This window comes from Gymnogyps californianus, chromosome 6 (assembly GCF_018139145.2).
Source record: "Gymnogyps californianus isolate 813 chromosome 6, ASM1813914v2, whole genome shotgun sequence".
Taxonomy (NCBI): Eukaryota; Metazoa; Chordata; class Aves; order Accipitriformes; family Cathartidae; genus Gymnogyps; species Gymnogyps californianus.
In genome coordinates this window covers 34,816,189-34,959,897 of record NC_059476.1, presented here as the reverse complement: position 1 = coordinate 34,959,897, position 143,709 = coordinate 34,816,189, and the positions used below count along the sequence as shown (strand labels likewise).

Genomic DNA, 143,709 nt, shown 5'->3' with positions numbered 1-143,709 from the left:
CCCTTAGCTGATAAAATGTTTTATAGCAATGATCATAAAACCACATGTCATTTCCTTTGTTTATATTCTTTTTGAGCTTTGAGAATACGCTCAAGAGATCTTGAATTGTGTCTCCTGAAATGACAAACCTACACAATTCAAGTGTTGTCATACGATAGGTGTATGAAAGAGCGGAAATCTTGCAGATCCCGCTGGCAACATTGATGCCAATAGCGTTGGCTGGAGGTGCAAATGTTCCTGCCGGAGCCGTTGCGGTGGAAATGTGCACCAGATGAACAGCTGCCCTCCTTGCTCAGCAGGCAGATTCAGCGTGCTGAAATAGCTGCTACATAAAGCACGGAGAGAAAAGAGCAGATAAGCACTATTTCAGCTGTAAAGCACAGGAAGATGTGTTTCCCATTGTAACTATAAAAAGTATTTTAATATTTATGTAGCATTTATTCTCATCTCTATGAGTGAGGGATTTATATAGATTACTTGCTGTACATAAAGATAGGAAAATACCCAAATATTCCATTATGTTATTTATTCCTCCACAAGCATCCATTACGTAGTTTATTTTCCAATTAATCCTTACTATCGAACAAATGTTATTTTCCTTCTCCATCCCCAATGGTAACTTCCTTCTTGTGAAACAGTTTTTCAGTGGGTGAATTAATGAAATGATGCTTGGTGATTTTGTTGCTGTTATAAGAATAATCATATAACAGCAACTGGGAACCATGCTATTTAAGAAAGACCATTTACAAAAAGAGAAAATGCAGTAGTCTTCAGAAAGATTATTTTCATGGCAGATTGTAACCAAGATGTGTGTGTCTGAATGAGGGAAAATAGGAGATAAAGAAATGAAAGTGATTTGTTATTTCTCCTTTCTCCTCTTCCCCAGTTTTAGACTTCTTTTACTGTGGCCCCTCCCCAAAGCTTCCTAAAGAAACTGAACTGTGAAAGATGGAAGTTCTACCTGTAAATAACTCATTTATCCATGTGAAGGAAACAAGGAGTAAGAATAAATGATTGGGTTGCTCAATGAAGAGACGTCACAGGAGAGTCTTTTGGGAACTAGTGCTGGTCCTGGGCTGTTCACTGATGTGACATTATTCAGGACAGTTAAAGAAAAATATTGAAAAAATAAAGGCTTTAAAAGATGTACAGAACAGTTTCATGCTATAGAGTGTCTAGGAAATAAAAAAGGCAGATGAAATTCAGCACAGATTGAAGTAAATTAATGTACATGAGGAAAACACAGCTGATACTGCATGCACTGTAATGGACTCTGAACTGATTACTGTCACGATGGCGTTATCACAGGTCTTGAAAACATTTAGTCAGTGCTCAGTAGTGGGCAAAAACCAAACAAAATCAGAAAAAGAGAAGGAAAGAGAAGATAGAAGAAACAGTTTGGTCATTGCAGTAAACCATGAGTGCTGTTGAAAGGCTACCACTTCTCTGCATGGAAGAGAGATAATGGAGGAAGAGATTATAGAAAGCTGTAAAATCCTGACAGTCATGAAAAAAATGCATAGGGAATTACTATTCCTTGTCTCCTTCTATATGACTACCAGGAACCATCAAAAAAAATTATCAGATTGCAGACTGAAAACAAGCAAAAGAAGTAACTTCTCCACACGGTGTGCAGTTAAACTCTGGAAGTCACCACCATAAGATGCTGTGGATTGTGACAGACTGACATGGTTCAAAAAGCAATTAGAAAAATCAATGGAAGAAAATCCATCTGCTAAACGCAAAGATGCCCTGCCTGGCTTAGGAAGCTCCTAAGCTGCAAATTGCTGCAGAGTGAGAAAGTGTGCCATAGACGTAGCACTATACATCTACCCTGTTTTATCTTCTTTCTGACAATCTGCCACTGGCTGCAGTTGGGACACGGGATGTTTAACCACCGACTCGTGGTGGTTGTTACTGTCAGGTGATGGGTACAGTCAAGAAGGTGGAAGAAATAGCTTGTCTTTCCTCAGAGCAGTGGAGGTCTAATTGCAATGGGTAGTAAAGGGCTAAATGGTAAGGCAGCTGCTTGATGCATTTTCAGAAAGTAAGTAAGTAGTGATTTTGGGAGAAAAGATGGAGTGAAATACACTGAGATGGGAAAAGCCAAGCCTCTTGAGGATCTTGAGAATTGTCTTGGCTATTAGCGTTGGCTTTTGCAAGGAGGAGGTGGATGTCACTGCGTTTTCACAAAGAGTTAGCTGTTTGAGGCATGTGAAAACTGCTGCTGTGAAGAGCTGAGGTAGGTCATTACCTGCCATGGTGATCATGGCATGGCTTAGAGTCAGGAGAGGCTCACCTTCTCCTGTCCTGCACAGACAAACCTCAGCAAGAAGCTGACTTGTTAGGGATTTTTGCATGGAGATAGGGCTGAGCTCTCAGGACGTACTTGCACGTGTACAGTTGGAGTGTGCAGTCACTCTGGTTGTGAAACCTCGTGCAAGTGGAGGTTTGCAAGGTCGGATCCACAAACAGCCTGGTGGGCTTTGGTTATATTCTTATCTGTTTAGGTAAAGGTGACTTCATTTTATTCAGTTTATTATTCAAGTTTATATTTGCCTTAGGAGGAATGAGAGTTTTGCTTACTCTCCAGAGAAGAATGCAAATAGATGGGGAGTATGTTTTTTACATATTGGGTATCTGGTGACTTAAAGGTTGAGCTCAGTTGCATAACCCGAGGGCTACATGTCTTGGTGTACTGAACAATTACAAAGAAGTCATTGTTTTCAGATATTCCTTTTTTTTTTTTAAAGTAAAATTCACATTTGAAATCTCTTTTGAGCAACGCTTTGAAGTAGAGTGTAGCTCCCAGAGGTGGGTAATCTTAATGCTAATTTACTATACAACAATGTGCATTATTAAAGGACATGTGAATGATTCATCCAGTGAATGAAGAAAAATTATTCCAAATGATTATTGATGAGTTAATCAAGATAGCCATGTCAACTTTCTTTTGTCCATTAGTGTGAACAGTATTTCACAATCATGATAATAAGAGCCAAATGTTAATGGCTGAGGTAATCAGACCCTAATGAAGAGCAGTGAAAAGTGCTGTCTTTAAATAGTTTACAGTTTTCGTAATCACTGGAGTGGTCAGTTGGTCCCATGATTCTTCATATTTCATAATGTATGTTTACTATCAGCTTTTGTTTTTAATTTCCTTTTTCTTTCTCCAGAAGGTGAGTGAACAGAGAAATTAAGAAGCATAAAGCTGTGTAATAGTATACCAAATAAAACTCATTTTGTAACATGAATTCTTTTTAAAAGAAAAGGATCTTACACCTGGAATTATAGGTATCTAGGAGACTGCTTCTGCCTTTAGTTTCTGTTCTTCATATAATTCTTTTGTTGAAAATAATCACTATCATTTTTAAGAGCTCAGCACAGGCTTAAGCCTTATCCAGCAGATGAAAACCCTTGACTGCTTTGCTGTAGGAGCCTTTTGGGGAAGAGTATTTTAACTGCTCTCTATTTTTCCCAAGTAGTATGCTTGTGATCCACAAATATGCAGTTCAGGAACTAGTTTGTGTGACTGATCCTGTGAGTAAGTTTACTCAAATGGCTTTTCAGGATCAGTGCCTTTCTCTTTGCTCGTATACTTGACTTGCCTTTCTCTCCCTATAGTATCTGAGACCGTTCTTGACAGTGTGTTTTCTCCTTCAATGTAACATTTGAGAAAACAATGAAAATGATATAATTTTGTGTCATATTAGGCCAACAGACTCACCAAGTACTTGTAGTTCTGACTGGTCCACAAAACATCCATCCAGCTTCCTCCCTCTTTTCCCAAGTGAGGAAACTTTCTAGCAGCGTCTAATAAAATTGAGACCATTAGTGTAAAAGATCAAAAGCCACAAAATTAGAAAGTGCCACAGGAATGTCCTAGGTCACTGCAGTGGCAGCAGATAGCAATAAAAAGGGAAAAAAGCAGTTTTGGCCTGGGGGGAAATGCCTTTCTGACTCCAGTGGTCCTTTCCACTTCTCTTTCCTGGACAAAAAACTTTCCGTCTACGAGTCCCGGATTTGATGAATTGCTCTGAAGGCTGGAAGGGGTAACGACTAGTTCAGCTACTCACAGTTTGTAAGGTGGGAAGAACACAATGTTATTTTGTTGCACCACATATCTGCACCAACTCTGATGTCACTTTAGACAGGGACACGACATCGTCAACTTGTCCCTCAGGCTGCTAGGGGCCATGCACCAGACTGGGAAAGACCTTTCATCAGCAGGCCGAAGCCTAACTAGTCTACATCCTACAGACTACTCAAGCCTCATCCACACAGCACAGATTGCCTGTCTTGCACCACTGTTGTCTGGATGCTCATTGCAAGGGGAGAGGGACTATGATAAGCCTGCCTGCTAAGATGCTGCCTTGCATGCGGCTCCCCAGAAAAATCTGTTCTGCTTCTTTATGTGGCAGGCCATGTTAGTGGGAACTTAGGAACCTTGTGGGCTTGGCCCGCTTGGCAAACTCTCAAAACATTGCAGCATGTGCTCCAGGGGAATGGCAACTGTGGACCATGATGCATCTTTAAAACCCCCCAAACAGCATAATAGATGCAGACAGGTATTTCAGAAGCTGCTGAATTTGTAATGATGCCCACTGGAGAAGGATTCAGCAATGATGTCCCACTGAAGGTTGTGAAAACATTTAAAATTTGACTGATCTCTAGGTGTGCAAGTCTACAATAGGGAACAACCCTGATATGGCAAGGAGTTGAGCTGGCTACGAGAGACCTTGATCAACATCCCCAGTAGATCCAGCACAGGCAGCAGCACATGGCCCTGGCTGCTCAGGCAGCGTGGTGCAGTAAAGATGCATCAGTGTCCTCCCCTAAAGGTCTCCAAGAAGGTGTTTGCCACGTAACTGCTGGATGACTCAGCCAGTGTCTGCACAATGTCAAGTAAAGTGCATGGCACCAGGGGAAGGAAGCTACCAGGTGAGATTGACCCTATTCTTGCAGGAGGCTGAGGTCTCTTCAGAGCTGGGGAGATAGAAACCTTCTGCTCCTACTGTCAGATGCATGTCCAAGCCCTTTGCCCTTAAGGGGAACTATTGGACAGGAATACAAAATCTCCTACCGTTTAGAGCCTGCCCAGGCTGCAAGGAGGCAACTGGCATTCTTCTTTGTGCTTTAAAATGTTTTATTTGTTTTTCAGACTCAACTCTTTGGGAACATTCTTGGAAATCCGGGGGATAGCTGTATCTGGGGATGCATAAACATGCTGATAATTACAGCAGCAATTTGCTGTGACTCTTACCCACTACAATAACTTGAGATGGTAGAAACAGTTATAGTGTCAAATGAGAAGTGAGAAGGAAGATCTGACAACTTTATTATGGTTATTGCTGTTTGAGAAGCCACTACGCAGCTAGTAAGTGTACACTGTATTTAGCACGTCTTGCTGTTTCCTCCTGAAAGAGAGAACATCTTGGACTCTTAGAATTAATGGTGCTGTAGTATAGGTCAGAAACACACTAACAAATAGAAAGTAGAGGCAAAATTTGCCTTAAAGTTATTCTAAACTCTCCGGGATGTATGTGTGTGTGCATACACCAGCATGGCATTAGGAAGGGCAGGGGGGTGATATTTTTCCTGTTAGAGGCTTGCAAATAATAACTTTACTTTTCATGTTCTGTTAGCTTCTGTTGCTAAGCTGAATTTGCCTTGGGGTGTGTGCGTGCATTTGCTCGTGCTGTCTAGGGATGGAGGGAAAATGCAAGCACATTTTTTTGAAAGTGTGGCCCATCTAAGGCATAAGTGTACATGTGACACCAGGCACTGTCACACATACATTAGAAGGACCAACTTGTTCTGGCCTGATAGCAACTTTTGAAATCAAGCTTGTCTGGCAAGCTATAGAATAGAGGTAGTCCTGTAAGTTCAGAGTTCCTCTGACTTCTGGGTACTGAGGGTTTTGGAAAGTGAATTTCATAACTAGTTCTCATTTTATGTCCTGAAATGACCTGGTCAAAACATAGGATGTGGCCTTTCCCAGAGTCTGGTGGGAATGAAAATCAGATCTGGAGCCAAATCCTATGGTTTAGCACATCTGTACTGGAAAGAGAATATTCTAATTTTATGTTATAATTGTTTGATATATTTGTATACTGTATACCCTACCCAAGAGTAAGCTCTCTTATGCTGTTTTATGCAAGAGTAAACTTGGGATGAACTGCCTTAATGGGAATTTCCTAAGTCTTGGTCTTGACCTTGCCATGCTACTTATTCCTTCTCACTTATGTAATGCTTATTTTTTTTAAACACCATTATGTTATATAAGCCATTAGTAGGAGACTCAAATTATCACTTGGGTAAGCTTTTGTCTCCTTTTTATCTGTTTTTCTTTGCATTATCTGACCTTTAGAAAAATACTATTAAAATACATTTTCTGCTGTACATAAATGATTTTAAATGAATTGTTTACTAGAGATATGACATTTACATGCAGTGTGAGTTACTTATGCATGTGAAAGAAGCGATTAAGAGAGCTTTTTTATATCAGGTGTACAGTATCACATTTCTGTTAAGTGTCCACCTGCGATCAGTCGCCTTGTAAGACCTTTGACGTTCAATTTACAGGTTACAATCAAATTTCTTGCCCATTGCTGTGCTGATGATGATTTTACCTTTAAACGCTTGTTATCTTCTCGAGACACTTGTTTGTGAACTTAGCCAGAGACACAACATGATGCTGAATTCTACTGTATCTCTGCGAGTCATTAATTTCAACCTATTCATGTCCCCATCTGGTTCCCTCTGAGGCTGCTGCCTTTGAATGAACCAAAGCTTTGCATTCACACAATATGTAATTTGTGTAAATGTATATATTGTTTAGCTCTCATGCTCTTAGTAATCAATCTGTCTGTAGCAAAGTCGTATCTTCCCCCAGGAAGGGAGGTGGGGCAGCAATGGTGTTCTTGAAAACAGCAGTCTGGGATTGCTGATGGCTTAGAGCAGCAGCCTGATGCCGTACTCCAGCTGGAAGATCAGCACCCTGAGCTGTAGGAATAAAAAGCAGGACTCCAGCCTCTGAGAGAAGGTGCGGCCCATGAGATGAGGCAAGCCAGCACAGAGTATTTCATGCTCATTCCCTGCAACCTCCTCTTGCAGCTTCATGCCTGACTCCTCCTGTGTTTGGAACGAAGTCCTCTTCTCTTACATATCTAATCAAGCATGACACATAAGCAGCTGGCTGTAACCCAGCATGAGACTGAGGGTGTATGTGGGAAAGACGGAGGTAAAACAAGGTAGGTGAAAGCCCTCCCCAAGGTTTTTGGACCACTCCAGTGTCTTCCAAAGATACCAGAGTTCCTGCTTACAAAGTGAGACATCAGTCAGCCTTTTCCCATCTTTGGGGCCTGCATCAGCAAGGTGTTTGTAAAAAACATACAAAATACAATATTGGATTTTTACATTTTTCTGTTTCTTCTATGCTTGGCTTGGCTTGGCAGATGTGTCTGTGTACCCATTCAGTCTGCTTCCATGCATCTTCTGCAGATACCAATATGCAGCATGTAGTCCTTGCATTCATGTTGGCTTCCATTTACAGGCTGCTCTCAATTCTTCTGCTCCCCTGCCTCAAAGCCCTTCCCAAATGGGGGTACAGCAATGGCAGGTATATCTCTGAACTCACAAAATGGGAAACTTCATGCTTAGAGGGGTGTCTTTGTTACAGCCAAATCCTCTGCCAATTTACTTCAGCTGTGATAAAATTTTAGCTTGCTTTCTTTGAGAAACATGATCTGTCAAATGATTCAGTGTGGGGTTTTTTTTCCCAAAGGTTTCTCTTTTTTTTTCTGAAACAAGAAGATTACTTACAATTTAGCCAGTCTGCATTTTTCCTGGATCTGACCATTAATTTTGCTAAAAGGAAGAAAAGTACAGGGAGTACCACTGACCATAAAAGGGCAGCTTTTGTGTTTCATGGACTTAGCTGGTGGTTGATGTTCGTATCTCTTTGCCGCTTCAATTCAAGCAAATACTGGGATTGAATTTGGCAAATTAACATGACGAAGTCAACGTCAAGACCCATTACAACAGAGAGAGAGAAAGTTCTTATTTGCAAGGTAGTGTCTTAACAGCCTGGTTGCAGAGGAACACTTTCCCTTCTTGCATTGTGTGGGTCATGTAATCATGAGGAAAATAAGTCAATGGTGATTAATTTGTTGATTTATTTTACCACTGTTTTTTTCAAAAGAATTCCTAAGAAGGCAAAAGAAATGTCATTTATCCTGCTCCCATCACAATCTTTAGTTTAATTTTGCAGAAGCACCTAGGTAAGCTCTTTTTCATCCCTGCAGTTTTGTTCAATGACTTCAGCTGAGGAAGACTGGCACCTGCTTGAAGTTGCACCTGGCAACTTCAAAATTTTCTTTTTCTTTTCTTGAGAGGAGAGTGTGAGAGTCTGGAGGATCTCCCATCTGGCTTTCTGCAGCTTTCAGCTGGCTCTGAGGGCTATATCCTGCTCCAGTTGTATCTGCATAAGGTTTGTTACTGTAATTTCATTGTGCTCACCTGCATGTCAGAGAGTTGGGTCTTAAAGGCCTCATTTAACCATGACAGTTAAAAGGGTTCTTTCTTCTGATTGTGAGGACTGGCATGTCTGTTGACTCCTGCAGTCCTTAATCTGGCAAATACCCTTGTAAAATCAAAGGAGTAGCCCCCGTGTCTAAACTAAGTGACCAAAACAGGGCCCTTAGCACCAATACAGGTGACTTAGCAGGACTGCTAACTGATGTTAGTCTTCTTCAGACTGTTACTGGAAATACCACATTTTGTACTGATTGTGCTCAGCTAAAGAAGTTTCTGGGTATAGCTGTTGTTGAAGTAACATCCAGAAGAAGTGTATTCAGGCAAAAGTCCCTAATTTGTGCCCTTGGATCCACCCTGTCAGCACCTTGAGTTTGTGGAAGGTGAAAATATTCAGCATGTTGCAGGATCTGATTAGTTGTGTGCAGTGCCCCTTTAAGATAAAGGTATCGGCCTCCCTTTGCTTTGCAGAAGGATATTTTCCATTTTTTCGTGACTGTTAAAACCAAATGTAAATGCTGGTGGTTTACAGCGCTGAGACTCTGCTGCGTGGGGCTGTCAATGGGGAAGTTTGTCAATGAATTCTCAGAAAGGCTAAGGGTGAACAGTGTTGGGAAACCTGAGCTATCAGCTGGCTCCTCATTTAAGAAAATTATTCCTAGTTTGTTGTAGTTCCCAGTGCAGAGAATTAATTAATTATAAAATTAAATGCTTAAAAGGGTTATTTTGGGGCTTATAAAATCTGAATAAAACCAAATAGGAATGATTCAATTGTTTATATAAAGGACTTCTTCCAGGAACATTTGATTGCTTGACCAGTCCTCACTAATTCCTACCACTCTGCTTGGGGAAAACAGACTCCTAAAACAGTAGTTTTAAATCCTCTTCACTACTCCTTCCTTTTAATTTCTTTTTGCTGTGACACTACGTTTGTTGTGTAGTCCCATCAACACACCACGGTAACAACATGACACTGTCTTCCAAATATAGCTTTGCTGAGGAATGTCTTTTTTTCTGACAGTTAATATTTGGTTTTGTTGCTCTTTTAGCCCCTCCTTTTGGAGCTGCGTGGCTGTTCTGCCAGCTTTGGGTAAGACGAGCATGCGTTTGTATGTGTGCATGTGTGTGTGTGCAGGGAGGGGGGTTGTCCTTTTTGGTACCACTGTGTCAGTATAATGATGTTTTGTTGTGGGTTAAATTGATAAAATAAATATCTCCTGTTTGATAATAAATACTGCAGTGTTTTTTAAACTTTATCTTGCAATTTAAGGCAGTATGCTTCAGTAATGAAAAAAATTATATTTCTAGTAATAGCATTTTACATTCACTTCGAAATGCTGTGAATTCAAATTCTGTAGTGTTACGTTTTAATAAGATGACATGGCTTTTCTCTTCAATGGCAACTGCTCTGTTTTATTGTTCAGTACTGATTTACATTTTAAACTGAACTGAACACAACAGTTTTGAACAAGAAAGAAATAGCAAGGTAGACTGAAATATTTTTAATTATTTTTTTTTTTAAGCAGGCGACTTTTTGGAAAGCTATATTCTGCAGTCTCCAAAATGTTTAAGTTGCTGTCGTGTGAACTCATGTGAGAGGAGGAAGACAGAGAACTGAAGTGCCTCATTCTATAGTGTGAAATGAGGTTTGTGGGTGGACTTTTCACAGGGCTGCATTATGCTTTGTCTCCATGTGACACGCTGGTTAAATGGACAGGACGAGCCTTTGTAGTTTTGCAATGTCCCATTGTTATTTAGCACATAAGAACAGCGCAGTATTGGTGCAGCTGTTCATAAACTGGTGATTGGAAAACCTTGTTCAGGGCAAGATAGAAAATGCTATATCGTAAGTCTGAGTCTGAGTCTTGAAGATGCTTCTGGCAATGTGAAACACTCCCTTTCCTTAAAAACACAATTACCTCTAATTCTCGTTGTGTGATGCTGCAGATGGAGACAGTACTGAGCATCTATTAGCAATTCAGATACACAGGGCTGAGGTCGAAGTTTTGATCTTTTATGCTCTCCGAGGATCTCTGAAGAGTATTTTTGGCCTGGGGGTTTTACACAGCCCTATTTTGTGGGAAATGCTAAGCTCCTGTTTCTTTTCTTTCTGCTTTGCTGAGGGTGGGGTTCTGAAAGCCACTGCTCAAAACTTCAGTTGTAGCCTGTCTTTTTGAAGTAGTTGCATTTTAAATACTTTGTGAGCTGAAAGTATTCTAATTTCCCCTGGAATAACAAACACCTTCCTCTAACGGTAGCCGAGAGGAGACTAGCTAACAACACTTTTCAAACACACAATCCCCAACTCGAAATCTCATACCCCAGGGTACCAGACCGGTTCTGCACTGCTGACCTGGACATTAACCTTCTACTTTAGCGAGGAAGGAAGGGTTTGGCCTGAATGGCAGATTTGGGGTGTTTGCTAGAAAGCTGGGGTGTATAAACCAATAACTAGATGTCTTCAACTGTTGCAGCTGCCACCTTGCATCAGGGGCTCCTGGGAGCTTTTGCTGTTTGTAGAGTCCCAGAGAGCTGGTGCCATGCAGGGAGAGCAAACTGAAGGGTCAAGAGGATGTCAGGTATGTGCTCACCTAAGGTGTTTCAGATGTCCTGGAAAAGCCATACAAAAATGCTAGGATGTATCTGACACCTTCCCACATTCCTTGCCCAGGCTATGGAGTTGGGGAGCACCACTTTGTGGCATTTTAACACTGATCCTGAGAAGTCTAGATGTTTGTCTGGCAGGTCTGTGTTGGTGGTTTGGAAATTTAGGTTTCCTCTGTACTGGGAGGCTTATTTTCTGGATACTCCCAGGTTTTATCATGATCGTTGAAATTCAATATAAGAGGACGGATCTGTCCTTGCTATTATTTACTCATAGGTGCTTGGTTTAGGAAGCAGCTATCACGGAACAAGGTGAAAATATCAATTGGCATGTTGATCACAGTGAAGGCAATATGCCACATGTATATTTCTTCCACTGAATGCATACAAACATGGGACTCATGAGATGACACTCTCTGTTGCACTGGCTGCTATATAACAGATTAAAGCTTGGAGCAGTTTGTTTGATTAATTCCGGTGTAGCAGAGTCCATTGCTAGTATGTGACCAGAGCCAGTGAGACAAAGGATGATCTTCAGAACGTGTTAACTGTGGGGGAGCAGGGGTGACTTTCACAAAGGTCACAGAAAAGGTCGGTCCCAGCTTGGTGGGTAAGTGATATCCCTGCAGGAGAGAGCAAATGCTGCTTTTACATACGTGAGGCTCTTATTTGCTCACGATGTGACAGTACAAAAGACAATCAAAATGAGTTAATATATTCATTCTTTTCTTTTTTTCTCTTTCTTGATGAGTCATTGTAATTACTGAAAACTAATATATTTTCCAACATTAAAATATTGCATTGGGCTATCAATATTCTAGTGTACTCTTTCATATTCAGAATGTGGAAGGGGGTTGCTAGAAGATAACTTCCTGTATTTAATTAAGTAGCTTATATGTACATGGTACTTTTCAGAAAAATGAAATGAATAATCTCAGAAAGGATATTGTCAGGGTGCAGAGTATGAAATGATATATTGCACTGTCTTACCTTATCATTATTTTCCATTAATGAAAATCTTAAAAAACAAAAAAACAAAATCACAAAATGATTATTCAATAATTTTACCAGCAAATGTTCTCACATCTGTGTATTTTGTGTTTTTCTTACAATCAGAAAACACTGCCTACAAAAACTCTGTTGGTCCTTTTATCTCTGCACAGGGTCACCTGGAATGATCTCAGCATTTCCATACAAGCAGTAAAGAGCTGCTTTTTCCAGTGTCAGACTTGCTTTCTGGTCCAACAGGTATGGGACTATGTGTTGAGGTTCTATTACTGTGAATTACATATTTATAATTTTTAAAGCACCTCTTTTCAGAAGCAAATTAAACTCTTTGGACAGGATTTGTAAAGTTATTGAGGTTCCTAAAATGCAGATAAACCCTAGCTGGGACTTTTAAAGTATGAATTAGGACTCCAAGATACTTCTGAGAATCCAGGTTAGTACATATTTGTATTTTTGGGCCAAATGTGGCCCTGAGTCACTTCTTGAGGACAGGATTTAGGAACCACTATCACTCGGAGATGTGTCCGAAAGCATGCAAATATTTTGCTGAATAAGACCAGATTTTAAAAAGTGTGTGTTTCAATGTTTTGTTTCATTTGACTGACAGACTTACACCATGCTTTGAATTCTGCAGTATGTGTATGGCTGGCTGAATTTCAGTACCGCATTTCCTGAATATGCAGGCTTTGTGCAGAAAATGATGGACTTTAATGCTGGCACCAACGTATGAAAGGAAAGTTTTCTTAGAAGCTGCCTGACATGTCACCCAAAGTCCCTTAAGGTAACTACTCTGCTGGTGAGCCTGGGCTTGCCTGGACTCTCATAAGCAAGCAGCTTTGGACTCTCGGTTGCTATGATGTCCTAAACTGTCTGAGATGCTGTCTCAGGCTAGCATGTAAAGCCCTATATAAATGTGAAATATTCCCAAAAGTCTATTTATCTTTGTGGGTGTCCTTGTTCCTTGCTGAAAAATAAAAGAATCCCATTAACGTATTTTGTAGAAAAATTAGCCCGTCTTTGCTTTTTTTTTTCACCTATTTCCTTCTCAGGAAAAAAAAATCAACCTTTTGATGACAAAGGTACTGGGTATATTCACAGGTTGTACATGTGTTTTTGGAGTTCTTGGCATTGCCAGGACGAGGTTCAGGATTACGAACAGCTTTAAGGTTCAGCTCTTTAGCAACAAGGCTGTCTGCAAAGCTGCTGTTGCAGTATCTTTAAGCAAACTGAACTCCTCTAACCTGATGGCTGGATTAGGAATAAGGACTAAATTTCTCTAAGTTTCTCCCATTTTGATATAATTTGGGAATATTTAGGGCTGAATATATTGTAGTCAGAGCTTTGCAGCCACTCTGTTTCATTGCAAGTGTACTCATTCTTAAAAGACAACTAGATCTGGTTCAGAAGCATGTTACGTCCACTGAAGTAACAATGTATTTGTTAGAATTAATTTTAATGGTAAATCCTCAACACAGGCAGATGTGCAACTTGGTGGCTGAGACTTGTTCAGTGCCGCAAAGCACACGTGGGCAGCACCCACTGTTCAGTAAGTGCCACATACAGGTGATCAGCCTGCAGCTGCTCTGACTCACAGGTGAGGATGTAGCGTCACCTGTGTAGCTACAGGTGAGGATGTAGCTCACAGGAGAGCATCCTCGCTGCCATGCAGCAGCCAGGAGCATCTACCATCTGGCAGGTCCACCCTCTCCCTTGATCGAAGGAGTCTTGCCTGAGAGTACACGCTTTGGTAATACAAAGTTCATATAATACACAAACAGAGATCACATATTCTATTACGAAGAGTGTTTGGATGAAGATATAACTATTGAAACGCTGAACTGGGAGTTCCGATTTACTTGCATGAAGATAATTTGTACTCCAATCCAGTGCAACACTTGTAGGTATGTTTAACTGTAAGTCTGTGAGCCTCATTGAAGAAGTATCAAATGGAGCACTTGCAGAACCGTTTATAAGATCATGATCGTACTGGTGAGAGATGAGGAAGCATCCTTGCGGATGGATAAACTGGAATGGTGCCTTCTTTTTGTGTTTTTACAAAACAAACAGACAAACAAAAATTGCCTAGAGTAGAATAAAAATCATAATGGCAGAAAGATGCAACGAAAAGCCTGACATTCTTCTAGTGTTCAACAGCCTTCATAACAATGCATGTTGTTCTACGGCAGTGTGTCAGCCACCCAGAGTATTTAGATCAGCAGTGGGGAGATTCATGATCCTGCAAGAAAATTTATAATCGTGACAAAAATGGAATGAAATCCAATTTCCCTCCTTTTTACGTATTTTATCTTGAATTGTACCTTATGTGACAGGACTGCAATTAATATCTCTTGTAAAACAGAAGGCTCGTTAAATTGGTCTCATTATGGTTGCTGAGGTTGTGTGCTGTTGCTGAAAGGGATTCCCCCATTATCTGTGTTTGACACGTACTCCTAATCAACCAGGCCAATTCTGCTTTATCAAAGGTCTGTCACATGAGTGGAGATAATATTTATTCTGACTTGTACTATTAGCTTAAAAAATGTAGGTTGCGTTGGCAGACACATAACCCTCTGTCACAAATGGCCATGCAGATCATTTATTGAGGTGTTCCCTTTCTGCAAAGGTGATTCTAAATATAGCCCACTTCACCTTTCAGTACAGGGGACCCAGGTCATTTTGTTTTCTTAAAACCTCTACTTTCAAGGGATATTTGTGAAATTAAGTTTAAATAGACTGTGAGGAAATCTCACAGCAAGACGTGTTAAGGGGCAAGATTAATATCAATTCTGCAATTTCCTCCACAATTCATTGATGGAAAAAAAAAATCCAGCAGCCCTACATATCCAGCTTGTTTTGGAAGCTTGTTAGCAATAAATGTTCTCCTTTCTGAGAGGTCTTAATATGTATCACAATATTACCTTATTTGTTGAAAACTTTCTGAACACTTGGTTTTGTTTCATACCGATACTCAGTTTATGAGGGATACAGACATTTTCTCTGTGTATAGAACTGTTCATAGAAAACTGATGAGTTTTAACAGATGTGATAACTACTTTAGTCTGTTGGGTTTAGCAACACTAATACACTAACGCAAGGCTTAAGAACATCACTGGTAAAACGTTTGCACAGATATTTTCATACTGTTAGTGTTATGTGTTCAAAAGAAACATTTGTAGCTGTAATGCAGCCTCATATGTTTGTATGAGAAACCACCTACCCCAAACCGCAAACCAAATGCTCTCTTAGTTACATGTAGAGAAATTTTGGATAACAGGTAGATCCATACAAATGCTATATATACATATAACCTATACAAATGCTGCAGACTTATTTTTTATTTTTCATCCTTTTCCTTCCATATACAGCATCTCTTACCAGGGGAGGATGCTTCCTTGTCTCCAGTAATACAAAGCAGTTTCCGATTTGAGGGAGAAGATGGGGACTGGGAGGAAGGGGAATTGACGGTGCCCATGCCAACTGTTTGAATGATGCTGCAACACCCTGACCAGGACTGATTGCTGGGAGAATGACAGAGAAATGAGATGCAAGGGTGTTATTGGCTATGGGAGTCCTTATTTGGTTGTTTAAACTCTTTTTTTTTACATCAGCATAATTTCTTTCTTAGATTACCATGAAACTGAGAGAACACTGACCTGCATTTTGCAACAGACCCCTTGGTACAGCAGTGCTGAATATTGGCTGATACTTCAGACAAGGTAAATGAAGCCAGGAGAAAACAAGCATCCTTCCTCCCCAGAAGGAGGTGTGGGAACGTGATTGCTGCACAAGTCACTGTCACATCAAGGAGGAAGGTGAGGAGTTGTAAGCGTGCTGAGCCTGAATGAAAACAGATACTGTCCTGCAAGTGCCTGGAAGAGGTTTTGCAGGAGGGCCCTTACAAGCTTAGTGCCAGATCTCTTGGCCTCTCCCTTCCTTTTGTCTTGGGGCTGATGGCTGAAATGCTGGGTGTTCAGGAATCGAATTATTTCCCAGTCACTATTCTGTCCCTGGGAAAGCTTTATCTGCTAATGAGGGCCTTATGTTTATGATTTGCTCCACTATGCAGAAAAGCTTCAACTGGGACTGTAATTCTGAAGACAACATTTGTCTCCTCCTACAAGAGATGATCTGAGTCAGTGTGTTGATGCCAAGTGATTGGGCCCTTTATTCCCTGTTGAGAAGGGAACTTTCCTGTTTTCTTTCTCTCTTTCTTCCCCTTCCAAGGTGAAAAGCTCTGTATTGTTTCTCTGGTCCCACACAGAATGATGGCGGAATAGCTGTATTTTACAAATGAACAGAGACAGAACACCGCACTAGAAAGACTTTAGTCTGATTGTTCTTAGGTACAGCATGTAGAAGGTTGAAATATCATATAGAGATATCATATGCTAAATCAGTCAATAACAACTTGGAAATTATTAATACGTTTTTAGCCAAAACATCTAAAACAGGTGAAGCTAAAAGTGAAATGAAGTTTCTGAATCTTTCCCTTTTGCAGACTCATCTTCCATGAGCTCCCAGTGTTGTGTGTACCTCTAACACTGTGTAGCTTGGTGCATAATTAACAACCTTAGTATAATGCCATGTTTGTTTATTCATACCTACTTCAGATTTATTAGATGAAATATCCTGAAAGTCAGTGTTGGAAATCAGAAAGCATGGAGCTAGTCTTTTGATGAATAATTTGTTGAGAAGTTGATGCTTTTGCAGACGTAAATCATCAGTTAAATAAACATGACTATAGACAACAGAATGGTCCTGGTGGGGTAGTCTCTGCCCCCTGAAGCTTAACCAGTCCCATTCACACAAAGTTCCTGCAGGCCTTGTAGAGCTGCTGCCTTGTACATGCAATGATCCGCTTGTCAGCTGCACGGTGGCAGTCTGAGTTAGCAGGAACTCCCCAGGCATTGCTGCGCTGGGAACAGTCAACAGCTGCATCTTACTTTGTGAGGAGCAATTGCTCCTCGCTTCAGTAGGGTTTGGAGCCAGACCTCTTTTTAGTTATTTACAGTACTCTGAGAAGAGGACACCTACCTGAACTGCAGTTTGCGTGGATTATCAGAGCACAACTCTGCTTGTGCTTTCAAATTTTCATTCATTTTTATTGCATAATGTATTGTCTTAAACACTTTGCAAGATGTGGCAGGAAGGATGCAGAAACACGGGGCCGCGTTTCCTGCAGTAAGTCCGTCTTTCCCTCTTTAGTGGACTGAGGTCTCAAAGGGAAAGTCCAAGAGTTGATAAGGGCAGGGAATAACTCAGTTAACAGAGCTGAGTGGCCAAATGCTGGGCAGGTTGTAAGTCCAGGCATGGTCTGATGCAAGAGGTTGATGTTCTGTAGGAACTTCTGAGCATAATTAGCAAACAACAGAGGCCAAATTCTTTCCTCTGAGTCTTCCTAATCTGGAGGAAAGAATGGAAAGAAAAATCTTGCATATGCAGAGCTCAGAGATGTGCATTATCCCAAAACAGTGGGGCTGAAAATGTAACTTGAAGTGTTTAGGGCAAAGATGAGCCTTTAAAAGGTCTTTCATTTAGAGATCTGGAAAACTGGAGAAACAGAGGTGAAGATGTCCGCTTGCACTGAGAGCTGATTTCTCGAGGTCAGTGATACTGGGGTCAGTTTTCGCTGGTTGTGGCGGACTTCTGGTTTTTTAATAATTGCACAGAGACATCTCAATATTTTGTCAAGAGAATGTAATGAAATGAAAGGGCAGTGGTTTATCTGAAAATACTGAGGGGAAATATTTGTGTTGTGAATGTTCGACTGTAGGAGTCAGGCTGGTATTTTGCCAGAAAATGTGATTTGGGGGAATTCTGTGGAAATTTCAAGAGATTATAAACAAAAGCTGTCTGGCAAAAGGTATGAAATCCAATGTTTTTGTCTTCTGAAACAGACTTATTTAAGAAATACTACAGATATGTGAACAATTGAACAGTGCAGGGGGTGGGGGAGGAACTCTTGTTCGTCCTTTAATCCTCCTTTAATTTCCTTCTGACCAACCTCATTTAAGTATCAAGATGACTGATTTCTAACTGCACCCAGCAAAAAAGAGAATTGTTTCTTTTTACTCTGTTTAAATTTTAAGCTTGGTGTGGATTTTTAGAAAGGAATGTCTTCATGGAAATTGGCAATGCCAATGGACTTAGAGTTTTCAAAGGAAACTCAATCCAGGCTTCATCAGTTCAGTTACTCATATGTGTGTGTGTGTGTGTGTGTGTGTGTGTATACACCCCCCCCCCGCTGCACTTTTATTTCAGAAAGAACTCGAACAAGTTGGACTTCAGTTCAGCACCTTATCTAAATATTCCCCATAGGTAGATATGTACTCAGCTGACTAGCTGCTAAATTGATAGCTGCCCTAGAAACATTGTCCTTGCACTTTAATATCACAAAGGCCTTCTGTTTTAATTCCTTATACATAAGGAAAAATAGAATGGGTTCCAGTGTGAATAGGACAAGAAAATGGCATGCACATGTGTGTGAAGTTAAACATATGTGTAAGTGGTCTACGTACTGCAGCCTATACTAATAAAAATTACAGATTTGGTAATTTTCAATTACTTTTTCACTCAAAATGGTTGATGAATGGCTTTTTATTCTTGTTTGGAAAAATATTTTATTTTAGAGTTTATACAGCATTTCAGACTGCACAAAACATAAAGTTCTGACTTGTAGAGCAAATAGAACAAGCCATTATGCTGGAAAACTGCTCTGTGTCTGCCTGAGTCTTCTCCCAGTTTCTCTTAGCTATTACAGACAGCTTGAAATGCCTTCCTTTTTTGTGCTTATATACAATGCCTATCTTGCATCCATATTTTCTATCCTCTAGATCATACTATATTAAAACAGTGTGAAAGTTAAAAGTGATTTTGGCAATGTATCAAAATTATTTCAGGAGTAACCTTGTTCTTAATTTTCTATTAATAGGTAGTATTTTTATAATAAATTCATTTTATTCATCAAAAAAGGATTTTGTGTTTCTCCAAATGGGTAGCTCAGTGCCTTTTTATTGGCTCTAAGCCTAAACTTCAGCAAGTGTGTGATCAAGTATACCAGAAAAATCCTTTGTCCATTGCTAAACCTTATGAAATTGTAGATCAAAAGAATTTTCCTATCTTACAAGGACTGTGGTACTATTCATGGGCTAAAAATGACTGTCAAAGTAATAAAACAACTACTGTTGTCAGGGAAAGATTAAAAGCAGCAGCTGGATTGTACACAGTCAACTTTAAAATCTTTCTCTAGGAAGGTAGATGCTTTAGAAAATGATCTGGCTTTTCAGTTGATTTGCCATGATTGGCAGCCCCACAAAATGGCTACTGACACAGGAACTTGCAAAAGAAAGAAGCCTTTTTTTCCCTTTAAAGAGAATATTCTGCTTCTTGCCTTCTTCCAAATTGGGCTCTGCACTTGGAAGTGAGATGTAATGCAATGTCATGGCAATGATGGGTGCCAGCCTTTTCCTCTGTTTTATCCAATTTACCTATCCTCTTTTTTTCTGAAATCATTCCTGCTGTCAGTTTTCTGCAGCTTGTATTTTAACCTACGTTCTTTTTACTATTTTAGTTTTGTTCCTCGAGTTCATCTGTACATTTTGCAATTCTCCTTAAATTCAGTATATTGCAATATTAGTTTCCATGTAATTTTTCCAAGATCATAATCAGCTGGAACAGTACCAAATACATCTAATCTCCATTCAGATTCTACCTTTATCCCTGGTATCAAGGAGTGAAATTTTTTAATTGTCTTCAAACTTCTAGCTATCCTGCCCCTTGGATTAGCATGTGTGCAATCTTTGAAACTTTATTTACACAAGATCAGTGTAATGGTTTCTTTAATTACTTCCTTTCTTTCCATTTTCATTATCTTTCTTATTTCTAGTCATCCAGACTTTCTTGTTCTACTGAATGAAGTAGACTATCTTTCTATCTGTATCACAAGATTTGGCCATCTGCCTTGCACTTGTTGGTGATTTTTCCCAGATTGTTGCTGTCTTTAGGGTTTTCTTTCCCTACACCTTTTTGATTAATATTTATTTCTTAACCTCTTCCCTCAAATATTTCTGACTGCATAACTTGTTAACTTGGAGGGTAGTTTATCTTCTTTCATCCTGACAGCACCATTGGAAATCAGCTAAATGGTTTGCCAACTCTTTTCCTCTCCCTGCCTTCTGATTCCAGCCCTCCTAGTATATCAGATTGTAATTCTGGGCTCCACATTCCCCTGTGAACATCACTGTACCTCTCCTCACCTCTGCTTGGCTAGGTTAACAAATATAAGACCTGTTTGTCTGTGCCGTTTTCCCTTAGGGTTATGTGCAATGGAGTTATGAAACGGACAGCTTTGTTCCACTACACCCTTTTTTCAATGCATTGGTCTTAAAACCATGTATGTGTTTGGCTTTTGTGGGTCTAAGAATGCATGTGTGTTGCATAATTTCTCACAACTCAAATTCATTAGTGGTGGCCGTGCCAGGCCTGTAACGTGCCCAGTTTGTAAGCATGTACGTTTTCTTCTTGCCCATTCAGATGCTGGACTTGGAACTTACTGCCCCGCAGTTATCAGGTAACATCAGCGGTGTTCTTCATATCTGCGCTGAAGGTGGAAAACTTCAGCTGGGAGCCAAAAGTTACTGTCCTTTCTGATCTTTTTTCAGTGCCCTGCCTCAAAAACACAAGATCCTACAGTAGGTGACAGTTGAACTGATCCAGAAGGAATGGTGTGCAGAAGAGCTGCCGAGTAGGAGAGGCGCTGGATGCGGCCGCTGGCACAATGGCAGGCAATGTGGTCCACCCCCTCGGCAGTTACCCTGCTTACAAGCTCCCTTTACCCAAATCTGTAAGCACCACCATCTGAATGCTTTCAGCTTCTTTTTGGGCTCAAGCTCTAACAGCGGCACCAAACCTCACCCTTGCTGACCGTGGACCTTGAAAAAGAAAAGAAAAGGACAATGTCTGATGGTTTTTTCAGATCTTTCTGAAGGAGAAATACAGATAAAAGCAAAGCTCTTTGTGACTGATTTTTTTCACTATCTACTTGAAAGGCAGTGGGTCAGAATTAAGGCATTTTTGCTGCGGAGGAAATGTGTGGGATGTTGGCTGCAAGCCAGTAGCCACTAACATCCCTGCTGCACTAGGAATACTTGAATGAAGTGGGCGTCAACCTCGGGAGAGCGGGCAGCACTACCTACATCAGAGGAAAACCTCTTCATTGAGATTCAAGGAGTAAAAATACTGAATGGAGATAAACTGGTCTGGTAGATTTTTCTGTGAGGGATAGTGAAAATGCAAGATTCGTCATCCAGTCTGGAAGAACGTCCTCTAAGGTCCTGTGCCTGTCAGGTCCCATTCATTCTGTGGGAGAAGAGATCCATACAGTCCCTGACTTCTCTGGCAATTTTAAAGTTTCATCTTCTAGTTCTGTTTTCTCAACACAAAGAATGATGAAATAACATCCGGAAACTTTCAGCCAGTAGTCCTTGCTACAGCCAGTCTTTTAGTATTTTTTTCCAAAACAAGAATAAAGATCTGAAGTGTGTCAAATGCTTTTATAGAATATAATTTATACAGACAATCATCCTGCTTGTGTCCAGCTGAATATCCACTGGGGAAAAAAAGTGATTTCTAGAGTTCCTTTGTACCACTAAATTATGAATCTGAAGGATCAAACAGAATACTCCCAGTGTTGTCTTTCTCATTGTTATCTGCCCTAGTTACAGAACTAAGCCATCTCGCTGAGTCAGTCACCAGTTCTATCCAGTCTAAATATGACCACATTTTTCTTGAATCAAGTCCATCATCAAAATATCATGCCTATGAAATAGTTTTTCTTTCCAGCTCCAGTAATGTGATATGTAAGCAACAGATTTTTTTGTCCGAAACTGCAGATCTGTTCTCAGTATTCATAAGGGAAAGGAGATTCCCATCTTATTTGTGACATCATTAAATTATTAGAAAGTAATACATTCATTTTTTCAAACAAGGAAAATGGCAATGATGGAAAAAAGGAAGGAAGTGTTTTGGCTAAGTGTTGGCACTGGACAAAAGTGGCCATATAAAGACAGAATGGCTAGAATAGAGCATCACATATACTTTAAAAAGCTCTTCTCACATGGAAAATAAAGAGATCCTGGACAAGTGGCAAAACTACTTCTGTGTAAATCTAGATGTTTACATGGTAGTGATGATTTAGATGTTGGATACAGTTGTGCGTGTTGGCTCAAACATGTCTGGTCTAATAACACTGAGTTTACGGAAAGCTAGGGGCTAGAGGATCCAAAATGACAGCTAACTGACATGGATGAAAAAAGTGAATCTGAGCGGGATTTGGGAAAGCTAGACCCATGAACTGGAGCAGGTCTACCAAAGCAGACAAGGTAATTATTGGCTTTGCTTTTATTATGGATAATAGCTTTGTGTTGACAATTTGCCTTTCAAATTCTGGTTTTGGAAATGACCTGTAACAATGTGTTTGTGGACAATTGGTTTGCAGTGTCCTACCTCTTGGGCAGAAAACCTGGGGCAGGGGGAAACAGCTTTAGCGCCTCAGGGCTGTATAGTTCCTGTGGCTGGTAAACTGAAAATCACCAAACCAACAGAGCGGGTCTAGGTGGGTTGGTGGGTAACGTCTGGTATGAATCAAGCCTGTAAGATCAGGGAAAGAAATGTACTTGCTAGAGCAAAACTAATTTTTGGACTTCTAATGAGTTGGAAAAGTGAATTAGGGCTGCAGCTTGAAAAAAGGGGTGAGGCTGAGGAAATGTGCAGCCAGGAGAGCCCACTAACCGATGGATGTGGTGGAAGTTGCAATTGCCAAGGTAAGTGTGGACATCTGTGAGAAGACACAGAACAGAGCCAGGAGTCAAAGTCTGAGATGAGGAGAAGGGCCTGGAAGAAAGCTTAATGGCAGCAACATAGGAAGGAGAGAAGGAATGATGCAGAGAAGGTTTGGATGCAATATTGGAAGATGCTTAGACACTTCAGCAAGAAAAATGGTCCGAGGGGTAAAATACTCAGGAAGGTGGAAGAAAAGAATGTAATTAATGTCTTCTGCTGTGAAGAACCTTTCTTTTTCTGAGATCCTTGGGTAGCAAGCAGCAAATTAGCAAATCCTCAAAATGAATTTTGAAAGTAACCACACTTTCTACTCTGAGCGAAAAGTTTAAAATGTCTAACGTAGTTTTTGTAAGGAAAAGGAAAATGTGCCGGAGGGCTGAGAGTTCTTAAGACCAAGTTATAAACCTTTGAAAATAGGATTTTATAATGGAAATGCAGAGATCATTAACTATTGTAAGCACCTCTAAGAATGACACCTCTATAGTAAATTACATTCAAATTAATATAAAACTGTAAAGATTCCCTGACAGCTTTGATTATGTAAGTTGATTTTAGTAGTTAAATGTTGACTTTCTATAATGCATTCTCCAAATATTATACTGAATGCTGCATCATATATAACAATTACCATGTCACAGTGCTATTTTGTGTAAATTAAATTATTGACAGCAATATAATTTTGTATTCACTTTATTATTTTGATTCATTTTTCTGTCAAAATATACAATGACTCTTCACTAGATTTAGAAACCAGAAAAACTCTTTAGATGGTGAAGTATTATTCTCCATACATTATTTTTCCTTAGCCTGTAATGAGGTTGGGAGAGAGAGAGGGAAGCAACATTTCATTCCTTCTCTGACATTATGTGTGTTTTTAGACACATTGTCAACTTCAAATCATGTTACAATAAGTGTGCTTATCAGAAAGCCTGCAAAGTCCATGGCAGTCCTGGTCAGCCTCTCCGGGCGTGCTGCAGACCTGGTGTTTTTAGTGTGCTCCAGCACAAGCGCTGTCCTGAATCACAGGACGGGGTTTATGATACGTTGATTATTCAGCCTGGCTTTAAGGAAGGTCCGTTGTACATCACAGGGTGAATACTTCCTGTTCTTTGATATTTCTTATGGATAAAAGTGAAAAACATCATCTGTTTGGTGCTGCTTTTTCTTCCCACCTTTTCTTCCCATGTACTTTGTGGGTTATGGCAACAGTGATTGTCCCTCCTTGGATGCCTGGAAAGTACTTGCAGGTTGTGGTTGTAACTGCAAATTGATACTTGTAATGCAGCACTTAAAGTTTTCTCATTAACCCTCCTCCAGATGCACAGCCTGTCAGCTCCTCGCGACCTGCTGAAAGCTGGAGTGCGGAAATTGGGACACCAGCTGCGTCTTCTTAGTGGATCTCGGCTCTTCTCTAGGCAGGTACCCTGACCTCCGCTGCAGAGCCAGTCCAGCTGGGTCGCTTCATGTAAAGCTCAAAGTCTGTGTCAGAAAGACACAGGCAGGCCCCAGAGTGACTCTGAAACATGGTTTTGGGCGCCATCCTACAAGGTGGAAGAAATGGGCTCAGCTGCGTTTAGGCAGAAAAGAGGGCTGCACATCACACACCGTGGGCAAGGACTCTAACTCTGGGCATAAAAATTCCTTCCATTCTGAGTGGTGGTAGAAAGGCTCAGAAAACGCTCATCTTCTCAGCTGGTCCAGACCAAGGAGGTTGGGGAAAGCCTACTTTGGAAATCTCAGCGGGGTTTAGTTATGGATTAGATGCAGCCAAGCCTTAGTCACGTCTGCATTTGTTCAATAATAAAAAGCAAAGGCACATCGGCACTCCTGAGAGCTCAGGAAGCAGCTTCTGGTCCCTGTGGCCGTACAGCTGTGGGCTAGGTCCTTCTTCAGCAAACTGGCCCAGGTCTGTGCCCCATGTAGTGCCCTGGGAGCCTTAAACCTAAAGATTATTTTTCAGATGCTCTTTGCAGTTGTGTTATTCAGCTGTACTGAGCATGTGAAGTTGAGGAGGCTGAGAGGAAAGCTGCAAGTTGCCAGCATGGTGAGGATGGGACAGGGGATGAGAGGTAACGAGGGAGGGCTAAATCCTCTCTGAGTTCTCCATGGATTTAGCAGTGTTCTCCAAATACGTCGAAGTTCATTTGTCTGTTGACCTGAGGTTGGGAACACATCAGTAAAATATATTCGCTTTCTATGGCAGCACAAAATTGAAAAAACTCGTCTGATACTGATGAAATACGCTGAGCCATTGCACTTGCGTTTAATTCAGTATGAAATGTTATTATATTGTTAGGTCTGCACCATACACCAAATTCCCTTGTGCTCAGTTTTAAGGGGCAGAAGCCCGAAGAGACGCTTGGCAGTCTCTGTTGGGGATTAATGGTAGTGCTGAAAGTAGATGTCACTTCTTAGCCTGGATCACTCCTTTTTCCCTTTGCTTAGCCTCTGTTTGATATGGCACATGCAAGATCTGCAGCATGGTGGCAGTAGTAGTAGCATGGACATGGAAAAGAATCTGTTTGCTTGAAGACTGATCTGTTTTTCTATTAAATGGTCTGATAGAAAAATATTAGAGCTCTGTCAGCCTTGCCCTCCTAAGATAGAGCTATTGACATGTATTCTGTTGGCAAACTGAACGTATTAACAATTATTGCAGAGGCAACTGTGGAAGCCCCATGTCAGCATGACCATTTGTGTTAGCTGGTTTATAAAATCCCTGGAAGCCATCGATGGATAGAAGAATCATTTCCTTCTAGCTTCTTGTCTAACATGTAGCAGGCATCCCTCCTTTGAATGTTTAACTTGTAAGGAAAGATCCTGTCCCTGCATCTTTCTGCATGTAATTTCATCTATCTTTCCCTGTATGAAGCAGTTTCACACACAAACACATGTACAGCAGTACGGTTTTAATAGAATCGGCTTCTCTTGGGAGCAGACAAATAGACTTGGGTCTTCTTCTGGCACAGGCACAAAATGCTAAGCCGTGATGCTGAATTTCTCATTTGGCCTCATTTCTTGTTTGGTTTGCCAATGTGGGAGTTAATCGTATAAACACAGAAATATGGAGGATAGGGAGAAATACGTTCTGTGCTGTCCTGTTTGTGTAGCTCTGTTTCTCGCTGGCTTTGTTAATATATTGCTTACAGCAGTTTAAATGGCAGGGGTGATGAGGAACAGGTGGTGATGAGGAGTTAATGTGAGAGGACATGGAGAAATCACGTTGCTCGATAGGAAATTGTTCCTCCCAGCATATTTCTGTGCTAGCCCATACAAGTGGGACTCTATAACAGTATCCTGTGACTACACCAGAAGATACAACAGCATTGAGTTCAAGTGTTAAACAGGTATATATCCTGTTTCAGCTAATTCTGGCATCTGAGATTTTAGGTGGCAGTCATTCCCCTTGATGTGTGAGTGCCCAGACATTGTGGTGATGAGCTAGGCCTTGTTAGGACCTCGGGTTACTAACCTGGAGAGAGGAATTTTGCACAAAAGGAAGATTTAAAGCTAAACCAGAGCAAACAAGTACTAATAGCTGGTTAAGTTATCCTGAGAGTTGGGAAAGACAAACCTGCTGGGCAGGTATTCCCTAACAATGTCTTTTTGACTTTACTAGCGTGCCTTCTCCTCGATGTATCCTCTGTTTGTTCAAAGAAAATCATCTGCTCCTCTCAGTTATTTCAAAGTAAAGTCACAAGAATAGCTTGTTCCCACTCTATTCCAAATATAGCTGTTGGCAGCAATTGCTGAGATAAGGGGGAAGGAAAAGGAACTACCAAGGAAGAGGAAAGGCAGGAGGGGGAAGAGAGAGAAGAGAGCTGAAAAGGTTGGACAATAGAGAGGAGAGAGAGAGATATGAATGAGAGGGGAGGTGAAAGAAGAAGGACAATACATCGCAGCAGAGAAAACAAATCAAAGACAGAAAGAAACTCCTGCAAAACAGGTGGAAGCAGCCCAAATACAGAACGAAAAGGACCATGCCCACCCTCAGGAGAAGTCTGAGTTTTAGCCTTGAAAAGTAACCAAACCTTAAATAAAATCATGTCCAATTTTGACTTTCACTCAGATTGTAGGGGTTATAGCATCAGAAAACTTATGCTAATTTATACCGCTTGAAGATCTGGCCCTAGAAATGTAAAAGCAAAACATGTTGCTTATTTTAATCTCTTGTGGGATTTTTAAAAAAATTCTCTGCTCCAATAAACTTTGCTGGCAGTTCCTGACAGAAAGCCATCCGTTGGGTAAATTCGCTGAAAGTGAACCTGAACACCCTTCTCCTCAGGAGTTCACAGTCAGGATGGTCTTCTGGTGAAACTGGAGCAGGTAGGCATACCCTTGGGAGCAGAAAATAAATGATGATAAAAACTAAGGAAAAGCCGGAACCACACTCAGACTGACTTACCCAGAGCAAAGAGCTGAGGGTTTTCAAGGCTCAAGGCAGACTGGTTTAAGACCAAAGCACAGAGAAGTGAGACATAAATGGCAACAGGTTCTGAGAAGTGGCACATAGACAGGGCAAACGCAAAAGCCATACCCAGTTCTGAAGGTGCTGTTTCCTATAAAGTGCGTATGTCCGGAAAGCCTTCTGACAAGCTTTCTAAGTACTCAAACACTAGGTAATGGGACCAACAGGAGAACTGAAAATGTGACACTTGCTATACTTCTTTTATTTCAGTCCTTCAAGGAAGAAGGTCACTTGCATCATTAAGGGATGTGCTCGATTAGTCTCTCTCTGGATTAAAGGCCCACTGCAGCCATGGGACAAGGTGGTATTTACCCAAAGCACAGGAGACGCGTTAGAGCAGGAAATACAAGGGTAAGTGAAACTAGTTTCAGAAGAAAGGACTGGGAAGTAGAGCTTAGCAGTCAGACTATCACTATTCAGAAACAGTGTCATCATTATTTTGAGAGTCTTGTCTCATGAATGATATGTATTCCAGTTATTTTCCCTGTTATGAGAAGCAACTTTTTTTTTTTTTTTTTTTTTTGGTTCCCCCAGCAAGCATCATGCAGAACTGATATTTTAGCCTTTCAGCAGGGATGCTCCCTCTGTGGCTCACTCCCAGCACCTCTCTGGGGTACGTGGTCTCCATCCTGACACCTTTGGGGCTACGGGGGTCACAGCCTGTGGGACAGCCATCAGGCAGCCCTGCTGCCCTCGCCGAGATCTCTGACTCAACAGGGCTATACTTTGGTCTTTCTCTAGGTAGCACGCCTGTGATGTAAAGCTTTATGGGTGCTGTTATATGGTCAAACACCAGCAGCACTCAGCCCAGCGCACTGCTTTTTGCTCAGCTGCCGTGTCCTCGCCGGCTCCCGGGAGCGTCTTCCCCCAGGAGAGGGCAGTGGAGCCCGCACACGCTCCCCGCTCCCCTCCCGCCGGCTGCGGGGAACATCCATTCCCACGGGTGTTACGAGAGGAACAAAAGGGGTGAGCAGAGGTAGGACCACGGATTTAATACATATGCTAGAAACCAGGTACGGGAATATCCAGGAAATGTTCTGTCCGTTTAATAACGAGAATAGGTTTTGGGCAAACAAGTTTGTTGTTGCTTTTATTTGACTGGAAGTCTTCTCTGCACGCATACTTGTTGACAGCCGCACAAACTTAAACTAGTAACTTGGTGATTCCACATGGGTTTGTTTAATTCCTATAGCCCAAATTAGAAAATGTTATTGACATTTAAATAACCCTTCAGGATGCTGCTAAGGCTCTCCCGAGCCAAATCTTCACAATAAAGTCATTTACTTATTTCAAATTTACAGGCATTCATCCTAAGACAACAAGCAGCCTTGGCTGAAAACCGCAGAGTGTGGTTTCGAGGTACTGTAATTAAGGGCAGGCTGGGATGCCTTCTCCTCTGCTCTTTAACCATCCCCTTCCCCTAGCATGCCAGCAGTCAGGCAGCTGTTTTCTGTAGGTTCACGTTTACAGCAGGTTTCCCTGGCTGGGTACCAGGTTTCAGTGACTGGCCAGTACAGGCTGAGAGCCTGTATCAGGCCTGTGAGGGGCAGGCAGGGTAGATTTAAGGGAAATGGCTTTCGTCTGCAGCCTGGGAATCCAGCAGACACCCCTGGGAAAAGAAAAGGTATTAGTAAACGGGCATTTCTTCCTGTGAGGACATGACAAATCTCTCTACCCCCAGTGAAAAGGGGCAAATTTAGGAAACTCTGAAATCCGGCTTTGGAGAGAACTACTCTTTTATGTGAAACGTTAAAAAACCCCACCAACCCCAATCTGAATCTAGCCCAGACTTAGGACAGATGTCCCTTGCTGTTGTCAGAGGACAGGGTCACTCACCTCCTATCCAGGAACAAGTCCCTGCTCCCAGCTGAGTCCCTACTCCCGAGGGCACCGGCTGAGCTGGGGCCACCTTAACATTCCCAAAAGCAGCGGGGTGCACAGTGGAAGTGGCAGGGTGCGTTTCCCAAGCAGGCCTACTAGCATCGCTGCTGTTAGCACGTGAGGTTGGTCGAGTTTTGGTACAAAAGCATAGTAACCCCCTGGGGAGATGACTCGAATGTGTGATGTTAAGCTGGTTAAATGGTGCTGCCAGCTCCGCAGATGATGAGCTGCCTTTTCTTCCTCAGCCACTCTCAAGCTCAGGTATGGAGGCACTGACAATTTTGTGGAGGCACAGACCTCCTGTCTCAGGTACTTGTGGTAAAGAATGACTGCAGGAAAGTATACCCAGTGCGATGTCAGCTAGCACCTTGTTAAAAGAGCAAATACAATAAAACCAAAGGGGACTGGTTTCAAAGAAATTCGGAATAAAAGAGAAGTTCTGCCCTTCAGCTCTGAACGCTCCTCACTCAGTGCTATATCCAGTCAGACATGTCATGCGCGTACGAGGCGCAGCTCCTCTCTTGGTGCGAGTAGGGCTTTGGCAATTTACACCAACAATCTGTCCGTCATATGAAACCACGTGGTTTATAGGAACCACAGGAATCAGTAGTATTTTTTGCGTGTAAGGCTTATTGACGTCAGTGCGAGTTGGATGGTCTAACCCTCGGAGTCTGGTATAATCAGCCAAACGGGGATCAAAGGCACAAAGCACATGCAAAGCACTACAGCAAGAATATCTGAAACGGGACCAGAAACATTTGAGTTTCATCTGTCAACATCTTCCTGAAGACCAAGCATTAACTACGTTTCCATCTTGCCCTGCACCAGATCCTGCTGCCATTCAGACAAAGCTCCCATTGAGAGAAGTCGAGTGACTTGATTGTCCCTGTAAAGGCTGGAAAGCAGACACAATTTACCCCATTCTTGAGAAGGCTTTTAAAATTGACCAACAAAGTCAACTAATAGTAGTATTCCTTAGGTGCAGTTAGCCAGGAGGTACGTTAAATTTTATTTGTGTCAGTCTTTCATTGAATCCTTCTCCATAGTGGAAGAACATTAAATTCGCCAAGTTAGTTCAAAGGTGGAATTGAGACGTGGGGAGGTTAAGGTGGGATGTGAAACCTTGGTTCTTTTTTCTCCTGTGTGCATTATGATTTAGTGTCATCAGTGGGCACGTGGTATTTTCAAATAATACAGGAAGACATTGTAGAGTATCCCTAAAACCTGTACCTGATACATCTGCAACATTTTGCAGTGAGGAGGATACTGTACTTAGAGTTACCTGTTTCTCAAATTCATGTAAAGTAACTTGCCCCACCGCACAACAGATTCCAATATTTTGTTCTTTCATAGTAGCGATTAGACCAATTATAGCTCGGCTGTAATGGGAAGGTACAATACAATTGCTCCTACTTCTCAGTCAAATTTCCCAGAACCTGTCTCTCTCTCTCTGTCTCTCTGTCACAATTTAACTTTTAAATTGAGATGGTTTTTTTAAACGAAAATGTCTAGAATCCTACTGAAACTGAACACGAGCTTTCTTTCAACTAAATCTCATACGCTAAAGTGTATTGGCCATACATTAAGTGCTAGAAAGGACTGGTAACAAAATCTATGTTAAAAACCACAAAGTATTATGTATTTACTAATTACTGTGCACACTTCCCTGATCACCCATAAAGGAAAATATCTAGGTTTATGCCTACTATTCCTTAGCAAGTATGACAAATGCCCCTAAAACTTTTACTTTTTCAGGCACACTCCTGTCTAGCCTGGGCTCTGCGGTGACCAGACAAGTAGTGAACCCGGAGCATCACCAAAGGCAGTGAAACAAAACCAGAGGAACTGAGAGAGCCTCTCTCAGCTGGGGTGTGAGGTGTTGCGTGGATAAAGAGGGGCCTGGGAGACAGACGCCCTGTGACAGCGTTTGGGACCCAAGGCAGAGGTAAGTGCACGCGCCATAGGGGACACCCGAGCGTGCCACGCTTCTGTGGCACATGCTGTGATGTACTAAAAGCTGTAAATATTGGTATCTGCAGTTAAAAATGAAAGTGAAGAGTTTTTAGCTTTCCTATGTATTCTCTGGCTTGTTGCTTTGGAACAGGAGTGCGCTTTTGTAGCATCTCTCGTATGTTGCCGTGTCTTGCTGCTGCTTGGGTTGTCAATGGGTTTTTTTTCCGCAGACCACTGAAAAGGGGCCTTGCACGCTACAGACCATATGTGAGAGCTGCTTTCCTAAATGCAGGCATAAACAGCCATAAGATGAAATATTCCTAAGTAATGAGATTAGTGACATGAACATAGCATGGGATACAGCTTTCAAAAATAATTACATCTGACACCCTCATCAGCAAGGAGATGTAGGGGCTGCAAGCTCTGAGCTTGGGAACGGCATATGAAAGATTGGCTTCTCCTGGGAAGGGAGGCACAAGGGAGGTTATTTTTAGTACTTTGGGGGGAAAAAAAAAAGCTAGAATTTAAGCACTCTTTGGTTTGATACCCTCATTATGGAGGAGATCATAAGGAAAGAAAAGCAAAAATGGGAGTGGAAATGGTACTGAGGATGGGGCCTCGGGAAGCCGTGGAAGTGGGACACGGCAGTGGAAGCAAGAGACTGGTCTGAGCAGGGGTGGAGCGGCGGGGATGGGATGGGGGGGGGGAGGGTCGGCGGGGGGGCACTCCGTGCCCCCCGCCGACCCTCCCCCCCCCCCATCCCATCCGCGGTTGTGCCCGTCGGTACAATAACAACCCACCGACGGCGGAGCAGGGGGTTCCGTTTTCGCGACGGTATATATAGATCAGACACTTTCCAAAAAAAGCAGCGACGCGCTCGCTCTCTGCTCGGCGCCTCTTTCCACCCGTAATTCAGAAAAAAAAAAAAAAGCTTTTTTTTTTTTTTTTTTTTTTTTTTTTAAAGAAAGGAGAAGCCTGATTCCGTGAATGCGGCTGTTTTCTGACCCGCCGCCGCTTTGCGGTTACCGGCTGCTGAGAAAGTGAGCGGGGTCCGGCGGGGCGGCCCCGGGACCTCCTCTGCTTTTCCGATCTTTTTTAAAATTTTCCGGAACGAGCCCTAAAAAGGGCAGGCGGGGCGGGGCCGGATCCTCGCCTTTTTAGGACAAGGGCCCCGCCACCGGAATACCCCCCTGGGCGGCGCGGCGGGCGGCGGCGGGGCGCTGCCCGGCGCGGCGGGGGCTGAGCGGGGCCGGGGCGGGTCGGGGCCGCCCCCGCGGGGCGCGAAGAGGGGGGGGGTGGGGGGTGGGATCGGGGGGGGGGGGGTGGTGTCGGGGCGGGCGCGGGGCGGCGGGTCCCGCACGCGGGCGCCCACGTGACCGCCGGGCCCCGTTCCTCAGTCCTTATATGGGCAGTGACGTCCCGGGCATTCAGGGGGCCCCCATAAATACTTACCGCCAGACTTGTCCTCCAGCGCGAGCTGCGGCGGGAGCGCGGCTCTCCCGGGGCACCGCGGGCACCGCACCGCCGCGACGGGGCGGCCGCCCGCCCGCCCGCACATGCCTCCCCGCGCACCGCGCCGGATCCCCGCGGTCCCCCCGCGCCGGTAGTGGGAGGCAGGGGGAAGCGCCCCCTCCTCTCTCTCCCCTCCCCGCCCCGAGCGCGCACCGCCGGCCGGGAGCGCCGCTCCCCCGGCCGCCCCGCCGCCCCCATGATGACCGCCAAGGCGGTGGACAAGATCCCGGTGACCCTCGGCGGGTTTGTGCACCAGCTCCCCGAGGGCATTTACCCCGCGGATGACATCTCCGCCGCGCTGCCAACTTCGGTCGCGATCTTCCCCAATGCCGACCTGGCGGGGCCGTTTGACCAGATGAGCGGTGTGGCAGGAGGTAAGCGGAGCCCGCGCGGCCGCGCAGGTGCGGGCCGGGCCGCCCGCGGAGGGCGGCGGGGCGGCGGAGCCCCGGGGCGGCGGGCGGGCGGGGGGCGGACTGGGACGGGGGCCGCGGCCCCCCGGGGCTCGCCCGCCGCCTGGCCGGGGTCCCCGGCGCCCCTCGCGGCAGCCCTGCCTCCGCGCCGGGCTCGGGGGAAAAGTTGCGGCCGGCGCGGAGCCCCCGCAGCCGGAGCGCAACATGTGCGCGCCGCAGCCCCGCGCCGGGCCGGGGCGGGCGGCGGCCGTGACCGGTGCCGGGCCGCCCGGCGGGTGGCGGCGCGGAGGGCTGACCGGCTCCTTGCCCCCCCAGACGGCATGATCAACGTGGACATGGGCGACAAGCGGGCCCTGGACCTGCCCTACGGCGGCGGCTTCGCGCCCAACGCCCCGGCCTCCCGCAACCAGACCTTCACCTACATGGGCAAATTCTCCATCGACCCGCAGTACCCCGGCGCCGGCTGCTACCCCGAGGGCATCATCAACATCGTGAGCGCGGGGATCCTGCAGGGGGTCAGCACGCCCTCCTCCGCCGCCGCCGCCTCCTCCGCCGCCTCCTCCGCCTCCTCCGCCTCCTCCTCGGCCACCGCCGCCTCCGCCGCCTCCCCCAACCCGCTGGCCGGGGCCCTCGGCTGCACCATGGCGCAGGGCCAGCCGGCCGACCTGGAGCACCTCTACTCTCCGCCGCCGCCGCCCTACTCGGGCTGCGGCGACCTGTACCCGCAGGACCCCTCCTCGGCCTTCCTGCCCGCCGCCGGCGGCGGGGCGCTGCCGTTCCCCCCGCCGCCCTCCTACCCCTCCCCGAAGGCGGCGGCGGCCGACGGCGGGCTCTTCACCATGATCCCCGAGTACGGCGGCTTCTTCCCGCCGCCCCAGTGCCAGCGGGAGCTGCACGCCGTCCCCGACCGCAAGCCCTTCCCCTGCCCCCTCGACTCGCTCCGCGTCCCGCCGCCCCTCACGCCGCTCTCCACCATCCGCAACTTCACCATGGGGGCGCCCCCGGCGGGCGCCGCCCCCGGCAGCGCTCCCGGCGGCGGCGGCGGCGGCGGGGGCGAGGGCGCGGGCGCCCGGCTGCCCGCCGGCGCCTACAGCCCGCACCACCTGCCGCTGCGGCCCATCCTGCGGCCCCGCAAGTACCCCAACCGGCCCAGCAAGACGCCGGTCCACGAGCGGCCCTACCCCTGCCCCGCCGAGGGCTGCGACCGCCGCTTCTCCCGCTCCGACGAGCTCACCCGCCACATCCGCATCCACACGGGCCACAAGCCCTTCCAGTGCCGCATCTGCATGCGGAACTTCAGCCGCAGCGACCACCTCACCACCCACATCCGCACGCACACCGGCGAGAAGCCCTTCGCCTGCGACTTCTGCGGCAGGAAGTTCGCCCGCTCCGACGAGAGGAAGCGGCACACCAAGATCCACCTGCGCCAGAAGGAGCGGAAAGGAGCCGCCGCCGCCGCCGGCGGGTGCCCGCAGCCCGGCGGCGGGAGCGGCGCCGCCGCCCTGGCCCCCTGCGCGGCGCGGACGCGGACGCCCTGACGGCGCGGGGCGCGCAGGACCCAGCGCTGAGCCGCTGAGCCGCCGCCGAGCGCGGCGGGGCGCGATGAGCACCTGGCGGCGCCGCGGGGCTCCCCCGGGCCGGAGCGGGCCGGGCCGGGCCGGGCCGGCGGGTGTACATAGGGGCTGCGGCGGGAGGATGGATGCATGCAGTGCCGTCGTGGTGAGGTGTCCTTGGTGCCTTGTGTGGTGTAGAGCCCGGTCCCCTGTCTGCATGTGGGGGGTGCCTTACCGATCCGCTCCGACGACAGCGGCGACACCGAGACCGGAAAGTTTTCCCTCCCTGGTTTTAGTATGGCTGTACATTTCTGCCTATTAATATTGGGATTTTTTTTTTTTTTTAGAGACTATATTTTTGTACGCACTGGTTTGGGGTTTCGGTTTTGTTTTTCTTTTTGGTGACTTAAAAGTGTTACGTTTGTAGTAGGACTTGGGACGGGATGTAAATACTCTGGCTGGAACCGACGCCCGTTGTCCGCCGGGACCCGGCGCGCAGCAGATAACACGAATAATGCACAACCACTAACGGGAGCTGGAAGGAGAGAGGGTTTCTTTCTGGCCACTCTGTAAATAAACTTTTCGACAATAGGGTAGGTGCTTACAACGTTTATAAAAGACGACAAATAAATCTCTTAATTATGCTAAATTGACACCTTTATTTCCGTAGGTTCCCTGGCCCGGCCCGGGGGAGGGGGTGCCTCCCGCCCGTCCCCGGGCCGCGCCGAACCCCGGCGGCGGGGGGGCAGCGGGGCAGCCCGGCCCGGGCGCCGCTGGGCGCACCGCACCGCCTCGGCGCGGAAAACCAGCGTCTCCGGCCCCGGTGTACAAACACTCGCTCTCGGGCGCGGGGATTTCCCTCGGAGACGACAGACGGGATAATGCTAAGCGGGGAGCGCGGTGGGTTTTTTTGACTCACTTTCTGTTTTGTTCCGCGGTTACGATCCGCCCCAGGCAACCTCCCCGAGTGGGCTCCGGAAAAGCGAGTACCGCCGCCCCGACGGCCGCCGCTCGGGGAAAGCGGCTCCCGGCGGCGCGGGGCTGCGCGGGCGGCGCCGCGCCCGCTCTCGGGGGGCTCCGCGGGGGCCCGGGGGCGGCGGCGGCGCTCACCCCCGCGGCACAGCCGGGCTTTTTCTGCTGAACCCATCTGGCCGCGACATCGCACTTTTTTTTTTTTTTTTTTAGACCTATTTTGATTCTTGTTTTTTAAGATGTTATCCCGGCCTAGCCCCGCCAGGGCCCACCCTCGGGTCCTGCCGTTGGTGCAGGGCCGTACCGGCCCCGCGGGCTCGCCCCACTGCCGCGGAGATCCCCGGTACGGCCCGCACCGCGCAGGTGAGCTGCACAGGATGGGCCTCACCGCTAACGCCACAGCCCGGCACCGCAGGGAGCGGAGGGCAAAGCCCTTGCCCAGCCGCTCCCAGCCTCTGCTTGCCCGGTGCGGAGTCTCACTGCGGAAAGCCCCAGTGGCACCTGCCTTTTCTGCGTGAAATGCCCTGCTCCCTGTCTCCTGGAACTGGCGCTGGGTTTTGGGGCAGCTGGTCTTCGCTTGGGAAAGGCGGTCAGTGGTAGCTGAAGCGACGTGCCTGGTTTTGAATCGGACGTGAAGCAGGCTTCCAAAGCCGGGCACGGAGCAGCCTGTGCAAGACGGAGAAGCCACAGAACGATGCCGGCTCCAGAGCCGCCACGCTCACCACCCCGCCGTCCACCTTAGCAGCACAAGTAAGCCTTCGACTCCCCTGCTGCATCTCTTGGCGGGTTGCAGCTTCGCCACCTGATCCCGTGTGCTCCTGGCACCCCGAAAGAGACCGTGGCCTGCTGCCGGAGGGATGTCACACGGGAGCGCAACCCCACGGGAGCCACGGCCTCCTCGGTCGGCATCGGTGGGCTGCGGTACAGGGAGGTGCTCTCAGCCTGTTGGGCTCCCGAAGGTACTGCCACGGCCTCGGATAACCACAGCTCGGTCACAGCCAGAGCGTTGTGAGCAAAATTGGGATCTCAGCTACCCAGGTGCACAATCCGAGGCTCCACTCGCACTCTCCAAACTACCGTCTGCAGCCACGCTACAAGATAAAAAACCCCAGTCAAAAGTAAAACGAGATAAACAACATGGAAATTGTAAGTGAGCTGAATTAAGGAAACTGCCGATGAGTAGCATACAGCTACAAGAGAACCTTACATTGTGTAATGGTATCAGTGATCTTAAACCCGTGCCTTTGCCGTACAGTAACAGCCAGCTTCGAAAGTGGTAGTACTGCATGTGCCTGGATTTGTCTGCAGGGCGCCGGTGGAAGATTTGGGCCGAGAACCCAGTGTTAAGCATTGCCTTTCAAAGAAAGGCCAGTCGCACCATTCGGACTGTTAGGCAGAAGAAACTTGCGCTCTGTACCGTACTCGGTTCAAGACTGTCGTACTTGTGAAGGAAAGTAATGACTGGTCAGTGGTGAGATATCCTGTATTTATTCTATAATTCAGCAATAGCAGTAATTTTGCTGTTGTGAAAACACAATAACCAGGCTGCAGAGAGAAGGAACGGCATTACAGACTTAAACCTTCTGCTTACAGATATCCAGAACATACGAAGTAAGTTTCAATTACTGAGTAAGCAAGAAGTTACACAAAGAGGCTTTTCTTTAATGCATCTCAGGTTTTCTTTGCTATTTTTCCCGGCTTAATACTTCGATGCTAACAATTTTATTAAAAAAAAAAAAAAAAAAAAGGAAAAGGTTTTGCCACGATTGTTAACAGCGCTCCGCAGTGTAAGGGACCGTGCTGTCCTCTACGGAAAGATGCATTAAAGTCCTATCCCATTAAACATCTCAACTAGGTTTTACACACGGAGAAAAAAATTAAAAACCAAGCAGAAAGACCTAAGGGGAGGCTAGAACAGATGAGATAAAAACTGCTCTCTGTCGCAGTTTGTTTTTCCAGTACAGCTGTTTGCATGCACCACGCTATCTTCTTTGTGGACTTCTGAAAAAGGATGATGGTCTTCATTAGCATCGGACAGAGTTAGAAACAGGCTGTAACACAGGGTGGCATTGCGTTATAGTTAATGACTACATTCGATAGAGAATTGTTGCACATTAACTAACGCTCAGCTGCAGGGGAATTCCAGGAAAAACAGGTAAGCCCGCTGCAGAAATACCAGACACTTTAAAGTGCTGTACGAATAAATGGAAATCGCCTGAAATAATTTCCACCAATTTTTCCTTGCAAAAGAATTAATCTGTGCATGCATAATGCTGACTGTATTTTACATTCATTCTTTTGCAGCCCCCCCCAAAAAAAAAGCAATGCCATATCAGAATCATTTAAAAATTCACACATACAAGCCACTGTACAGGAAAAACAAGCCTGCTTTTATAAATACACAAAGAAAAATTAAAAGCCAGTTGTGGAACGATTTCTGGAGCGGGCTGGTACATCACTTAGGAGGTCGGTAAGTCGTGTTTTCTTATTCAAATTCCCACACGGTGACCAAGAGGGCCAAGGCTGCCCCGGCCTGGGTCTGTGGTACGAAGTGTGCGTTAGGACGAACAGGCACGAGACCAGTCCCTGCCGTACAGACCGGGTATTTCACCTATAGAAAAAGTTTCTCCCTTGTTAGAAAGATTGCATCCCCTGCCGTGGACAAACTGCATCTCCAGACTGCTTCCATCATAGCAAGGCAAAATTCACGGTGTCTCTTCTACGCTACGTTTATTTAAAAGCCTTATGAAAAAGTAGTCTTTATAAATAGTATAAAGAGGGAAACCGCAAGGCTTCAAAAGCCCAAAGCGTTCACTTGTCCATATAAAAACACTGACCACACTTTAAAGAGAAGACATCGGGTCAAATCTTATCTGTACCTGTACCTAGGGTATGCGTGCCACTGTATATATAGGGTTTGCAAATACGTCATGTTTCTAGAATAGCTTCCACGACACAACAGTGGATAGTTGTTTTTTCTCTTAAGATGCCCACAGTTTCCGCTACCCTCCGCCACTGCTGCATGAGAGGTTCCAAGCGAGGTTAATTAGCAGCTGACTAGTCTCCTCCTTCTAGCTGAAGGAAACGTGCATAGACATACTCTGTAATTCTCAGTTGCAATAGCGAGATCTTACACCCAACGCTTTCAAGAACTGTTAAAAAGTAATTCTGAACCTGACGGTGTCCCTTCGGAGCGGGAATTCCCTTAACTCCAGCCCTGGGGATCACCGGCGTTTACTGGAGGAGCACGTCCTGGCTCAGGAGTTGTTCTGGGTTTGGTTTTTGCTAGCAGGGTACAGCTCTTGAGACTCGCTCTAGAGACGGAGTCCCCAAAGGCTGCAGCCAGACCAGCCCCCTGCCCAGGCTGGGTGGGCACGCTCCGCCGGCCCACCGGCGCCAGCCCCTCCGGGGGAAGTCGGGGCGCCCCGCGACAATTCTTATTGCGTTTACTCTCTCTGCCGGAGCCCGATCCCCGCTCACTGACGTGTGGCCCTAACTATTTACACAGGACGCTGGATTGTTTTCCCCCAACCATTCAGTTGAGCAGAAGTTTAATCGTGCTACTCCTCCACATCAGCCCCAAGGAAACAAACACGCTCTGGCGCTTTATTTCCCCCAACTCACAACGCCAGGCAGGCCTGTGGAAAGACGAAGTCTTTGACTCGTAGTGCTCCCGTAGAGCCCCGGCCAGCACCTGCAGTCCCGCCGGCCGGGCACGGGACAACCAGGCAAAGCGCAGCCGTGGTTCCGGCGGTGCTGCCCGCCGGGGCCGGGGCCGGGGCCGGGGCCGGCAGGCCGGTCCGTGAGGCGGGCCCGGGGGCGCGGGGCCGGGGAGAAGGCCGGCCAGGCGGGGGGCGGCGAGCGGCGGGCTCCCCTCACGCCGGCGCGCGGGGCGAGCGCCAACCGTCCCAACGGCCGCCGCCGGGCCCGGGCCACCGCCGCCTCAGAGGCAGACGCGGGGTCCAGGGTAGGGCTCGCCCCCGCACCAGAAGTCGGCGGCCTGCGGGGTCTCCATCAGCCACACCTCCCGCGGCAGGCCGGGCGGCTCGGCGCCCGCCGGCGGCGGCGGCCCCTCCAGCAGGCGGTAGTAGTGGCAGTCCCGGCCGTGCTGGGGGTCGTAGGGCGGCGCCAGGATGTCGAGGAAGGCGGCGGGCCCGTCCACGGCGTCGATCTGGTGGAGGTTGTCGGTGTGCGGCGAGAGCAGGCAGGGCGGGGAGGCCGGCGTGTAGTGCTGGCGGGAGCGGAACAGGGCGCGGTGGCAGGGCCCGGCGGCGGCGGCGGGCGGCGGGGCGGCGGCGGCGGCGGGGGGCAGCGTGTCCATGCAGGCGATGCGCAGCGTGCCGTAGAGCACCTTCAGCATGCCGTTCATGCCCGGGTGGTCGTGCAGCGGGATGCAGGCGCCGCTCCGCAGCAGGAACACGCCCATGCTGAAGCTCTCCGTCTCGCAGATGTGCATGTAGCTGACGGGCGGCACCACGCCGGCCCACGGGAACCCCCCGCCCGCCGCCGCCGCCGCTGCCGCCGACGGCCCCCGCGGCGCCAAGTGCAAGTCCTCGGCGCGCACCTCGTCCAGCAGCTGCTGCAGCCGGTGTAAGTTCTCCCCGAAGGCCGGCCCCGCCGGGCTGCGGAAAGTGATGCGCGCCTGCCGCGCCACCCGCTGGATCAGGGAGGCCATGTTGTCCCGGGGCATGGCGGCGCCCGACCCGGCCCCGCCGCGCCCGGCCGCGGCAGGCGGTCCCGTCGCCGCTTCCGCCTCCTCCCCCTGCCCCCGCCGCGCAGGCGCGCCCGCGCCGCCGGGCACCACGGGGCTCGTAGTCCTGCCCGCCGCCGGCGCCGCCGCCCCGCGCCCCGCCGCGGCCCCGCGCCGCCCCGCCACCCCCGCCGCTCCCCAGGGTCCCGCGGGGGCGCGGAGCCGGGGGCGGCGGGGCGGCCCCGCGGCGCGGAGCCGGGGGTGGTGGGGGGCGGCGGCGGGGGGAGGAGGACTACGGCTCCCAGCAGGGCGGGCGGAGGTGAGTGGCCGGCGGGGGCTGCGCCCCGCGGGGCGGCGTGCGAGGGGCGGCGGGGCCGGCCGGCTCCCGGGGGTGTGCGGCGGCAGCGCCTGCGGCCGCCATCTTAGCGCGGCGGGGGGCGAAGCGAGGCGTGCGGGAGAGGGCCGCTGTCCCGGGAAGCGCCCTCCGCAGCCCCGGCCCCCCCCCGTGGCGGGGCGCTGAGGGACGGCGGCGGGGGGGGCGTCGCCCGCCGGTTAGCGGGGGCCCGGGCCCAGCGGGGCACGGTCTCGCCCGCCCGGGGGTCTGCGCAGTGCGCTGGCTGCTGGGGACGGGGAAGCCACGGTAATAAACACAGCTGCCGTGCGGCGTGTTTTCTCCCGTGTAGCTGTGGGAGGGTGAGGAGAAAGTGCAGGAGGAACTTTTTACTTGGCTTGTAGTTTAGCCATGTAAAACTGAGCACGGTAGCGCAATTACAGTGTCATGGGCATATAACAGACTACGTAAACAGTTGGGTTTTGGTCACTAATTGCTAGTTACAGCTAAGCCATTTTGGCAAATTTATCAGATTTCAACTTACTTTCTGACACTGCTTGTCCCATTGGCATATTGGATCGAGGTCTTGCTGTACGGCATGCGCTGTCCTTGATGTGTCTCGTTATTGTCACTTTTTAATGTGATTGTATCTGAATTCATTATCTTTAACCACAGATGAACATCGAAGGAGCACATGGAGTTCCAGACGCTGATCCTCCAAGAATCCACGTGTGACAGAAAGGATGGATAATGTTTTGGCTCAGTTCCAGCCTGGCAGAGCCTGCGTGTGGTTGTTTCAGGCTGATGTACAAAAAGGGTACAGCATTTATTCTGCCAGGGCATTACATGCCACATTTTATTTCAGTTATATATCTGTGGCAGTGATCCTATTACCTTCTTTCTAATACGCGTGACTGCGCATAGCAGACCATGCCTAGAAAATATTGTGGTTTTGAAGTCAGAAATTAACCTGTTAGCGCTGGGATTTGTTAAACAAAGTTAGGCTCTGATCACAAAAATGTACAAGCTCATACCACCTTGAGTTCAATTATTTGAGCGGGTGTTCAGCTTCTAAGTACGATGGTAGGTCTAGGCCCAGCTGGTTAGGATTCTGAAAAGCAGCTGAATGACAATACTCGATCAAATAGGACTCCAGTGGCTGCAGCCCACTAAGTTAAAAAATTTCATTTAAAAATAAGGTAAACCAATGTGTTTTCTTGATCAAAGGCAAACTCAAGTGTTAAGATATGCATTAAACTTAAGTAAGATATATGTGGCCTTATAGTATTCTCACATATTATGCATGAATCAGAAATATTGTACATGAATCAGAAATACAGATGTTGCGGGCATGTGATGGCTCAATAGAGGATGAAATAGTGATACTGTAAACAGAGACTGGTGACTTGAATCTCTCTTCCCAAACCTATTTCCCTCCGTCTATAAATAAGTTTTGTGCACAGAGTGCAAATTTAGATCATGGCATTATTTCTTCCTCTTCATAGAGGAGGATGTTCATTCGAGTTGCTACTTTCAAGTTCCACCTGAAGCTACAAAGCATTGCAATCTTCAGCTGTTTCATGTTAACACAGCGATGTTTTAAGTCTCTTCTCTCTCCAGTGCCAGTGTTGGGAGCACGGGGTGAAGATCAGGTGAGCGTTTCTATACCTGGCAGGAACAGGTCTGCCTGGCAGGATGCTTAGGATGATGGGGCAGATGTCTTGAGTTGAGAGGTAGAGTCTTTAGTGGCCTGTGAGCCTTTCTGTATTGGAGTGAACTGCTGTGACACCGACAGTGTCACCGCTGCTGCATTGATAGGCAAGTGGCATTTTGTCAGAAGCCAAGGGATTTGGAAGGCTCCATGTTCAGTCTGCTCTTCTATTCAGTCCCCTTCTGCAGGGACAGTCAATTTAATTATGGAGGTATGGACTGGAATTTTTGGCAGTTATCGTTATCGGTGATAATGATAAATTATCCCTCTATTGGCTTAAGCTATCCATTTGTGTCCTGCCTCAGCAATTACATTTTATGCTTGCAGGTGGTGGCTAGAATGCTCACATTTGAACACACTGGTTCTTTTTCTATGCAGCACAAAAATAAGCTGTTTTGTGGAAACAGAAATGTTTGGTATTGGTAGGACATTGTGCGCTTGGAGTAACATGCAGTTGTAAGAAAGATCAGCATGGAAAACCAGGATCCTGAGTTCTGATGTCAACCTGATCTTGACTCGCTGGGTGATATTAAGTGAGTTACTTGACCCTTTTAGTGCTTATCACTCTGTAAACCATGAATCACACGTCCTGTGTACAAAGATCTTTATTAAGATTTTAAGAACATCTTTATGTGAATATTCCCGGTGCCATGTTACGTCGGTGATAAGGTTTATACTTTGCATAATTGATCACCTTATGATCCTCAGTGTTTTTAACTACTGTATTGATTTCCATTTCTAACAGATACAGACAAAAATATGTTGTTGGCACTTAACGTTCCAGTTAAATGCTATATCACACCCACATTTTTCAGTGCAGTAATATTAAAAAAAAAACCCAAAAACAACCTCAAAAGAAAAGCAAGCTGTCCAGCCAACTGACAATTAAATTGACATGCTTTTTCTTCTGAAAGGCCGTATTCTTAGCTGGCCTCTACCATCTTGAGTGCACGTGAAGAAAAAAAATCATGGTGTAGTTGCTTGGCTGGGCTTTGAGACTGCGTTGTGTCGGTGATGCAATGACCAAAGTTCAACCCAGTGGTTTTATGATACAGCCAGGGTGAGGGAGGTCAGGTTCAGGTTATGGTTTTGGTCTCCTGCTGCGTTTGTTTTTTTCCCACACACAGAAAGAGAATGTGTTGAGAAGTGTTACAGCTATTTTCTCCTGCCCAACTTCCCCTACTGCTAGGCTCCTCTCCTTTCTACCTGAACTCTCCCGTGGGGTCGACAGTTTTTCAGCTTCTCGCTTCTTTGTTGCTGTTATGTATTATAATTCCCCCCAAGTCTGTGAAATATCCCTTGCTCATTTTCACTTTCTTCTAGGGGTTGCTTCCTAGATCCTCTTAATTTGGTTTGAGAAGTTAGAATTACCTGTAACCATCAGGTAAAACAACAGTCTTGAATGGACGAAAATGTCAGCCGCCTGCTTAGAAGGTCAGTTGTTAGCTGTAATTAAATGGTGTGTCATGATGCTAGAACATTTTACAAAGTGTAGAACTTGGACAGGCAGTGCAGAAACCATCCTCTGTTATAGTGTTGCCAGCAACTGCAGATGTATGTTTACATAGGACAAAAAATAAGAATCTGTGTCAAAGAATGTCTTTTTTGCACTATTCCTGCCACTGGTTCTGCAAGGGTATATATATATATATTTTTTATAGCTACCACCAATCAAGGAGATAGATATGAATGCTAGCCAAACATGATTCAGATGAGAACAAGACTAAAAAGAGAGAAGACAAACAACATGTCTGTAATATTTGCTGGCTCTCCAGTAATGGCTTACGTAAAAGAAAGTTGGTTATCAATTATTCATCAGAGAATTTATATATCAGTAGAAAAACAGAGGAGTGCTAGATAGAAGTGTACTGAAATCAAAAGGGGAATTAGGTTCATATATATACCAAACTTCAAGCAGATCTATGTAACATTAAGACTCCCACCCACCTTTACCACCCTTCTTTACTGACACACATCCTGTATTCCATTAACCACGTAATTCACCCCTTGCTGCACTCTTCATTTGTTGTAGCCTCTCAGTTAAATGCACTATTTCTATATAAAGCACATCATTAATGAGTTTTATTGACAGTTTGCTACTGAACAGCCTAGAGCAGGAGTTGGAGTGACTCAGAGTAGGAAAGGCTGTGCAGCATGCAACTCCCTGTGCATGAATTTGCAGAGATAATGAGCCTCATTCTGATCTTCTGAGTTTAGCTCCACTGATTTCATGCTTTCCACTGGTACAAATCAGGTCTGTGCTGATGTCTCTGACGCCACCCAGGTTAGACTGTGGTGATGGGTGCTGTGAGTTAGTCATGGCCTTGTTCCTTCTGAACTCTTTGACTGTCTAGGACCGATCCTGGATGTGAGGGAGAAGACGTTTACCAGCGTGGTTAGAAACTGCCCTCCCTCCGTGCACTCCCTTCTCCGCATGCGGTTTGCAGGAAGGCACCTCTGGCCAGAGCCGCTTGTGTGGGGTCACTCTTAGCCACTGCAGCTGTGGAGCTGCACAAGACTTTTGCCAGTTGTATGCAGCGGTGACGAAACAGAGAGAGGGAGAAATCCCCTAACGGTTGTGGAAAGAGTTATTACTTGACTTTTCTAAGTTTTTCATGTATCTTTAATGTTTTCTAAGGATAATCTGATTATATAATCTGGGAAAAATACCACCTTTATGTCAAAACTTAAAAATATATTCAAGAATATTGTTGAAGTGTCCACAATCCTGAGCGCTCAGATACAGGCAGGAAGGTAAAAAAAGATTTTTTTGATAATTACTGAGATGAAAGAAACCCACAGCTCAATTTGCAAGTGTAATTCTGAGTCCACAAAAAGCTGTATTATCACTCTTATTACTGGCATAACGTTCAAAATAAAATATCAACAGGAATGCGTATGGATACTATGTTATGAAGAATGTAATTAGAAATAAATGGGAATCATTGATTAAACTGATTAATCTTATAATGTACAGAACACTGTAATTTGGACCATCACTTTCGGTCTTTTAACTGACAGCAGAAAAGACACAGTTAAAGATGTGGTATGTTTACTTGTGATTTCTTCCCTGCATATCTTTATCTCTGGTTGTGTTAAAATCATTTGATATTTGATATTTTACATAAGTGCATTCAAAAGCAGCAAAATGCATAGAAGTCATTTATCATTTTATTGATATAAATTACTGTTAATTTAAATGCTGGCACTTCCTGTTGGGAAGGTTGAAATCTGTTTCCTGGGGTAGTTGGTACAGAATGAAAGTCATACTTGGCTGTAGTCCTGATGCTTTATTAGCACGAGGGGTTTGTCTCCTCCCTGGCAGGTCCTGGCTAGTGGTGAAGTGGAGCACCGGGCGTCCGTCCTGCTGTCCTGCTGTGGTGGGCAGTGAGTGTGGGGCACTGTGTCACACCCCCGTGCCGCTCCAGGCATGCCGGGGAGGAGCCACCCGGTGCTCACTGGCACTGGGCGGTTTCTTGGGCTCGGAGCGTGGTGCCCTCCACCATTTTTGAAACCACTTCCCTGGAGGTCCTTTGAATTCTGTCACTGGCTGCCAGACCCATAAGGCCCCTCCGGCCTCTATTACATCAGTGCCAAACTCCACTTGTTTTTTTTTTTCTCTCTCTGTTACTTTTTCAGAGAATCCCGAGGGTCCCGTTTGGTCGCTCAGTGGGAGAGCGGAGGGTGGGAGAAAGCTTGCAAGGTCACCTCTGTTTGGAAGCAGCTCCCTTGGCCTTCAGCCCTCCCCTCAGCAGCTGGCTTTCAAATGGCAAGGGAAGGTTTTGTTGATGCGACCCAGGGGAAAGGCCCGCTTAGCGTACGAAGGCTCTACAGAGTCCTCATCCTCGGGCAGTGATGAGGAAAGCTGCTCCCTTGCAGGGAAAGCCTTATGTTCCTCTCCCTGTGCATGTCTGTTCTCCCATTATCACTGACTTCAATGCCGTATTTACTTTCGCCTGCTTTGAGATAGGTGCGGTTTATAAGCGCTTTTGTACTAGGGTAGGGTGTGATTCTGCTCTGTTGGAGTCTGAGGGTTGGAAGTAGATAGTTTACTAACTCTGGGGTCCCAGAGGGTGTGAGGTGTGGGTCTGCCACTGCTTGTGCCACACTAAGTAGTGATCACACCCCAAGTTTAGGCAACCTTACTAGGAAGGTCTAAAGTAATCCTATTTCTGTGGCTTGAAGAGTTACTGCTGTGCAGCTGAGTCACTGTATGCTGTTTGGTGCTCACTCATAGCCTTCCCTCACTGCCAAAAATGCTTTAGCACAGCCTATCTTTAAGCTAAGCCTTTCTTTTTCACAATCACGAGTGAGGACTGGGTATGGTCGTCACACAGGTGATAAGCAGTAACGCATGAAGCCATAGTAACTTGATTGCCTGTGGTTACACATGTAACACATTATTTTAAGACTCTCTTTTCAGCAAGAGGGAGAACTATTTCATTTCTTAACGATTTGGGATGCAATTTATCACAGTGAAGATCTATACAGGGTTAATCCGTGGTGCTAAATTTAAGAAGGAAAGAATAAGTAATTTTTAAGGAATAACCAAGGAACATTTTTCTATTTTAAATAAATAATAGATACATTTTTTCGTGGAAAGACTTAGTGTTCAGTGGAAAAAGAGGTGAACGGTAAAATTTTAGTGGGTAAGGTATTTAGTGGGACAGGGAAATTTCTTTCAATGTTTTCACGTGTTTGTAGTGTTTAGGTTAATCGGTAAATCCAGTAAAATCCTTTTTTGTCCCATAGGTAAAGGGTCCATATTAAACTCGAGGCCTCCAGGAGGAGGAATGAAATTTTATGCAAGTGTTTGAACAAGGGAGGTGGACTGAGGGAAGCAGAAGAAAAAGGCCAGGACCCACAGGACTGTTACAGCTGCCCACGCAGCAGTATTGATCTTTGAGTTGTGGTTATCAACCAGGATTTGACGACTTCCAAGACAGAAGTATTAAAATACAAGAACATTAATTAGAAAATGTTGGCAATTAGTAGAGGAAAATGGCGAGGAAAAAGAGAGGGAAGGAAGAGATCCCAGAGTGGATGAAATGTCAGTGAATGAGGTCAGGGGGGTGTTCCAGAGAAGCAGCACGCAGCAGTGAGTTGGTATTTGAAAGTGCAGGGAACGAGGCAAGGAGGGAACAGGGCAGTTTGGTTCCATGACATACAGTTGTGGGATGAACAACTGTTAGAGGGAACATACAAAGGCATTTGGAAAATCAGTGTTCTGTGTAGGCTAGGTTTTGAAGTGTGGATTGAAATGATGATATAAAAATCTTAGTTTCTTTAAAAATGAAGAAAGTAATTTCAATGGTGTGTTTGAGGACAAAGTGAAAAGTCACAAGTTTGGAAATGACAAATGCTTGCCCGGGCTATAAACATGACCTTTGCTGGTTGTGCTCTAGTACTCAGAGTGGTTACAGGATGACATGCTCTTTTTCGGTTAGAATAATATACTTGTCAGTAACATACCACTTCTGTGCTGTGCTACAGTGTGCATAGGTATATCTTCAGGTGATTGAGGAAAAAACCCAAATGTTACCAAGGTATAAAGGGAAATTAGTTCAGATATTTAGTATCTGGATTTTACTTTTGCATTTCACAGCATGGTAGCAAAATGTGGCAGATTTTTCTTGGAAAATTAGGATGCATTCCAGCAGAAACTGATGCAGAGACTCAGCTTTTTCCTGAAAAATAGCTTCCACTATTCTCCATAGCTAAGTATTTAGAGCTTCCAGGATCAGGGCCTAACAAGCCACACATCCTTCTTACTGTTCGGGTTTTTTTTTTCCCTCCAGGAAAACAAAACTCTCCATGTCTCCATGTTAAAATGACTGGAAATTGAACTTAGGGGGATCTAGCATGTGATTACTTTTTTTAGACAGGATTTTCTTCGTAGCTGAATTGGACTGAGTCTTTTTTTTCTCCCAAACCAGATGGTAAGTGATTCAGTACTTTTAGCAGTAGAAAAATGATTTGTTTTCTTTCCTTAGTAGTTGGTGTGAATGTACTTTTCTTTATCTATTTACATATTATGTAAACATACTTCACCAGCATTTATGTACATAGTTTACAGTCCTAATCCTGCAGAGAGCCCTGTATAGGCAAGGCCTTACACATAGAAGGAGCTGACATTGCTTACAGAGAGCTGTTCGCATGGAACTCATGGCAGGGTTGTAACTGTATTTGTATTTTTATGTATACACTCAAATTTGTGACACTGGACGAGGGTGCCAACAGAACTATAAGTCCAGAAAACAGTTGAGTAACTTTGCACACTTTACTTTTTTTTCACCTAAGAAAGTCTCTGGGGATGCCCTTGATCTCTTCTGCTCTCTTCCTGTGGTAGGCTGTAGTCCTTGTGACTTATGAGTTAAAGCTAAAAGCTTTATCCTTATTGTAGAGTGCTGGGGTGAGTTCTTCCTGGTGTGCAGGGGGAGTGAGGGCCTCATTCGTGTGACCGTTTGGACTTGTACAGAGGCTACTAGGGGGACTTCGGAAGGGGTTCCAGTAATGGTGAGAAATATTTGGGAGAGTATTAAAAAAAACCTTCTTTTACATGTATACCTGATTTCTCAAGGTTATCTGCGTCTATGTTTGTTTGTGTATATACATTGTTTAAACTGAATGCTAAATGCAGCACTGTTCCTTGTTTCGTGCTAAATAAAACATACATGTAAACCATATATATGCCGTGTCAGCACATGGGTATTTGAGGCAGAATGGAATGATCTCAAGCTGATGATAGACTACATTATAGGGAAATAGTATGTTGTAGGGTCCAGCCACTGATTCCTTATACAAGAAGGTACAACCAAGGTTGCCCAAGCAGCCTTGCAGTTGTCCTTTCCAAGCAGTTAAGAGCTGTTTTGTAAATTTGATGTGCTTTTACCCTAGCTTTGTCTGAGAAGTAAAACGTTGAATGCATAGAGTCATACTGCTGCTTTACTGAGATGATAATACTCTACTTCACAAACAGTGACCAGTTTCTCTGTTTACAAATCTGGCTATACACAGTTGGAATGGGATTATCCGATTCTCCTCTTGGTTCTCTCCTCATCTGCGCATGCTTCAGCTGAGTCACTGGGGGTTTGCGCACAGAGGAGCTGGCCCCTTGCCTTGTTTTCCAGGTTTACCAGAGAGTTGAAACCCAGTGCTTAGCATCTCCCACTTGAAAAATGTGACAATCTTCTGCTTCTGTGAATTCTAGTAGGGAAAAAAAGACACATGAATTAGCATCAGAAGTACTGTGCTGTGACATGTCAAGTTTTTCCCCTCAATTAAATTGTTCAGTGGAAGGGTGGCAGAAGAGGGCCCTTGAAACTAGCACTTTTGACATGGATCAGTAGTCAAGCTGGGGTGATTCACTGTGCCTTGTATTTGTGTAATAAATTACTTTTCCCTTTATGCAAGGGGAATTGTTTGGGGGAGTTTGCCTCTCGGGCTGCGTGGCTGTTGATGTGGTCACGCAAGGTGGCAGAAAACTGCGTCTGCAGAAGGACACACAATCCTGCGGGATGCTGCTGCATGGGGTGGCGTGTGAATCCGTCAGGTCAGACTGCCTGCTGGGAGGAACGAGAGCTTGTTTGGCCAGCACTCTCTGTGTGTTACGTACCAAGGGCCGTACCTCTGGACATACCTCATCATGGTTGCAGTCAGTCACATTTTTTATAACTGGGAATTGCTTTATTACATTACCAGAAAGAAATAAAAGCACAAAGCAATTGTTACGGACTTCTAAACACTATCTGTAGGAGAGCAGAACAATAACTCCTAACCCAGCTGTTGTGGGCAGGCAGGGACAGTGGGATTAAGATTTCTGTTCTCTCAGGCTGTTGCTGTGCATGCTCTTGCGCTCGTTGTAAGTGCTTCCTGACTGGCAGCAGGGTGCTTGCTTCCCAGTGCCGCAGTTCTTGATGTCCCCTGGCACCTCGCCGCCTGTTCCGCACTGGCCGGGTGTTGCACAGGGAATGGTACCATGCCTGGGAGTGTGACAGCGGCTGTGACATATATAGCAAATAAAGGGAGTCCAGAAGTTAAACCAGGTGATCTGTCAGTCAGGGAGAACGAGCAAAATCTGCCCTCAGTGCGGAGGGCTCTGAAGAAACAGGGTTGGAGACCAGTTGTCTGTTATCTCCTGAGAGGCCCAGGGGCAAATACTGCAGAGAAAACTTGGCTCAACGCTTTGAGGACTAAGTAATTGCTGGAAGCTCTAGGTTACTAAGGACATAAGCATGCGTTTATAAGCACTGGAAGTACTGAAGAGAGTTTCTTCTGGTTTCAGTTAATAATAGGGCACGTTGTGTACAGTTTGTTTGCTTGATTGGTTCATTTTATTGTGTGTAAATACACTGTAGAAACAATTTTGTCTTTTGTTCAGTGTTACTCAGCTGGCGTGCTTCTTGTAAATCTAGTGAATTAAGGGGAATAAGTAACCTGCTCTGGTCTGTCTGTGAAGCAAGGTCCATTTAAAATAAAGGCCCGCGAGGGATACGGTGGGACTGCAGCAGAGTTAGAAGGCTGGTGAGCAGAGGAGGCAGCGTGTGCAGCAGAATGGAAACCTCCAGGCCACATGTGCCGCAGGCACAGCAACTCACTGGTGATGCGAGTTGCCTCAGTGAAGAAGGAGTTCTGCTCTCCCATGTGTGGTACGAAACTCAAGCTCCACTGATCTTAGTGGAAATGACGTGGTTTCGCGCTAGGGCAAATGAGAGCAGAATCTGGCCAACTGTTAATAGCTTTTTGTGTTTGGGGCTGAAATAAAGTGGCTGTGTATGCAAATAATTGTGCAAGCGTGAATCCTAACTGACTTATAAAAGGAGAATTCAATATTTAATTGTTGGAAATACAAACTGTTTGGCACAAATCTCCTGGTTTGGCTGAGCTGTACTTGACCTGTGACAGAGAGAGCAAAGGTGATTTTAAGTCCTGGGATCCAAGGGGCCAGTGTGTAATGTAACTCAAGGCGGAGTCAGCGCATTGGCTGCTTTCTAATGACAGATGCTTATTTTGTGTACAAAATCAGTTGATTCATTATCTTTTATTTGCATTATCTCATCTCAATCTTTATGTGTGAATCTGAGCTATTTTAGTTCAAGGGGGTGGCATATAACTAGAATTAAAAAAAAAGGGGTTGATAACAAGAAGTTGGTTGTTTTGGTATAAAGATGGTCTGATGTAACCAGAATGATAAAATTGGTTAAATCTATGTGCAGAATCTGAAAACTTTGTGGGAAGCTTAACAAGTTGAAAATAACCTTTCTTCTGCTCTGTGTCCTGCATTTCTTGCAATATTTTGACCCGTGCCTCGGAACAACGATAGTTTATCTCTTAGAATATAAAAGAGATAATTAGAAGCCATCATGTTGCTGTAGCTTAACACGCTATCACTCCTCAGCTGCGTTTCAGGAACCAGCTGAACTTCAGGAACTCTGCTCTCACGCCCTGTGGTGAAATGATACCTGTTGGCTTAAGCCATCTTCATGTTGTTAAATTCTTAAACTGTTGTAATCTCACCACAAGTTATCAGCTGTCCTTATGCCTAGAAATGTGGTCATCCCATTCAAACTCCTGAGAGCAGAGAATGTTTTTCCTGAGGCCAAGAGTTAAAAATGCTTTTACCTTTCAAAGATCCTCCAGAATTCGACAAAGTAAATTGTACTTATGCAAGCTCTTTTTTTTTTTTTCCCCTCCCCCTTTTATCATGTCAAAGTGACAGTGCAAGTGTGGATGGTGTGGAGAGACATCAAATTTTGTTGGGACATAAGTGTGAGCCCAGAGCTGATGGGGTATGTTTGAAAATACTTCCTGGCAAAAGTTGTACTGGCTGAGAATCAGAAGCTCGCATCCAGTTGACATCACTGGAAGGTGCACACACAAAGTGAAAGTACGATGTGGCCTTTAAGCTTCTGTTCCTGTGGTACATGAGGTTTTATACTACACAGAAGAATTGAACCATTCACTTTTCTGAGTAATTGATATAAAATGGGTATCTGTGATCTGTTCCCGTCTGCTCTGTCTGGGGTATGCCTCCGTGACTTTAACAGAGTGCCGCGTATGCACAACAAGGAGGCTCTTTGGATGGAAACACTCTAATGCAGGACTCGTTAACTGATGATACTTGATAATTTTGAAAGAGATGAGTACAACAGTTGCTGCTCATCTAGATCATAGAAATAACTTGAGGGAGTATGTTTACCAAAGTGAAATGTTCTGTAAAATGCTTACTAACAGGTTACTTATGCTTGTTTACTCCAAAAGCAGTATCTTTTTCCCTAAGCCAAACGGAAAATTAGATTTTCTTCTTATTTAAGTATATGAGGAGTAACTGTGAAAATTGTTTGGGTTACATGGACGCTAAGTAAGTGTCATCAGTGGAAAATCAGGCCCAGTGCTTTTTTTGTGTGTTTGGCCAAAAGAAGGGGCATTTCCGTTTTCTGTTGCTGATTGAGTTCCCCTATGATCTTGTCTAATATACGAAAACACTGAAACGGTATCAAGAATATGGTCTCTCTTGTGCCCTACCACACAGAAAAATCACGCAGTCAAGTTCCTTGTTTGTGTGTGTCTCCTCCCTTTGACTGTTTGTCCTTTTAGATGCAGGCTCTCTTGGACAGGAGCTGCCGGTCAGTGTGCCAGAGCCTGCGGGCACTGCTGGAATAGAGAGAGCAGCTTTCCTTCCACTTTGCTGTTTGGGTGTGACTGAGGGCTGAGCTGGAAGCCTGGTGGGTGGCTGGCTTGCTTTTCTAGGTGAACCCAGTGAAGCAGATGGATTGCATGAGTCCTGCGTCGCTCTGGCTGGCACCAAATGTGGCTGGGTACATCAGAAATCCCAGAGCTGCTCAGCTCTAAGCCCTGTCTACGTGTCTACAGCACCAGCCTCCAGGGAACTGAGGTTACGAGATTGGAGGATGTGAGTTGCATTAAAAGGCCAGTCCCTGGGAGTTTCGGAGTGATAGCAGAATAAATACTTACAACTTGCTTTCATGTTACATGGCATGGGACTTGTTCTTCCTTGCAGATGACTTCTCCAGTGCTGCTTGGACGTGCCTGCGGCTCTGATTGCTCCTAAAGCCTTGATTTGACAGTAGCCTCTGGTGTGCTGTGGGCCAGCAGATCTGCATAGCAGCAGGCCCACAGTCTTCCTGCAGAGAGTTAAAGGAGTTTTGGAGAAATGGAGTGATTCAAAAATTCTCCGCTCTCTTCTCTGGCAGTTCCCTGGATTCGAAGTGCCCCTCATCTCTGGCACAGCTGGGCCTCAGGCTGGGGAGGGAAGCAGCACTGGTTTTATTGTCAACTTCAAATGCTTGGGGCTGCTGATGTTAGGTGCTATAAGTGTAGGTTTTTTGAGAGGAGAGTTGTAGGTGAGGAAGAAGCATCGCTATCAGGTGAACTGGAGGGGTAGTACTTTGCCCTCTTGGCACACAGGGCAGGCTGAGGAGAAGGAATAGGATTAACAGAAAGAAAATCCTCTTAATATGGGCGATGTCAGCTTGTCATCGCCAGTTTGGTAGTTATGTAGCTGGCAAGCCTACTGCTGCCTGCTTTGCAAGGGGCAGATCATTAATTACAAGGCATGGCAGAGCGCAGCATGCTTAGGGCTCTGAGGTGCCGACAAGCTGATACCGCCCAGGATAACTGTAGAGAGCATGGTCACGTCCAACATGAAGTACAGTTTTAAGAACTGAAAAAACATGTTATCCAGTGTGTCACCCTTGAAGACAACATGTGGCATACATGCTGAAACCTAAAACTCCCTCGCTTTCTGCCTCCCCAGCAACTTCATACGTGCATTCAGCTTCTCCTTAGTGTGAGCCACAAGGTGAGAATCAGTGTAGCACAGGGATCGGAAGAGCTTTGGCGTTCCCTAGGCCAGCTGGATGTGCAGCAGTCCTGTGCCTTTTGACCTGGGAAGCACTGGAGCACCTGGGTAACGGTGCTGGGCAGGGCAAAGGGGCAGAGCAGGCATACTGCTAAGGTGCATAGATCCCTGGCAAGACCGAGAGCCCATTTTGGGATGCGGAGGCAATATTGTGGGCCAGAGAGTGTGGGACTGAGTTAGACAAGAGAATGCGAGAGCACACTCACTATATAGCTGCTAAGCAGGGAGCAAGAAAGGATTTTACTGTTTGTGGCTTGAGGGATGGAGCAAGGAGTGATGGATCAGGTAAAGAAGAATCTGGTTGGGCTGTGGGGTGATTGTACAATATACCCAGAGCTTGCAATTTATCTCAGACCAGATTGGAAATGTTCTAGTATTCTTCAGTAGTGCTTACGAGCATCTGATAGTCACCGTGCTGGGCACCTGACTCACTGCCCAGAGCACTGACAATTTGCCCCCTCTTGTTTGTCGTACACACCTGCAGATTTAATACTTTTCTTTTGGAGAATACAGCACTTTCCTGTCCTGTGAAACAATGCTTCTCTTCTGCCATTCTCATGGAGATGTGCGATGATATCACTTCCTAGCGAGGGGCTGGTGAATCACTTTGGTGGTGTTCATGAATCACTTCTTTGCTACCAGTTTCTGCACTGGTCTTAATATAATTTCCAAAAGCAAAAATCATCATTTCAGAGACCTTTTACTTTTTGTTACAGAGACAATACTGGAATTATCTCACTGCATACCGAACTGAACCCAAGCTCCCAGAGTGCTGCAGAAGAGCTCTCCCAAATCTATTTGTGCAGCTGAAGGTATTGCCACCTATCCAATCGATCCCTCCCCAGCAGTGGAGAGCTTGCTCGCAGCAGGGCGGGGAGAGGGAGCGGACGTGTTTGTCTCGCAGGCTCTGGTGGGTAGTCCGATAACTTAGCTTAAAGTTTAAAGCTCTGCTGTGGGTCTGATAACCTCTTGCATGGGAGCAGAAGCGCTCTGAGCTGTCATGGCTAGGTCTGCAAAGGCTCTTCTGCTAGTTGAGAGCCTCCGATATTTTATTGCCTGCCTAGGAAGCGTAACTGGCTGTTCCATCAGCTTTGCACCTCAAGTGGTGTAAAGAAGGCAGGAAGCAGGAATAAAGAGGTCCCTCAATTTCCTTGTCCAAGGGGAGAACAGACGGCAGGCTGCGTGGTTGTATCGAGGCAATGTCAAAGGTCTTTGACATGCATCTCCTTATGCATTGGCACAGCGCTTTTTCCTGGGGAAAAAGGAGTTGCACGTGGTGTGAATATGATCTTGTGAGGGTAAAGGCACTTGCGGTTTATTCTTGGCAAAGCTTGAGGCTGTTTTAAAGTCGTCTTTATGACAGCACTAATCTTCTGGCAACCGGAGGGTCAGGGAATTGCACGAGAAGCGCAGAGGTGCCTTTGCACATTACCTTGTTTGATGGGCCATGCGTCCCTCCGTCACAAAGATCCAACCCGTTTCTCCGACCAAGCACAACACATGCTCAGGCAAGCCCACTGCTGCCCTCTGAGGGTATTTCCCTATTGTTTTGTCTTGACCGTTACGCCTTTCCCTTTCTCTGTGATACTTTGCACGTTGCCAGCTGGTATTTGTAACATGTTCAGTAGAATTTTAAAATGAAACTTCTTTGGAGGAGGTCAGCGTGCCGTGCGGGACACGGCCCGCGTGTGGGCAGCATCTGACAGATTCCTGTCACTGTTACCCAACAGGCTTGTCAGAAATGACAGCACCTGCCTGTGGACTGCACTAACATAGCGATACCAGCCAAAATGGGAAGCGTTAACGGTATTGTTTGCCCCGTGTGTTCATATTCATAGTCCCTCCTCACTATGAGAGGCGCAGTGTAAATGTCTGGATGGGTAGTTACATGTGGTTAGGATAATGAGACCAGATACCATTCAGTTCTGAGCAGCCGATGTGTAATTATTGTAATAGAAAAGCAGCACAGAAGATTGCTTAGGAGTTTTTCAGTTATCAGTGACTTTTCTACACATAGGCAGGTAAGGAGGTAACCTGTCTAAAAGATTTCTCATTCCAGAATTAGTGCCAAGGATCAGATCTTCCTGATCCATTGCTGGGAAGCTCTGTTCTCACATTTACGGTGTGCCTACGTGCTGGAGATTTTTCTGTTTAATTTCTCTTTTGTGATGGATGAAGTCACTTGAAATCTGTTTTTTATATTGAAAGGTTATTTGACATTTTCTGCCTATGTTGGAGCCGTTAGTGCATTTCATGTATGTTATTAGCACTCCGTAGCAGAATGCTGGTTTGTGCCCAATAGGGATTCTCAAAATAGCCATTGCTTCACCCTCTCTCTAAGCTTGACTGCAGTCCAAGCCGCTTAATTTTCCATGTGGTCCACTGTCAGCCTCCCATTGTAAATTATCTGCCCTTGTAACTCACAGCCTAATTTTTCTTACTCTGTTCAATGGAACTACTGACCATTGAGTTTAGCAAATCAGGTTGGTGTTAAGAGAATACCTGTGAGATTTTCTAGTTGCATGATTTGTACTTATTTTGTAAGTTTTATAAGGCTGTTTGGTTCCCTGCTGCCCTGATCTCAAATGCATGACCTTGGAAATCGGTTGATTTGAGCATAACTTTTTTTTCATTTGCAGTCCCTGGAGGATTGTAATTGCAGCGTTGCCTTGTGACTGTGCTGAATTAAGAATCAGAGCCCAGCTGAAATTCCCAGACCAAAGGATACGATGGCTACTAGTAACCTTGGTGCCTTTTTTATGCTTTTTTTTCCTAAGTAATATCTTTTTGCATTGTATATGGTCAGAGGTTTTTTTGGGGAAAAAAAAAAGTTATTTCTTAGGTACCTATTAAAATTTAAGAAAATAGTGGGTCCTCTTCCCCCTTATGTGCACACCTTCTCCTTCCATATGCTTTGGTGTTGTAAACTGATCATCTGTTTCCATTGTTGTGGGAAAACATTTAAATAGCCCACCATTTTATAGACAAAGGAAGGAAAAATGCAACAGCTTTGTACTCTGCCTGTAGGAGCTCTCAGTCTAAGTATGGCAAAATTAGCAAATATGAAATGTAGGCCAACAGCTAAGGAGAAGAAGGGAGCGAAGTTACAGATGCTAAATAAAGACAAGATGAGATTGTTCAAAGAGGCGGGAGGAAGGACAGAGGATAGTTGGCAAGGGAGACCCAATGATATGGGTCAGCTTCACTCCCATTGAATCTGAGTGTTATCCCAGATTTATGGAGATACGACATCCAAAGCCCTCCCCGGGAGAGAGATCTTAGCCTAGAGGGCAGCATGGGGTAAGGCTCAAAGCACGGAGAAGAAAAGGAGACACGCAAGAACAAAAGGAATAAGAAAAGTAGAGGGAGTGGGAGAGTGACTAGGGAGGAAGAAAAGCAGAGCTGGGAGCAGCCTGGGATAGGACTGTATAAATGTGAACTGGGGTCTTCAGCAAAGTCAAAGGGAGTTTTCCCAAAAATAACGGTGGTCTCGAGCCCAACACAACAACTTGAATTTGACCCAAAAGTAGAGAGAATTACAGCAAGTCTGCTGTGTGTTAGGTCTGCATTTGGAATTTCAAGCTTTGTTTTGCCTCTGGAGTCCTCAGTCTTGCACAGTCCCATTACAGCAGTGGTGGGCAATGCAGGTTTTAGTGAGAGTGAGTTCCTATCCTTGGGCGGCTGCACGGTCATGTGCATTTTTAGTAAAGGCTGTCCCCAGAGTGAAGGTTAGCTGGTGGAACTAACAACAGCGGCTTTTCGGAAAGCAACACTGAATTTGCTATAGGCACGACCCGGTAGCATTTTCCCCAGCCAAGCACAGAGACTGTGTGTGGAGAGCTGTGTTTGATGAAATCTGGGGCAGCTGAAGGGCAGACAGGCTATTCTGGTGCTTGCATGTCTGCTGGAGAAGGTGGAGGCATACCTGTGCAACATGGGAAATACTGGTGCACGCCGAAGCTTCCCTAAGAGCTCTGATTAGAAGATGCAAATGTGATGCTTTAAAAATGGCGATTTACTGACAGAAGAAAAATTAGTCATGAGCTGAACAATTAGCTTATCTTTCACCTTTCTAGATACTTTAACAGCTAAAGATTTAAAATGAATCTAGAAGAAGCTGGAGCATTAATTTGAGGCTGTTAAAGTCTTTGATCAATTTATTACTCTTTGAGAGAGTGTCTACTTCAAGTTAGCTTAACCCTCGCTTTTTTGTTTGTCAATTTTGCTTTTGTCAGAGATCAAATAAATCTGATTGTATTATTATGTTTCATTCTGAAAGTGAAGATGTATGAAAAAAAAAATTGTGCAGTTTGTTGCAGTGAGGACTCAAAACTGTATTTTCAGCACATCTTAGTAATGTACATGAATCTGTAGAACATATCTGAAGTTTTATATGTATTTTAAGGTTTGCTGTTGTTCCACTTGTGTCTTTTCCTGCCTCTTCCCAATCATTGTTTCAAAAATGTCAGAGGAACCACAACTGAGCATTTCTCCTGTTCCCACCTGTGCTTTGGGATGCGAAAGAATAACATTAGCACGCAGAGACCTTGACTTCCTCCTGGATGCATCTGGATGATCTTATTAGGCAGTCCGCTGTGCCTGTGACTGGTCTGAGAGCAGCTGATGATGGGCGTCGCCAAGATATGGCACTGGGCTGCTGATCAATTTTGTGTCTTTCAGAAGGCTTGAAAAATTAGATTCATGAAACATCACTCTCATAAACCACAGCCTCACCATGAGGACATTAGGGCAGCCACGACTGTACAAAGTATCTTCACCAGCAATCTTTCACCCTCTGACAAATCTCTTCTTGAAGGTGACTGTGGGTGGTCTTCCTTTGTCTAATTTCTGTAAATTTGGTACATCACTTTCTAGTTATGCAGCTGATACTCGTGTTTATATGAATGGCTATTTAAAAAAGGAAAGATCAGATGTTTGTTGTTTCATTTCAACATAAATCAAACTTTGTACTCACATAGCAATTCTAGTTTAGCCCCAGGAATAGCTTTAGTATTGCTAAGTGTCTGGAGAGTATTGACTACAGAGACATGATTTTAAGCAGGCTATAATAGTTTCTACAGCTGTTAACAGTTCGCAGAAGAAAGGCAGTATTATTCATCGGTGTTTAAAATGTGCATGACTTGCATTGCACAGAAGTCAGATTGGGAGAATGTCAGAATTTTTTTTCTGAAATTCTGCCAGGAAAGTCTTCAATAACTGGAGAAATTCTTTTCACTGGTGAAATCAACATGCAGCACATTGTGTTATTATAATTGCTTATAGCTCACCATGAAAGTTGTCTTTGTATGCGTGGATGTACGGCTTGTACTGTTTTGTTTTTATTTATTCTGCATTCTTTATTATAATGTTCTTTCCTTTTTTCCAGACCAGAAAGATTGTTATTGAGCCTTCCACAAAGCTGAAATAATGCTGTGTGTTAAAAAAATGTTAACAATTTGAAGAAGTTATAAAAATTTATAAGTTGACTGAATACTTTGGAAATTTCTGCATATTTTAATATAAATAGGTAATGCAAATGTTTGTTCTTTGCATTTAGAGGTGGGTCTCTGTTTTCTAAAGGTCTTGTATATAAATTTGATTCTTACAATTACATTAGAACAAAACCAGTATTTTTTCAGATTGTGTAATAGGAAAAATGTATTCGCAAAAGACACACAATGTACATGGTTATCTCCGAATGTCATGTAGTCATGAAATTTAACATAAATAGTATCAGTTGTTTGAATGACTTCATTAAGTGCATTTAGGGGACTGCCTGTTGCAGTCAGCTGAGGTACTTCCATTCAGTTCTGCGGGTCCTGGGTTGGCCCACAGAGAAAAAGACCATGCTGCAGCTAACTGAGAAGTAAGAGGAGATGATTTCTCTATAGATAGCGTGAAGTTCCAGATTGCACTGGTAGAACTTGCATAGAAATTCAGTCACATAAAGAAATCACAGAAGATGAAGGAGTTATTTCAGATGAATTTGGTGTTAGCGATGAGTTCGAGCTTTATTTGTAACTAAAATCATAAAGCAGAAAAAGAGAGTGCAAAAGAAAGGAAGAGTAGAAATAGGTGAAAGGGAAGACGTGAGTGACAGAATACTGGCAGGTGAGCAAGGACCTGAATGATGACAGTTAGTTTTAACAAAGACTAGTCCAAAATGGTAACAGTTCAAATGTTATGATCCACTGGAGGTGCTGGTTGGGTAAATATCTGAAAAGCCAGGTGTTAAGCTGCTTTTTTGGGAGGGTGGAGGGGAGCAATGTGAGCTTTGGGTGGTTGTACAGAGTAGAAAGGGTTTGTTAAGTTTCCCTGAAGGAGATTGAATGTCTGATACTCCAAGGCAATTTCTCCACAAGCATGTATAGTAGCAACTAGGAGCGGACCTGGAGAGCTGCAGCTCTAGTGGGGTCCCCTGGACTGCGTTCTGTGTGCAGCTGTGTGCTTTGCCTGTGCTGCCGGGGTACCTTTTCCAGCTTAGGTCTGTCTGAAAGGAGTCTGGTCTGCACGCTCCGGGACTGCTCCGTGATGCAAAGCAAAGCGTGGTAAGTGGGGCATTTGAGGGGCTGGCTTCAGAAGCGCGCTGCTGCTCCAAACTTGAACACTAATGCAGATGCACCCTGCCAGACTTTAGGGTGGGAGTGGTGACCTGGGACAGGGCCGAGGGAGTACTCAGAATGCACGAGTTCATGTTACAGATGCTGGCAGCATGCGGAGCTGAGAGCAGTGAAAGCCCAAGGCAGTACGGCACCTGAAGAGGTCCCCAGGAGCTGTAGTGCAGGGTAAGCCCTCCAGGAAAGAGAAAGGGAGAATGATTGATGCAAAGCTGTGTAGGTGTGTTTAAAAAAATAAAAAAGATGCAGTTCCCTTAACATACATCTTAAAAGGAGGATTGTGGGATGGTTTTGTCCAATGAAACAACATTATCGAGTGAGTAAGTTCCCTCCAGAAGGGACAAAAATGCCTTTTAGACATATGCAAGGTGACAGTGAAGTTAGCTAAAGCTTTGCATTGTTTGCCTTCTCCTCAGGATAAAGAACTCTTTGGGAAAGTCGGTGCCTATCTTAAGGTTACTTATCTTTAGTATTTCAGATGGATATCCTCCTGATGTATTGCCTGTGAAATTTTGATAGGGCTAGAAGCACTTTGTAACACCAGCTCCATTAAGAAGTGTGCAAAACTAATGCACAAGAGTCCCAGGTTTTTGATGCGCAGTTTTTATAGATCTTTTTCTCAAGACATCCTGGAACGTGCTTTGCTGTGTTGAAAGGCTTCCTTGGTTGTTGTGACCAGTGCTATGAAATAACATTGCTGCTAGCTGGCAGTTTGCTCTGTAGAAAGCTGCTTGTAATTTCCAAAGACTGCTTTCCAAATGGAATCGCTATGGTAAATGAACCCTTTAAAACTTATGAAACTGAATTCAGTTCAGGAAACAGTGTTGATTCTTCAATCTTTTGTGAGTCACTTCCACTGTAACATTCTCTGGAATTGTTCATTTTTGAGTGTTAAAAATGGCTGGTTGGTAATGGGGAGTTATCATAGATTCAGAGGTATTACCACGTTCCCTGTCAGTGTGCCACTTCATACCGTATTTATTCTCACAGAGCCTGTTATAGAAAAGTACCGTTTTACAGAGTGGAGGGACAGAGAGAAGAAATGATGTAGATAAGTCTGTGTAAGGAAATATGTTGCAGAACTGATCTTGGGTTTCCTCAGCTTACGATGTTCAGCTGCTGGACTAGCTCTCCTCTTGTCTGCAGCACAGTTATATTCCTTTCTTGCTGCGGCTCTTGGTCGTCCCATCCAGCACAGCCAAAAAGGCTGCCTCAGATACAGCGATCAGGTGAGTCTGAACGTTATCAGAAAGCTGGTAGGATTCTTAGCTTTAGTGAGAGGATTATGTCAAATAACGTGATGATTAGCTGAGACAAATGTGTTTAGTACCTAAGTATAGCATGCTTATGTATGCCAGTACTTTGAAAACAAGGAAAGCAAAAAATGTATGGACAATAGGTTATTGTCAAGAACTGTTATCCTTGCTACAAGCAATGGGCATACACAACAGTTTGGCTTTTGAACTTTGCTAAAATGATTTGCTAATAAGATTTTGGCTTATGAAAGACGATGAAATGCACGAGCAGAACACAGACATCTTTGCTAGATCTTGTCAGCAGTTGTGAAGATAAATTTTAACAATGTTAGGATTTTCCAGGCCTCTTTCAAAATGACTGTGTTGCCTCGCTAAATACGCTGATTGTTGTATGTCTTTGTCCAAGAACAGTTGGCCTTAATTGCTTCTGAGCAATATTTCCTTGGAAGCTCTCGGATAACAAAAGGCAATCCAGAGAAGTCTGAATGAATCTCTACTTCAAAACTGGCCATGTTCAATCTGTAAAGTATGTAGATTTTTTTTTTCCTGAGGAAAGGCAGAAGAGGGCAATAGGTGCAGGATGTGGAGGGAAGAAGCAGTGCCGTGACCCTACAGCATTTCTGCATGTTGAGTCAGGGAGTGACATTTAAACAATTCTCACTGCACCCAATATGAAAAACTGTGATGCTGATCAAATTGCTGGCCGTGCTCAGAGAGAGATGAGGAAGAAAAAGGTCAAGGCACCTATCTATAGGTAGCCTTTCCTGTGTTTCAGATATTGGGGGAGATTACCAGCAAGCCAGATGGGTCTTCAATGCCTTTCTTTCTTTCTTTCTTTCTTTCTTTCTTTCTTTCTTTTTCTTTTTTTCTTTCTTTGAGGGAATGAATGGCTCTGGACTTTCCATCTTTAGAGCTGGTGGTTTCCACACCACAGTGATTCAGCCAGCATGAACTCTTGACCAAATCCCAGCTTGTTTCCTGGTTTTGTTTTTCTAAAATATTTTACATTTAGCAGGGCATAAAGGCCTCCCTACTACATGGCGGTGTAAGAAGGAGAGCCGTGCTCTTTTTACTGGTTAGCTCTCAAAGGGCAGTGCTCTATGCATCTGAAAACATTGCAACTGAAGCAATTGAAAAGGAATCACTGAATTTTGACTAAAACTAAGACCGAATTCTTACATGCTCCTGGCTTTTTGATGCTGTGTGTTTGTGTGGAATTTCCTTTGAGGTTTAATAAGGTCTGATTTTTGTTTGAGAAATACACCCTGCCTGAAATGTTCTAAGGTTTAATCAGTGTGTTACTGCATAGGAAGCTCATATACATTTGTTTAGTCGCTAGATAAATAGAGTAGTATTGACAATGCTTTCAGGGGATAGTAGGTTGTTAAATTAATGTGAAGGGCCTTGTTCCTTTGCCTTGCTGGATGTTTTTTGATGACTGAATTCTCTGGGGTACCCTTTTTAGGGAATATGCTGGTGGTTATCCCTGTTATCATGTAAGTGGTAGGCTCAGTAAGGACTTAGAGTAGCTTGGCTCTTGAGTTTTAAACACCAAGAGAGAGATGCTAGACAGGAAATCTATAGCCTGGGAAAGCTACAAATGAAAGAAATTATACCCTGAAAATTAAAAACATAAAATGTTCTTTCAAAAGTTCATACATTTATATAGATACATTATCCCAAATGAGACATCATATGAGTAAACAAAATACTTCTGTGAATAGAATAGAATAGATAAGATAGAAACCTATTACAGTTTACCTCTGGGAAAACGCAGCGTTACTCCCTTCACACCCTGTGTCTTCTTGTTGTTCAGCAGAGAGAAATATTGGTCTGTACAGGTTTATTTCAGAGTCCTCTTCATGCAGTGACCCTCATTGTCTGCTTTCTTTTTTACACTGCTGTCCTGTATATCCATAATTTTCTCCCTGTACTCCAGTAATTTGTTATCTATCTCAGATTCTGCATGGGTTGCCTGAGGCTGTGGGCTGAGGTAAGCTAGTTGCGTGGGGCCATCCTTCTTTTCAAATACCAGTACTTTTTAAATGGTACCGGGCATCCAAAATGCAGGACACAGATGTATGGGTACGCTAATTACATTACAGTTGATTAACAAATATTCAGGTCACCAAGTGTTCAGAAACTGCCAAGTGTCTGAACTAAGGTGGTCTTTGCAGTGGAAGTTCAGCCTTGTTTTGCATATGCGCAATGAGACAAGGTTTCATAACATGATCACATAGGGTGGTTCTTTACTTTCTAGCACAGCCTTTGAGTAGAGCAATGAGGAGGGAGCTGGTGCAGCCATTGCTACGTGCATTGTGGCTTGAAGAGTGGCTCTCTGTCCACCTCCGCATGGCACTAATACTGTGTCATCTTGGCCATGCATGAGATTGAGTCTGGTCATAGTGGACATGTTGCATATGGAGCCCATAGGGGAGCAGGTAAGCGTCCTTGCTGCTGCGGCTTTGGAATCATTGATGATAGATTGCATTGCTGAAGTCAGCGATGTAAGATCAACATAACATCCATAATCATCTCTGAAACCTCAGATTTTCACATTTCAGAATGTAAACCACAACCACCTTTTTGCATTCCATTTTCTGATGTGACTGGCCCAGTTTGAATGTCTTGTTCTGGAGTGGGAAGCAAGTGCTGTACTGTATGTGGAGGATACTATATGGTATCCCATATTCAAATATATGGTTTTCTTCCTGAACAGGGCAAGACAAAAAGGAGAGAGAAATTATTTCAGCTAAGTGAATAATTCACACAGAAGAACTTTTCCAGAGTATCCAACCTTCTCTTCTACTTGCATCATGTTGATGATGCAATTGCTGTTCTCTGGTATTTATGTACCTTTCAAAATTTCTATTACTTTTTTAACTCCATGGATTGATGTGAAACAGTGTTTTGTGAGCTATCGTTAATCATGGTGTTGGCTTGGTGGGGTTTGGGTGCTCTTATTGTATTGTTGGTGCTTTCTGTTTGGATGAAAACACAGACGCTTCCAAAATAAATGCTCCTGAGCTAATAGAAACTTCAGTTTCCCTGAAGACTGTTCTGTGAAGCTCAGATGCTGGCTTTCTTTAAGTGCGTTTGCTGGTACAACTCAATTGCACAAATGTTTGCAGATAGTACAAAGAAAAGGGGCACAAAGAAAGCTTGAGGTAATGGAATGGAGGAAACGGTCTGCAGCACAGACTTTAGCTCTTAAAGGGTGCTGAGCTCTTTCTGTGCTCAGAGATGCTTATTGTGCAGAATCTTCATACGCATCAAAGATGAAACTTATACTTAGGCAGGTGCTGGAAGGATCACTGCTCTGTGACCTGCGTGTCTCAGATAGCTTTTTCAGTCTTGTACCTGTTAGCAAGTGGTTCCTGTTCTTCAGACTGCTCTTACCTGCTCCAGCAGATAAGGATGGTATGGAATACTGTAGTGTATGTGATGACTGTTCACTGTGGCTGGTTCCTTCTGCTGGTATCAAAAGATGTTTTATGCCTTTTGCTTCCCTCATTCATCTCAGGACTCAAACTTCCAAGTGTTAACTGACTTTCTCTTTCATGCTTTGCAAAATCAGGGATTTCATTGAAGGAGAGTGTTCCAAGCTGCTTTTGAGAAAGCTGATGTTTGCATCAGGTGACAGAGGCTATTACTAAATTGACCTCTTGAAAAGGATCCTTCAGGTATGGTGCTGTCGCTGTGTTAGAGTGGTATGGCCACAGGCAGGACTCAGTTGACACTGGTGCAGCGAGTGCCCGAGCCAGCACAGCAGAACAGCACAGGCAGCTCTTAAAGCAGTGCAAGGTCCCAGATTAGCCAAGGTGTAAATGCTTTGCTCTATTACAGCCTCCCTGCGGCTCCCAGGGAAACAGCTCGGGCCTCATTTGGTTCAAGCTGCTCACCCTAGCCTGCTAAAGACCAAACCGCCCAGCCTGAGGACCCTGATGAAGCTGTAACCATACTAGCTGCTTCCTCTGTCTCCTGCTGAAGGCCTCTGGCCTCCCATTCAGCTGCATGTAAAAGCATCTTTCAGCCAAGAAAGTGTGAGTAATCTTGCCCAGCTTCTTGGCATTTGTCGGCATGGAGGTAACCTTATGTTTCTGAAGGAGGTTTCAAAGGGCATTCATTAACCCAAGGATCCAGTGCTTTAGGGAATGGGTGAGGCATGAATGGCAGGACATGGTTAGGTTGGTTCAGAGGCAAGGAACTGGTAGAAGAAACACCTTTGCACCAGGACAGTTTTACTGCTTCCCCTGAGGGTCAGGGGAAAGTAGGTAAGGAGAACAGGACCTCCAGATGTGGAACTGGAATGGGGAAGGGAAGAGCTGGGGACCAGGTATGGAAAACTGGCAGGAAGCTGGGAGAGGGCCAGGGGTTTCAAAGGTGTTTCTTGAAGCAGAGGGATGTTGAGCGAGATGATTGGAGGGGGCTTTGGGAGTCAGTGGAGGAAAGAAGGGCACCATGCACTTGCAGGACTACAATACAATATATACTACCCAGTACCCACTTGCCCCTGCAAGCAATAAAGAGATTCCTGTGTGGGTCTGCAGTTTTGAAAACATCTATTTATTTTGTCTGCCTCCATGATTAGGAGGCCAATTTAGGGCTTATCTACTTGGGGAAATCCCTGCAAAATAGGCTAGGGTATGAATTTACAGCCTACTTCAAGACCCAGCAGTAAATGCAGTGTAAATTCACACTTCAGCTTACTTCACAGGAACTCCCCCGCAGAAACAAACCCTCGGAGTCACCTCTGTACCTCAGTCTGGTGCTAAAAGTGAGTGGAAGCTTCTCAAAATGTGGGCCTCCAATTCCATTTTTATAGCTGGGTTTTTCTGTCTCCTGGGGCTTTTTGCAGCTGCTGTAAATCACTGTCGCTTTGCTGAGGTTGGAGAAGCTGGGCCACTTTACACTGCTCAGGATCTGACCCTTTGCCTCAAGTAACCTTTTATTATCAATTGGCCAGAGGGTATTTTCCTTTTTACTGGCTTCATTATTAAGCTTGTTCATTCACTCCCACCACTGATGATGTCTTTTTTTTTTTTCTTTCTTTCTTTTTTTTTTTTTTTGCCTGTGAATTTTGTGTTGTGTCTTTCCTCCCATGTAATTTCCTAATAGTGAACTAGTGACAGAGTGGGCTGCTGGTATTTCATCTTGTGGCTGGAGAGGTCAGGCTGTTTCTGATACAGACAAACACTCCATTACAGTAAACTCACAGAAAGTTTCCTTTTCAACCTGAAAGGAGAAGGAAACAGAGTCTCCACCAATGGGCTTTCAAGAATTATTTCTGTGAGCTGAACTTACACTAAAGGCCACTTTGGTAATGTTCTGTGTAGAGGAAGGAAAAAAAAAAAAAGAGGAAGACGTACTATTTCTTCTTTCTCTTTTTGCTGAGATTTGGCTTGAGTCTTGGCTCCTTATCAGATTAGAGTCCTGCAGTGAAAACACCAACCCTTTGCAGTGTGCGTTATTGAAGAAATGGTCGTTGCTGATGTCCAGCTAAAAGAGCGTAAGGGTTTAAACCTTCAAAGTTCTCTGTCTGCTTCTGGTATTTAGGAAAACTTGCTTCTTGGCAGGAAGAACTCAGTAATAAGGCAAATACATAGCACAAGACGTTTCTTGCTGTAGTCTAATGCAAGACTAAAAACACTGCCCCTGTCTACTTGATGGCATTTTAGTTTAACTTTATTAGACTGCTCCAGGGTACACACAGGAGTCTAATCCTGTAATCCATGGTGAGGTTGTATGTATCCAGTATTGCAGTGTTCCCTGTGCATGGAATAATTTGACATAAAATGTGCTCTCTACTTCTCAGGGGAGACGCAAATGTAACAGAGTATTGTCTTATTGTTTGCTGCTTGGACTTAGCTGAGTTGCACTTTATTAGAAAGATATGAATAAAATTAATCTAAGTGTTGAAGGAATAGGAGCTGCAAGATAATAAATATTTATGTCCGAAACTTGACATAGTGTCATAAATCAATAATTTTTGAAGAGATTTAATTCTTCTTTCTGCCTAATTACTTGATTTGTGGCACCAGTTTGCTTAAATTTGTGTTGTGGTAACTTGAGTAATTTTATGCTTCTCCCTTCTACAGAAAATTTAATATTGATTTGCTGATTTCCTCTTTAAATGCAGTCAAAAATCCCCTGTTTGCTAAATTAAGAAACCAATAACATGGAATGAAAACACGCACTACATTGCATTGCCTGAGCTCTGTGATTTGTTGACTTTGACATGTGCTGTCAATTATTAAAATACATGTTTATATTAAATATATAATATTTTCTTTTCTATACCATTCTGGTATTATACCTATATGAAAAATTAGGTTAAAAGGTAGTTAAAAGTTTGGTTAATTTAAGTGTGGGAGCATATTATCAATTGAAAAATGTTATTTGAAAGCTGACTTTGTAGTTGAAGCTGTTCTATTACTTGAATGAACATTGCAAGGTCAAACGTGGACCAAGTGAAAAGAAAGTCAACTGATGTGTTTGCACACATTTGTGTTAGGTGTAAGTCATGAATGTTGTGTACACTTGATATTCTTCTCCCATCTTTCATATGTCGCTGATTTTTCTTATTTATGAAATACTCGCAGGGAAGAGACAGTGTCCTCCTGCTGCTCTTGGTTTGTGGTGTATCCACAGCACATACAGAACTTGGTCTAGACAGCCTGGCTAATTTATAAGCCTTGGAAATAGGATCCTATAAGGAGTTGTACAGGACAAACTGCTGTAAGTAGTGCTCTCAAAGTGTTCACTTTATATTGCATAATAAGATATTTTAGTTGGTGGCATATGCTTGAATGTGACTGACCTTTTAAAAGCTGGTTGATGAGGGATGCTCTCCTAAGTTTGGGGAGCCTAGTGGAGCAGTCAGTGCCTGGCTGCCTGACGCTGCGTGCTGACTCAAACAGAAACCCTTTTTCTTTCCAACTATAGCTGACATAAGCATTTGCTGTTCTGTCTCAGCCACAGGGTAGGTACAAGCCCAGCCAGACCGGCATCTCACTGCTGTTGCAGTCTCTATGCCAAATCTATGTTTAAAGACATCTCAATTACTCTGGTCAAAATTTCCATTTAAAAAGAATAGTTAGAATTTTTCAGAGGGAGAACAATCCACAAGTCAATCATCAACGAAGTGTTAAATGAAGAATGATGTATGTCTCTTGCAGTCTTCACACCTACAAGAAGCCTTTTCAGAGCCTGATTGCCGTCCTTCATCTAGCTACCTGCTCTATGTGTTCAGAATGAAAATGCACAAAATCCCACTCCCCCCAGGAGATAAAGGGCCATGTCACACTGCACAGCTGGGTGTTTCAGGGCCAGTTGAACTTGATCCAGTCCCTGGGCCTATTCCACTGGGGCTTGAACTGCCCTCTCATGGGCATGGCAGAAACCCCCACTGCAAAACGGGCAGCTGCTCCAAGATCACTGGAGCACAAGGTCACTGCGTGCAAATCTTGTACCTCTGTACAATGTTGTGGATCCCTTGGGTCATTTCTGCTTCCTGGCAATGCTGCTATTGCCAAGAGAAGCCCGGCAGCCTGCCCTGCCTGGTGCGCCCTTGCAAGAGCTTTGAAACCAGCAGGAGAGAGTCTAGCTGCTTTCACCCTGCCACTTCCCCAGCTATGCAGCTTGGGCCCAAGCAGACTCTCTATGGAAGGGTTAAAAGTACTGCAGAAGCCAAGCCGAGGAAATAAAATCAAAGCTATGTTGAAAGGGCAGGGTTACAGGTGTTTGTTTGGACAGAAAGTTTCACGCAGGATACCAAGATCATGCAGAAGGAATCTCATGACCTGGTTTCCAAGCCCTTGGGCCAATGGTTTCTTTTCTTCTTCTCTGTTTGAAAACATACACAGCATGTGATTTGGCAGTGGCCTTAATATTGGGCATATGTGTGATACACATCTACACACAGGTAGCCTGTGGCACACTTCAGTTTCATGTGGAACAGCTGTTGACTTCTACAGGAATTACCTTTTGTGTTATTGTCATTAATATTAGTGGTGTTTGATTACTGCTTTCATGATAGTTTTATATGGTTATTGTGTGAAGAAGCCACAGTCTGAGTTCCTTTTTCATTTGTCTTGACCGTTGGACACATTCAAAAGAAAAGACCATTCAGGTAGGATATATCTTATCCTACTTGAGCTGTCTGAAGGCTAGGTATCTAGTCTAAGCAAAGTGTATGGGCGCTCTCTGTTTCTCCCTCATCACTGAAGGCAGCCAGAGTGATTCATCAGGTATGTAAGAGAGTGAATCATCTAACAATGCTGTCTGTCTCTGCTGCTGCTGGAGAGAGCCAGGATGATTAGCCTAGACTAGGCATTAACTTTAGGCTAAAGGGGCATGCTTTTCTTGCTCAGAGCTGGGGAGTTGTGAGTTTAATTTCCAATTAGCAGTATTTAGATGCAAATGAACATAAAAAGAGCCCGGAGTGCTGCATGTCTGCAAAGGTAGCTGTTGCCCACAGACAAATCGATGTGCTGCAGATGCTTGAGCACACTGTATATGCTCCTCTTTGCCGCATCTTCAGTGAGCATCTCTTGCATGATGAGACCACAGACAGAGGTTCCCTTTTGCTGGCTCTGCAAGTGCAGCTGTAACTTCTGGCAGGATTTACATTAGACAGCTAGGGTGGAAATACCGTAAAGTCTAGTAGAAGGTGGACTGAGTTCATCTGTCAGAAACCTCACTCTTGGTTTCCTCATGCCAGCAGCATATCTAGGTCAGTTAGAGGCTGGAGTGTTGTTTACTTAAGCGCTTTTCCTATTGGGAAGATAAAAGTGTACTGGTGTGAAGATGCGCTGCACTGAAAGTTTGTTCCCCTTCCCGTGGGACACATCAGCACTTCTTAGATCAGTGTTGCTTTAGTCATACCAGGCAAAGCAGGGGCCACCTCAGAGTTAGAGCTCTTCTATGTTGCTAGCGTGGTGCAAACAGGCATTTGTTATAAATGAGCACTGGAACATAATTAAAAATGTATCTTTACAGTTTATGGAAGATCTCTCTTTCTCTGGGAAAAAGAGGGCTGCTGTGAGTCTTATTCCACCGTGGTCAAGTTATTTCTAGTGCATAGTGTGAAAGACAAATCAGGAAGTTTTAGATACCATCTTTTGAAGAGAATGAAACTGGATTCAGTACAGCTGTCTGTAGAAAGGTAAGGTCTAGCAGTACAGCTGCAGTACACAGTTACTATTCCAGTTGTCCCTCTTTGTCATCTTTTTATACATATATAAATATGGTCTTAGATTATCTGATTTATCTAGCTCAGGCATGCTTTAGTTCTTGTGTTGGCATTCAAATCTAAGACTATTTCTGGAGATAATCTGAATTATTTCATAATTATGAGAAATCCTGGGCAGGTATCTCAGTGTTTACAGAGGAGTATCTTGCTGTACCACACTCCAGATTTATCAATACAGCCAAATCTCCTTTTAGTATATTATAGTTTAATTAGCTCCACATCTTGGGTCATAATCTGTTTCTCTGGGGCTGAAGCACACACACACACAAGACAAAGTGCAAAATGTAAAGAAGTAATTGTGATCTTTGCCACTTGGATTTGATACCAGCTTCTAAAGTCAGTTTCAAATTTGTTTGTTCAATTGGAGTTTAATGCTGTGGATAACATTTCCCTTCATTGTGAAGCTGTCAGATGTAGCTCCCCTGAAAAAACCTCCCTGCCAGTGTGAGACCTGGGACATAACTGTCTCCTGCTCAAAATGGTCATGCTTCTAGAAGGCAGTGGCACTGTTTATTCCAGCTGAGGATCTACCCCATAAAGTCATTCAAGAGCAAACTCTAATTGGGCAGTGAAAGAAAATGTCACCCCAGAGGAGTAATTGCCATGAAAACCTTGGCAGAGTTTCCCCAGATGTGTTGGAGGCGTCTGGGCTTCCCCAGCCACAGTTCTTTCCTTGGCTTCTCTAGAATATTACTTCACCATTAACTTGGTCTGTTTACCCCTCTGTCAGAAGGTTGATGTTTCTGATCCTCTTTTTCACTACCTCTGTCTTCCAATAACAAAGTGTTGGAAGGACTTCAAGAGCTGATGTATCCAGAGCTGGCCAGCCTGTGCCTTGGAGATGTATGTAGCTGTTGAGCCTTTCAAGGGTGCCTCTCACGTTGGGACAACATCATATACAAAGGTCTCTCTGCTCCCCAGGGCTGCTAGGTAGTCTGGTCTCCTGGCTGTGGGTAGAAGTGAGGTAGATTGCTACACTGGCATCTCTGAGATGCCCCAACCATCTTGCTGTGGAGACATAGGGTCTGGTCAATCTCTCCTGCCTGTCAGTTACTCCTGGACTTCCCCCACCTCTCAGCTCACTGAGATAAGTGGTACCTATCTCATTGATCTCAGCAGTGTGAAGACTTTGATGTGTGGTTTGTTAGATTGGCTGCCCCAGGGCAGCCTGTCTCTCTGTTCCAGTGTTATTCCTGGATCTGTTCTTGAAGTCCTCCACTTTGAACCCTCTGCAGTTAACCTCTCCTGATGCTTCACTGTCAACTTTTTTGGAGATTTTCCTCATGTGTGCACTTTTCCACACGTCAGTTACCACTTCTCATGCTTTTCTTGTTATTCTCACTGGTGTGCAGAGTCATGGCACCATATATGACAACTCTCTCCTCTGTCACCGTCATTGTTAACCAGCAGTCACATCTCAGTCATCTTGCCCTTATAAGCTGCAGAGGCTAATGGCATCAGGCTGTATATATTCTTACTGTGTAGCATTTTCTGATCCCATTTCCTTTCTTGCTCATGTGTTGATCAGGCAAGGACAGGAGAAGGGGAATGAAGCAGTTAAATAAGATCAAAGCCTCTCATTTGAAACCTGCACAGAGAGTAACCACCGTTCTCCTAGAACAGGAGCAGAAAACAGCAGCTTGTGTCACTTTGTGTGATGATGATTGCAACAGGAATGGGAAATAGTACACTTCCCTCATGTCTTTTGCAGCTTCAGGAGTAGATGAATGATAATTTTGGTTCCTTCTCCTCAGATTGAGGAGTGGATGACTAATGTCATTGTGACTGGTGCCATCTAATTGGCTCAGAAGACTCTTCTGGTTGTTCTCATGATTAGCATCACTTCCCATCATGTGCAAGCCATTGGAGAGCAAAGAACTCCTTCTGAACAGTCATGGTATGAAGGAGATGTAGAAGTACTGGGTTCCTGAAGCAATTCAATGTATACGAAGTATGTATGAATCAGTATTCTGATCTTCCTGTGCAGCAAGTCATGATGACTGATCTATTTCTACAGTTGCTAATTATATTATGTTAAAAAATACTTGGTGTTGAAGTGACTTTTATGCAAAGTTTCTGTGAAGTTGAGATTTAAGAAGGACTCACCAGGAAGGTATAACTGAAATATTTTGCTTTGAGTCAGTTTGATCCATTTCAAAACAGTTTGTTGAGCTGGATTGCTGTGTGTTACTTAATCTGAAGCCTGAGCCATCTGCCTGAACTGCTGTGGTATTTTTGGGACAGGTAGCATTGTATCCTGATTATTTCTTACAGCCACCCCCACCTCTGCATTACCTAACCAAGGGTGCGTTGCAGTCTCCCTTCTTACCTACTGTAGTGCTGGATCATGAGAAAAAGCTTGGTCAGAGAGCCTCGCTCTGGATGGATGAGACAAACTGATGTCAAACTGGGTCGAACCAAAATATTTTGCTTTGGTTCAACTCATTGAAATGAAATGTTTCAATTCAGGAATATCAAACAGCTTCATTTTTTCATCAAAATTGTGGAAATAAAATACTTGGCACTTGCTTATGTCAGATTTTGAAGGTAAGGGTATGAATTTCTCAGGTGTTGTTGACAGGAGATCCTCCCTTCCACAGAAGAGTGGATGTTCTTACACAGGCCTGTTGGGGAGAGGTGGCACTTAGGTGATGAAGAAATAGGAGTCCATCACATTGCACCATACACCAGCCTAGTGAGAAGAGGGCTTTATGCTCAGTTTGAAAGAGGCCAGTGCAAAAGTTACCTGGGTAAGTAAAAATTAAGAAACATATAGAAGAAAAACATTGGAAAGTTTAAAAGAGTGAATATTACAGTAGCACCTTTGGAAGGTTAAGAGGGCAATGTCAATACAAACATGGGAGAAATGGAAAGGACCTGACGTTGTAGTGTAGAATCAAATACTTAATAGTCATGTTAGAAATTTGCTGGGATAAGTCACAGGTCTGGAGTATTCGTACAGCTCATTCTGGAAGGACGGGCTTGGAGAAATGGAGAAGCGTTATCCATGCTTGGTCTGAAGTTGTGGAATAAATGAGGGAGAGACTTGTCTGGGTGAAGTTAGAAAGAGAGAAAGAACAGAGCCTCTTTGACAGGTGGGTGTAGTTTAAGCCACCTCCCTGGGAGGAGTGGAAAGATGTTTTTGAGCGACTTTTGGAAGCACTTAGTAGCCAAGCCTCAGTGGCAAAGAGGCTTTATCTGGATATTGCTTGGAAAGGCAATATGGCAAAAAACCCTCTATGTATCACCATCTTGGCATATGTTGAGGCAACTCTGTTTCACAAGGTAGAAGTTATTAGGGAGTTATTTTAGCTGAGTCTTACTAAGGAGGACTTGCCTGTGCATAGAATCATAGAATGGTTTGGGTTGGAAGGGACCTTTAAAGGTCATCTAGTCCAACCCCCCTGCAGTGAGCAGGGACATCTTCAACTAGATCAGGTTGCTCAGAGCCCTGTCCAACCTGACCTTGAATGTTTCCAGGGATGGGGCATCTACCACTTCTCTGGGCAACCTGTTCCAGTGTTTCACCACCCTCATCATAAAAAATTTCTTCCTTATATCTAGTCTAAATCGACCCTCTTTTAGTTTAAAACCATTACCCCTTGTCCTGTTGCAACAGGGCCTGCTAAAAAGTTTGTCCCCGTCTTTCTTATAAGCCCCCTTTAAGTATTCTAAAGAAGGGAATGTTAATGAAGCTGAAAATATGAATCTGGTTAAGAAAGAGGTTTGGATTCCTGCACAGATAGTGGAACAGACTGTCAGACAGTCTGTACAGACCTGGATTGTAAAATGATTAAAAAATATAATTGCCAAGAGTAATTAGTGTTAAACTAATGTAATTTCCCAGTTTATAGGGCAGCTAGCTGAGGAAAAAAGAGTATGCAGTAGATAGCATACAGATATTGTTTTGATCTTGATGTATCTCTTGATCTTGGCTTTCAACATCATCCTTCTCTGATTAGGTTACCAGTCAAAATCTGGGTGATAAGACTGGGTAATCTGACCCGGTCAAAGTTGCCTGGTTGGACAAATATCCTAATGAGGTGATAAGGAAAAGAGACAAAGCTCAAGCATTAGGAAAAATGTTCTAATTGCACGAGTAGTAAAATCACAGCACAGATTACTTAGGGAGAAAGTAGGATCTTCTTGACTGAATTTTTGCAAGAACAAGGGTGACCAATATTTTTCAGAGATGGTCTAAGTTATTTATTCTGCCTTAGAGCAAGCGAAGAGATTAAATAATCCCTCCAGATAGCCTCTAGGCATGGATTTTTAAGCTTCTATTAAGTGGGCACTTTGGGGACTTTTAAGATCCCTGCTTCTCAGGTGGAGCCAGGACAAGGATGAACATTGTACTATGGAAATTTTCCTCAGGGCAGGTGTACATACAAATACGGCTTTTGGGTTGTACTGAAAAGAATTATTCTTTATCTGCTCTGCAGAACTTTAGACAAGGATGCCCAGCTTCCCAGGTTGAAATAGTGCACATCAGACCAGCATAAGCATTTCTGGAGGCTACAGCAGATTATCTGAAAATGTTTTTGCATGAACCTAATTTTATTAAAGAGTTGTGCTCCAATGATGAGGAACAAAGGAAGGGCATGTGATGGAAATGTGCAGTGTAAACAGCTCAGATTGCTCCTAGCAATTGCATGGTTTTAATTGGGTAACAGATCATGAACTATATTTGTAAAGAGTATTCAGCAGTTTCAAAAAACAAAAATATATAAGAAAACCATGCCCTTCTGGAGACATCTGGCAAACAGATAAAGAGCCAAAGATCATTACTAGATGAGTCATTGCTTCTATGTCCTTCCGTGAGATACCCACACAGAACTCTTGCTGGCTTCAGCAGGTGGTGTGGTCAGCCTGAAGGAGAGCATGGTCTCTTGGCCTGGCTCTGGCCTGACTTTGATCTCACACTGATTTATTGGTGATTTTAGGCAAGCAGAGAGGAAAGACTGCCTTAACCAAGAAGGTGCTTTAGCACTCCTCTTTCTCCCTTTCCCTTTCTCGTCCTGTCCCTCTCATTGCTTCTTCTGCTCCCCTTATGGCCAGGGACTTGCTGTCCCTTTTTCTGGGTGGTGACCACATAGCCAATCTCTCTGCAAAGCCCTGGCTTGTGAGTGATAGCCGTAAAACTTCTTGTCTTTAATTGGCCACCGCTGCTTTCTTCCAGAGTACCTTGCCCTTGCTACAGGGATGGCTGTTGCTTGTGAAGCAGGGGGTGATTTTCAAATTATAAAATTGCAATAATTCTATGTACTTTTATATTGAATTACAGAAGTACCAATTTAATCGACTGCATGGATTTGCAACGAGCAGTTCAGCAGCTGCTTTATGAGCCATCCTTGCAGGAGGGGAACCTCCGAGAGATGGGTGAGTTGGATGCTGCGAAATGGGAATCGGTCTAGTCATCCCAAGAGAGATCATCCCCATTTGTGAGTCAAAGCCTGCAGTCTGTTGCCTGAGATGAAGGGAATCTCCCAGGGGTAGCTAATCTTGCACGATCTCATCACTGGAGATCAAACAACACGATATCGGGTCAATAGATATTTCTAAAAGTACATGCAAACCTCATTCAAATTCACATTTAGCTCTAGCCAAAACAGAACCCGAATCACGATCCAAATAACCTCCTCCTCAGCCCACCTTCATTGCCGTTCTGTTTCAGTGGCAGATGCAGCACAGAAAAGATGCCTGAATGCCTAATTCAGAAATTTACTGTTTAAGGCATTGCTTGTATGAACACCAGCGTAACACACAGAATACCAATGCCCTAAATTTAGTAGTTTTGTCTGAGTCATTTTCACTATGTGGGAGGGCTGTGAAGACACTCCACAGAGTGGAGAAACTTGCTGATGGTGTCTGTCCAATGAGATTTATTTTTTTTTTAAAAGTCAGAACACAACAGAACTACAGATATGTTTGTGAGTAAAATGCAATTTTGTTGCAGACTTCAGTACAGGAAAGGGGTGGTGTTGCTCTCCACCCACTTCAAAAGCTGAAGTCAAGTTTGACTGATATGTATCTCTGATACTGAAATAGGTACTGAACTTTTCATGACAGCAACACACAGACACAGGTAAACACTCTGGCTGCATGATTTGGAGGGACATGATGTGGTGTAATCCCCAGATTTGTCTGTGCAATTAGATCTTATTTTCAGATCTTCTAGCAATAGCAGCTGAGTTGTTACAATCCTACACATTACCAACCAGCAGCCAAAAGCTATTCCTGAGCTTATTCGCTGAGGGATGAAATGTTGTCCCGATGAAGACCAGGTGACTTTTGCCACAGAAGTCATTCAGTAGGGCTAGGAATACACACACAGTTTTTGAAATAGATGTGGGCACGAGTAATTAGGTGTGGATGTGAAGGAGGCATTTAGACTTGGTGTTCTAAACTGGTAACACTTACCTTCCTGCCAGTCTGGATTTTAGTCTTACTCCATTAGCCTTTCTGCTTGAATGCAGCTGATTTCAAGTTGATATGAATGAACTTAGCAATTCCATTTTGGAGATTTTTCCTGGGACCCTGTGGAATAAAACTGCCCCTCTCCTCAAATGACAACCTAACTTCACTGCCCGAGTTTAGTCAGAATTTATCATGTTTTTACTCTGAATAAAAGTTAGTTCTAGCTCAACCCCTGCACTCTGGGTTTGGAGTGAACTCTTCATCAGGCAGAGATGAGGCGTGTTTTCATGTACTGTATACTGTCTGATATCAGCCATGGCAGATACGTAAACATGCTAGGACTTGATCCTATGGCCCTGATTCTCATGAGTATTGCCACTGAGTTCAGGGCTCTGCTCACACAAGCTGGAGGATCAGTTGTAATGTGTTTAATGCCGATGAGATGAACTCTGTTGCTAGAGAAACTGCAGTAAAATCAAAAGCTTGTTAATAGAAAAAGTAGTTAGCTGTTATAAACGGAGCAAAATGCCAAACAAAATTCTGCTCTGCTAGTTGTTCCCATGCAGGCATTTAGCTGCCAGGAAAGACCAGTCTTATAAACATGAAATTATATCCATGGTAACATGCAAGCCGTGTTTAACTTTGCAGCATGTTAAAAGGTACATTAAAAAAACATTTTTGCATTTTACTGCTGAGAATAGCAATTACGACTTTTAAGTCAGCTATTTTAACTCAGTCAGCCTGGGAGTTGTTGACTGGTGAGGGTAAGGGCCAGAGGCACAGCTCCTTCCTCAGAACGCTTGTTGTTGCTAGACATTCCCAGAAGGTATTATTGCTTAAATACAGCTTGTGTTTTCTTTACCCAGATTCCTTTAACTAGAAAGATATGACAGGTTGTGATATCGGACTGCAGTGAAGTCCCACCTGTGCTATTCTACCCTTCATGAGTAAGCAGTGGTGGGGCTGTGCAGCTGTCACGCACGTCCCCTTTTTGGGTAAGTACTGGAATCAAGGCGCCTGCTTTGTGATATGGCATCCTGGGATTATAAGCGCTCTGCTCAGGTGCTGTTTAGTGACTCCTGCATCATGCTAGAAAGCAGACGTTGCTTACAGAGCGGGAGAGCAGCTGGAGTAGGGAGTAGACTGAATTAGTGTCTGGGCTGGAAAACGTATTGGGAAAAGTAACTGAAAGATCCCAACTTGGAGCAAAAGCTGAAGCTGAAAACTGCAGATGGTTTTCTTGTATGTGCGATAACGTCAAACCCAAAAAAGGGAGTTTTCGCATTCTGTTGTCTGTTTAGCGCAAAGTGAAAATTATGTACCAGAAAATGAAGCCTTGTGACTGGAGAAAACAGCTATGACTGTGCCTATACAATACCATATAGGAATCTGTGGAAGTTGGGCTTGACTGCTTTTGCAGAGGCCTCTGAAGCCTTGAGCTCTGTTTGCCGTGGAGTGGAGGGAGGGAAAAAGAGCAATGGGATGTGTCCTCAGTAGTTTTTATCTATTAGCACCTGCATGATAATGCCACTCTGAGTGAATTGTGCTAGGAATGACTTCTAAAAACCAGAAATTTCATCTCTAGGAGCAGCAGAACAGCCCATGCTGGATGTGAGGGAAGCACCAGAGGTCACAATGGCTACAGCTGGATCCCACAAAGTGTGGTGGAAAAGAAGAACAGGTTGTTCTGGTAGCTACTGTCATGTGTGTGTCTTGAAGCAAAGGGGCTGGTGGATGCAGTAGCCTGAGTGTCTGGCTCTGAAAAGGCAGCAGCATCTTTGAAGAATATACATATTTTTGCTGTCTTCCCTTCACTGTTCTTCAGGGTTCTGGGGTCTTTTTTAGCTACACAGAGGTGAGACAAAGATGATACAAGGTGCACTTCATGTAGAAATTTAAGAACACATGTACTAGCATGTACCTCAACAGAAAAGTGGAGGTAGTTTATCAGCACAACCTGTCCCCTCACTTGGGTAAATCCCTTTTTTACTAACAGTCAGCGTGATATAGGAGAGACTCAGACCTATCCCTCTAGCTGGACATGGAGGGTTGGGCCATGCTGTGCCTTTTCCGCTTTTGTAAAGTGGACACAGACCGTGTCTTCCAGGAGGGTGTATGATTTGACACTGCAAGACCCAACAGTGCCTCAGTTACCGGAGGTACTGTCTTCAGGCTGGGAAGGATGAAGAGTGTCTGAGATGCCTTGCCACTAAGTTGTTTGCTCACTGGTGCAAGGGGAGAGAGATGAACCACCAGGCAGTATCAGAGTAGCATCCTAGGGGCCTGAATCCACAGTAACTTTTTACATGCCACTTCAGTGAGAGTCATCTGTTCCATCATCTTTGAAATACTTATCTTCAGATGCCTAAAATGAGAGCCTAGAAGCCTGAAGTACCTCATTTTGAGAGGAAAATGGCCTTTGTTTATGGGAAGTTTCCTAAAAGGACTTTAGTGGTCATTCTGTAATGAACAGAATGGATTCTACCTTGGGTGGTGGTGTCCCTCGTGGGATATGCATAGCTCAATCTGTAGAGGGGTCAATGCAAGGCATATTTGGTGTATCAGCCTTGTGGGTGCTTTGGCCTTTGCTCTGGATCTTAGATCTAGTCATGCGACTCTTCTCCTTTTGCAGGATGATAGTATCTTTAGACCTGTCTGCTGGGTTCTTCCTGCTTTCACGCTGCAGAGGTGTGTGGGAGAAGGTGGCCCAGCCTGTCAGTAGTGTAACGACCTTTTACTGATGGAGGCACACTGGTGGTGTGTACTGGCAACACACTCCAGGAGTGGATGCATCTATTTCGGCAAAGCTGTGCCTCCTACTGATTGATCTTGTGGGAGCAGAAGGAAAGAAACAATACTTGCAGAAGTCTAGGTTGAGGGGTGGTGTTGTGTATGTAACAGCTATGCTGGTGGACACCCAAAGTGGGGGTCCAATGTTAGCCATGGGTTTTACCCCTTCACATTCTAGTGTACATAGCCATGCCTGCAAAAGTCAGTTGAGTGCACGTAGCTGGGATATCTTCTGCTGCTTTCATTTCTGCTATGGGAAATCTCATTAAAAAGGTCCTTGAGCACTGGCTAGAACTGTGGCACCCATGTGGACACAATGGGACTCAGAGACCTCATTAACTCAAGGACTTTCCCATAACCTTAGCAGACCTCAGGGAAGACCTACAGCACTTGGATCCTGACCTCAGACCAAATGCCTGTCAGGTGTCTGTCAGGGGAATTTGATAGGATTTTCCTCATTCCACCATTAAGTGTCCACCTGTGGGTTGTTCTGTTGAAGAGACAACAGGACCCACTGAAAGGCTATTTTTCCATGAGGTTAACTTCAGCTTACTGGTGACAACTATGGTGGGTGGCTATTGAACCAAGAGTGTCAAAGCCAACATCTAAAATGACCTTTAGGCTGTTTACTCAAAGCAGTAACAGACTCGCCCCCGACTTCCTGATAGGGGCCATCACTTATCAAGAAATAAGAAGAGCAAGTGGCTAGATATGGAAATCATTGTGGGAGTGAGCCTAATTGAAAACATACAGCATTGTACAGAAGTAATATTAATACACCGGTAACCTTTACCTCTTCTGTGGAATATGTATGTAGAAACTAAGCCAGGAGAATTACCAGGAATTCTGAAAAAAGAAATATGTATTAAAAGCCCATTCCAAAACAAATAGAAAACCTTTTCTTGGGCAGACAGATGTGTATAATTTAACTCAAGTATCTCCCTAAGACTGTGCTACATGCCCCATGATCCTTTTTCCTAGCTATGCAGTAAAGTGTCAGAAATCAGTGATTTTCATCTCACTTAAGTGAAACTTTTTAGAAAAGGAGTCTAAAGTAAGCTAAGAGATTAAGTAGACACTAAAAATTAAGTAAGCTCTTAACTTAGTAGCTAGATATGCAGAAAGCTAAGTACCAAGTAGAAGCCAATGAGACTGGTTTCCACTCTAATTTAGAAAGCTGAATTAGGTTCTTACGTAAAAAAAAGTTTCTAAGTAATCATAAGACAAACAAATATATACTTTAATACATGCTTTGAATATGCTTTTTAAAGTGCGTGAAAATTTAATGGATTTAACTCAATAAGCTATATTGTAGCATTTCACCATCTCAAACTAAGCTTGTTTGTAGCTAATGTTTACCTGGTTTTGTTCAAGAGGTTGTTTTTCTTTTAATTAATTTTTCTGTTCATTTGAGTCAGAATAGCAGCGCTGTCTAATCCCACTTTTGTATTTGCTAGAAAATGTCTAGACTGGCTAGCGTGAAGGTTTTCATCCTGGAAGGTTTTAGTAAGATCCTTCTCCACTTAGTATATACGTCACATAAGTAAGTACTGAAACTGAAAGTTTCAGATGCGATACAACACCTAGTAATAAAATGTTTCAACTTTTTTTTTTTTTAAAGGAAAAGAAACACCATCTTTTGGCAGTGTTTCCTCTCCAACCTCAGAGACTTGCTGATCTGCCGTGTAGATCTGTACTGTGGTTGCGAAGTATCAAAACAGAACTAAGGATTTTTGTATCTACTCTTCCCACCCAGCACTCATGGCTCCTTCCCCCTTCCCTGTCTGTCGGGTAGTTTCTGAAGGCGTTGAGGAGACAGCAAGGGAAGGGACGCAGAACTGACCATTGGACAGATGAATGGACAGATAGTGGCAGCAACTAAGCCTCATTTCTTTAGGCATGTAGCCTGAAAATGCCTTGGTAATTAGAATGGATTGGGAATATCTTATTTCTTGCAGAAAACTACAGGTTTTTTGTGGGGGGGCAAAACAAGGTAGAAGCGACTGGTTTTTGTGTCAGATTCAGGAACTTGCCAGTCTTCAGGGGAAATGACCCATTCTCTTCCTTAAACTCAGGGCTTTTTAAATGTGAATAATGGTTTTCTGTCATCTTGTGTTGTTGTGATACATCATGGGAACATCTGGCAATGATGCATGTTGGACATGGAGTCCAGTTGCAGCAAACAGTCCATGAAGGGTAATGACATCCAAGCCATAACTCCAGTAAGTCGCTGGGATGTTCAATTTTTTATCAAATTTTGGAAATTTCTTTGCAATTTTCTATGCAAAGCAGGCACTTAGAGTGAAAAAGGTCATTTTGATAAAAATCCAACTTTTCACTAAAATCAGTTCTCTTCAGCACCCTGTCCCAAAATCTGTTATATTCACAGTGTTCCAGAACAGCCTTGCCATCTGTCAGAAGCATTTTTAGGTAACAAATTATTCAACCTAACTGTGCCCTATCTTCACCACACCAGTTGTATGTGTCTTTGAAGTTCCTTGGGATAGATAAGCCTGAGGCTCCCCAATGCCTGCAGGAATCCCCAGATGCTGAAGGAGGAACCCCTAGAGCCAGGAAACAGAAATATCCTGAGGACATGGGTGTTTCTGAAGCACCAGCCATCTCCTGAGTAGAGATGTCTTTACCTACTACTGCAGAAAGCAAGTGTGTTCCAGCACGGAGGTAGCGCTGTTTCAGAGGAGCGTATGCCTTGCTCTCCCTTTAAAATGGATCCTCTTTTGCATATTGTGTGTTCTGGTAGGAGGTGGGAGGTCACACTCAGACTCTTCCTGACAAGATCCAAATTCATATTATCCACCCCCAGTTAGTGCCTAAAACATATGAAAAGTCCTCAGAGAAAGGATTCATCTCTTCCGGCCATGTGTCCTAATCACTGGGCTGAAGATTCAGCCCTTTTAGGATCAAAGCCTGAATTCTTGTTGCATGATTTCAGTAGGATAAGAGGGGAGTCCCCTATCCAAAGCCCTGTGGTTAAGGCACCTTCTGAGGAGGTGAGAGACATGGGTTTGAACTGATGAATACATATCTTCTGCTTCCTTTCAAGAGCATGCTAATTACTAGACTGTGATATGAGAAGCAGACTGTGTTGCCACTATCAAATCAGTTACTCAGCCTGGGTTTTAAAAGAAAGTGGCTGCAGCCAAGTTTGAGAGCCCAGCCAGCGCTGGGTCAGTGTCCTCGTAGCTGTACTGCCTCTAGTGTGGGAGGTAGCCAGGCTTTCTGGGTCCGGGTTTCAGTCTGAATGCGAGTTCGGTCGAGTCTCTGAGGCTGGGGGATATGCTGGGCAGGCAGCGGGGGGATATGGACTCAAATGCGAGGTGGTTAGAGGGCACAGGCATCGCAGGCGCTGGTGGGGAGGCAGAGCGGAAGCCTTTCCTAGCCGCAGTTCTGGATTTAATTTTCTCCAAATGCTGAGATGTAAATGCAACATGTCACTATGAGAGCTGTTGAATATTTTGTCATGAGACCACTAATGAATTTGATAGCCACCACATTCACCAGTTGGTGGAACAGATTTACCCATAATTTCTGACTTTGAGTTTAAGTGAATGGGACTTCACTCGTGGTTAAAGGTTTGGGTTTTTTTTTAAATGCACTTAAGTATCTTGCTGGACTGGGACTTTTAACAGTGTTATTTTGTCTCCTCAAGTCTCCTTCAAGATAAGGTTTTCTTGTATTCTGAAATGATGTGGCAGAAGGCAAAAAATAATCTTGTGACTCATTAGGAAATAAACAGAGGCATAATTGCCATCTGTGTTTCAGTCCGTTTAATCTTTTCTCTCTCCAGTCATGGAAAAAAGTTCATAAAAAAAGTTGAGGTCTGGTTTTGTGATATTTTTGAAAGAAGCTGGCTTAAAAAAATTACAGAAAAGAAAGGAAAAAAAAAACCCCAATACTGGCTCTATACATTATCTTAGACAAAATGGATTAAATTTCTGACACCCTACTCATCAAATTCTGACCTTGATTTGACCCCATTGGCTTTTTACTGTTTGATGTTCTCAAACGATTTGGTGCCACTTTTCCTTACTAGTGCAGTTAATTTTGAGTGTTAGATAGAGATCAATAGTCATAGCTTGAAATTGGCACCTTTGGAGGAAAAATATGTTGTGTGGCAGTAACATAGATTTGATAGTACTTCAGTTAAGAAAATGGTGTACTCTTTCATTATTGTTTTCAATGACAGTATCCAGAGTGTTATTTCATTCTCCTACCAAGCTTCTGACAGTCTGTTGTAATATCTTATCTATCAAAGAGTTTTCATTCCTCTCCTTTCATGCTTGGCTTCTGGAGTGGAACTTTATTTAAAAGGTCCCTGAAATTAGAAAGAATGACCGTGGCACTTCTGCTATCAAGCTGGTCAGTAAGAAATAAACCCCGTTACTTCTAGACTCGCGTCTGGCCTCCTGCCTGCCCACACTGAAATCTCATTTAATGTGCTGGCCTGGCCGTACAATGGCAGCTTAGCTGTCGGGAGGAAGTAAGTAGCCTGTTGGATAAGGTCTAATCTCCTCACAGGTAGCTGGGGTTTGCATATTGGCATTAAAAGGAAGGATGGGAATGCCATCCCTACCTTTGTCCATATGAAGTGCCCTGTGCCTTGCTTTCAGCCCATTTTGCAGGGTATGGTTGTTCCTACACTACTGCTTGGAGTAGCTGCCTCTGGAGTACACAGCTGCTCTGGAGTACCAGGTTGGGGCTGAGGCAGTCTCTAGGGCACAGGATTTGCCAGACCTGTGCTCCTTTCTGTGGGGTCCCATCCCAGAGCACCTTTGAGGTGCTTTGGAGGTGCGATGAAGCTCTTCTTCAGGCTCACAGCAATGCAGGTGCTGAACAGTTGGGGGAGTTTTCAGCGTGCTGCTAAAATCTGGCCTCCAGTGCAAGTGTGCCCTTCCTCCTGTGTAGCTTTGGATATCCTGACTAGTTTCATCCAAATTTGACAGGTGGTTGGAAATAATACCTTTTTGACCAAATTCAATGGAATTACATACGTGGAGGTAGGGAAGAAAATGCAGATAGGCCCAGGAGAGGAGAGGCTGTGGAGAGAGGCACTTGGGCGAGAGGTGTCATGACAGTCTCAGGTACAGGGAAGTGTCAGCCATGGCTTGTGCCTTCTTCATACCAAGGAATACAGCCTTTGGACACAGATGAATAAGGAACCTGGCTGCAGCGGTCTGCTGCTCCTGGAGCTATTTGATTAATTTTCACATATTTCCTATGAAAATCATGAGCACCTCTGTTCCACCAACTACTTGAAAAACATTCCTCTGACTCCCTCCAAAAAGAAGTTTTCTTCAAAGATGAAGTAATTTGTTTTTCAGGTGCTTTCTGAAGAGCTTTTTAAATGCCAAGCACTAACAATTTCAGATCAGCAAAGTCTTTAGTTTCTCTTTTAACTTGGAACCAATGACAAAAATTACCTGGATGTGTTGATTAGTGGTGATGGTAAAGCAGGGAAGGGTGGAGCTGTGTGGAGAGTTACTCTCCTGTGCATTCGTTAACCATCTGAATTACTACAGTGTAATCTGGACAATTGTCCCTTTTATACCACCAGCCTTGTGGCTGCTGCCTGGGAGCAGAAATAATCTTCCTCTCTGCTGGGAAACAGTCTGTTCAGATGTAGTGATCGGATATTCAGACTCCTAATTCAGAGGAAATCTTACCAACCGAAAACCTCATCAAAGTGACCACTATTGGTCATGGCACATGCAGCTACTCTTTCTAAGTGATTCACTTAGGCCAGATTTAAATGGCAGATGAGGGGAGAGTTGTCTGGTACCTAAAGTGATGCTCTGTAGGAACTGGTGCTGATGGTGGCAGTGGCCGGGCAGGAGAGGCTCGTGCTGTAGGCTCACTGACTCGATTGAGGCTGTTGTCAGCCAACAGTAATTGTTCCAGTGTTATCTTTGACACTTCAGTGTGTTACTGCCGTTATTCCACTTGTTTGAGTTTGTGATTATGGGAAACAAATGCACTTAGTAAAAAAGACCACAAACATAGTAATTTGATACAATTTATTAATATGTGCTTCACAAGTAATCCAAGAGGATTTCAAGAGCTGTCCCTTTAGGAGTGTTCAGCTTATTACAACAGCTGGAAACGAAGGAAGAGTGTTACCAAGTGAGTCCTTTCTGGAGGCACAGCACTTTCTTATCCCTTTCCACAGAAAGGTTTTTCACCCTCCATGGCCTCTTCAAGCTGTTTCCTTGAGAACTGAGTACCCAAGCCACAAATCATTTTTACACCTTGGAAGCCAAGATGCCCAGTTTAAAACCATATCAATTCTTATTGACTCTGTTCGCTAAGTCACGATACCTAATCTTGTTGAGGAAGAGAGTGCACAATATGCAAAGCACTGGCTCGGATGGTATGCAGGATCTTTGGGTGGTGTAAATAACTGCCAATCCAAGAAATTCAACAGAGCACTGTCCATTTACAGTCACTGAAGATCTGCCCCATGCTACTAGCAATGAAGTCTCTTTGGAGCAAAAGAGAACAGGGAGAGACTTCCAAAAGGCCAGATTGTCTTTCTTTGTTAAGAAACCTGTGGCATGTCATTATCAGCTCTTGCTAGCCAGTAATCAGAAGTTACGGAGTCTGAATGCAAATACAGACTGCAGGGAAAATGAGAGGGCAACCAAGCCCCGTTTCCAAAGGATTCCTGCATCTTCGAGTAGGCGCCTCAGCAGAGATGGCTCTGAATGGAAGCAGTTGTGGCAGGTGCACCATGATGCTTTTCATGAAGAAGTGAGGACTTCTGTAACAGGGACAGGCCTCTGAAAGCAGTAATATTTTCCTTTCTGCTTGCTTTACTATTCAATCTCTGGAGAGCGTGAGCAGATAAAATGGGGAAGAAATATTTTTCCTTGACTTTCTGGCTGTTTAGCAGAGGAGCAATGGCAGAGTAATAGGATAAAGACTGCTGAGAAGGGATGTTGTAGATACCCATGACTCATGCTCTTTACCTGACGGCACCTCTGAGGCCTGCAGATATGAAAGGGAGTTAGACCTTGTACTAAGGAGCTTCATGCTTTTGTTCTCTGACTCAGGTCTGGAAATGCTTTGTGTACTGCTTCCCTGACATTTATTGCCTCCTGAAGGCAGTTGCATTTAACAAGCTTTTCCATAGGCCTATGTTCTTGTAGCCACAAGCCCCAGCCTGCTGTCAGGAAGGCTTGGACGTATCAAAGCGATGTTCTCCCGACGCATGACCTGAGTTTAATCTGCAGCTGGCTGGAGAGGCTTTCCCTGATGGGAACACTGGAGGTGTACCAAGATACCAACTTCTCAGATGCGTGGCTGGGGTTCATACATCGTCTTATGTAGGGAAGCCTGTAGGTGTACCTGTACTCCAAGGGGAGGACTGAAAACTTAAGTTCCTTTCAAGGGTGTGTCTTTGTGGCGGGTTCCTGCTGTAATCCATGCGCTCATGCTAAATCGCAAATTCCTCTCCTAGAGACAAAGCCTCAGTGGTGCTGAGTACCAGCAATTCCCATTAGCTTCAATGGTACCTGCAGGTGCTGAGTGCCCTGGTTATATCTGCGAGACTCTGGCTGCAGGCCTCACCTCCTGCAAGGGAGGGCCATACGGTAATTCCTTATTCTGCAGCCAGACCTTCCTACCTGACAGCTCCAACTGCATTTGGATACATGCTGTTCTCCTTGGCTGGGGTTTGTTACTAGTGGAATAAAGTTACCACACTGCTTTAAATCCAGCTTAACAGCAGGAACAAAGATTTAGTAAAAACAAACCTTTAATAAAACTTTGTTTATCTTAACTACAATTTTTACCATCCCCTGAAAGTTGTTTAGGTAGACCAGCTTCTTCACATACCCTCTGTGACTCGTCTGGGTCCCTGAGCAGCTGCCTTCCTTCCCAAGTTCAGTTTTAAACCTAAAACAAGGCTCAGGCCTTGCCTCCCAACAGCCATTAAGTGTGTTTTCAAAAGCAGTGCCAATGGAGCTGCTTCTGCTCCTCTTGTTTATGCTTTTCCTGGCTGATACGTTTCAGTGCCACTGTACATTACTCGTGAGTTGCTCTAGAGCAGCTCCAAAGCTGTGCCAGGGAGTTTTCCCAGTTTATGGCACCAGCCGTATAAAGAGGTGTTTAACAACCTGCTTGACTGTACGTTTAGGTGATGCCATTGATTACTGAAGCAACACATACACTTACAGGTAAGACATGCTTAAAAATATCTTGCTTGGTCAGGACTGGAGCCCTTAATCTGCTCTGCATACTGCAGTTCACCAGGAAGGCTGGATTTGGTTCAGCAGGAGCCAGAGCAAACTCCAGACCACTGAAGAGGTGAATGAAAGAGAGTAATCACTGGAAGACTTTGCAGATGAGATTTGATTGCCTTGCTGAATCTGGGGATTCTTCAGGGATGGGATCCGTGAGAAATCCCTGGCATGCTGCTAGTTACATAGAATTGCTATTAATAGTGAATTATTTTTAGAAAGGAAGCTGACATATTGTAAAAGTGTCAAATGATAATGATATGGTAGTTGGTATATGTAATGTGCATTTGCAGCCTGGATTGTTAGGCACTTCTAGGTTTGCTAGAAATTTCAGGCACACCCTTACTGCAGCTTTTAGTGTAGGCAAAATACCCAGCAATACTTAAGTAAATGAATTGGAACAGGGATTGCAAATTCAAAAGAAATGTCTGATTTGCTTTATTACTAGGGACTACACACATGCTGAAAGAGCTTGGTCTGGTTCATTAGAGCTAGATGTAAAAATGCTGCCTCCAGCTAACTCCATCCCCTGCAAACTGCCTTCTGTGTGAGCACCTTTCCTTCCTGCTGCCCATCTCCTGCGAGGCCTCTGATCTCTGCCCAGCTGGTGAGTGACTGCTCATCCTCTCACCTTCACAGACGTTTACCTCAGAGTGCCCACCTGCTCTGTAGCTGAGGTCAAAGCCTCCAAGTCTATCCAAATCTATAGTATTATTTGCCTGGTGTATACCCATATTAGTGTGGCATGGTTGCATTCTTTGCATGACTGTACAGAAAGGAGCATCTGAGTATTTGTGGATCTGGACAGGACCATTTTTGTGGGCAGACAACTGGTATATGGGGCATGAGTAAGAACAGTTATGCAGTTTTATAGAGTGAGAGCAGTATGCAGGGAAGCTCGACGGTGCCTGTGGTATTTTGGCTGAGCTGTTTTGGTCTAGGACTGAGTTTGTCCGAATTGTGGTGATAGCCGTTTTGAACAATGTCTTGCTATAACATCCTGGAGCTGATTGTAGCAATGGGATAAAAGAATGGATTGTGAGAAGCAGAGGAAATACTGGACTTTAGTGCTTCTAGGAAGAATAAAATGTCTGTTCTCCAATATGTTTAGCAATGCATACAGAAACAAATAATCTGTGGGGTTGCTTAGTGTTTTTCCAAGCTTTTATTAGGATGTTAAAGGTAAAATCTTGGCCACCTTGAAGACAGTGGGAAACTGCCTTTGCCTCTCTTGGGTCAGGATTTCTCCCTTGCGTCTGTGCCTGCTGTACTTGGCAAATCACCAGAAACCCCATCGCAGCTAACCTAGGAAAGCAGAGAGGAGCAAGCATCTGAGCCGTACTTTCTCAACAAAATGGAGTGTCCCCCGGCGGTGCGCAGGGGCGGATGTTGTACCTGGCCGCCCTCAGTCCGTCTCCATGCTGAGGGCCTCCTGAGCAAAGAGGTGGGAAGAGCCAACAGGCAACATAGGGCTCAGAGATGGCAAGGGACTCATGGGAGGCCAGGAGCAGGGCTGGGAAGAGACCCTGTTGGCCTGACCACCTCTGATTGTGTAGCAGTGTATATGTGCGAGGAATTTAGATAGTATCAGAAGTAAGTAAAGTTACATTGTCTTAAATGCATCCCAGAAGAAAGCAACTTCTGCTCCAAAATCCTGACAAACAAACAAATCGGAAAAAAACCTCTCAATTGCCCAGAAATCTTGCTTATAATATGTATTAGTGCGTGGAAATTCTCCAAATTTAAATGACAAATGTTTGGAGCTGGAGTATGTGAAATGGTGCCATACCTCATTTCTGAGCAATGGAAACCTGGACCAATTTGACCACAGGTACCTCTCCTCTGGTGCCTTAATTCTGAGTAGATAGATTATAATAACTATTCCTACTTAAATACTGCTTTTCCTCTTTTGACCTCAGAACACTTTAAAAAGGGGATACTGCTTCAGCTCAGTCATGGGCTGGGAATTTCTGTACCGAGTTTTAGCCTAAGAGCAGTTACAACAGCCCAACTTATAAATCTCTCAAAGATCTTAAAATGATGCTACTGATCTCCAAATGATAGCCTCTTATTATTGCTGAAACCTTCTGGAAGTAGTGCAAACCAGGAGGGAACAATTAATCCTTGGAGTAACCCCATTTACTCTAGCAGTTTGGCCCTGAGGGAGGAGGAGCACTTGCTGTCTGACAGCAGTCCCAAATGTCAGTATTTCTCCCCTTGTTCATTTGCCTGCTTGCCGTGGTAGATTTCATGCTGTTATAAGCTGTTTATGTACAGCCTGATCAAAGTACTTAATGACAGGGTTAATTTCTACATATAATGAGGAAGTCAAGATAGGAGACAGGTACTGTGTAATCAAATTTTTCATTTTGGAATTTGTTTCTCTTCATGTAGGTCTTAGCTTTGATTTTTATTACCATTAATGTCTGCATTTACTGTTCTTTCTAGTCTCTCAAATGAGCTAAACCTACTGCGGAAATAGCGGAGGCACTGAATTGTTCAACAGCTTCCATGAAAGTATGATGATAAAGTAAAAAGAGTCTATAACTTCTCTGCAACAAGACCTCAAAATGCAGTTTGATTTGGGGGACAGTTCTTAATAAAATTACACTGCTTACATACTCTACTGAGACAACTAATCCTCTGTTTATGACTCAGTAGGTGTGTGCACAGGCATGGATGCTTAGGTATGTCTGTACATAGCCAAAGAAAGAGACAAAGATTGTGTTTAAATCAGAAAATCTTATAGTTTATGAAGTGTATGTCTTCAGCAAGACTTTGCAGACATAAATGAATCCCCATAGCATCCCTTTGAAAGACCTGACGGTGAAAAAGAGGTTAATGGTCCTCATTTCTCAAAAGATGGAAATGAGACATGGAGCATTAGATCTGCATTTGCCCTGCTTATTTTGGTTTGCATTTTTAGATGCACTGAGCACTGTAAATATTTCTGGACATTCAAAAATCTAGGTGTATAGAAGTGATGGAGGCCTTTTAGAAAATATGGCTCTCGCTGAGGTAGCCAGCTTCAGGAATCAAGCTGGAAGTGGAGATGAAATTAAACCTGGGCATATCCAGCTCACCCTGCCTCCACTGTGTTTCTCTTTTTCTAGCACTCTCTAAATTTTAGGAAAACAGGGATTTAAAAGTTCATATGATGCTAAATTCTGTGAACCACTGTTAGCCAAGTTTCCTTATAGCTGAGGTAGAAATCTTTCTTTGTGAGGAAAGCGTGCACCTCTATTAGCACCACTGTGCAAGCTGTAGTTTGCAAATGCGGTGGGAGGCTTTGCTCATGCTAATTTGGGCTCAGTCATGCACCTTCTTTTCCCCTTTTACATGCAAATAGCAGCTGTGTCAGTCTCTGGGATGCCTGCTTGTTCCTTTAACGGAGAGATTCCAGTTCATACCTTCAACCAGTGCATTTGTGTGTGGGCAGAGGTATAGCGCAGTGGTACAGTTGCTGACAAGGAAAGAGCTGTGATGGAGGTTGGAACAAGTTAGTGAAACAGAGAAGTTTTGAAAGAAGACGCCGAGCTCTTCTGGTGTGTTTTCATTTATTAAAAAAAAAGGGGGGGGGAGGAGAACAGCAGAGGACTACACAAAATGATAATCCATGATTCTGCCCCCATAAAAAGGGATCTCTTGATTGCCAGAGGGATCCATTTCTTTCTTCTGAACCCAAGGGTTCAGGCAGCAGCCCGGGGCTGGAGCGGGTCAGCTGCCAGCCTGCGCAGCTCGGACGGTGGTGGGCTGAGTGCAGGTGCTTGGGTTCCTCACCGTGGTGCCCCAGTGCTGCGGGAGCCGAGGTGGTGAGCTGTCCTGCTGGGAGCTTCAGCGGTGCCACACTTGCCCGGCTTCTGCAGGCCCTGTGCTCCAGAGGGTCCTTGGCCTCGCTGAGCCACTGGCTGCTCTGCTGCTCTGCTCTCCCAGCATTTTCCATAGCGGGGTGCAGCATGTCTGCCCTGCTGCAAAGACAAGGAGGTTCATGGTACTTGCTTGGGGCCAGCATGCAAATTGGGTAGAAGTAATTGAAAATAAAGCATATTGGCATGATGTTATTTTCTCTTCTGTCTTCAGCCTTCACCTCTGCTTTATGGTTGTGGCTACCTGAACCCAGCCACTACGTTACTCTTCCTCTTCTGAAAAGCTGTCCCTGCTCTTGTGTCACAGAAGTCAATGCAAAATGAAATTAGATAAAATAATTTCCATGGCATCACTTTGGATGCCACTGAACTTACGGAAGAAAGTAGGCATTAGTGCCATGCAGGCCATGCAATGTAAGTGTTGTACAGCAAGGACCTGTTTAACAGGGTGTTTGATTTAGGGTGCAAGGATTCCCAGGAATTTGGAGTGCAAAGTTTTCTAGGAAGACCAGCTCAAAGAAATATGATGTCTCTGTGAAGTTCTCAGTTGAGTCCATAGGCGGCTTGCCACAAGGGTTTTCAGAAGGTGACAGCTCGCCTTTCAGAAAGCCCTGGCTAGTGTTTGTCTGTTCTCCCCCTGAAAGACTGCCTTGATGTCAGTGCCACAGCAGGACTCAGTGTACAGCCAGGACTCAGCATACATCTGCTTCTTTCTGTGTCCATGGACATCCTTGGAGGCTGTAACTTAATAACTGAAATAACTGTGCTTCAGCTCCCCTCTGACCTGCTTTATAATCTTCTTGAATATATCCCCTCTGTGTGTGTGCAAGTGACAGAGAGTGGGGTAAAGGGAAGAAACATGTGTACATGCTTTAAGCGTACTGATGGAGTGAAAGTGAATCTTTATATAGGGAAGGCCCTTAAACACCTCTCCAGTTTCTCCACTGATCCATGGGGAAACAAGGCTGTGACCTGTAGAGTTTCCATTGACTTCAGATTTGGCAACACTAAACTAAGTGGGTAATATGTTGCGACACAATAGGAAGAAATCCTGGCCCTAGTAATGGCAGTGGATTTTGGTATTGATTTTGAAGGTATTTTAGGATTCCAGCTGTAGAAACTAGTGGCAAACACCATGATGAAATAATCTGGTTATTTCCTGTCAAACAGAGGCTCCTCAGCAACATGGGTATTACAGAAAATGCTTTTCAAATGGAAATTTATCCTGTTGCAAAGGAACATCTTGAGCTATTGACCCCGCAAAGTAATACATGCATATAATGAAGTTATTTCCTGTCTTTTTAAAACTTCCTTGTAACAATGTGGGTGGATCTGGTTATGCTGTTCTCCGCCATAACAACAATTTATCCAAAGCAATTTGTTGCCTGGCCTAAATTTTGCAAAAATATCTGGTCTTTAAAACCTTTGAGAAAGGGAGATATTTGCACCTGACATGTCTACAAGTAACTTAGATCAGGTTATTGATCGGTCCTGTATATGTTGCTTTCCAGTGGGAGGATGAGATGGAGAGGCCAATCCATTACTGCAGCTATCCACCACTGGAAAGCAATAGCGCTAATGATACAGGTTTTCAATAGCTGATTTATATTATCCTGCAGTCAATAAAAACTCATGATTTTGTCACTGTATTGTTTAAAGCAACGCTCCCAAATGCTCCCAAACCTGACCCTCTGTAACACAGCTGCTGTGTTACAAGCAGGTGAAAACTTAACAAAACCCCACCAGTCCTCCAGAGTGTGGTCTGGACAAGCTCTTTGCTCGCTGAGCAGTGGGTCCTGTGAGCCCCGAGCTGGTATGAGGCTTGTTCTAGTGAGCGATTCCTGTTAAGACTAGCTATGGCTCCACCAGCTGCTCCCCGACACCATGCCACCTACCGGGGAAGGATAAAGGAGTTACAGTCCTTTCTCTGGGCAAATATTGCACTTAAAATCTCAGTGACTGACTGCTGATTTGGTGGTGATTAACAAGAAATACATGTCGGTGGCTATAAACGAGAGGCAGCAACTGGCTCCCCTCGTCTTCCTTCTAGTGGTGCAAGTACTTTTGGCACCACAGAGGAACTGCCCACTGAATCCAGCGTGGTGCAGAGCTCCTGAGGGAGAGCGGCACCAGTGAGGAGCTGCGTTTGCTGGAGAAAGCGTTTGACAAGCCATGTGAGAGCCAGCCTGAGCAGTCAGTGGGCGTAGTCCCGTCCTCCTTCGGTTGTGTTTGAACGTGAGAATGGTCACATCAGAGTGGACTATCGTAGCAGGTCAGCTCAGCTAGGCTGGGGGCTTGCCTCAGGATGTGCTGGCGGTTCCCAACAACGTGTGCACGAGGGAAAGGCTGTGTGCAGACCAGCCGTGCACTTAGAGAGGAGAGTGTAGATGTAGCGTGGAGGTTTGCATGTTCAGATGGGCTGACCTGCAGGGACAATGAATGTCATCTTGGACTTGTACACACCCTGTTTTCACGCAAACATTTCATGCAGATTTGTAACATGCAATAGCTGCCAAGCATCTTTTACAGAGTCACAGTCTAGTGACTGAAGGATCCACTAATTAAGAAGCCCCTAATTAGGCTTTTAAATGATAAACTGTAATAGCTCTAGTGCAGCTGTTGTAAACTATAGAGTAAATTATACCCAGTTGAAAGAGGCTTTAATTACGTATTTATATAACAGACTTTAAGGACTTCGAAAGATAAAAGAATTTTTAGTATCTGCAATTAAAAAAACAAGAGAGTAACAATAGAGCTCTTAAACCAATGAAAGCAAGGAAATTCAAAGTTAATCTGAAAAGCTGCGCTGGTACTTTCTTTTATGCTCATGGCGTTCCAATTTTGGGGGGGTTGTTTTTGTTCTTTTTTGTTTTCATAATGGATGAGATCAAGAAGTATTGTCAGCCAGGAGTTTATGTCCCCTGCTCTCAATTTCCTGGCTTTTATAGGTCCATGTACAGCATTAATGATACTTTGGGAAACTTTCTGTGGTTTCATTTTTGCAGAAATCCTAGCAAGAAGACCCTTATCAGCCAGCTTTTCTCCTTGCATCCTGATTTACAGAATGATTAGTTGTACACATGCCTTCGTGAAGGCAACAGGACCTCAGAAAATTGGTTGTACTGGGCCCTTGGAGACCCTGTTCAGGCCAAATGTGGCCTGCACATTGTTGGTGCAGTTTTGGCAGCCATTCACCATGCTGTGCTTACCAAGTGGAGAAAAGGTTTGAATGTATCTGGGACTATTCATCTATTTGGAGATTGCACTCTGGGCTTCTTTTTTACAGGGCTCAGTCCTGCTCCACTGAAATCGAGGAGAGTTTAGCCCTTGCCTACATTTGGGGCTGGACCAGAGTCCAGTCTGCCTACCTTTTAGACATCAGCACGGCTCCTCTCCCCCCAGCTCTGCCTGAGAGTGCCTCTCTTGGTAACCCCACCAGTTCTGTCTCCAAACTTGCATCTGCCCTCAGCCCCCCTCACTTACCCAGCCCTGTTTGCTGCCCTTCCTTGCCACTTCCGATCACAACTAACACTGATGCACTGCAGTGAACAAATGCCTCTTTATAGAGAAAAGGAAAGATGTCTCTGATGTGTCATCCATTGCCTGATGGCTTTGCTCATCTGTTGCCAGTTCTTTTCGTTTCTTAGATTACTGCTCCTCAGGACAAGGGCTGTGCTTTTTGTGCCTGCATGCTGCCACCACATAGAAGATACAGACATTAGACTGTGATGTGCAGAGAGCTCAGTTCCTTTAGCTGCTCTTAGGGACTGGTCTTCACAGCTGTAGGACTGAGCAGCCCATGACAGCCAAACAAGGTAGTGCTTTTTGCTTATTCCAGCCACATCCAAGTATTTTTATCTGGAAATGTCACAGCAAGGGAAATAAGGAATACAGTTCTCATAGTTAATTTTTATGGCTGATTAATTAGCCCAAAGAGTATTAAATTGTGCTAATGTAGTTTGCCTCTTCGATGCTGTCTTTTGACTTCAATAGAACTAAATACATGCTTAAAGTTAACTACATGGCTAAGTGCTGTGGTGAATCGGGGCCTAGGGCATTAATTAGAACTTGGCTCAGATTTACTTTCAAGGCTTTCCCCCCTCTTTTTTTTTTTTTTTTTTAACTCTTCAGCACTCAGCAGTTTAATTGGTATGCAGATGTTCCCCTTTATTGCTGGCAGAGGCCTCTGTCACTGTTCTGAAGGTACTCAGACATCAAGGCTGGTACAGTGGGCAGGAAGAAACCCCCCCTGAAGGCTTTCAGCTTTGTGGGAAATAATGATGTATGAGACAGGGATTCCTTTGGAACCTGAAGGGAACATGACAGACAGAATAATATGGGAGGAAAACATTGTCTTCACAATTGAGACTGATGGTCTCATCTTGTCTCCTTGTTATTGTTACCAACCAAGACTGAGATGAGCTTTCTTATGAAGAACTTCATTTTGTGGCAGGTTCTATATGTTGGACACACTGCGCTCAGTGGTAGCTTTCCATCCAAGGTACAGATATTGACAGGCTCTGAGGAACCCTTTGGGGTGGTGTTTTAGCTTAAAACCTAAAATTCCTTCCAGCATTGAGATGCATTTTGTCAGGAATGACAGTTGCAATTTGATAATCTTTTACCACTTTGCCTGCCTATCTCAAACAGCTAGCTGGAGGGGAGAAACCCGGAGTTGTTTGGCACAGGATTGTCAGCTTTATGAATCAGCTTTTCTTGCACTTTATTAATTTCACTTTCCAGTGGTTAGTGCATGTTTGCAAGAGACAATTGATTTGTACGGATCTGTGTAGGATGGAGCAAAGCTGGAACTAAAGAAGGAGTGCAAGTTGACAGCAATGCAATAGCTCTAATTGACAGATACCAAAGACACTATTTAAAGCAACTTTTCTTCTGCTTTTTAGGTTAAAAATGGCCCTCAATTTGTCCTCCAATTGTCGTGTTCAAAAAGAAGTGTTTTCATGTATATTCATTTCAAATGGATTAGCTGAAATATCAAGTGCTCATTTTCTATACTTGTATTTTCAAGTTAGATGATTCAAAATGCTGTTGTGCAAGGTACAGGAAGATGGCTGTTTCTTAACTCCTCCAGAGTAAAAGCTGTCTTTCAGGGGACACTTTGCACATGTGAGATTTGTGTTAGTATTTTTTGGCACCCACAGTTTCATGAGAAATGCATTTCAGCTAATGGGAGGCAGAAGGACTAATACACATGCTGCATGTTGTGGGTGCAAAAATGCAAATAGAAATTACACCCACCACGGAAAGGGCTAGGAAAACGTACCTTCCTGGATGTAAGCAGGGCAGGTTAGGAAACATCATCTTCCTTTTACAATTGGCTGTTACTCTTTACATTTCTGGAGAACTGGGATCTTGCTGTTAATCTTACAAAAATAGATGCTGTGGTGAAGCCTCAGGCATGAATAAAATTGGATGTTAATCTTAAAGCAGATTTTTTACAGCTATGCACTCAGAGCCAGTGAATCCAAATGACTTTGGAAACTCTGCGTTTGTTATTTATTTAGATCAAAATGTCATAGGGAAAGAGGTCAGTGGCACAGGTACATATTGTAACATTTGGGTCTCCTTAAAGTTCAGCAGATAAGTGCAGCAAACATTAAACATCTCTGGCTTGACACAAATAATAGGCAAAGCTGAAAAAAGCCTGCTGACAAGAGGAGTGGGTGTTGGTGGGTGACTTGCCGCAGTTTTAGAGCTGTTAAGTGTAGGTTTTTTAGCATTTTCATTATTTAAAAGTGGAGTGGTAGTTTCTTCACTCCCTCTGAAAAGTTACTAATTTACTCTGAAATACAGGGTAAGCCATGATGATTTAACAGATTTGTAATGTGCTTTAGAGTGATTTCAAGTAACAGACACCCTCCTTCTCTCCAGGCTTCCCACTGTCTCAGCTCTGCCCTCACTCCTTTCTCTGTGTACATATGCACCAAAATGCAAAGCAGGGGCTGCCCCATGTGTGGCTTTCATCTGTCTAGCTCCGGTGTCAACAGGCTGGGTGGCTTTGACCACTGGTGCTCATGCAGGTTTGTCTCATTCCCAGCATTCAGAAGCAGAGGCTGAGTTAGCTACGTTCGGATGTTGGGAATGGCATCCTAGAGCGTGGAGTGGTTCAAAAGCTGCTGCTCTGCAGGTACTGCTGCAAGTGGACAGGCCTTCCTTAGGGTAGCCCGGACGTGCAGAGGCTGCCGTTCGCCTAGTGTGTGCAAAGCGCCTAGCGGAGCATGGCCGAGGACTATGATTAAGGTCCCCAGGATGCTCCTGGAATACAGGCAATATTAAGTAATCTGCAGTCCTCTCTGTCTGATTCAGAGAAGGCAGCTGAGTTGTGTTCCCAAGGGGCTGTCCAACAAGACAGGCAGTTTGCGGGGATGGGAGGTGGTCAGGGGACTTTCTCTGGTTGTCAAGCTGAACGGGTCTCAGCTATCTCACGCTCCAGCTGATTCGTGCCTACATGTTGCTGTGCTGAATAACCATGCCTATGGAAGGATGTTTAAGCTGGAGGCCTTTTGCATGAATGATATTTAGATTTGATGGAGCCTCGCTGAGAAGGAGCTGGCCTTGCATTTACTCAGAGAGGTCTCTGGTGGTTTGTGGTAAGGAATTGGGACCTGGGGCTGGAGCCACAACCTCCAGGACCAAACCACAGAATTTACACAACTGCCAAGGCCTGCCTGTTTGCCTTCCCAGCTGAAGGTCTGTGTCACCACACATCTGCTGCTTTTCTGTCTGCTCTTGTCATTGCCATTTGAGGGAAGAATCTATTTTGTTCAATATAGCAATGTTTAGCTTGCTTAGTTTAATTTTATTAGCTGCTGCTGATTTGTTACTATTCAGTGCATCTATGGGTTTGTTTAGTATCAATAACCAAGGGCAGAAATACTTGAATGGAAAGCTAGATGGAAATGCTGAGGTTCTGGAGGACTCCAGGGTTTCTTTTGCTCATCGTTTCCCTGTTCTAGGAGGCCTGGAGAACACTTATCCATTCATAACAGAAACTATTTAAGATGCACGGGCCTGAAGGTCACTATAAGTTTCTATTGCTTTTCTGGTGTGACTGGTGTAGATCACGTCTTCTAGCAAACTTTAAGGGAGAAAGCTTTTGTTACAAGGAGAGATGGTAAGTTTGTGCACCCGACCTCTATTTGGAAGTATATTTTGTTGTGAAACCTTTCTTCTTCCAGAGGCTTGAGCCAACTGCTTTTGATCTGGGAGCTTACGGTGTGGGTAAGTGCAGCCATATGAGGCTGGATAGATGTCACCCTCAGGGATTCACACACGTAACTCTCCTTGACTTGAACTGGAGAAGGGCCAGAGTTTGTTCGCTTTCACTTTCTGTCACTGAGAAAAATGAATGCTGTTCTACAGAAGCTATAATTTCTTCCTTTCTTCCGAAGTAGATGATAACTAAAGAAGGCCTGAACTGAGTATAGATATTCTTATATTTACTTGAAATTAATGTAGCTCATAACTCTTATTTTAGCACCAATCTGGAACACTGCTGTGAACAGTTACAATGTCTGCCTCTTCCTTAACTTGGCATTCTGGCATTTATGCTCATTCTTGCACTGATAGTTGGGTGTTTAATGAAGCCAAATGTCTGAAAGGTGAGTAGGTAAAAGGTAGATACTTTCATACACAAACCTATTCCTTTTGTGTGCTCCATAATCTTCTTTTAGTTCTTAAATATGGTTTTATTCTTCTGATACTAAGGGCCTCGGCACTGATTTTTGTTCCGGTATGTGTGTCATGAGCAGAGTTATTAGCTGTGTTCCAGTTGCATGGTCCTTTGTTGCTGGATTGAAAAGATCTACTAACTTCAACCGTGTGTTTTTAGACTAGACACTTACAGAAAGCCTTTACTGTGTTCACAGAAGAGCAGATTTAATCTGGAAGTCATTGAGAGAAACCAATAAAAAACTTCCTTGATGTGATTTTTGGAGTTACTCTGTGGAACTGAATTGCATGTTTTCAGGTATTGGACATAAGGGCACTTGAAAGCATAAAGAAGGTTAAGTGTAGATGATAATGAAAATGTTATCGGTATTTATAGGTCGGTCAATAATGTCAGTATATTAAAGTGACATGAAATATCTCTTTGATTTCATGGACAGTGCCTTACTGTGTATAGTTTACTGTAATAACATGATCCTTGGTATACATTGACAATAAGTTTAACTTTATAAAAAGTTTGTTAGTAATCCAATTGCCCTGAAATGCCTTATGAAAAGTATGTTTATTACAGAACACATACAGTTGCTATCTGCCTAGTGTTATCTCTGTTATAGCGACCTAAGCTAAGAAAACACATTTGGAAAAAACATGTGCCAAGCAGAGATGGTTGGTTTTTTTTTTTTTTGTTAGACTTGCTGGAAACATTCATCAATAGTTGGAGATGTGGTCTTTCAACTAGATTTCTTTCACCCAGATTATATGCAAATTGCAAGATTCTTCAAGCATAAAGTCATATGCCAGGAGTATGATATTAGCATTTCTTTTAATAAGAATAACTTTGGAATAAGTACCTTGTTTGGTGAATTGCCTTCCTTGTCATTCATGACTGTGTAACATCTTTGTAGAACTGCAGTAACTGGAAGGAAGGAAAATACTGAAAAGTGTTTCTGTAATTGGAGCTGGGTTTGGCAGAGTGTTCTGCCTTTCTGGAAAAGAAATGCTGATTTTGGTTCCTTACTTTGCCATCCCCTTTTTGTGCTGTTGTGTACTGGAATAAAAGAATAAAGGTGAGCACTAGATGAGCTGTGAATTCCCTTTGGACCAGACTTTGGGAGTCTCTGCTCTGACACACATTTTGGTGTTACTTTTTCCTGGGGGACTTTATTCACAAAATCTCAGAACATATTCTTCCAATAAGATTTCACATAGTTTGATAACTGTTTGGATAAATTTCATACCATCTTATCAAAGTAGGCACAATAGTTCTTTCTTGAGGAACTGAGCTTAAATGAAATGCTCATTTATGTTGGTGGGATAATAATTAAGACTACAGATCCAAATCAGTGGTTTGTTATTCTGTTGCAGGAGTAGGCTGAATCAAAGCCTCTGTCAACAATTAGAGCTGAAATACTGAATTAACATACCAAATAGTAGCATGTCAGGAGTATAGTCTTCTACTCGGGACAGTGTTGAGATGTAACTTGCTTATAGCAGCTCTGGAAACATTGTGAAACTTGGACAAACACAGTGCATCCTCGGACTGCAGGGATGTTGCTGCTCTCTGAGCGCTGCACACTCTGAGTGCGTTCCTGGCTGATGGAAATCTGCCCAGTATTGAGGGAGCTTGGTGGTACGGGAGACAGTCACAGCTGCTCTATTAGGATGACTTATCGCTTTCTTGTGGGGCAAGATACAGCCTGTGTTCTCTTTTGCACCCGCGAAACTGGTATAATATTAATTAGATTGTCATCAGGTTTCATTAGTGAAGCCCCATAAAACAAAAAAGGAGTGGCTCTATAGTGATGCTAAAACTTGGTATGTTGTTTATATTAAGTGGGTAAGCAGAGGTCAGTAGCCGTGAAGACACTGCTTTTCCAGAAACATGAAATATTTAGGTAAAATCTGAACAGAAATGTGATTACTGCCTGCTAAAATGGTGACCTCTTCCCTTCTAAATAGGTTTGATTCTCTTCTTGAGGACACCCCTGCACCTTCACCTAGATTCCTCCCTGGGCAGCTGCGGTGAATGGATCTGACCACCGAGGGAATCTGGCCCACTGAATTCCTTTTCTTTCTGTGCAGTTGAATGAAAAGTGTGTGTCTTTTGAAGAACCGTGACTGAAAGAAATATTGATGACTGCCAGGGCATCTACAGAAAAGGATAAGAAAATTACTCTCCTACAACAGGGAAGACAAAGTGGCTTTGTTAACTCTTTCTTGTAGGTTGTATATATTAATAGTAACAACTAAAGTTTTGTATTTTTTCAGAGAAACACACAAGGCTTTGAATTGTATTGTTTTAATTGCAGCTAACTGAATGAATTAAGTGGAAAATCGCACACAGTACTTTGATTGTCTAACTCTCTGTATGTGAGGCTTTGGGAACAGTTTGTTATTATAAAAGAACAGCACTAACAAGAAATCAGCCAACATATAATTGCTAGGCTGAGGGGCAGTTTGGGGAAAGCTGATATTTATTTATAAATTATTAAATAAAAGCATATAATATGTGGATCATCTCTCACTGCCTCCACACTTCATACATTACTCATTTTCCTAAATTTCATGTTCTCCAGGACATTGCTTCTTATAACCAGTGCAGGCATCAAAACCACCCACATCCAGGAAAGGAGATGCCTGTGCATTTGTTACAATGGCAGTTTTGGTTATGGGACTCATCTAAGAACGTGAGCCTTCAGTTCAAGGAAAGGACTCTTGACCAGAATTTTAAAGGTTGTTTTATGTGCCTGAAATACACATGAGCACCTAGGACTCTGTTCAGGTAGCTTAAACTCTGGCCAGTATTTCCTACTGACTAGGTACCTTTGGAGATTTACAGCCAGCCAATACCCTAAATAGAAGGACTTAAGAGCAATTTAGGCATTAAATTTAGCAGGGTTCTCAAAAAACATTGGCTATATAATTCCCATCAGTTTTGCTAAGAATGAGGTAACTTCTGATTGTCCCATATGGTTCTCTCTGCACGCTTAGTGCCTTACTACAGCTACTTTGCAGGACACGGAGAGGAGGTAGATGGTGGTTGGACTCACCAAGAAGGTGGAATGGTACTTCATCCTCAATGTTTTTGTCTACCAAATATCTATTCCAGCTCTCCTGGGGGATGGAGCTGCCATTCTTTCCTTCAGCATGGATTTGTGGGCTTTTTTCTAGGAGAGCAGAGGTAACTATTATCGTTGGCCCAGCTCTTCATAGCTGTACACCGTGTCCTCTCATTTCCAGGCAAGAGCCAATAAACTGAAATTATTAGGGATTAGCCCTCTGAGGCTTTCTAGCTGTGTGGGAAGAGCATTCTCCCCTCCACCTTTCCCTTGGCAGCTGAGGAGATGATTTCTGGGGCCACGCACAGCCCAAGTTCCTTGCCTTGCTGCCCTTCTTGAGGGGCAGCAGTAGGTGCTGGTGGATGTGGCACTTGCAGTCAGGTACATAGGGCAACCAATAATAGTCTCTATTTCAGAGGACCCAGTTGCTAACCAGGTGCACTGACACATAAGCAGTTCCTCACGTGCCCATGTAACAAGGGGGTGGGTAACCTGCTGGCCTCACAAATGAGATATGTGTCCTACAGACTGAGAGGCCCTTGGCATTCTGCAGCAGAGGGTCTGGGGATGGAAAGGTGTGCCATCGCCTGGGTAGCTGGCACTGCTGGACACATCTTTGGACCTACTGTGCTGCTATATACAAATGATGTTCCTGCTGTACAAACAAATCACACTATTAAACCACTTAAATGGTGTTTATGCAACTTTAAAATGGTGGAGGCTTAATTTTCGACTTCATCTGCAGGCTTGTTAAAACTTATTGTCCACACTGAAGTGATGTGAAGATTACATCACTAATACCGGCTACCAACCTAGCTGATGTGAGACTATGTTGCGCAGAAGGTGCTTGAGAGGTGGAACTGGGCAGAGTTTAGCTTTGCACAGCTCTTGCCAAGAGTTGCTTGGTATCTGTCGCTGTTTTTTGAAGTCCAAAAATATTTTCCCCCAAATAACCTATTTTTCTACAAGAGAACACAGCTGCATTTATGAAAGGTCTTGGTTTTTGCAGTAAATCTGGTTTGTATAGTTTCCTCTCTATATGTATGTTGCCTGCATAATTACCAACAGTCATAATGAAAAACACAGTTTTGTTACATGAGCTTTCAACAGTGGTTTTCAGTAATTTAGAAAACATTGGAGCTACTTCCAACAAAGGAAAAAATCAAAACAAAGCAGCTTTGAAAATGTTGATATACTCGGGGAAATAAATCTTCATTTTTAATTCTGTTCTATTATTCTCTGATACTAAACCCCATATAAAGCACTATTGATTTCAACCAGCTCAACAGGAGATAGCGTACGGCTTCCACCCCGCTCTCCCCTGTGTTGGGGGGCTAAATCTCGGCTGTGCTCCCGTGCAGCCTTTGGCTGGGTTTTATGGGACAGCCTCTATCAACGCTTGCGTGCACTGCAAAAGCTGTCCTCACTGCGAGAAGTAACTCACCTTCACCGCACCTCTTTTTCCAGCAGGACGTGGGAAGGTTGCTGGATTAAATTCTCCTTGATCACAAAACTTGTTGTATTGGAGGCACTCAAAATATACAGCCTTTCAAACTCTTGTGAGTTCACAGCATTTAAAGATAAGAGCACAGTATTGCCAAGAAATGTGTCTTGTTGAGGCCCACAATTAACTTTATCAAAAGCAGGAATCTTATTTTTGCCTGCTGCAGATAGAGGGTGAATCTCAAAGCAGCCTAAAGTTAAAGATAGACATAGTGTCTGGTTCAGATCATGATATGAAGAAAGATTCAGGTTAATTAGTATTTATTCTTAGTTTATAGCTTTTCCTTTTGGCTTGAGCTAACAGGTAGGAATTGGAGCCCCACAAAGTTGCTTCTCCTGGGACAAGAGATGAATGAGAGAGACAGCCTCCGTGGTGAAAAGGTATTTACGGATGGGACTGTCACTAAGGGAGACTGGCCATTGCCCTGTGCTCCGTCAGCCTGCAGGGAGGATGCTCTGAGGGGCAGCTCAGTGCCGGCATGGAGGACTGGGTGTAGGCACGGACCAAGGCATCCCAGGGGACCGTGGAGAAGGGGAGGTGTCCCGGGTGCCTCCTCAACCCAGTGCTCTCGCACCTCCGTGCCCACATGACCCCTGTCCGCTGCCTGTTGCCCTTTCTGGGTGTTTTTGGCTGCAGGGAGTGGTTGCGCAAGGGTGAGCTGGCTGCCAGCCTGCGGAGAAGGTGGCTTTCCAGAGCCCCTGCAAGGCTTTCAATTCCCCTTTCTTGCCACTGTTTTCTGAACACCACGTGGGCTCTACCAGCAACACCACCACAGCTTGAGTGTAGCCATTTATCTTAAATGGAGCTGGTTTTCTCCTGAGGTCTCCCCACTGCTCCTGCAGCTGGGAGGGGCCTACCCGCTGGAGACCAGACCTTCACGTTTTTGCAGCTCCCATTTTTTATACATTTTTTTCTCCCTGTCGGTGTTCAGTTGGTTGAGACGTTCCTAGCAGGACCTCCTGTGTATTTGGGCAGAGTACCCCTTTTCCAGTAACTGCACAGAACGTTTTATTCCCTCAGGCACTTGCAGAGAAGTTAATTTCTACTTTGGGGGGAATTTTCTGGCTTCGCAGAAGCCCGGTTCCAGTGGCCTGGGGAAGGGCAGCCCCACAGTGGGCAGGCTCTGGGTCTCCTGCCCCACAGACATAGGGCACTGCCTCTCCAGCTCTGTGACTTGATTGGCTGGGTCCTCCCAGCAGGCGGGGCTGTTGGTATAAAAGGGCTGTGGGCGTGGCACTCCCATCCTGAGGGGCTGAGGAGATGGCTGCTGGGCTGTGGCTGTCTCTGGGCTGCCGTCACGGAGCACAGCATGGACGTGGCCAGGCAGCCTTTGCCTTGTGGGCATGGCTGCAGAGGCACAGCTGGAGGCCAGGCAGTGTATGTAGATTTATGACTCTCCCCTGCCCTCCTTTCTGGAAATGTTTGCTTTAAATTCTCAACGAGATCTCAATTCAATTCTCTTAATGTGCTTTTGGCTGTCCTCCTTCCCCGTCTGCCCTCTGGAGGAGCTGAGGAGGCGCTGGCCCCTCCTAGCTGCCTCAGGCAGGCTGCCGAGATGAGGCTGAGCTTGTGGTCCTTACCAATGCTTCTGTTTGCAGGGACCTTGCTGAACAGCTGTTGGGTTGAATAGAGATAAAACAGCATGAACTGTGTTTTTGAATGCAAGTTCACTTGCAGAAGGGTGGGAAAAGGACTCCCAAACTTGCACATAAGCAAAATAGGTGGTAATTCTGCCTTGGAAACACCATGGTAGTCTCTGGAGAGACTACTGAGCAGCGAGCTCCAGCCTTGGAGCGTGGTGCTGGGCCTTGCAAAACTCTGGTATCACTAGCTCCTCAGTGGTCTGCAGCAGCCAAGCAGGAGCCTTGGTGGACAAGACATGTTGCTTTTAGCACAAGAAAATCCTAAGCTTAAAACAAACTATGTATAATAAATGCTAAGAGCACCCATTTCAGGGCTTCTTATGCCATCATAAAGAAACTACTAAAAAAACCCAAAAGCAGGAATATGCTTTGTTGCTCACTTAATTGTGGAAGTTTTATTATGTCCTGCTGTGCTGGTGATAAAGGCCTGTTACCAAGGCTAAATCCAAATTAGATCAGGTGGTTTTCATGTCATTGTAGTCTTGAGCATCAGCTGTTTTAGCAGTGCAACAAAACATTTGGGACAAGCAGCCCAGTTACTTGAGAATTTGCCCATGTAGATGCGTAGACCTTCTATTGATTTGGCCACCACTTACTGTCAGCATGGCATCCTTATACTGCTCTTATGTATGCAAAGGTGTGGACAAATGGGCTTGGAGATTATTAAGCTGATTTAAAACTGGCTTTGTTTCCCCTTTTCCTGCTCCCTTCCCCTGGTCTTTAATTAAATGACCAAAATGTGTGTTCAATAAATATGTACAAATCACCTCTGTGTTTTGTTTGCTCCCAGAAAGAAGAGAACAGCACTCCTACCTGTCACCTCTGTGATGGAAATGTGAGGACAGCTATGAATCCACAGCGATCTCCAAGCTGTATGGTAGCTACAGGTAAGCTCAGAAATTAAGCTGTTACTATGGAAAGCACAAAGCTTGGAAGCAGTTTGTTCTTGCTCCTTGTGTTGACTACTTGAAAGTAAATTCAGTTTTATGCTGTGCTCAGATACAGTCTTTTCCACCTTTCCTCTAGGTGTTCTGCAGGTTCACTGGACAGAACTGAGTTTGTGTTTAGGAGATGTGATGAGGCTGGATGGGCAGGTGTGGTAGATGGGATTAGGTTGATCTGCCACCCTGGAAAGCATTGGAGCTGGATGACAGTTGTGAGACGCTAGAATCGAAAGAAGTTTTTAGTGTGTCTTGTCTTCCCTTTCCCTTTCTCTTGTGCTCTTGGGCAGGTGGGACTTGAAGTCTAGGACCTCAAGTCTAGGGGCTTGGATTATTAATTCCTGCTCTTTGTTGTTCCAAAGTGATGGTGGTCCTCCTCCAGCCTTTGTGCTGAGTCTGAAAGCTCTGAGTGAGCACAAACCTGTTCCAGGGCTGAACATGGACATAGCTGTCAGTATTACAGTCTTGTTATTATAGCTGGTTTTCAGAGTGAGCCTTTCTTTTTATATGAAATGTATACTTACATGCTTCTCTGAGCTGTTGTCTCAGGCATTTTACAGATTCAGGAAGACTATATTGAATGTTGGTAAGTACATACTAAAGAGGATGTGGTTGAGTTCACATTTTGAAATAGCTCTTCCACCACAAGGATTAGTATCTACTGCCTTCCTTTTAACTGATGGCTTCTATTCTGTGGTATAAATTTGTGGCAGTGTCTCTGGAATATATTTGTAAATATATTTGCTGTAATGTATTTGCCAAAGTTATGTATTGAATAATTCCTCTGTTTCCAGCACGTCTGAAATGACCGCATACAGAATGTAATTAAAAGTGAACATGCTATGGTAATTGCATGTTTCTATCAGCTTTTTAACACCCTACTAGGAAATACTTTTTCCTGTTTTATTACATCTTCTATTTAAATTAATGTCATTGACATGAGGAAAATAAGCATATGTACTGAAGGGGACTGGCTAAAACTATTCATTTGTGTTCTATTATGAAGCATTTTCACACTAGAGGCCATTACAAAAACCAAGCAATCCAATAGCATGGGAAACCCGTGGTTTTCAAGTATTTGGTGTGTGTGTAAGGGAAAAGGTTATAGAAGAGGCTTGTGGGAAATAAATGAGGGGGAAAAGGAGATTGACTTTTTTGCATGGTTTATTGACTGGTTGACAAGTCAGACCATATGTATTTCTCTGTCTTGCCATGGCTGGCCAGGATCAAGCAAAGGATGTCTTGGATTCCCAAACATGACGAGTTTCCACTTCGTGATTATCATATACTCAGCTCTGTAGAGCGCTAAGTCTTTGGTTTAGTTTCCCATACAGAGAAATGGAACACAACTGAAGCAGAGATTTACACTATGGCACGTTTCAGAAAGTCCATGAGCTTTCAGCAATACTCTATACAAACACAGCACAAGTGCCAAAGTACATGTATTTCTTGAGGTAACACTTCACAATGTTATGTTAATTTCTGAACTTGTATAATTACTAAGAGAGTAAAAAGTACTTGGAAGGAACATCTTTTTCTGAAAGGTTTTCTGCTGCTGGTTTTGGTTGAATCTACCTTACTGTACAGGCATGTTTTTGTCATGCACTCTGCGTAAGGAGAGCACTCCCTAATAAAAAATTAGCAGAGCACAAGAGGATATCATGCTATCCTGGTGCTCATGTTGCCAGCTGCCCACCAGACAGTGTCTCCAAAGTGGATGGCTTTGTCCAAGAGTGAGAAATTTATTTGTGGACCTGGCAAATTCCTTGTATGGGGGGGTATGTTTGAAATGACATCTTCTTGGAAGAGCTCTCAAGCAGTATGTGCAGAGTATCCACGGCTGTCCTTTCCCTCTTCCTTTAGTTTGAGCTTTCTGCCATCTTGGTGGGAGGTCTCCTTTTTATGTGTATTTCTTAATAATTAGGAACTGAATGTAACTTTTATCTGTTTATGGGTTCTGCAGCATTCATAAGATGACCCTTTCCCAGTGCACTGAATGCTTTCCTATTCTACATGAATGATGCACACAGTGTTGGGCTGTATATATTGTTTTTCACCAGAAATGAGTTTTATTTCAGGAAAGTGGCTAATTGTAGAGAAAATTTGCAGATTAATGCAACTTAGGCAGATACGTGATGGAACAGTAGAATAAGCATGTGCGTTGAAATGTTTCACTTTCTTTCTATAACCCTCCTTTTATATTTGACTGCTAAAATTCAGGCTGTCAGCATTGATACCCTGTTTCCTTGTTGGCCCTTCAGATTCCAAGTGTGTTTGGCAAACTGCTGAGCTGAGTGTGTTTAGGAGGGTGAACACGGTGCTGGCGTCATTGCAATCTGAGATAAAATGAAAATCACTTTTGGACCAGTATGCTCAGTGTTTCTAGGAGGCTCTTGTAGTATAAGGAGTGGGCAGATGCTGTAGTGGGCATGTAGCCTAAGTAATGCTCTATGGGTCTTCAGATGGGTGAGACTACCATAGTGTGTGGGTTATTGCTACAAGCAGCAGTCCCCTTCAGTGCTGTGGGCCCTGCTTTGTTTGGAAGGAGGTAGAAGAGACGAGACGGAGCATCTGCCATTCACACCCAGGCTTTCCTGTCTTCAGGGAACCAGCAGAGCAGCCCATTGCACTCTGGCATTGCCAGTACGTCATCCTAGAGAAGAAGGTGGGTGTCTCATTTGAAACACACTGCTTTCTCTTTTCAAAGAACTCTCTCCAAGCCTCCCGGACCGTATGCTTCTGTCCTCACCAAGGAACTGCGGAAATACCCAACCATGCAATCTCCCTTTGCCTCTCCGTATTCTTGGGAGAATGACGGACAAACAATTCCAGTAAAGCTGCTTATGTGCTTAGGTAATCAGGCTCTATCTGTCACAGATGTCCAGACATCTCTGTGAGACCAGAGAGCCAAATGCAGACTCCAGTACTCCTGGGGCTCCTGTGTTTCTCCCTATGGACCTTTCAGCCTGTTAAATTCATCCCTGGAAGAGCCCTGCTTTTCCACATGGAGGTTGTGGTGTGCAGAATGGAAAACTTACTTTATTTAAGTGTTAAAATAGTCATTCCATAGACTTTCATAGAGCTGTGACTCCCTCTCCCCAAGTCAAGTCACTTCTCCCAATTCTTCTCTCTCTCTCTCCCAATGCAGAACCATTTGCTTCAGTAGATCCTTGACTGCATTGTCTGTTGCGTGGCCCCTGATTTTTTCTTTATGCTACTCACTAACAGTTAGAGAAGTGATAACTTAGAGAGAAAACATTAAAGCAACCAAAGAGCAACTGAGGCTATAGAGCACACTGAAGGAGCATTGCCACTGCTGTCCTGGGTCCCTGGATGGGATGTCCTAAAAGCTGCAGCTGCTTTCCCATCTTACCTTAACTCTCTGAACAAGGGTGGAGAGGAAGCAAGAAGAGAAAGACGTTTCCGCAGCGATTGCAACACGCTGTGATATGCAGATTCCCTCTCCCTGCCCTGTGACAAGCATGGTGTAGGCCACAAAGTGCTGCAATCCTTATCGGGGCTTTCTGGGCCACTTTTAAAAGGAATTCCATTTTTGCTGTCACGTCTTCCTCTCTCGCTGAAGGGGGGACTGACTAATTAGCAACAGTTCAGTGGCAGATGCTATTGTGAAAATGGTTTGATGGTGATCTAACTGGGAATAAAATCCTCTTAAAGGTCCGGGCAGACATTTTCTAACCTCTCTGTGATACAGGCTATGTTGGCTGATGCATGAAACCAGCCCACGCAGTCCTGAAAGGATGAACCCTGTTGCTTGCAAATGGCTGCTCCTCTCCCAAGATGATACCTTATAGTTGTGGCCTGCACTAGTACTTACTGGTATATTAAAAACAACAATGACATTGACTGTTTCATATACCTAGTAACATTTTCTAATAAGAGAATAAAATGCCAGGGTTGATGGTAGTTACCTGTTTCACTCCTCTGAACACAGTTAGCATGCAATCAACATTGGTTGTTTTCTTCTCAGTCTGAAATCACATTAACATTAGTCATGTAAAAGGCTATACTGTTTTGAAATAAATATTTATCAACATATCCTATTGTGGTTTGTTTTTAGTCTGCTGATGTGTTTGACTAGTATCTCATATGACCATGACATTTGTAAACAGAGCAGAGAGAGTGTGTCACTGCCCTTTAGGTTGGTATTTTCCTGGTAATTGTTATTAGATCGTGATATTCACATGTCAGACCCTAAACTCTGATTGTAACAGTGCAGACAGGAGAGCTATAACTTGAGTTCTTGTGGTTACCAGCTTTTCCAGTTGCTTTTAGTTTGGTTTGCAGAGGAATGATTCAGGTGCATAAATGTAGAAGACTAGTGCTGTTTGAGGTGCCCACGCATGTGGTGCCTGAACTCCAGCTATTGCTGCAGAGGAGCAGTGGCCTCCCAAGTGTCCTGTGCCACGGCCTGAGCCCTGTGCTGGCACTGCAGATGCCCAGAGGTGGCTAAATTGTGTTGGACAAATTGTGTAGGCAACTGACCCTCATCCTAGTTTTCTGCCAGCTGTTTCCATGGGTGTCACTAGGGAGACACCTTCAGCACACAGCCATCTGCTGACACCTTGCGAGGAGATCCTCATGCCTCCCACTCAGCAGGCACAGGCTCAATCCTCTTAGCTACTCCCTAGCTACTGCATCACTCACTGCAAGCTTGGCGATTTGGGCAGCCTACAGAGAGAGATGTACATACTTTTTCCCCCTGATACTATTTGGGAAAATTTCCTCACATGTATGAGAAAATACAGTGGTCTTGCCAGCAGAAGATAGGGAAAAGCCTGAAAACTTTCAGTTAAAACTGCCGTGCTTTAAGGTGTAATGAATTTGGCTTCTTATACATAATCGAAATTTATATGTGTAAGTCAACCATATCCATTAGTTCGAGGCTCATAGAGCTATCGTGCCGAAGATCAGTGAGTAGTTCAGAGGAGTGTGGGCTGCAGCTTGGCTAGCAGTGGTGGGCTGTGGGAGGTCGCTGTGAGACCCAAGAAAGCCACTTGGTCTCTTACGTCTCTCCTTGTTTCTGATGATGAACTGTAGAGAGAGAAAGTGTCTCTCACATTTATTGTGGTACTTTCTCAGTGCTGAACTGGTTTTCTCCATGGTAATTTCTGCAGCTGTCACAAGAGTGCAATGAGCTTTGAGATTGTGGGGATCTGTCCTTCTCTATCTGAGGTGATGTTTGGGAGTTAGCTGGCAGATTTCATGCCCAGACAAGAGTCTGAGGCCACCAGTAGGGACAACATTCGTGTGGTCATCACACAGCATTGGACATGGTGTGAAATTCTGGCAGGCCTGTCTGAAGGACACAGGTCTGATGATGCAGCATGGGCAGCTCTTAGGTACTTCTCACCAGTTGTGCCCTCGGTGGGGCATGTCCTACGTACAGGACCGCTGCCTCCCACTTGTGCCACTGCTCACAGGTGCTATTGCTGACATGTCCTTCCAGGCTGCAGAGGGGTATAAAACTGAGGGCCTGCCCCCATGCATGGCCTCGCTGCCCAGGAAACCAGTTTAACTGACTGTGGACAGTATTTTCAAAATAAATTAAGGGATCTGTCCCCACTCATCACTACTTCCATCCCACCACAGATTGCTGCACACCTTCTCAGCTTGTGTGAGCACTCACAGGGGTCATTCAGGCTGCACTATGTCAGAGTGAGTGCTTTCTGTGCCTTTCCTAGCCTGGCTGATTTTGGCAAAAGCCTACCCAACCACTGCTGCAGGGAGGTTTAAGTTCCTAAATCCCTTTGGCTGCTTCAAAAAATCATAAGCTGCAGAAGTAGAAAACCTGGTGGATGGAACTACCAGTTATGCAGTTAAGAATGAATGAAAAAAACAAAGAAATGTAGGAAATAGAGAGTCAATCAGCTTGTTGCCTAGCAGAGGAGTATTTCTGGGATGCCAGAGTTCCTGATGCCTTAAGAAATGCTGTAATGACAGGCCAGCAAGGCAAGAGAGAGCCAGAGGGCCTCATCACTGTGTCACATTGACGGCATGGTTCAGACCTCAGCTGGGGTGAGTGGGTGATGTCTGTTGCCTTTGCTTGTCAAACTCCCAGTCACCAAATAGCGAGGTGATGGTTAAAACCCTTAAAAATATTTTACAGGGCACGCATTTACCCATGTTCATTGTATTTTTTTAAAGCAGCTGTGCTCAAGCAGTGTCTCTTATCTCAGGAGGGAGTTCCTCCCAGCCCATGTGAGATCGGGGAGCCACGCAGAGGCACCTGCGCCAGTGGGGAGGTCGGTGCTCGACAGACATCCCAATTTCTCTTGGTTCGTTAGGGCATCCTGACTGACCCTCCTGCAGTCCCAGCCAAGCTGAGAGCTGAGTATGGCGGAGAAGCCCTGTTCCGCTCCCCACCTTTGGTTTTATCCTGAGGAATGGAGACTTTAAAATTCATAAAGTCAGGGCCTTCCATCAGCCCTGCAAAACTAAAGATAAATGCTAATTGCCGAAGCCTTTCTCAATGTGAATGGGCAGACATCAGCTCCTAAAAAATGCACTTGCTATTTTAGTTAAAAATAAACAAATCAGTTCTTGGGCTTTTGAGCATTTAAGCTTCCTTAAGTAAGCAATAGATTTTTCAGAAGAAAAAAAATTTTACCAGGAGGCAATCCAATGAGTCCCATTAAGAATAGATAAGAGCACTAGGAGACCCAGATTCAGATCTTAGTTTTGCCAGCATTTCCCAAGATATTCCTAGAAGAATCAGCTAAATCATTTATAAGACAACAGTTATCTTTCAGTGTATTCACAGGGTACTTTTCTGATAAACCCGGAGCGATGACAGGTTTGTTACAGCAGGAATAAAATTCACCTTGCTGATGGGGTAATGTGATAACTAATTAGATAAAATGTTTTTGTAGTGTTTTTGACCCAGTGAAAAGGTAGGTGCTATCAGTTCACTGGTTGCCTGAAACCACTGAGGGGAATACCATGTCTTGAAAGAAGCAATATCTGAAATGACCCTGTAGCTCATTTGCATTGATTGAGTGAAAGGATGGTGCTGTCCTCATATTCTTAATATTTTTGTTATCTGTCCTCAGTGAACTGAGAGAGCTGATGGAGACACTGACTGATGAGTGCTCCTGCTGTACAGTGAGATTTTGGTTACTACGGGGGGCTTCCTCCCTGCCAGGATAAACTGGATGCTGGAAGAAAATAATAGGGAAGGTCCCAAACAGGGGCACCACTTTTAAAACAACAAAAAAAAAAACCACCAAAGTTTTTTTTCAGTTTGTGACAGTGAGGCAGCCTTAGCATTTGTTTCTTGGAAACCTCTGCAAGTGATCAAGACAGGCGATGAGTAAGATCATGCTCTGCTCATGAAAGCACCTTCTTCCAGAGACCACTGCTTGCTCCTGATCTGCTGCTAATTAGTCTCCGCCCTGTGATACTGAGTCATTATATTCTTTGCCCTTTTCCATGGCTGCTTTTGGTATGGAAACTGAGACAAATATTGCTCCCCTTCTGGAAATCATCATCATGTCATCAAATTCATCAGTACCTGTAAGCCCTGATGAGAAGGGAATAGATTTTTTTTTTTTTTTGCGCCAGTGATCTCTGGCAGGAATGTCTTGAAGTTCAGCCATGCTATATGTTATGGTGATGCACTGCATATAGCATCTGGCCAGTTTCTGTAATGTCACAAATTATTTGTTAAAACAGCAAAGCTATTAAGCAGCTTTTAAAGCTACTGTCAGGAAAAGGTGGAGGCATTCCACACTTAAGGCTCTTCAGTGCTTCTGTCAACAGCAGGTGCCTGTGTTTGTGCTTGCCCATAGCTTGCCACGAGGTGTATTGCCTCCAGCCATGGCTTTCCAGTTTATTACAGGATTGTGCAGGATGTTGCCCTACAACTTTCCTGCATCCCCTTGTTCAGTGCATCACTGGACTAAATGCCTCCTGCCTGATGTGTCACGTTCTGTTTTGGTTTGTTTTCTTGGTGGAGGAAGAAGGGGACAGGTTGCCAGGGTCACCAGTGTCTTTCCCTGGCATGACTGACTTCCCTGATTTGGCAGGCATTACTAGCACTGGGCTATTCTTGAGAACGTGTCCTTCTGCTGAACTGTACTCAACCGAGGCTGGTTCAGGCTTGGTGCTGTGACTCAGATGAGCTGGCTAGAGACCCTCAGGACTTATGGAAGCAATTAGCGTAAGATGACCGAGTTGGTAAGTTGCTTAGTGGGTTGCATAGTGGGTTACTGTAGCAGATGCACACAATCATCCCATTACACCTTAACCCGTGAAGTGGGACTAGAGCCTCCTAACTGTGTCCACTGTGATGGGTGGCTGCAAAGCCATAATGGGTATGCCTAGGCAACAGGAGCAAAACTGAAGTGGGTCATTAAAAATTTTAATTAATAAATAGTAGGACACAGCTAATAGTTCCCCAAGAATCCGTGTCCCATGCTGTATTGCTCCTTCCCCTCTGCTGTTTCCCTTTCTTCAGCACTTTGGGGCTAGGTGGCATCTTACCTTTCCGAAAGGGCTTGTCCATTGAAAAATGTAATTTGCCTGGATGGCCAGCATGTGCCTCTGAGTTGGCAGCTGGGAATACTGTGATGCTCTACCTGGGCAGCTCTTGGTGGGGAATAAAAAACCTCAAAACATGACTGAGCCTTTCTGTCTGGGCTGCTGGGTCTGGGCAGTGCAGGGAGCGTAAGGGTGTTCTCCTAGGGGGCTGGGAGGAGGCTGCTGAGCCCCCCCCGCAACAGCAAATTCCTGCTTTTTTTCTTTGCTGTGTTCCTGTGGGAATTAGGATGGCTGTGCCATCCTGGTGGAAGTAATTCCACCCGTTGCACATGTACTGCACTGATGAGACTGATGGTGACTCTGTCTGAAAAGGCCACATAGATGGTGACAACTGTCAGTGACTAATTTGATGGAAGGATAAGAAGATCGTAATAAAATGATTTTTCTGTGGCACAGCAATTATAAGAGTTGGAGTAGCCCAAGCATCCAGTAGCACCCCAAAGACTGGAGGCTTTTTCTACTTTCTCCACGTCCTTCTCTTAATAAGCATCTGTTGCAATAAAAACAGAGATGCAGGTAGAGAGGAAGAGAAGAACCGTCTGCACTCACGTGAAATGTTAAAATAAAGGCAGCTTTTTTTGAACATGCTTGGTGAAACAGTTCTACAGTAACACCAAGAGTTATGAAAGGGACAAATCCTCACCACTGAATATTTGTTCCTTTTGCAGTGAGCCTTGGTAAAACTCAAATAGTCTCTGACCTTACAGTACTAGTTTACAGTATCAGTAGTTTCCTGCCATGACTCAGTGGCTGGAACAGTAATATCTGACAGTCGTTTTTTCCCTCTCTCTTTCCAGATCTCTTTTGAAGCTTCTCAGAGTGGGCGGGGAGAGACGAGTGACAGATATAGTCCTGGTTCTTGCCCTTCCTCTTGTGTTGTCCCCCCCCTTTTTTTTTTTTAAAACGAATCAACCTGCTCCTGCTTTTTCTGTTCCTTTCAGTCCTCTTATCCATCAGGCTTCCCTTTCACACATGTCCTTGACCAAATCTTACTTTCCTTTTCATTCCTACTGGTGGTGTCTAGGCCTGCTGATAATGCCTGGGAAATACTGAGCTCATTCCCTCCCTGGCTTTTTCCCCTCACTGGTACTTTTCTACTCTCCAGATCAAACCTCCAGATCAAAATCCTCCCTTCCTCTGCAGTTATCTTGCTGAGCCTGCACTGCTATAATAAACTCTGCTACCAGCAGAGATTGGTTGAGTTTTGTATAGTCTGGGCTGGATATGGTCTATGGAGTCAAAGTTGGCTGTAAGGTTGCGGGCAACCTGGCCTTGAAGGCGCTGCTTCATCTTTGGGCCCTCCATAGCTGGGATAATGAATGTTAATGGAGTAAGACAATGGCAAGTCCTACTTGTGTGGAAATGGTCTTAATTCTGCCCGTGGCCTTGCTGTCACAAGGTCCCCCTGCCTCAAGGCTAAGAAGCAGCAATTGATATTTATTCCTGTCAATTGTCAGCAAGCCCTGAGATCTTCCCAGGAGCCTAGAGTGAAACCCTCCTGCTTCTGCAGCCTCCAGCCTAGAGATGGCTGACCCAGCATGAAGCACTGGCTCAGGGTTAGGGCAACTAGGAACAGGGAGGGCGTTTCATTACATCCAGAGGGGCAGCCCTCCACCCTCCCTACAGAAGGTGTAAAAACCTACTTGTAGTCCTGACTATGCCTTCTGACCCTACTTAGCCTTTCAGTCTCGACAACAGAGCAAAATGCCCTTCTTGTCAAAGTTAAGAAAAAGACTCCAGAGTCTCCATGTACCAATACCAATTTAACTGTCCCAGATTTTCCAATACTGTGTAGTAATCCTGACTCTGCAGCTTCTCTTCTGGAGACCTTGTCCTTCTGGAGGTCTCTTCTGGAGACCTAGTCCTACACCTCTGAACAGCACCCTGGGAACTTGCTTCAGACCACAGTTACAAGTCCTTTGAATTTGCAAGTGATGGCCATGAGCCAATCTTCTAGATTGGCAAAATTATTTCATAATTTGAGTTCTGTAGTTTCTTTTCTGCTGAACTTAACCCTTGTGTAGGCTGTGGATTAGGAGCCCATCTTTACTGGAAAATTTAGCTTGCTTCTGAGGTCTTGGAGTAATAATCATGGCTCTGCTGCATGTATTCAGGAGGTGTGAATATGGGAGACTGACAACAGATAGGAGTCCATTTCAGGCCAAAATTAAGTGGAAAGTATTTTAGTCTACTGAAGGCCACCTTCAGCTTTGTATGATCCTTCAACTTCTGTCTAACCACAGCAGGCCCACAGGCTGGGAAAGTATCTGTGCTCAGTAGAAGCTGCTGGTACATGGAGTTGGCTGTTATTTCTCTGAAGTTACCTCTTCAGGGCATGTGAAGCGTAGAAACAATTTCAGATGTGCAGCTTGTCTGTAACTTGCTACAGGGAACCTGAGTCTTACCCTGGTAGATGAGGAGTACAGCTGAGGCCAAAATGAAGCACAGGATGTTTGAATCTACTGATAACTGTCAAGTTGATCATGCTCTTGCAGCCTCTGTTTCTGGGATCCCTCACACTAATGTAGGCAATGAAGCAGAAATGTGTTTCAGGCCAAAAATTGGAGGGAAACTCTACTCACACCGGTCCTCCACTTTTCCAGCAGGACATATAAAATTTGGTCCTGGTTCTCCTCAGCAAAACTCTAGCACTATGCCCAATCTGGAATCAGCCTAGGAATATGTCTTGGCCTGGAGAGTCAGAAGATGAGTGAGAGTGCAGGCACCCAGGCTCGCCTCGGGGGATATTCAACACCATTCAATGATTTCGGTCCTGCAGCTTCTGTTTTGGGGACAGAAGCCTTAATTAACCTCGATTTTTGAAACTGAGTTATAAACCTGACCCTGCTCTGGACACCACATCAGCAACATATTTCAGGCCAAAATTACTTCGAAGCCATCGCAATGTTTTGTTTAGGCTGTGGTCTAAAGATGTTTGTTGGAAAAATTTAGAAAGAACTATTATAAGCTACTGAAATCGGCCCTCAGTTCAGCTATGCAATATTTGCTAATGTGAGATATAGTCTTACCTCTGTGACCTCCATTCAGGAGAACTCCTAATTGCAAAACAGACAACAGAGCAGCATAAACAATGCTTTTCATATGAAATATTAAGAAGTAATGTTAGTGTATGGGGACCAGACTTCGGTTTAGCTTGCAGGACTTTATAAAATCAGTTTTTTAGCTATAGTCAAGGAAACTCTAGAGTAATTGTTTGGGTGAGAGAGGAGGAATGCTTTTCAGGACTCTGTGAAATAGAAACTAGTTGAATTTGCTTCATGTGAAACTGAAGAGACCAACCCAATAGAAAAGGCGAATCTTTCATAAACTCTGCAATGTGGCTTGGAAACCTCTACTTTTGTGGAGTCTTCCTTGTCTCTGTATGGATGTCCATGTCAATAGGAGTGCCGTTTGGGACCCGATGTCCCTGAGCCGTGGTGGCAGGAGGTGGTATGCGCTGCCAGTGGAGCTGCCTTCTCTGAATCCTCTTGGCTGAAGGGAGAGGCTTTGGGCAGGCAGAGCTGGCCAACAGCTTTCCTGTCGCAGGAGAGCACATTAGGCAAAAGAAGAATTTTTTGAAGTTGTTTTTAGTGTCTCCAGACTAGATGTAAACACATGGTGAACTACTGTGCTTTGAAAATGGTTTTTTTTGTTGTCTTTTCCTATACATCTTGGATGTTTACTTAATTTTTTTTTTTACAATATGTGCAATTTCCTATGAGAATTTAGCCCTTCAAAGCCCTGAAAGACGTTTGTGTATATAATTATTTTTTAAAAAAGCAAAGCCACTCCTCTGACTTCCACTTTCCCATCACCAGCTATTTCCACAAGAATCTCCCTCTCCACCTAAAACCCAGGAGCTGTGAACGCACCTGACCTCGGGCATCTCTCGGACCGGGAGCAGGCCAGATGCTTGCAAGCGTGTGGCCGCTCTTCAGCCCTCCGCAGTTGCTGTCGGTGGTTTCTCCCCTGTGGCTGGCTGAGCAGGGAGTGCGGGGCCCGGGGCCCGGGGCAGAGCCGCTCGGCTGCCCGCCCGGGGGAGCCCCGAGCTCCGCCGCTGGCTGAGGCGCCAGCGCCCTCTCTCGGCTCCGCGCCGCCGGGCCCGCCGCCCCGGGGCGGGATGCGGGATGCGGGGCCAGACCGCAGCCGGGGGAGGCGGCGGCGGCGGCAGCTCCCTGCTTAGTCCTGGCAGCCTTGTTAACCCGGCGGCGGTGCAGTCCTCCGGAGCAACGCTTACCCTTACCAGCTTACGGCGTGAGCCTGCTCCCCCCCCTACCTGGGTGCAAAGTACGTGCTCCTTTCAGCTGGAGAAGGATCAGGACCGACATAAAATTCACAGTAATGCCCAAAGGATAACGTTTGTCTCCTGCTTGTACATACAGTAGCTCTGCCTGAGAAGGCTCCTTACTTTTGGATCCCTAAATGTTGAGGGATCTGGTATGCTAGAAGGAATAGAAACCTTCTGAAATTTTAGGTCTCGGTTAAGTTGCTCTGGACAACAGAGGCAGGCCACTGCTGGGAAGTAGGTAGCGGGATTTCCCTTGCAAACCCTTTGCTTGATGGCTCCTTTTCCCCAGTTACTTCCTCAAAACCAAATACTGTCGGCGGAGGTCTTTCCTTCTAATAAGGAAACAATTTATCAACACCCCGAAGCCTCTCAAATTCATGTAAAGATAGACCAGTCGAGGGACAGTCCTAAAGAGCTCTCAGGAGGCAGTCAGATACTGAAAGTGAGCAGATCAGGTCTGGCTGAATAATAACAATAACCAGTGATCTAAATTCTCTACTGCAAACCACTCTTCTACCTAGCCTGAAATTTTGGGTTTGGTAATTTTTTACGTAGCGTGCGGTTGGGAGTATTATTTGCGCTAATTTCAGAAAATCTTTTCCTTGTGTTACTGTCTCAAAATTTAATTTTAATGTCGAATACTAGAATTTGCATGTGAAATGTTTTATGTTCCTGAAGATTATGAGAAAGTGAAACTGAGTCCTATCATCTCAGAGCAGTATTTTGTGATAACAAAAGTAATAAGCCTTTGCTTTCTCAAACACCGTGTTGAGCATATTAGGCCCAAGCACTGGGGAATTTCAAAGCAGAAGTCAGACATCCCCTTCGGATCTTATCGTAAAGGTGTCTGTGTTCCTGTAGCTCTGCGCTGCGGTTACCATCTGTCCGACATCTTTCTATATCTTCTGGTCATCTGGAATCACAGCTGCCAGGCACGGCCCCATAAGCTGTTCTGAGGACGATTTTCACAATGTGTTGGGCGCTTGCACTTGAGACTGTACTTGCTGTACTACAAAAACATTGATCCTGTGAATAGACCATTAGTACGGCAGCACACAAAGCTAACTTGCAGGCACAAAAGAAGGCTTATAAGTGGGTACTACATCAACCATGGTATGAAGTCCTCCTCTTACACCAGAGAAAAGTACTGTGGTAACGTGCCCTGCTACAGCATCTCTGTCTGAGCTGAGTGTGGCACTGCTGGGTCAGCAGGGGTGAGGAAAGAAAAGAGGTCCTGAACGGCAAGTGATACAGCTAGGAGCCCTGACCTGGGTACAGTCCTGTCTTGTTTGCTGGTATTGTGATATATTTCAGTATTTGTGGAAGCTTTCAGTCAACACACAGCTTTTAAAGACAAGGTGTGGAGGGTTTTGCTCTGAGTAGGATAGCTGTCTGCCAGCCCTTGCCAGGGGCACGATGCAGGGCTGGGGGGTGTTACCTGAGGCACAGTGGCAAGCTCCTGCCTTGCTCTTTGAGGGAAAGCTTAGCAAGCACTGGGGGTTTGGTTTGTCAGCACACTTTCACATTAAAATGTGAAGTATTGCAATAATTAACAATATTTTGTACTGTATACTGTGCTTTTTATTATAGCTAAGATGGAGATGAACAGTAAACTCAAGTCTTCCCCTTTGCTCACTTCTTATATTTAATACAGCATATATATTTCTGCTATAGTTTTTCTTGTTGCTACAGATCCTGCATTCATCCTACTATTCCTATGCCATTAAGGGATGGTGAAGTTGGTTTAAGAAGTCACCTGAGAATTTCTGTAGCGTGGCCCAGGTTCACAGATATCCGGACCGCACTTATTCCCCAGTAAGGCTGGCCAGTGTCGCAGTGGGCCTATGCTGTTGTAGGGGTCCTCTGAGCATTACTGAAGCCAGATCAAGCCCAGCAGCTCTCTGGTGGCCACAAGGTCTGAGATCTCATGCTGATATTCTTCCTCTTACCTGGTTGTACTGAGGTGTGAGGGCTAGTGAGAAAGACAGTGCCCTCAGGACCAAGTGGGATCTGTAAACCATGCAGAAGCTTTGCCCCATTATCCCAATCAGCTTTTGGTTTTAAACTGCTTAAAAAGCAAATAAAACCTGTTTCTTCTGGCTAAGAGCTGAAGTGCTTAAGCAAAAGACTGTCTTGCATGGAGAGTGGAGATGCTTATCCTCTCAGTGTTTACATGCTCCAAAAAGCTATATGAAGTGCTGTGGACCGTCTTTTTACTGGGACAAATTAATTTCCCAAATGATTCCCTGGCTTTTGGGAGAGTTTTTGGGTTTTGTTTTTGCTGCACATCCTTCAGTCTCTTGTCCTGTTCGCTAGCAGGAGGTAGAAATAATTTTGGAGAAAACATTTTAGCAGTTTTCATGTTTTTTCTTCATTTCCTACAGAAAAGAGTGAGAGGGCCAGGAGATTTTCAGTCCTTAACCTGTTGGTCTTCAGAAGATTCCTCTCAGCGTATGTGCTCTGGAGGCCCTGTTTCTGAGCCATCCAAGGAAGGAGAGGGTGGAGATGGTGGAAGGTGGATTTTTGGCACAGAGTTTGCTGCATAGACCAATATATCAAAATACCACCCAGTATAGTTTGTCAGGACTTGGTGTGTCACCTAGTAACAGACTTTGCAATTAGATCTCTCTGTCGCTCCTGCACGTTAAAAAATCCTACCGACCTCGGGAGGACTCTGCTGCTGTTGTCTCCCTCGGAAGAGCTGCTCTGGCTGATTGGCATGAAGTGTTTTGTATTGACTCCAGTAACACTAGTGTTCCAAGGCCGTGGAAAGCTGGGACACGTGTCCTCCCCAAATGGCCACATTCGGCATCTTTTCCTCCAGCGTTTGTCAGGCAGCTCTGCATGCTTTCCTCTGAATGCCTCTGGCGTGTTGCTATGCGATGGGATATCCCTTCCCGGTGGCTTTCTGGTACCTGTTTCTGGTGACCCACCCTTCAGTGGGAGCTCTTGCAAGCTGTCAAGCATAAGAAATTTTGCTTCGGAAACTCTCGTCACTTTGGGTTGATGGTGGCTTAACATCTGGAGCAGCAACCTAAATATTTATATACATGTCTACATACAGTGAGTCGCCTTGGTAGTGGTAAATCATCCCAGTTAATGAATTTTCAATGTGACTTTAGGTAGCTGTTGTTTTCATAAACAAATGGTTTTGCTGTGCATGTTTCTCCATAAGGGATGGTTCGAGCAAAGTGCTGCTGACAGTTGTGAGCAAGTAGCGGTGCCGTTTCAGATGTTTCATGTCCCTTTGATGTCACGCGCTTTGTGGTAATGCAGCATAGTGGTTGTTAATGAGAAAGTGGGGTGCACCGTCTCCTGTCATTCCTGCACGAGAGCTGCTGGTGCTTGCACGTGTCTTTAATTCTGTGTACAAGCACCCTGCTGAATCAGTGGGCAGCTTCAGTGAGACTCTTTCGAGTGATTTGTTTTATACAGCAGCGAACAAACAGCCTGGCTCAGCACTGCTTCAAAGAATGACATTTTTAATATTTTGATTGACTCAATACAAAAAGGGATGAGACTCCAGCAGCTTGGAAAGATGCAGTTACTGTGGTAGGTGTTACCCAGTGATTAATGTCTCTTACTTTAAATCCAAACCTCTCAGCTCCTTTCATACATTTTTGCTAGCAGCAGCAGATCCTGTGCTAGTCTCCTCGGTCTGAATTTCTTTAGGTGCAGACACTATTGCCAAATTTGGTTTCTTGGCAATTTTGGGCTTAGGAGTTCAGCTCTGACTACGCATTCAGATCCCCGAGTATTCTGCCTGGAAGTTGTTGATCTGTTGAGCTGATTTATAGAATGTGTTATTTTGCTTTCCTGCGGCATTTTTACTGTATGGAAAACATTTTGTGCTTATTATCACTTACCACATGCATTTAATCTATTTTTGGTAATTCTTCAGGGCCCATCACCATGGTATCCTAGCACCAGTGAACATAATGCCGATATCCATTCAATATGAATTGCTGATGCACAACTCCTTCTAATATTAACACAGCTTCGTTATGTTACTTATTTTTCATTTTTCAAATACAAAGTATTTGTGCTTTAAAAAAAAGGCTTAAAGCTAAGACCATGCGTACTGTAGACGGAACCATTTTTAAATGGCCAAATGGAATTAATGAACCCAGTGGACTAGGCCTGCCCATTACTGCTGGCTACGTCTTATTGTGTTGGTGATACACTTGAGAGAACTTTTTTTTTTTAAATAAAAATCTGTATTACTCTAGTGACACAAAGTGGCCAAAGCGCCATGAGTAGCTCTGTCTTATGACACTATCTAAATAATTCTTTCCTACGTGCTGGATACTCTAGTCTGTAGGGTGTGTAACAGGTTGCCGATGTGATGAGAGGCGTTGGTATAACATATAGGGGGAGGTGGTCACTAAGCCTGATGCACAGCAGTGGATCCAGATACTTCCAGCCCAGTTGACAGCAGAATAGTAATTCAGTCATTTCTAACTTTCTCTGAGCTCATACTGTAGGAAAATGAAGTGCTTAGGGGACATAAGTGATGAGTGTATAGAAGATAACACTATAAGAGGTTGTGAGTCAGCTCCGTTTCTTTCAACATAACACAGAATTTTACTAAGGTAAATGGCTCTGTGCAAGACAATAATATGCACATTTAACATGTTCAGTGTTTTTCTTATTACCTACGTTTACCTCTTGCTAAATCATTATGCAAATGATTCTGAACTAAATGCTTCACAACTAAAATATGAATGAAAACAAGGCTGTATTTATTCTTTTGGAAAGTACAAGCTCAGGGCATATTTAAAAGACATCAAAGTGGACTGCATGGGAAAAATGTAAACACTTTTGGATCAAAACCAAACCAGTAACCTTGCACTGCTGCAAAAGTCTGTGGTGGGAATGCCTGAGACTCTCTTGCACATGCTGGGCAGGTGTGCAGAGAAAAGGCAGTTCTGAGAGCCAAGTGGTCTCCCCTGGGGCTAGTGCTGGTGTTGAGTCTCAGCTGTGTTCTGCTCCTGGTGTGTGTATCCTACCAAAAGTGAAACAGTGGCTTGATATTTTAAGGCCAAGATCCTCAAAGGTCCCAAATGACTTGTGTGCCAGTGAAAAATAATTCTAAAACTGAGTCTCTTGTTCCTTCTCTAACAGCGGCATATCACCCCTTTCACTTTTTATGGGTTTGTGGGTACCTTTGTGCTATGTCCCTATGTCAATGTAAGGCAAGTGGCATTTTATTTACATGTCTAGCTGTGGTGTGGCAACTCTTTAAAATACATGCGTATTTTCATTATGCCTAGAAAATATTCATAGAAGGATGGTTAATCTCTTGGCAGAGGATACGTTTTAAAGTTTCTCTCTAGCCATAGGTTGTCCAGTCTCTGTTAATTGTCCACATTCACAGGGAGGCGGTGGGTATCTCTGGGGTGAACACAGCCCGTCTGTTTCAGGGCTGGAGAAGACATGCTCTGCGTTTCTAGCTACTGTGTGTCACTACATGATTACTAGGTTCTTGCGGGAGATAAGCTGTTGTGATTGAAAATCAAAGCAAAACAAGAAACTCCAGCATACAGTATCTAGGATGGATTTAGATGACAACTCACTGTAAAAAGTAGTATGCTGACCATGCAGGTGAGTGCCACTTTTGCCAGTAAAGGCACTGTTCCTTTCCTTAGTTTTAAATTATGTCCTTGTTCTATATAATATTTTCCTAATAAGACTAAAAAAGTTTAGTCTTTCCAGCATGTGCTGGAACTGTTGTTTGCAGTGTTCCAGTTGACTCCCTAATTTCTGCGAGTATTACCGTCCAGAGTGGCATGGCTCACCAGAGGTCAGGAAAGTTCATTTCTGTGTAGTCGTGGAGCTAGACCGACCTCAAAAAGCTCTCGGCCAAAGGCAGGATCAGTACTACCTCTCACTTCTGAAGGGTGCTTGCCCAAACTGTTCCTGGATGCTGGAAACTTTACAGCTTCCCAAAGCAAGCTGTAGCTGTTCTTGTCTCCCTTCACCAATAAGAGGGTTTATCTCATGTCTGAACTGCATCTTCCCAGCTGTGCAGTAAACTCATCACTTCCTACACTCTTCTGTACATTACGGACATTAGAAGGTAGATTCTTCCTTTCCTCCAAGCCACAGACTTTACATATCCAAAAACTGCTTTCTTGAGTTCCCCAGTCTTCATTTCTTTGGATGAAATAATCCCATCTTCTTCCCTCTCTTCCCTGTTGGTACTGTTTTCTGGCCTTTTAATCATTCTTCTTGTTCCCTGGATTCTTTCCAGTCATTCCCATATTTCGTCAGGTGCAGTGTCTGGCCCTGGAAACAGGCATGGAGAAGATGGGACCTGGGAGCAAGGCTGTGTGCACTGGATGGGCGGCTTCATGAGCAGTGTAGGCTTCTAGCTCAGTCTATTCATGTCAGTGCTGCGTTTGACTTTCTGCAATACCATGGCACAACTGAATCCTGGTTTCCCTTGTGACCCGTCCACCTCCAGGTCCTTCTCTGCAGAGCTGCTGCTTGGACAAGTTATTTTCCTCCCGTAGTTGTGAAGCTGATTCTTCCTGCCTGGCAGAAGCATCTTTCAATTTTCCCTATTGATTTTTTTTTTTTTCCCCCAGAGCATTTCTGCAAGCAGTCAAAAAAGTTTTTAAGTCTAAACCTATCCTCCAAGATACTGACAGTCCCATCTGTTTTGCCTCCTGGCTCCTGGTGCCTTGAAAGGCCATGGTCTCTTTTCTTCTACCTGTTTGTATTTTTCTATCCTTAATGCAAAGCCTGAACAGCAAACTACAGCCCGAACATAGTTTGCTTATGACAGTGTCAAGCCAAGTAATATTGATCTGGCTCCCATTTATTTTGGCAAGTAATGGCTGGAAATGATCAGGACTCAGCAGTCTCCCACTTAACGCATCCAAAAGCTCAAACCTCATGAGCAGTAGGACGTGAACAGTCCAGCACTGGCACGTAAAATCCCAATATCAATAGTAAAACACCAGAAGAATCTACTGAGTGACAAATCTATCATCCTTTTCACTAATACCGAAACTAGGTATGTGTTTTGATTCAAACAGGCAGTCTAGTTAGAATCTGAAACCAGCTTTCACTTCACAGACATGTGACACACTGACATTTATTCTTTTCAATCTATTGCATTAAATTAATACAATTTCTTTTAAAAATTAACCACAGGCTAGCTTTTTCCTCTCTCCCCTGCTCCTGCCAGGCTCAGGGAAAGCCTGCCACGTAATGCACGTAAGGAATTCACACTGAACACACAAACTGGGCTGGAAGGATCCAGTCCAGCACTCTGCCTCTGCGACACACCATACACTGCTTACCCACTACTGTGGGCTACACACCATTTCCACTGGAGTTTGGTGGTGAATAATTCATTGGGAGCAGCTGTAGCTCCAATAAGCACTGGGGGCGACTCAGACTCCTAAATGCTCATGATAGTATTTTTCCCCAGCTAAACGAGTGCTTTTGTTGGCTTTTGTGGTTTTGCATTTTGCTATTTTAGTACCAGAATGAACTGCTTTGTTGGGGCACTTACTACTTGTCGTTCCAGTGAAGTTTTGGTAAGATGTATGTTGTTTTAAGAGGAGATTTGTATTTCTGGATAGTATCGAGCAGTGGTCCAGGTCCTTGCAAAGACTCAGGGGGACAGTTCAGAAAACGTAAGGTCAAAGGGTGACTCCAGCAGGTGTGACCTGTGTGTTACACAGCTCTCTTGCTCATTGCTGTTTCACCAACCCTGCACATCTGCTGGTAACCTCACAAACAATGTCCTCAAAGGGGAATAACAACTTTACAATGAGCTTTCATCAGGTGGTGGAGGGCAGTAAGCCACGATCTTGGCCTCTCCTTCTGCCATTTGCAAGCTGGCATCTTTTCCTGAGCAATGCCTGTATTTTATCCTCATGTTCAAACTCTCTACATTCTTCTGTTTTCTGTCTTCTCCATTGAGAGACCAGAAATAAAACAACCTCCTAATAATTTCTTCTGTAACTATATAACTGGAAATGTAAGTGTAAAGGGAAATGTAAAGTCTCTTCCTGTTGCTTATTAGTCAATGTAATACGTTTTCTAGTCTCAGAGAGATTACAGTAATATTTTATGCCACTTTTTTCTAATCTGCTTTCTCAATTATCAAATCCCTTGGAGGAAAACTTTTCAATTCAGTCATCAGAATAGCCAGAGTCGCTTTATGTGCTGTTTCCATTTTCATTACTCAAGTCTGTATCAGGAAGGGCAAAGAGTAACACTTGTATGAGTGTCTGTTCTCAGCCCGTCAAGAAATACAGCAAAATGTAGGCTGCCCAATTGCTGGCTCAGCCAAAGCCCAGGGCTGTTGTACTGTTCAACTCCGTGTATTTTTATCAGCTTGTGTTTCAGGCTTTCTCTGTGTGAGAGAGTTTGGATCTAAATGCTGCTTTAAAAGTCTGTACGCGAGAAAAGGAGGGAAAGATCCTAAAATAAGGCCAAAGAGACTAGAGCATGGCTTCACTGATATGGTCCAATCATTCTTTCCATTAGTCTCAAGGATTATAACTTAATGACTCCACTATTTATTCATTTTCTCTCAAGCATTTGGTTAAGCCTATAAACAGCATGAGTCTGTAAATATGAAAAGACTTCGCATTTGATGCCTTCTGTCATGCCAGCAGGGTTACTGGTTTCTGTTTTCTTCTTAATGTTTCTGTTCCTAAAACACCTTGCTATACACTCCCTGTGCCAGGATTATTTTGAGGCAATAGCAATCCTTTCCGTGTCAGCCCATGATCCACTCATGCTGAGGGAATTCATGACGATACTTTCCTTGCTTTGCACATCTAGAGTAGCAGAGGAGGGAGAAAGAGATCACGGGTAGATGCCAGGCCTGGCTCTTAGTGGGTTTTACTCCAGAGGTGCCTAAATTATGCAATGTGTAGCAGCATGCAGGCTTCTTCAAAATAGTATGGTTGTGGGAAGGTATTGCTGCTGCCTGCAGCTCTGCTTGTGGGCAGTGGCAAGGCATGAACTTCCTGGCCCAGGGGGGCAGGAGCAAGTCTGGGCAGTGACCGGCCAGGCTGTGCCAACAGCGAGTGAGGGGTCCTGGGTTGGTAACGCAGGGGTAGGTTTTGTGGGAGCAGAGCCGGGGTGGGGATAAGGAAGGAGGCAGAGATCCCAGTGTGTGGGTATGACTTGTGTGTGAGGTTGGAGTTTTGGTTTGGGCAGACGCTGTAGTGAGGTAGACACAGGCTTAGGGGCCGCTTTTGGGAGGATGAGGGTGGGAGAAGAGCATGGAGATGGGTGGGAGTCCTCAGCGATGGTGCTTACAGCTGTGGGCAGTAGCAGAGCACACTATGATTTTGAACCCTTGTTTTACTCTGTTCTGACACTCTCTGGGATATACGTAATGAGGAAACAGAAAACCTTTACATTCAACCCACTGCAGAGAAGACAGATGTTTCCTCCTGGTAAGGGAAGCTTTCAGATGACAGATATTGCAAAGCACACCTTTTAAAAGAATTCAATTGGGTACCAATTAGCCAAATGAAATAAGTTTAGCATGGATGTTTTCATACGGAAGTGAGCATTAGCTGCTGCAATGTGCAGTGTGAATGGAAGTATCCTGCATTACAGGGCTTCGCCATGAGAGGGTCAGAGGCGTAATCATTTGCAGCTGTTCCAGGCTTGTTTCCACTATCAGTGTAAATACTGGGGATGAGTGCACCGGCCGGCTAGACTTTGGGCTGACCTAGACGACTTCTGGAAACTCAGGATATGCCATTCCTAAAAGGCTCTTAATTTTTCCCATCCCACCCTGATTGAAAACATTCCTCATTCAGCCAAAATGTGAAGGAGAGAGCAAAGGGTCCAGTTCAGCTCCCATTGAGAGCAGTGACCAATCTCAGCCAGGGCAGGAGCTGGCTGACAGCAGGTGACAGCAGCCTGCTGCATTAGATCAGTCCGATTCTGGCATTTAGAAATCCAGGGTAGTGTCCCCTGTCTCCCCCAATTTTCTTTAAAGCTCTGGAGTCAGATTCTGTTCTGGTGCTGATGTAGGGGCCTGCCAATTTGGCAACAATTTCCTTTACACCATCTGAAGAGCTGGTTCGTTGCACAGGTCTGCACCAAGAAAAAACAGCAAAAGGGCTCTTAGGTGAAGCACTCTATCCACTCCATGAGGAGCACACATAGGTTATAGGAGCTATAGCCTTTGATTCATTCAAAGAATATTGTAGATTATTTCCTGTTTAAAGAAAAAAAAACATTTTAAGAAAGGAACAAAGAATGAAAAGGGTTTTATTGTATGGAAAATAGTTTGAAATGAGCCTGACCATGGCAGCATCTACCAGGTTGGTGTTTACTACTCAGAGTAGTCACATTTTAGCCACAAACGGGTGACGGAGGAAAAGCCACAATTGGTGTAGTTGGTTATTTCTGGGGCTGATCACTGGACTTGTTAATTTCTTGTTATTTTTATAAATTGGTAAATTCTAGACTTTTATGTGTAAACAAGACAGATTTGTGTTTGACTGGCTGTCTGAAAAGTGATTCATCCAGAGGGAAAACAAATGGGTCAGCCCTTGAGACAGGTTACCAAGAGCAGTGAGATTACCGTGGTCATCTCCATTGATTGCAGTGGATCCTCCTAGATCTGTTGGAGCCTTTGGATGCTAAGGTTTTAAAAGCCTGCAATCCTGGAAATGTCTCCAGGAACCTCTTAGAAACTGTTTCTCACTTTATTTCTGTTGTTGGGACACAAGGTCCTGGATCTGGCAGTGCACACCCATGCTTTCAGTGCAGCCTGGGGATGTTAGCATGTTAGGAAGCCCTGGGGGCGTGAGCCAGACCTGCCTGCGCATACTGACTGCTACTGTGTACAGTGAACCTGGTGCTTCAACTTGTGGCGGCTTTGCCAGCCCTGCCCATTATTCTAAGGACTGAACTTGACCTCTAGAAATCATATTGTGCCTCTGCAAGAGTTAAAATCCATGAGAAAAGGCTTTACAGAGCTATTGAACAACATGTATTACCCACATTAATACATTATGGCCATAGGACCCAACCTCGGTGAAAAGCGACCTGGTGCATGATAGCTTTTAAACATGATTTCTGTTCTCTCTGCTGCACTGTACAACAGGCACGAGCGATTATCTACAAACACACCTGCCAGTTAACACCTCTGATATTATTGTCCCACTGTGCTAATTAGGAAGAGAATGTAAGATTTTGTACCTCATTTTCACCATGTGCAAGCTTTTATTATTGTGATAGGAACTCCATGTGAACAATGTGCTTCCGCGCATGCTGCTGCCCCAATGCTTGCAGCTAGCAACTGCTTTGATTCGGGCACAGGCAAATTAGCACTTCTCTTTCTTTGCGAGTTCCTCCTCTCCATTTATTGCCAGTTTATGTGGAAATACGTTCAGTTGGCTATACTCAAAGTAGAGTTTTCAATGAAAAGGTAAATTTGTTTCCCATATTTAAATTATGCCTTTGAGGTATGAAAGATCTTGCTGTTTGCTGTGAGGTATTGAATAGGCTTCTTGCTAGCGTTCGGGGATGGAGGGAACCAGGAAATGTTTGTGAGTCTTGTTGCAAGTCAGAGGAACTTGGCAGCACACTCCTACACAGGGAAGGAATTCTTCCCCGCTCGCTGCCGGGGTAGCCCTTAAACAAATAAATAAGAGGACCAGTCAGACTGAAAACTAGCTCTCCACCCTGGTGTGGAATCTGCTGGGTTTTGAAACTTCTGGTAGGATGATTTGCTGTTAGCCTTTCTTCCCTTTCTGGTCATCGGTGGAAGATCTGTGTTGGATGGAAACCTCTTACCCTGATGGTTGGGGTGCAGCTGTAATCCTGGAGAAAGAGGATCATACCTGCTTCTCTGAGGGCAGCCAACATGAGAGCTTCCAAGTCAGGTAGCAGAGGAAGAGGGGGACAGGCAGGGAGCCTCTGTGTTGCACCAGCCTGGGCTGTCGCCTGTCTTATAACATAAGGTGGTCTGAAGCCTTCACAAAGTCACGGTGGCTCTCACCAACTCCATGTGGGTCATCACAAGGCTGTTCAAGATGAGGAAGGTGTGCTCTGGCTGTGCCCTTCATCTTGCATCAGAAGGGTTTTACAGAGGGTGCTAGTCCAGCTCTGTGCCAATAGAGCATCTCTCCTTGGTAGTCCCATCCTCCTCACACCAGTGACACCAGTTTTAGGGCCAAAATCTGTCCATTGATTAGCAGTTTCCAAAGGGCATCTTGAAAAGGGGCATAAAATACAACAAAAAGGCAATTTAGATGGTGATCATTTAGGTCCTCTGCAGTGGAGCAGAGAGGAGCTGCCCTGTGGCCTGGGATGCTGCACAGAGGGCAGTGTGCATGGTGCCTCTGGCAAGCAGCAGCTCTGGGTCCCCATGTGCGGGTCTATAACATGCTCCCTTGTGCCAAGGCATGGAGCAGCAGGGGACTGGGCAAGACTGAGGAGCCAAAAACCAGAGGAAAACACTCCAGAAAATCTTGAGAAACAGTGATGCCATGCAGCATGGTCTCGCATACTCCTCTGGCCTTTGCTCGTGTTCGGGCTGCCAGGTATGATGGCAGCAAGTTGATGTTTCTCTGCCTTTTTGTTAGCTGGACACAGGTTTCTGCCACTTGGGGCAGGTGCACTTATCCTGTAGCAGATGTGTATGGCACAGCCCAAACCTTTCGTTTGTTTTCCACCTGGTATTTGGGTGTGATTTCAGGGATGTTTGCAAGCACGTAAGCAGCTTAAAACAATGTGAATTGCTCGTTCCATTACCAGAATCACACCATAGATGCCCCTTTCTAATATAATTTACAACTAAGAATAATTTATATATTGTCCCCCAAAATGCAAGACATTGCTAGAATATGAATAGAATACTAGAAAATAAACATACACACGTATACATGCATGCATTAAAAAACCCTTTTGCCTCAAAATTTTGAGCCAAAAAGAAAATTAATTTAGCATCTTAAAGTTTTGTTATCTCTTGGGTAGAGCTGATTTTTTTTTTTTTCAAAATTTTGTGTCACTGGATAATCAAATTTCATTTTTAGACTATGCTACAGCTTTTTAAAGTTGTAAAATAGAAATGATTGAAATATGCTGGCTTTTCCAAAGAAGTGCTGTCTGTCAGGATAAAGTACAAATAAGGATAACAAAAAATATATATTGGGCTGCTTCTTAATGCGGTCTCTGCCACAACTGACTTCCAAACATTTTAGCAATGTTCACCTTAAAGAGTTTTAGTGATTCAGTTTCACTCCAAAAATTTTGAAATTTTTTTAAACCAGTTTTTGTAAAAGACTATCTTGACAAATTTGCAGGAAGGAAAAGGTTACACAGTTAGGTAAGAATTCATTCCTTGGTTATACATTGCTTCATTCATATTTTTCATAGAAACAGATGAAACTTAAATTCCAGAGCATGATGTTAATGAAAGCGATAGTCTAGTCACAAAAGTTTGTTGGTTTTTTTTTTTCCCCCCGACTGTGTCTCTTTTTCCAATCAATGTTTATTTGTATTGCTGTCTGAATTGGTTTTGGACACTGACCTTACGATGTTTCCCTAACTTGAGACCTCACGAAGTGAAATACAGTTTCCTTAGACCCATGAAGGAAACAAATTAGATGGGACCGGTTATTTAGATCACGTTGTGCAACAAAACTGAAGGGAGAAGTCTTTGGCCCAGCTCCAGGCCAGCTGTGGCTCGTCGGACGTAGCTGACTCAGAGGATATCAGACAGTCCGTGCTGGAAGACACTGTGCATGGTGATGGGGTGGTTTGGAAAAGGCTTCCAGCTTGTTTTTGAGTTGGCAAGGAGAGGAAAAACAGTGCAAAGCCAAGGCACTTCTTGCATAGTTCAAAATAACCTGTGTGATGGGGGACGCACAGGTTGAAATACGTAATTACAATATTGCGTGGGAATAGTCTGTGCCTGAGTTGCACTGGCCAAAGCTTTGAGGGGACCCATGTCAGGAGCTGGGCTGTAAAAGTGGCTGTGATTGCTGGAGGCCGCAGTCTGTTGCACTTCCATCTGGAGCTGGCTGAAGCCATCCCTAAAAATAGATGCCTGCCTGTGAGTCACAAATTATGAGTCTGAAAACAAATTAGATTAGTAGCCCTCAACCCTGAGTATGTTGGAAACCTTCCCCCAGATGTAGTTTGGGGAGAGGGTCCCCATCCCAGCCGCGCATGGGTGCCCGTGGGCTTGGCAACGCTGTGGGCTGGGGGCTAGCTGGGGTGCTGGCATCAGCGGTGGCTGGTGGGCTGCTGAGCACTCTGTTTTCTCGCAGGTAGGTTCTTTTGTGCAATTGTCACTTTGAGTATGAGCTTAATGCCAAAATAGCAAAGACTGGAGGCTGGCCACGAGGAGCAGCCAATTCCCGCTCGTGGTTACCACCTGTGTACCATCGGCACTCAGCATTGCTCCATCCCTGTGCGATGGATACGGTAATAGGGATTTGGAGGGAAAATCCTTAAAGATGATTATTGGCATATACTGTCTCCATTCCCCCTTCTACCTCCTCTTAAGGATGCTGCCTGAAACCCTGTTTTTGCCAAAAGTGTTTCTTTGCTTAGAAAATTGAAGTTCTTAGAGAAATTCACCTCTGTTGGTCCACGTCATACTGTGTCTTTTTGGCAGAGGATCTAAGAGTGGGATTCCCTTCCTTTGGGACACTGGGTTGATTGAACTGTTAGGTACAAATAGTATTTGCTTCTAATTTGTTCCACATCATTTAAAAAGGACAGTGGAAGGGTTGAGCGGCTTGCCTCTCTCTCAGGCATATGATCTGTTCCACACGGAGCCCCTCTGGCCTTGGCAGGACCAGTGACTGGAAAGGGGAGGTTTAGCTGCTGGACTAACTACACCATTTGCTGGGAAAAAGTTAGTGTGAAAAATATTTAGCCTGAGCCTCAGAGTTGTGGAAAGAAGCCTGGCTGTTTCTTTAGGAAAACGAGTGCTTTCTAAGAACAAACAGAAAACTTCCAACACCCTTCTCTTCCGATAAATAAAAATATTGGCGACAGTGTTTTTAAGACTCCCTGCTTGCATAGTTACTCTGATGACAGCGGAGGGGGCTGGGCAGACGTGCTCAGGGTCACCAGTGTCCCACCTTCCCGGCCCAGCGGCGACCAGGCACCCTTTGCAGAGCGCTCTGCTAGCTCATGCCTTGGCAGAGCTGCAATTTCTGCACGGGGCTTTCCAGGGCATCCCAAAGGAGACCTGCGCGTATGATTCAGATCTGGGGTGTGACAGGCTTCAGTTTACCAGATCCCAGGCATCATTTGAAATAGCTCATGGCTTAGCAGCTCAGATTGATTTTTCTTTTCTTTTTTGGTTTGTAAGACATTGATATTCAGGTCCTTCCTATCAAAGCTATTGGTGCACTTCTGAAATTAATGTAGTCAGAAACCATTTGTTTAGTTTGGGTACCATAATACATTTGTTTTCCCCTCGGTGTATTAAGGGACTAGGTAAATACATGACCGATTTGTAAGAATGCAATTCTGTTTCCTGAAGTTGTCATAAGGATCTTCTATTCGCCTTCTTATGCAAAGCTACACCATAGCTGGAATTCATATTAAAGGAAATATCCAGCGGCATAATCTGTTTCAACTCCGCAGCCGTATTTACCATTCTTAATAATAGTGGTTACATATCTGTGGTTCAGTTTTGCAGTTCTCCACATATGTTAAGCATACAATTTCCTGTTATATTTTAGTTGGCAAAAATAGAACTGACATTTTTCACACAACTTGGTTTTTATTTGCTAATATCCGTATAAAACACTAGATTTACTGACAGAAAGTTTCAGAAGGACACCCCACTTCCCCCAAACCTGAAGGCTATAGAAATTTAAAGTGCTGAGGAAAGAGACTGACATTCCTCTCCTGCACCATGACACCTTCAGCACTGTCAATAGAGCTCTGCTGATTGCGGGGCGCTCATTTCCAGCTTGGGCAGATAGTGAGAAGCAGGGCACACCCTCGCTTCACCGAGTTAACCTTGGGCAGCACCTCAGAAATGACCACGAATACTTTCATCTGAGTAGATTCCCTCCGACTGTCCCACCTTGCAGAAACAAGTTTGCCTCGGGACTTCCGAGGTCACTGTTGCAGATTTTGAAAGAGTATGTGGGAAGTGCAGCAATGTTTTTGTCTATTAGCCCCTGAGAAAGGGTGGTTTTGGAGTTCCAAAAGTCCAGATGCTGTTTCTGAGAGCTGTGAGAGGAGGAAATGAAGTCAGGGACAGACAGCAGCCCATATAGGAGTCTCTTGCAAGGGAAAGTGGGACTGGACAGAGAATGGAGAGAAGAGGTACAGCTGAAGCTGCTTCCCATCCTATTCACAGCATGGCCCTTCTGCCTGTGCTTGGTCTGAGGTTTGGTGTTGCAAGGAAAAATTCCAGACGCATTACTCATTTGTGTTAGAGTCTGTTGACCTGATACTGTAAGCTGGGAAAACAGACTTGAAACAAAAAGGCCAGACGAGAGTGAACAGAATGGTAATGACTTTACAGTAAATCGTGTCGTTTTGGAGAGGTTAATAATATGCTCATATTTTACTGAATGTATTAAAACTCTTAGTTAAATATTGTATGTTACTGGAAGGGAAATAAAATTTTATTTAAGTGGGAGCATTTTAATTTTATCACATTTCCTTTGATTTCCTTGAAGTCTCCAAAATTGATTTTACAGGATTTTCAAAGTGGATAGTGTATTTATAGGTTTGCTACGTTTGCTGCTGAAAACAAAGAAAGCAAAGCTTCAAGATTGGTTAAGAACCAAGCCCTGCCAAAACTTACACATGTGCAACTGAAAGCCTGCAAGTATTCTCCATGCACTAATTCAAACTACTCACATGAGTAAATTTAAGAGCTTAATTGCATGCAGGTATTGTTTCCTCAAAATTAAGTATTTGGTTTCTGAGGCTGTGAAGATCTGGTGTTATGCAGCTCCCATGACCCCTGAAATAAGAAAGCATTGTAAAGACTGCATAAAATGACTTCTTTTGTTAAAATATTACTGAGATGAATGCTCCCCTCCCCGCTCCGATCGATATAATCTGAACGTTACATCATTTCATCTAAAAGAGCTGCAGGTTTATATACTTTTTCTGTGCAGAGCCATATGAAATGAAAACTAATGAGGTTCAAAAGGTTTCTGAACATTTCAAAAAAAGTTTAATTTCAGTTTCCCATCTGGAAACTGCCAGAATTGAGGGGGGAAGGGCTCCTTATTTTTTCCACAAGATCCTCTTGAGATCTTTTGTTACTGTGAATTCGCCCTCAAGAACCCACAGAGGGTCTATTCCCAGATGTTCTCCTACCCACCTTTCAGGACAGACCCCCGGGAGTTTTCCCACCCTCCTTCCCCGCGGTCCCTGCCATCGGCACAGGTTAGTGCAGGGTGTGAATCCCATCTTGTGGATGGGGCTGAGTTGGAGCAATAGCTTTTTTGGCACCAGCCGACTGGCAGCGGTGGGCAGCACCTGCCTGCGCTGTTCGGTCCCTGGCTCCATGCGTGGCTGTCACAGCCTGTCAGTGGCATTCACCTTCCTTCCTCAGGCCTCAAGGATCATTGCTGTAGATGTGCCCCGCCATCCTGCTTATTTGGGTTCATATCCTTTGTAAAACCTCAGTGTTGGACCCCTTGCAGTTGTTTCAACTGAGACTACATTCATCTCTTTCCAATGAAGTGATTTTTGCCTATGAACAGTTGTGAGTCCAGTTAGAGATGACCTTCTTTCCTGAGTGATATTCTCACCTGTTCTTTAATTCTCATGCATCCTCTCCTGATGAAAAGCATTTTCTCGGACACCTCGTCAGGCCGATGTCCGTCCCCTGCTTACAGGGACAGGAGTTCTCCAATGACAGGGCTCTCCCATTTCAGACTAAATTAATTACTCTATTTAACATCTGCTGGCTCCCTGGAGCGGTTAACTTTTAATATCTTTCCCCACTTTCTGTAAGATGGCTGTTTTTGTGCCACAGCTCTGGCTCCTGGGAGCCTTTTTTCTTTCAGTTGTGACACCCAGGACTCTCAAAGCATTTAAACGGAGGGTGCTTGTGATCTACTTGTGACAGCTCCCCCAACTTTGGCCAAGATCCTTTTAGGTGTATATTTTAAAGGATGATTATTGATTTTGGGGTAGCCAGTTTTGGCCACTAAACTTGAGCTATCTTAAAGTTGTTCTGAATTTTGGAGTTTGGTGGCAGGAGTTCATCCTCCAGGGATCCCGGCATTATCCCAGGCCAGAAAAAGCTGTTTCAAGTCTTGAAGCAAACAAATGCTTTCCCTTCCCCTTGCAGCCCTTCCCGCTGCATACAGACTTCCACACAGATAGAGCGTGCTGAGGCTGGAGGAGGCAGGAGGAGGTGGGGAGACGAGTGAGGAGCAGGGGGACCACCAGGGAGATGTGGGATTTGTCCCAGCCCCAGCCCATCCGTGGTGGAGGGAAGCGCTCTGCCTGCTGCCTTTCTCTGTGCCAAATAGGAATAAAAAGGCCATCGTTGAAAAATGCATCTCCTCGCAGGTACTAGTTAACTCATTTAAATGTCACTTAGCAGACATGTAGACACAACCCTACTGTTTAAAACACTCTATCTGCTCGTAATCACTGCAGGGGGAGTAAAGGCAGCTGTAATGAGCCTGTGGGATCAATAATTACTCTTAAGAGTCTGTTTCTGCCTGGTTTTAAACACCGGCAAATACAGAGAAATGCCCAAGTTAAAGAGCTGTAGCTTGGCTGCCCACTTTGCCAGCACTAGTGCTGTAGAGAGCCAGAGTAGCAGCTGCCTTATGAGATGGGATCAGGGTGCATGTGGCAGTGGCTATGGGTAAGTGAAGATACAGACCATCCCAAAATACACCCCCCCTTTCTCCCTGGGGGCAGCAGCAGTACCAGCCAGGCTATGTGGCTCTGGGCCGCACAACCTCTTCCCTGAAGCTGCAAAATTCAGTTTTCCTTGACTTTGCATACCCCCCCCAGCTCCAGTCAAGAATCATCCCCTTGAAGTTGGTGTATCTGCGAGAGCGTGACGGCTGTGACAGCACTCATGGGCGGCCAACGTCCTCCTTTCACTCCTGCTCTGTAGAAGCAAGCCTGGCTTATCCGCCCTCTGCGAATATCTGCCCCAGGTGTAGTCTGACATCTGTTTTTTTTCCCCCTCCCACTAAAGCTCACATCTCATTGTTCTGACAAATCTCCGAATTGTTTAAATCATCTACATTTATGAAGTATTGCTCCTGCATTTGATACACCTCTTAGCTCCTTGTCATTCACAGATCGCTGTCAAATTCACATATTCCACCAATAAATAACAGAGAATAAATAATGTCACTGATAAATAGGCTGAATGACATTAGCCCCAGCGCTGATGCCGGGGGAGCTGAACTGATACTGCTCACTGGCCTGCTGCAGCACCCACTTAATGACTTACTGCTTCCTGGATGTCAACTGGGTTTATATTCACCTTTATTGCATTAATAACTAGACAATAGTTCCTTGCTTTCTGCGAGTCACCTCCATGTCATAGATTTTTTTAAAACCTGACAAATGACTGCTTTTCCATCACAGAAGTCTTCAGTTTTACTATCTGTGCTCAGCAACTGCTAGGCTAAAAAAGAGCAATCATTGCAGTAATAGGTCCTAAACACAGAGTTCGTATTTGCTACACAAGTAAAAACTGCAAACAAGAGCCATAGGTGACTCACTAAAACACTTTGGTGTGATGTGTTTCCAGAGGTTCAGGAGCCAGGAGAGCACTGTAGATGGCTCAATATATGACTGCAAAGGAAAATAAATTAAGTAGCAGGAAAGCCAAGGAGAGGCTTGAAGCAAGATGCTGATACAATTACAGCAGAAATGAAACCCAAGCACTCTCTGAAGAGCTGAATAACATGTATGGTAGAACTGTTAATGTACCTGATACAATACTTTTAAAAGCAAAATCCTGTTCATTTCCTCCGGTAGGTTTGTTTCATACTGAACAGGACATGTAGTCAGAACACAATATTTGAGGCAATGCAAGATGTGCTGGCGAGTGGCCAGTGGCCACCTTTCCTCCTGGCTGGCCCTGGCGCTGGTGGTGAGGAGCTGGTGGCTGGCAGGGTGTTGTCTCCCACATAACCCCCTGCAGGCAGGGCTGCCAGGTAGGGCTCCCTGCAGGACGGTGGGGTCCTGAGGAGGCCTGTCAGCCTCCACCCTGCTTGAAAGCAGCCTGAGCCCACTGAACTGGCTGAGGGGCCAGCGAGCTGGGCACAGCACCCCAGTACCGGAGCAGCTGCAAGTCGGGACCATGTGGCGAATCTGACTAGTGATTTGGGGAGCAGCTATGCTGCTCCCTGGCTTCTCCCTTTGTCAGGCAGAAACTCTGTGCAGCTCCTGAGAGAAAGGTTTGCTTTCCTTTTTCTCACCTGGTTTCCTCATGGGTTACCATCCCCTTCCTTTTCTTGCCTGTGGCGTGCCTCCAGTCTGGATTGCATTTGGCCCTGTGACGCTGGCTGCCTCCCTGCCCTCTGCAGCAGACTGGGTGGCGGTCTCTCCCCGGTTTGGGTGCTGTGCCACTCCAGGCAGTTTTGGGGAGCAGCAGAGCAGAGGGACAGCACAGGCCTTTGGTCACTGCTTTCCTCAAGTGTCGTGCGTAACAGATCTGTTTTTGCTAGCCATGGTATCACCAGCAGAGCCCTGTCTGTTGTTGGGCCATGGTTTCACAGGCTGGAGTTTTACAGTGCAATCATGTTTGAGCACATAATTGCTTTATCTTGTAGTAACAAATCAGGTTGGAAAATGGAGCCCAAATGATAAAGTACCTAATAAAGAAAAGTGAGAAATCAGATTCCAATACATATTTGGCTTTATTAACTTAAGGAGCAGCAGTATTAAGGCATCTGTTCTCACTGCTGGTGTGGTTTTTTTTTGTTTGTTTGTTTTTCCAGTGAAGGCTGGAAAGTCAGGCCACTGGTACTGTCAGAAACAGGTATTACAGTCATTGGGGAGAGAGAAGGCAAAAAAAAAAGCTGAGTTGTGGACTCTTATCTCAGCTGCGGAGTGTTTGTATCTGTCCTGAGAAGCAGTGGCTGCAGACAGCAGTGACACAGAAGGAGGTAGCCCTGCCTTCACGTGAGGCTGTCATGCGTGACAGATATACATCATCACAGACTGGGTAACAGTTTTCCAGTGAGGTGGTTTCAGAGAAGTACAGATGGTTACACTGACAAAATATTTTCTGGTTATTTTATTATCGATGCAAACTATCTCCTCTAGAAGTTGCCGCTCTGAAGTTTTGCCCTCCAGAATTAATCCCCAGGTACTCCAGAGTAAGGCATGACACTACCTCCCAGTGATCTTCACTTGCTGGTACTGCAGGCAAAAGCAGGGGCTCTCGGCAGCAGGGCAGCACTGCTGTTCCCAGCGCCTGAGCCCAAGTGCTCAGCCCTGGGCAACACAACACGAACGCTCCCCACAGGGTTGTGCAAAAACGTTTGAAGGTAGAGGTTAGACCCATGTGGGGAGCCATGAGCATCAGTGACTTTTTTTCTCCTTTATTTGCTCTAAATAGCATCATTCTGAAGAGGTGTCCACTGCTTCTCTAGGAAATCGTGTCTTTAGGCATAGAGATCTTTTTTTTGAAGGGTAGGCAAATACCACAAGCATTCATTTTAAATCTGGTTTTATTTTTAGGCTTAGGGCATTAATGAGACAAAAATGTCTTTCTGATGTATGAAAGCACTCTTCCTCTTAAATGATATGCAATGTACTGAAATAATACAATGAAGGAAAACAAGTAACAGCAAATTGCATTTCTAATTGGTCCTACATACATTTGAATATGAGTGAGAATTAAGTGCTCTGGAATATTTTTAAAGGATGATACTGCTGCTTTTTCTGATGGTACTTTCATATTTATCCGTAATGACTTGTTTGTCTATTTGGCAAAGCCACGTCTAATGGGCCTGTGAGTCAGGCCCCTTGGTAGACCCCAAATGTTCTTCCTGAAAGTGCACCCATGAGGAGACTCCCAGGGACTCCCTGGCACCGTGTTTTCTCAGAAAACAGGCTCCAACAGGGTAACTTTTTGAAGCAGAAAAAATCTCAGGTTAAAATAAAAGGCTCTTTTTGTGTCCTTGGAGGGTAGGTCCTTCCCCTAGTCTTATTTTTGAGCCCGGTGCCTCTTGTGTTACAGCCTCCAGCCCACTCCCCCGTGTCCCCACGCGAGCCACCATCTCTCCATCACCACGGAGGCTGGCTCCAGGGTGCTCCTCACTCCTCCCAGGAGGCGTGCCAAGGCCCCCGGGTGTTGCAGTCATCTCTGCCCCCTCTCACGCTCCCTCTCCAAACTGAGGGTGCCCTGAGCTCTCTGAGGGGTGACTCCTCTCTCCTCCCAGGAGGCTTCATCAGACCTGAAGTGCAACAGTGAGAGCAAAGCAAATCAGCAGCTCCCCTCCCTGCATCTGCGGCAGGCTGGGACACGCTGTACACATGCAGGCAATGGAGAGCAAACACATAAACCAGAGCCGGGCCACCAAACTGCAAATCCTCTTTTGCAGGATTACTGTTTGATGCATTTTTAGAGCTGAATTTTTGAGCCTCCCAAAGTAAGGGCATGGAAAAGCAATGGGAGTGAAGATAACACGGTGGTATTGCTGTGGGCAGTTGTGTTGGCTTCACAGCATGTTGCCCATTTGTAGTAAGAGATCGCAGCATTTGTATTGGGGGGTAACTACAAATTGGTGTCAATCTAGTGTAGAAACTTGAAACTGCTTAGTAATATCCGGCTGCACAAGGTTGTTTCTTTGCAAGTTTATTTACATTTGTTTTATAGTCAGAAGCGTGAGGAAGTGCACTGCGGAAGGCAACAAGAGCAGCTCTCGATCTGCTGCTACCGGCTGAAGTGCCTAGACAGCAAAATCGCATTTCTATTTTTTCTCTAAATAATTGAAAGGGGAAAAAACCCTAACATCTTTGTCTGTAAAGACTTTGTTTATACTAAGGAAAGTTTACACAGCTTGTAGAGAATTAATTTGTAGGAAATGAAACCTCTGTATCTTCTTCATCTTATATACATAGTTACCACCTCATTCCAAATCACAACACCATTTCACTTAGGACTTTAGGGTTATCAGCAAGTTTTCAGGTTCCAGAAAGAAATGCTTTTAATCTTAGATTAAGAAAAATGAGCAGAAAGAAGAAATGTAAAATCTTGCTTTACAGCCTTTTCAGAGGAGCTAGGCATAGT

The 143,709-nt window shown here is 44.6% G+C and overlaps 2 protein-coding genes and 2 long non-coding RNA genes across 4 annotated transcripts; 3 read left to right on the top strand and 1 right to left on the bottom strand.

Annotated features, from left to right (window-relative positions):
* Positions 1-11,027: 11,027 nt before the first annotated feature.
* LOC127018045 (uncharacterized) lies at positions 11,028-15,953 on the top strand. The gene is made up of 4 exons (XR_007766682.1): positions 11,028-11,114; positions 12,303-12,387; positions 12,782-12,928; positions 15,773-15,953. It is a non-coding gene; the product is annotated as an uncharacterized LOC127018045 (long non-coding RNA).
* A 16,959-nt stretch (positions 15,954-32,912) lies between these two features.
* On the top strand, positions 32,913-34,765 carry EGR2 (early growth response 2). The gene is made up of 2 exons (XM_050899270.1): positions 32,913-33,174; positions 33,526-34,765. The coding sequence occupies exons 1-2, from the start codon at positions 32,997-32,999 to the stop codon at positions 34,746-34,748; spliced, it is 1,401 nt and encodes a 466-aa protein (XP_050755227.1). The 5' UTR covers positions 32,913-32,996; the 3' UTR covers positions 34,749-34,765.
* Positions 34,766-39,665: 4,900 nt separating this feature from the next.
* Positions 39,666-40,425, bottom strand: ADO (2-aminoethanethiol dioxygenase). Its single transcript, XM_050899425.1, has one exon. The coding sequence runs from the start codon at positions 40,423-40,425 to the stop codon at positions 39,679-39,681; it is 747 nt and encodes a 248-aa protein (XP_050755382.1). The 3' UTR covers positions 39,666-39,678.
* Positions 40,426-41,436: 1,011 nt separating this feature from the next.
* On the top strand, positions 41,437-102,992 carry LOC127017963 (uncharacterized). The gene is made up of 5 exons (XR_007766664.1): positions 41,437-41,573; positions 76,759-76,853; positions 78,758-78,886; positions 79,477-79,572; positions 102,454-102,992. It is a non-coding gene; the product is annotated as an uncharacterized LOC127017963 (long non-coding RNA).
* The last annotated feature ends 40,717 nt before the right edge of the window (positions 102,993-143,709 follow it).

Bases quoted from the DNA above. Each gene is read 5' to 3' on its own strand.
- EGR2 (XM_050899270.1), top strand. From the start codon at position 32,997: ATGATGACCGCCAAGGCGGTGGACAAGATCCCGGTGACCCTCGGCGGG. The intron at 33,175-33,525 runs GTAAGCGGAGCC...TTGCCCCCCCAG, and splicing joins GATGAGCGGTGTGGCAGGAG to ACGGCATGATCAACGTGGAC.
- ADO (XM_050899425.1), bottom strand. From the start codon at position 40,425: ATGCCCCGGGACAACATGGCCTCCCTGATCCAGCGGGTGGCGCGGCAG.